Here is a 128,341-nt window from a genome sequence, read left to right on the forward strand (position 1 = left end):
GCCCCATGTATGGCCAAGGCTCAATAGAGCATCCAAAGATGGCATTGCAGCTCTAGGCCAACATCCATGAATTTCACAATTCTAGTCCAGTAATTCACACTATTAGGCTCCACGAAGGCTCCATTCTTCCACCTTGGTAAGAAGTGGTAGAAGCGATGGCAGTCACCAGCGTAGCCCACTCAAAGATCTCAAACATGCGGGGATGATTTTCCACAACTAACAATTGCTACCCATGCAACATGCAACTATCGAGTTCCAAGCATCGGGGAGTTCCTCTTATAGATCTCTCCATCATAACTAACATCTAAGAGCCATTCTAACACTCATGAAAAACCTTCCTTATACCTTGACAATTATAGGTTCCCATGAGCAGAACCCCCCTCATCTCGGAGTTGCATTGTGATCCATTAACATTGGGTTTTTATTGATGTTAAGTGTGGTAATTGAAGCCCAGGAGCTCCTCAAAGCAGGCAATGAGTGATGTCGTTCATTCCTTGTCTTCATCACAACGCGTCGTGACCAATTCTGTTGCTTGGCTTGGAAAAGTTTCAGACAAGGCAAAGTAGCGTCGTGAATATGGTGGCATGAATATGGGCACAGTTCCATGAAGGACAACACAAGAATCTGATCAAAGCTTAAACTGAGCTCTCAAAGCACTCAGTCTCACACAAGCATGGGTAGTGCTCTTAGACCTACGAGCCGTCCCCATCAAATTAAGGGGACCACTAACCAACCTTTTCGGAATACCGCTCTCACCCGGCCAAGCTTGGTTTCGGCTTCCCTAACCAAAGTTTGCCAAAATTGCATAGCATAAAAGACAACGATAGCATTGTGGGCCCTACACTTCAAACCGTGATCACAAATATAAAAAGGGGGTTCATTGGATAGCTTAGATCCCTCCTTTGCCAAATGATGACCATAATGTTCCTAAGTGCATGTGTGAGGAAATTTCAAAAGCTTTGCTCACAAAATGCAACTTTGATGACTAGGCCTATTGGTTCGGCACCAGCTAAACAAGCCGCATCTAACTACTACACCTTCAATGTTTGGAGATGGTCACATGGGTGTAGATGGTTGTCTTGGCTTTGTGAGCAACACATGATATAAATGGGTAGTTTGCAAGCCAAGGGGTCCCAACAATAATGGGGGTTGTGGTACTTGCATATTCATAATCATGTGCACAATCCTAAATGCTCACCAACCCCTTTCTCTCTCTCCCTATATGTATATCTATTCCTAAACCCTTATCCCACCCAACATATTGGTTCTTATGTCCTATGGCATTTGATCCCATATCTACCACTTTGACATTTTTTAAAGATATGCAATATCTCAATTCCTCACTTATTTCGAGTTTACAATGTTGGCAAACTCACATGAGAACTTACATATTAATTAATAACAATCTTTCAAGCTTTGTTGTTTGTATCACAAATGTTGTGGTGATGATTCAGAGTAAGACTCTGTATCAATTTTACATGTGCATACAGCTCATCAATTTGCATATGTCACCTAAATAGATTACCAAGCATGTCATTCAAGATGTGAAAAGTGCATGGTAAGATCAATGTAGCTTTAGACAATATCTACTTGAGATAGTGGCTTATATATTGTGTTTTGCATGGTCATATCTAGTTATTTTCTACCTAACAGAGGAAGATCGGGTTCAAATAAACAAACTGTCCATGTCTTAAAACAAGAGGTGAAAATGGAAACATAATTATAATTAGCTAAACAGACTCATATGAACAATAAAGCTCTACACTAATCATTACAATCGCCATGTTACTACTATTGTCCTGCAAGACATTGTAAAATGTTTCCCAACTTGCTTGTCTTGCATGCTCATTGAGAAATAAATTGTGGTTCTACTATATGCTTTAGCATTGTGGAAGGAAATCAACAATATGATTCCATATTTGCTTTTATGGTTGATGATTTTGTGATGCTACATGAGATGGAAAATAACTATCACATGCACAACCCAGGTACAAATTTGCCTTGTGAGCAACACCATCTTTCTCCTTGTAGTTAGCCTATAAAAGGGACACACCAAATTTCCCAAGGACTCTATAGTATTTTTGGGAAATGTGCTTTCTCAAATCAATAACACTAGTTTGGTAATGGGACATAAACTATCCTAAGACATAAAGTGTCACGCTAAATGGCCATGCTCAAGGAATTTTCAAGAGCTACATGCAATGAACTCTCATATCTTATCTTCATCATGTTCTTTCTTATGATCCAAACTTAAACAAAACAATATTATATGGTATAATTATGTGTCCTAGGATTAAAATTTATGAAATTTTCTCCGCCCTAAATAGCACCCAAAAAAAGTAGCTTCAGGTTTTGCGAAAAGTGGGTCTTACAAGGTCATAATGCATATTTATTTGGATCTATAAAATTGTAATTATTGATATATGGTCCAAACAATATTATTTGAATAAAAAAGTCCAAAATCTAGGGATGCATCTATGCTTTGACTACTATATTCTCTTATTTTTATTGTCAAAGAAGTTGAAAATGACTTGTAATCAAAATATTTTTTTCTCAAAATAGGTATTTTTATTTTTAGGTTTCTATATATGGATAATAACTTATTTGTATATCAAAGATAATGTTACTTTTTTCAAGTCCTTAAGTTGGGTGACTATGAGGGTTTTATGATTTTTTTTGGGTCTATCCAAATGACAAATTATTGTGTGTGTGCCTAGAGAGTAATCTAGTATAAAGGTAAAGGTAATATATTCCTCAGGAAAAGTTTTAGGTCATGCATGGTTATTCATGATAATATGGTTATGTAATATATATCCCCACACTTTTATAGTAATATAAGAGCATTGGATGAGATATAGAAAGCAATGGCGATAAAGCTCCATTGTATTGGACTATGATCTTTTGAGCCCTAATAAAATGGTCAAAAAAAGGTTATTCATGAATTGATGCTATATTATATCATGTAAAACAAAAGCTCAAGGTTTAAACTTTGGTTATGTGTATAGCATGTAGGTTTCATAGGTATATAACTTTGCCTAGGCTATTGCCAATGATGACATACACATATGTATTCAATTCGAAAGGGCATAATATATTTTGTAGAATTAAAAGTTCCACCCAATTTTACTTTCAATATTAAAACTATGTCCATACCATTAGAAGTAGATTTTTGAATAGAACTATGTGCTTTAATTTTATCCAGCCAATAGTTTGCTCAAGTCCAAACAGCAACCATGCAATTGTTGCAAATAAAATATCGGCTTTTTCATAGCTTTTTGTCTATAGAAGTAATTTTCCCATGTTCTTGAACAAGTCAACAATATATGTCTTGAAGCGTACTTATATTGGATAGAGCTTCAAACCACTGAAAACCAAATTTAGAACCCTAAAAAGGTCACTTTTATGTCATGTTGAGTGACCAAAGTGTTAAAGAAAATGGGATCTCAAACTTTGCAAAAGAAAACTTAACAATTCAAAATTTACCAAAACATCATCAACGCAATGGAATTGACATAATCCATAATTCTATAGAGGTAGAGGGTTACAAGCCTTTAGCATATTGCTATCAAAAAGCCTCATTCACACATCCTCCATGGGGTTGGAAAATTGGTGAAAGTATATGCTTATGGTAACCTTGTACTAATTAAGAAATATGGGTGAAAGATTGGGCTTCTGTAACGCTACATGTAGCTAAAAAATGACAACTTTTATGTACTTCTCATGAAATAATCAATGATTATGTGTTTATGGTCAAATAAAAGGGACTTATATTTATCATGACTATGTGTATTTCTCATGAAATAATCAATGACTATGTACTTCTCATGAAATAAACAATGACTATGTGCTTATGGTTAAATAAAAGAGACTTATACTATGTGTTTATGGTTAAATAAAAGGGACTTATATTATGCGTTTATGGTTAAATAAAAGGGACTTATATTTATCATGAGTTTGTGCTAAAGAACTCACAAATACATAGTTCTCCTGGTGACCTCAAAACAAGTTATTGGAAGCACCCTTCATATGAGTGAAGCTTGTTGAAAAAGCTCATAATTCAACATTTTTTATAGAAAGAGACATCTCAAAGGTCATTTTCAAGATAAGCTTTAGATTAACACATGCTTGCATCAAGGTCAACCTTTCAAAAGTTTTCACCTGCAATACATAGTTGGAGTACAAAATTACTATAAAGGAAATTAACATGAGGATATAGTATTGTCCTTGTCTTAATGCAAGTAAAACACAAAAAGAATTGGTTTCATAAACAAATAAAGTGTATATTCATATCCTAGAGGATTGACTTGAATATGGGATCAATGTCGTGTGTGTGCTCGGACTTAACAAAACTCCTTATATATGTGGAGTGCCTCTTCAAAACATTTACCTATATAGAAATATGTGCATGGAAATGGAAATTACTCCCCTTGTATGATGTATATCCTTAGTCGAAAATGCTACTTTCATTAGAGGCACTTGGTTTATAAAAAGTTAAGAGTGCACCCTCCAAGACCATAGTTGGTCAATGAGGCTGTGTGTACAAAGCTACTAACTTTGTCTCATCTAGCATTTGTCAATTATATAAGCATCTTAACAAACCATGTAAAAATTTTAATTATTTGCATCCTAGAATGAGTCACTTGTATTTTCTCCATTGATGAGAAAGTAAGCACCGTTAGGTAAGATTTTGGCTTATGCCTATTGTCAACATATCTCATTGAATTTTTTTACACATAAGGTCTAATCCATGTCTTGGAAAATGAATGGTAAAGGGTTCACAACAAAAAGTGGTTATCTAAATGATAGATTTAATATTTTGCATGACCTTCGATTTTACTTCCTTACGTACTTTTCCTTTAAATAACTTTTAGCCCTTGTGGTAATGGTGGTACCATGCTGAGTTCAGTCATGGTAATATGTCATATGAATTAAAATTCCATATGCTATAATGTGCTTGGTATTATGTCATGAGGATGATATTGTGATTTAGCCTAAGGTAGAAGGAGGCTATAAAATTCCATATGCTATAGTGTGCGTATTATTTTATGAGGATGATATTGTGATTTAGCTTAAGGTATAAGGATGCTATAAAATATTGTGTGCATTTGGTGTTTCTTTATGCAAGTGTGGCCCATCTAGAAAAAGGTGGATGCTGTGTCCATTGATGACTGGTTGGCCTCCCCTAGATCTCCATTTCATACCTTTCTTTCAGCTAATCTAGGCCCTTGGCTGTGGAAGCTACCCCAAGCTGCTGATCACAGGGCCAAAAGGCATCAGAAAGAGCTGTGATCTTGTGCTTTTTTTACCAAGTAAATTTTGCTCAGAACTCTGAAAACCACGAATGGTTGGTGTCCATTTGGAACCTGCCAGAATCCATGGAGGACATTGTAAAGGTGGTGCAAGATGCCATTCTTTTTGCCTATTTGGTACCTTGCACCTAGGAGATAGATGAAGAACGGGCGAAGGCAGAACTGCATGCCAGAAGATCTCTTCCTTGCCTGAAGCAATTGCTTTCATCCGGCAAAGAAAGCAGGACAAAAGGAGGGCTTCGACTTTTTAATTAGTAGATGGATGGGAGTATCTTGATGAGATAGACTTTTATGGCCAGCCCTAGGCTAGTTCTAGATAGTGCAAACATGTTTAGACACAACTTGGATCACAATTCTCTATAGGTGTCCCTCTGTGGAAGGCTGCAACTGCCAAATCCATGACACATCTATCTGTTTCTTCAAGAAGGAAGTGCCTTTTGATGAGGCGAGGTGGCTTTTGATAGGGAGACTCTTTTCTTGCGATTCTTGGATGCGACAAATGGATGGCCTACTCCTCATCAAATAGATAGCCTAATGGCAAGTCCATGATTGCCTTGGCTTCTTCTCTGGCTGATGGAGTGATACCACTTGCTATGCACTGGGTTTCCACTTCCCCATGGATAGCATCGCACCAACAACTATATTTGCAATGGCAGGCACTCTTTTCATCGTAACTACTAACTCGAAATTGAAGCCGAATCCTACTATGTTATCAATTGTTTAAGGAAAAAAGAGAATGAGTAAAATAGCGGACATGAGACGCGACATAGGGTCCATTAGGACCCGATTCTCCATGCAAATGTCAGGGGTGGTGATTTATTATTGATTTTGTGATGTCCATATTTTGGAAGCTAAAGTCTAACAAATACATGAATAAGGCGATACAATAATTGATCCTCGTTGCAATTTTTACAATATTGTCACATGGACTACAACCATATGAATAAAGGTGTAGCCATCCTTCAATGTTGCATCCATTTTGGATTTCCTTGCCCCCTCGCATCGATAACATACACTAAACGAGAGGAATGTTGTAAGAATTCAGATTGAAAACAAGAAATTTTGAATGGACCAGTTATTGAAAATATTTATATTATAATATATAATATATAATTATTATAATCACACATAGTGTGGGTGGAGAGGCGGCGCTCTTCCTTCCCTAAAGAGTTATAATATGAGGGAACAGGCCCTTCCCTGGGTGCCAAGATAACACTGAGAATATTAGCGTTGAGGATAAGTCTCGCGAATGGATAAGAAACTGGCATATTACCTGAATGTCAATAGTCGTAATCATAGTCGAACGCCGAGAGATAATATCCGAAAAACTTGCCGATGTGATCCTGAGAGGATTTGCATGTGTCCTTGAGCGAGATGATTCCAACATTCTCAGATCGTTCAATAGACTCTGGACAGCAGAAAAAGATAACTATCATTAGAGGAAGTTGGAAGTAGAGCAGGTAACATTCTCACCCTCCACTTAGCTAACGTTACGTGTCTCTTCAGCCTTGGAAAAATGGGAGTTTGATCACTATGGTAAGTCGAGCTCTTAGGCTTGTGAGAGTAGAGCATAAGGTCATCGCGAGGCTCTCCAAAGCTTCACATGCCAATAAGCCCAAACTTGCAAATCAAGTAGACCATCTCTTGGAATCGAATAGGTTTAAAAAACGTTTATATAGTCTTTTTATTGTGAAAAGCACCTATATGCTTTTAGTGCTTTAGTCAAAAGCTTAGCTTTTACATCAAACGAAATCAAGGACATAAGATGCAACCAAATCAAGGGCTTAGATTCATGACACGTGGCTCAAGGGGGTGTGAGAAAACCTAAACATCTCCCTAGGCTGCCTACCATAAACATCATCTTATAGTCGAATGCAAAGTGCATAGCAATAGTTTCCGTAATTAGGGTTTGGAATGGAAAAGAGCACAACAGCTATGTGCATGGATAGCAAAGTTGATGGTAGGGCAACCAAGGGTCCTTAACCATCATTACTCCCTAATTAATCCTTACTTATCCTTATAATAACTCAAATTATATAAAAAGACGTTTGGAACTCTCCTTGACCAAAATGTCTCAAGTGTAGACCATTGATGTGAATTGATATCAACCTCGAAAATAAGCTTTTCAAGATATTCAAGTGGGCTTTTCACGTGAGAGAAAAACAAAAGCTTTTTGTGCAAACACCAATTTAAAGCATAGCAATGATTTTAAATCTATACTAGTCAAAAACCCAATCTACACACGATGAGTTACTGGTAGTTTGTCCTATTGGGAAAGGCTATATACAGGATCCATTTTTGGAACTTCTCTCATCAGGAGTATGCCTAAGCATTGAATTGACATTTTCGATGCTCAAACACGGGCAATAATCTTTCAATATCGCTCCATGTTTTATAATTTGTTTCCAATGCATTTCTCAGTTCTCTCTTAATCGCAATGCATTCCTTAGTTCTTGCTCCTAATCGCAATGCATTTCTTGCTCCTAATCATAAGAAATAACTGGGAACCCAAATTAGTTTGCCCAAAAAACTAAAATGCAAAACGAAATTTTAAAATTTATTTGTGGAGTGATCGAGATAAGAGTGTGAAACATTGCCTTGCTATCATCCTAGACCATTGCAACCAAGCAGGGCTTCTCAATGACCGAGATGGTGAAACCGCATTGCACAAATTGTTGGCAGCGGCTACCAACAAATTCAGATTTACAATAAGGTAATCTGAGGGATGGATGGCATTGCATGTTGCTGCTGAGCATGGAAACTTCAAAGTCATCATGGATCTACTCAACTTAGAGCCACATATAACCCTCGCTTATACAGATTCTCGACATCGAAATTGAGGGAGGTGTGGATCAACATTCAAGATGGGGAGGGCAACATAGCTCTGCACTCTCTCAGTCATCCACTCAGTCTTCTTCGTGTAATGGTTGATCAGTTGTCCACTTCCTCATGAGCCTTAAGGGCCTTGTTCCATAGCAATTCAAAGTTTCAATTTCTATGCATGTTTTTTAGAGTAAAGCAAGGAAACATGCTTTCACATCGCTTTTTGAAGTTTCAATTTATGGGCTGCCTATCTCGCCATTGCACTCTTCTTCGACGACTTAGACTTTAGAGAAATCTTTCCCGCGAAACCAAACTTCAGAAAAATCTTGCCCATGCAAGATAAATAGGGCGATACTGTCTTACATGTCAAGGTTCGGGTTTGATCTCACAAGCAGCTAGACATATGTCTCGGCAATTTCTCTATCACCAACATCGACTGCTTCTCCAGGAACATTCTGATGCATGATCACGCTTATGTCCATCGTACAAATAAATTGTCAAACGGGATGCTTGTTCTCATAAGAACTTATCGGGATATGGAATTTTTGGCGATGAATGAAACTCATATATGAAATTGACGGTAGTAATTGCCCACGCTTGAATCCACTTGTCCCATGTTTGTAACAAAAAATTCATCCAATGGTCCATTCTAATCTAATGATGGAAAATTCCCCTATCGTCCAACCCCAAACCTCCAGCATGGAGAGTTACAATTGATCGTCGATCTTCAGTTTCATCATCGCTCTTCAAACTTCAGTTATCTGCCAGGTAACTATGCAATTTAGTCTACATTCTACTATTTGATTGATTAGTAATCTGCCTTGGCTCTTTGAGGTTTGATATGGCTTTTTAGATACTTCAACGCCGCATAAGCTCTAGATAGGCTGATGTTGTTGAGCAAAAGCAAGACATGATAATCTCCGTTGATGACCATGAACATCCTTTCCTCCAGCTACCACTAAAAGCTTCTTTGTTGCGCTTCCACAATCCACATCAATTGCTAGTGCTAAATTTTGCACTGTGCCTTCCACTTTCTCTCGTATCAATACCTCTCTTAAGCCCAAGGCTGCGTAGTCCATTCCACACATCCAGTAGTCATGGTATGGGCACACAAAGCAAACAGCATTCTTCGAAGATGTATAGTTAAGTTTGATTGCTATGCAATATATTCCTGAGGGACAAATGAGATCTCCTCGTCTCTCGCTTGCTTATATGTTTGCAAACTTTTCATGGATAAAATCTCTTGCATGCATAGCTTGCACATGTCACACCACCATGCCTTGTATTCCATCAAAACTATACCTTGATTTCCATACAGCACATTGCCATATGAGGCCAATGTACGAAATCCATAGTGTGGTAACAAAGAAAGTGTTTCACAAGAGCAGGAGAGGAAATGACAACTATGGGTACATTTCCCAATCGGATGAACATGATGGGCCTATAAGTTTTCGATAGCTTGTTTATACACAAGGGACTTTGGCCCAATCTCTATATAGGAAGCTTCAAGTATGTACTTTTAAGAGAAAAGTACATATCAGGAATTGTATGTACACCCATATATTTCAGGAGTATTGTCTCCATATTCTCTTCTGAAAGATCATCCACCTGATGCCATAATAACAAAACAAAAAAACACAAGATAATATTATAAAGAGAGTAAATAATTTATGCTATCAACCTCATTAATGAAGCATTGTACAAATTAAAAATATTATGCACTTCATTACTTTCACTTGAAGTCGTGTTCATGTCCATGTTTACACCTTGAAGATGTTTTAAATTTAAATTCAATAAAAAGAATGAAATTAAAATCAAAATATAAACATCTTGAAATATAAAAATGAAAATTCTAATAGTAATAATACCTTGCATGCTTTCCTTTGGACTTTATCGCTCCTTTGTACACCCTTTTGCTCCAGATGGCTTTTCATTTTTTCACTTACCTATGAAATGATACAAGACGTGGTATGAAAGAATTGTATAACCATACAAACTACTTTATATACAATACAAGAAAAAGGCTTTTTAAGAGTATTGCATCAATGAAAACTCATACCTTTCTTTTTCTTTCACTTTTTCTAGATACCTCACTTGCAAAATCATTTGAATTTGATATGTGATCCTAAAAGTAAACAAAAATAAATTAGAAAATTTGAATTATAAACATATTTAAAAAGAGGCAATAGTTTAAATTTGAAAACTTAAGCATAATCATGTTTGAAAAGAATAGGTAATTCATACCTTAGCTTGGTCTTTGGCGAATGCTCCTTCCTCTACTTCACATGTATCTTTCCCCTGTAGCAAGTCTGAAAATGTTTTGCAATAATTCACTTCTACATGCCTTCGACATAAGAATCCTTTATAGAAAATGTTCAAATTAGTTAGATGTTTTATATAAAACATTATAAAACTTGAATGAGAACATCTTTAAAAAGAGACAATAGTTCAAATATGAAAAGTTAATCATAATCATGTCTAAATAGAATAGGCAATTCATACATTATCTTGGTTTTTGGTGTATGCTCCTTCCTCTACTTCACACATATCTTTCTCATGTAGCAACTCAAAAAATGTCTTACAATGATTCATATCTACATGGCCTTCACCATAAGAATCCTTAAAAGAAAATGTTTAAATTAGTTAGATGGTTTATATAAAATATTGAAATTAGTTAAATGGTTAACAATAAATTTCAAAATAGAATACTTAGCTAAGGATTGAGAAATAACACCTAATCAGAGTTATAATATTGTAAACCTTTAAAGCTATTTGTAGCTAGCATGAACTTATCCATCTATACAAAAGACCAATGATTGAAAAGTCTCATTCTCAAACCAAAAAAAAAAAAATCTTATATTTCAAATGCATGAATAACCTCAGATGATGGGCATGCTTATCCATAGTACTCTCCTCCAAAAGAACTCGAATCCCCAATAGACTATACCAAAGAATTAAATACTATAAATAAGAAGTCATAGTTATTAAATATAAAACTAATGAAATAAATATATGCTGCAAATGAATTAGAGAACCATTAAAAGTAGTGATATACTCATACCTTCTCTAGAATTGGATCATTTACGGACTTGTCCATAGAAGGAATGTATGGTTCAAGCTCCATGGTTCTCTGCAAAGTTTTAATTAGACATTAAAATTTAAGTATTTAACTCTTGAATATCATTTTAATGTCTAGAAGAATGAGAAATATTTTTTAATTACTTGCTGTGATATAACATCGTCCACACCATAGCATATAATTATTAGCTCATACCTATGCTATGATTTTAAGTATGAAAGTTTTACAAAAAATATCAAACAATTGCAAGGTCAACTTACTTTGTTTGTAATACTCCTTTTCTTGGTATACTATCTACTTGATTGCTTTAAGGAGATCCACCATCTATAAATGTCTTCCTCTTGCCAACTGTACTCCACTCCACTAAACTTAAAAGGTACGATTTCATGATAAATGATGCCTTTGATGGTTTCTTGGCCGTCCTTTTTGTGTCGTAGATCATTACCAATCTCTACTCCTCCAAACCATCTTCGTACATGATGGTAGTTATCTAGCAATAAAGAGTGTTGGTCCTTAAAGTACTTTTCTAGGAGCTCCTTGCCATAGAGTTTACTTTTATCGCTACCACTCATCTTAGGTGGCCTAAAGATGTCATCATAACTAGGTGTTTAAATTGCACTCGAGACTAGAACAGGAGAAACTAGAGGCCTATCTTGTAAGGAAGCACACTCCTTATCTTCTTTGGAAGACCCATCTCTTGGTGCATTTGTAAGATCTCCTTTGCCACTATATAGACAATATATGTGTAATTTCATGAGGTAAGTGCACAGTACAAAGTTCTAAACATAGAATCATATCAAACTAAAGTCAATCCATAACATAGTCCAAATATAGGTGCATAACATAGAAATGCAAACAATGAAAAGTTTAAGTGGGGTTTAAGCATAGTACAAATCAGCCCCCCCTTTCTCCCATCGCCTAAAATCATGCCTCCCACCCCTTCTCTTCATTGCCTCTTTCATCCCATAGTCTAAATTCAGCCACCCCCTTCTCACATCCCCTAAATTCAGCTATGCTTTCATCCCATTTCCTAAATTCAGCCACCTCTTTTCCTCTCATAGCCTTCCATCCCATAGCATAATCCTTCCTCCTCTCTCCCATTCCATATCTCTTTATCTCATCCCTTAAATATCTCCTACACTCTTCCTTCTTACCTTAAATATTTTGTCTAAGCATAAAAGGACATACCTTTAATATCCTTAATCATTGAATCCATGAGTCCAAGGAAACTTGGATTTTCCCTCATCATTTTCTCCAATGCTGCTGCCATGTCCGCATTGCTGCTAGCTAGCTTTCATTTGCATAAACATGATTCAAATAGAGTAAGTAAATGTAAGTTTCAAATAAAAACATACATAAGGAAAAAATATTTTTAAGAAATCATATAACAACACATACCATATAACTTTTCATATGCTTTGAAGGATGTTATCTTCATTGACAAAGACAGACAAAAATCATAGAACAACAACACATACCATATACTTTTTCATATGCTTTGAATGATGCTATCTTCATGACAAAGACAAAAATCCTAAGAGTGCCACATGATAGATCTTAGCTTTGCCCTCAATTATCATGTTCTTGGTTTTGATAACTTTCCACATCTTCTTGTTTTGATAGATATACATAGCCACCAATCCTTCCATTCATTGTCTTCCATGATTACTTTCCATCTCTTTTCTCTAACATAAACCATATCCAACCATGCTATTTTCACCTGCTTCATTGTGTAGTCTTACAATTGCACATTTAAGGTCATTTGGGGAGCATAATGCATCAAGGTGAGACTTCACTAGAATAATATCATTTTCCTCTAGCCAAGGAGGAATGCATCCAACACAACCAAGCTAGATCAGGTGTGTTCTCAACCTAAAATCTTTAGTCTCATATGCGATAATATTATTCCCATGCTGTAGGGGAATAAACTTATGCAACAAAGAACTAATTGGACATATACAATCCCATGTATATGGCAAGCATGCATTTTGTAGAACACTCATGCTAGTGGTTCTATCAATATCTAATCTTTCATTGCCTCTTTCAACCACAATGCATTATTTTTAGTAGTTTACTCCAAAGAATAGGTGTAACTCACCATTATGCTGAAAGGAAAAAAATGATGCTATCCATGCTTCCCAGTGTCCCACATCTGACACTAATGTTGCATCTTCATCACATTTTACGACCACCTTATCTTTAATCTTATAGACCTATCCCTTAAAGAAAAATTTTGTGTACCCTGTTACTCTTTCAATCTCAAAGTGGAGACATTGCTCTACATACCTTTTTTCTTCAATTGTTGCATATCTGCATCTTGGCCTCTTTCTTGCTATGACAATACCTTTTTCATCAATGATTATTTGGCAAGGATAGCTTTTGGCATGTATTGTAGATAAACTCCATAAGTGTTTGGCCTTTTCAATGGATGATACGTGGAGTAAACCTATGGAATGCCACTAAGGACAGACACAACATCCATGTTTATCCACTAAATAACCATCTGGAACCAAAAGAGCCCCATGAAACTCTTTCAACATTCTTTGGTGAGGAAAAAGTCGATCAACATCTTTTTGAACATGTAGAAATATCCATGTGAACAACCTTCTTCAATGGGAGTTTGCATTTGAAATCTCATTGTCCTTGTTATTTGTTTTGATGTTCATGTATGTTGAGACCGTATATACATTCATATATGTAACACCATAACCCATCATGGCTGCCATGTCGTAAAATATCATCAAGAAATTCTCCAAAGCTTATATTCATGAATCATAACATGAACATATAGTTTATATATAAGTAAGAATGTTTAAGGAGAAAGGGATTGTGTAATGTAGTAAAACTTCAAGAGGTTGTGAATCAACATACCGGCAACATGCTCTAATGGCAATGAGTTTGATCCAATGAGCTCTTCTGATCTAACTCTCCAAGAAGCAAGCAATACTCTGAGAGTGTTTATGTTTTCTTGAGACCAACCATTACTGCGGGTGTAATTATAGAAAGCATGAGCAATATCTACGATTAAGAGACCCAAATCATAGAGTTTCTTGGGAATGTCTTTGAGTAGGTATAAAAAATATATAATAAGTGCCTGACATAAATGCATGACATAAAATAAAATTGCATGGAACATATCATAAAGGCACCATTAGATGTAAGAAAAAATTATATGGAGCCTTTGAAAGAGGTCAGAAAGACTCTTGAGATGTACATAGCATAGCATAACCATACATATATAGGCATAGCATAAATACATACATAGCATAGAGACATACCATAGCATAACCATAAGCGTAGAGACATAGCATAGCATCATAGCATAAAGCATGGCCATAAAGATGATAACCATAAACACATAGAATAACCATAATAATAAATTATATAGATAGGCATGCATAAGCATACATAGGCATATATAGGCATGTATATAGCATAGCATAACCATACATATATAGCCATAGTATAAATACATATATAGCATAGAGACATACCATAGCATAACCATAAGCATAGAGACATAGCATGGATAAACACATAGCATAACCATAAGCATAGAGACACGGCATGGATAAATAGCATAAAGACATAGCATATCATAGCATAGAGACATAGCATAAAGCATGGCCATAAAGATGATAACCATAAACACATAGCATAACCATAATAATAAATTATATAAATAGGCATGCATAAGCATACATAGGCATGCACATAGCATAGCATAACCATAAGAGAGCATGAGTGAATAGCCATAAGACCATAAAAGCATGGCTATACCATAAGAGCATGGGACATAGAGACATAGCATAGCATAACCATACATATATAGGCATAGCATAAATACATACATAGCATAAAGACATAGCATAGCATAACCATAAGAGAGCATGAGTGAATAGCCATAACACCATAAGAGCAAGGGACATAGAGACATAGCATAGAGACATAGCATAGAGAAATAGCATGGAATAGAGACATAGCATATCATAGCATAAAGCATGGCCATAAAGATGATAACCATAAACATGCATAGCATAAAGCATAAACATACATATCATAAGGATAAATACATACATAGCATAGCATAACCATACATATATAGGCATAGCATAAAGCCATAGCATAGCATAACCATAAGAGAGCATGAGCGAATAGCCATAAGACCATAAGAGCATGACTATAAGACCATAAGAGCATGAGCATAAGACCATAGGACCAAACGACATAGCTTTAAAATAAGACCATAAGACTAACCAGAGATAGCATAGCATAGCATAGAGAAATAGCATGGAATATAGACATACATAAGCATATAGCATAGAGACATAGCATAGCATAAAGACATAGCATATCATAGCATAGAGACATAGCATAAAGCATGGCCATAATTATGATAATAGTAAACATACATAGCATAAAGCATAAACATAGAGACATAGCATAAAGCATGTCCATAAAGACGATAGCCATAAACACATAGCATAACCATAAGAATAAATTATATAGATAGGCATGCGTAAGCATACATAGGCATATATAGGCATATACATAGCATAGCATAACCATATATATATAGGCATAGCATAAGTACATACATAGCATAGAGACATACTGTAGCATAACCATAAGCATAGAGACAATAAATAGCATAACCAATGGCATGGTTAAACACATAGCATAACCATAAGCATAGAGACATGGCATGGATAAATAGCATAAATACATAGCATATCATAGCATTGAGACATAGCATAAAGCATGGCCATAAAGATGATAATCATAACAATAAGAATAAAGCATACCATAGAAACATAGAAGCATGACCATAGGACCATAGGACCAAAAGCATAAGGTATATCATGTAACATATAAAAATACATAGGCATACATAGGCTTTTATAGGCATAGGTGAATAGCCAGCATAGGGATAGGCATAATATATAACCATAACATAATGAACATATATAATATAACATAACATACATAAGCATATCAATTTCGTGTATTGAATTAAAGAAGAAAAGTTTTGACAGGTTCTAATGATTTGCTTTGTGTGGATGCTTGGCACATTTCAATGGATGATTGGTAGCTTCGTGGACGTTGCAAATGCAAAAGCTTCCCCCACCGACCTTTGTTGAGCGGCCAACTTCATCAACAGCTTTCGACTTCCGTTCTCCTTAGTGGCCGACTAACTAGTTCGACTTCCTTTCTTGAAAAAAAGAAAACTAGTCTCACTTTCGTTACATTCATCATATATATATATATATATATATATATATATATGACATGACATTTGGTTTTGCGATGATCGTTATTTGGGCTACAAGTATATTCACGTGATGCCTCTGAAAGTCTCTGGCCGCACGCCTCAATCTGTAGCCGGTCATTTTATATGTCGTTCGTTGTCAGCTTTTGTATACATTTCAGTTATCGCAAATATTCATGATCATCGACTGATTGCTAGTCTTTGCACGTCGTCCATGGCCGATCACTAGCGCCATCTAATCAGCAACTCTCAGCATCAATCTCAACAATACTTTGAAGAGCTCTCTATAGCATCTCAATGAAATCCGGATCACTAGCATCTCAAGTACAGCTATCAACATCATATCTCATGAAGTTCAGATCAACGTAAGTACGTGCATGTGGATTAAGGCTTAGGCTAGAACTGTTTATTTATTAGTAAGTTCCATAGGCTACAAAAGGTTTTAAAATTAGCTCACAAAAAGTATGTTGCCACACAAGCCTGCAAAAAGTTCTGATACATCGACTGATCCGATCTGCAGCTCCATCTTTTGACACATATTAGTAGCTCGAGGTGTACAATGCACAACCTCACCAATGGCTAGCCAATATTGTACTGTAGCCAGGTATGTCCCTTTTACACATATAACATAGTACAAAAAGATAGATGCCATATTACTTTTTAAATCTACATATGATGTCACTAGCCTATGTATCATCTCTTTGTTTGTTTTTTTGCGAAAGAAAAGTATATTTATTAGGAAAGAAAGAAAAAATAACTTCTTACCTAGTCAAAATTTTTATTCTTTAATTAAATACATGAAATTGCATATGCTTATGTATGCTATGTTATATTATATAGGTTCATTATGCTATGCTTATAGATTACAGATGCCTATTTATGCCTATGTATGCTTATGCATGCCTATAGATACTATTTATTCTATGGTTATGCTATGTCTTTATGGTCATGATGTTTAAATCTCCTATCAATGACTCTATGTAAGAGTGAGGAGCAATGATGACACTCAAAGATGTAGAACATACTGACACTTTAAGATGATGCCTTGATTAAGAGGTGTTTGTGATGGGATTGAAGCCAAGGGTCTATTCATAGGAGCTCCACATGTTTAACCTAGGCACTATTTTACTTTTAGATCTAAAAGTGGTTCACTTGATCTCGTATTACTTTTGGAAAATTTTCAAAGGGTCAATGTGTGTGGTTTCATAATAATCCTTTTTTTATTTATATGAGTGGAATGTAATTTTAATGCAATTCTAAGGGAACGGCTATCTTGTTTGAACTTTCTCTATTTTACCTTTCCTTTATGCTTGGTAGTATGTATCCTCCTAACTTCCATCCTAAAGAAGGCACCACAAGACTTAACGTGAAGGCCAATAGACCCTCATGGGTCCTTGAGGTCCATTAAGCAATATGTCAGGTAGCTGTTGAGACCCCTGGCCAACTTGGAATCTGATCTAGGTAGCAGCTAACCAGGCACCTAAGTTGCACCAATGAATAGGCGACAAGTGCATCCAAGTGGCGATACTCTGGATGGCAATGACGTGTGACATGTCACCTAATTAATAGGTCCAATAGGTCATAGAGGTTCAGAGAGGTTCTCGGTTAGCAAATAGGAAGGTGGTTGGTAGAGCCTCCTGGTAGAGGGGACCTTTGGACTACATAGAAAGTCATGGTAATGAAGCAGGGATGGTTCCTTGCTATTGTGTCATGTGAGTGACAAGTTGTCATGTTGCGAGTGAGTAAAACTCTTGAGCTAGGGCATGAGCCGGTCTTCGTCGTTTGTGCAATCCCAGGAAATTTGTAAGGATCTCACCCTTTTATTAATGGAAGAAGCTTTTATACTTGGTATTCAACTGTTCCTATTTTCCCTACATGCTCTTCCACCCACCTTCATACGATTTGCATTACCCGCTCTTCCACTTTTGCCCATGCAACACAGGCCCTTCCTCCCCATTAGTCTTTGACATAATACTATAGCCAAGAAATATGTAGGGCACTTGCCCAAGTTTCCCTTGAAGTGGAAGAGAGGATATCTTCCTAGCAAGCACTAAGCACACACTAGTCATTGGTCACTAGGTTTAGAGTGGTGAGTGGAACCCGAGCACCAACATTTGGCAATCCTATTTGGGATCCTTGACACTTGTTCTAAGATTTGAGCATGGAATTCAGTAGAGTGAGTTCAAGATAGTCCTTGTATCCATATAGTGCAACAAGCAAAGCATGATAAACAACTACATAATTCAAACTTTTATTCTACCTTTGGAAGGACAACAACTTGTCTACAATGGATGGTCATAATTAGACAAATACATATATTGCCTGCATGGAGGTGGTGATAATAATGTAGTGGACTACCTCATGGGATAGCTTGTTTTTTCCTAATGTCTCAAATTTCATAGTACACCCTCTCACGCCAAGAGTAGACCATTCCCACCTATGTTTTGATTTGACACTTTTCCAACCCATCTAGGACACATAAGAGGCCTATTCATTAACATATCAAATATAAAATTGAAGATTCCCTAGATTACTTTACAATGTATTAGAGAATATAAATGAATATATAAACATGGATGCCAAATCTCCTCTTCTCACTAATTCCATCTACACATTCATTTTTGTACACAGTAAAAAATTTGGCAAAGTAGCCCAAAGGCTCCGTCTCTCAAAATACCTCTATAGGAAGGTTGTTGTGCTACCCGTACCCTAATGTGGACAATTACAAAGACTTCAAAGCCAAGCCTACAAAAATCAAATTGCCAATTCTCATCCAGGCCGCAATTCAATTCTTGAAGCCACAGAACTTGAAGTCTCCACTTCTTCACTACATCAAGACAACCTTTTTGTTTTCCTTTATCACACCATCCTCTAATATTCCAAGACATTATAACAATACATGAACCCTTGCTCCTCTCTACATCCCGATTATTGAGCAAAGACTTTATAGGCATCTCTAAAAAAGTTAAATCTTTTCTCTATCCTTGACCCAATGGACCTGGCAGTTTCCTGTGGGTCTGGTTGATTTTCATCAAGGAGGCATTTCTTATGGTTGGTGCCAGGATGATCTTGATCACAATGCAAGACAATATATGGAGTGTTTGGAACGTGAGAGACCACAATTGTTGCTGAATCCAACACCAATAGCTGATTATCATGAGCTGCAAGTGCTTCATGCAATGGGCCAACACTCTGCATGGGCTTCTCACTGGAGTTGACCACTTTGAACTTACCTTTTTAACCCACCATGCTCCAATGTTCACCTAATTGTGTGTTGAGCCCAATTGATCCATGATCAAATTCGCTTGTGGTTGGGTGTGACGATGGGATTGCTTGATTAAAGGTAGATTGGATTGGTGCACCCTCTTGCATGCTTGAATTTGATGGTGAAAAGACCTTGTCCGCTCGCATGCTAGTTGGCATCTCCGAACACTTCGTGGTGAAATACCTATCTGCTTACAAATGTAGCAAGAATCTGAGAATGGCCCCAATGTGACTTGTTGAGAAAACAAAAGCCAGCTTGGGAATTTAGCCTCTATAAAATTTGGAACTGGTGGGACATGATCCCATAAGATCTAGGCCCTCTTATGACCAAAAGGACAAAGTGTAGCCGAAGGAATAAGCGGCACCTTCCCCAGTGTTCTAGCAATCTTGTTAATGGATTCACCCAACCAAGGCGGGAGATTTAGAAAATGCATCCACATTGGACAATCGTGGTATAGAAGTTCATCCACAAAGAAGGTCACACTCCAAGGAATAACAAGCACCAAAGCAACGGCAAACATGAAGGACCTACCCAAAGTATTGTTGCAAAGAGCTTCTAATACAAAGTAGAAGAAGTCGGCACTTCCTCTTGCCAATCGCTCGAGCTCAGACTTGATGTCTTCAACGTGGAGCTCACAGTGTACAACATGCTTTTGACTCGCTTCATACCACCCTATGGTGACAACTTCCCTTGCATGTCGACCAACCTCTGCTAATAGGATCTGTTTGGCTTCTTCCAAATTTAGCGGAGTGAAGCTCGCTTGGAGCTTTTTTGCAAGTGCTTCCATGTAAGACATCAATTCTCCATCCTCCTCAAGCTTCGCACCCGAAGCCTCACTCGTAGAGACCACCTCTTTTAAGACACTGCTCTAATCAGTGCTCTCCACCTCTTTTGAGGTACTTTTATCCTCACCATTCACCACACTCACTGGTTTTGCACACTTGACGGTGGCTTCTGAGTCGCTTCTCCATTTTTCCAGGGAGCCTCTACTTGTTCTATTTTGAGCATACAATTCCCAAATATAACGAGGTTTGTAAAAACCTAAAAAAAGTGATGGGAGCTCGCTGCCATTAGCCACTTTAGCTATTACCATCATCAACTTGGGAGCTTCATCAAGGCAAAGGGATGAACTAATCATTGGTGAAGGGGAGTTAGCGAATGACCTAATCACACTGAGTCATGTTTGCAAGTTTACTTCAACAATCTTTATGCCACCCCTGGATGCAACACTTTGAATGCATTTCTACTTTCATTGTAACTCATGTTTTTGAGTAACAAGAGGTCCCATTATCTTCAAGTCTTAGAGGCTTTTGAACCATTGGTTTCTCCTACTTTGTTCTCCAAATGTTGGTTTTAAAAAGAATATGCAGCCCATTGTTTTGAACATGTTGGATATAACCATTACCACACTAATAAAAGAGCAACCCATTAGGTCGTGTGTTTATCACACATATCCAATACATTGGATACAAAAATCACGTACTACTAATGCTTTTTAGATTTTGAGATGGACCTTTATATTACAATAGCTTACATATTCATTTCACTTTGTTCCCTAAATGTTTATTGTAGGTGTTGGGAACTTTGATAATAGAAAGTAATAACTCTGCTTTATATGAATCAGTTTGTGCAACATGAAAATAGGTCAAGATTTATTGGCAAGGTGGAAGAGTCTTTTGTTTGCAGTGGGACAAATGTTACGCACTTCTCAAGGTCACAAAGTTGAAAGCCATCATTACTTGATTGGATGGTGCATCAATTCAAGTTACATCAAATGATACTTGGGTAGAAAGAAGTAATGAATTTATTAAAGCCATTTGTGGACTTCTTGAAAACAACACTCATTTTGCAAAGAAATGAATTATTCACTCAGAGAGTAGAAGGCTTTTTTTTTTAACAAACATGTTTGGAGTTGTGATAGGATTTATTCTGCCAAGAGATCGTGCAAGTTTGTGATACTTGCTTTTGCAAGTTGTATTCACCAATTACTTTGTTTTGCCTTGTTCCTCCCTATAATGTATTCTTGTGCGTAGCATGAGTTGCTCACATTTGCATGTACTCCGCTAACGAATCTATATTAATTTAACTTCATGCTTTAACTAAAATTTCATATCGTCCAAAAGTCTCATTATCGACTTTGATATGCTCTTTAGTAACCATTTGATAAATTAGTAAACTTCTTCAATGGATTTAAATTAAGAAAATCTCATGCATTCAAAAGTCTAATTTCAAACATGGAATTCTTTGAAATATCATTTCATAGTTTCTCATATCCAAATGTAGGTAGAAGATATAAATGAACATTTTGACTTAAATTCCAATTTCCTTCAACAATTTCCTACCTACAATTGTATATTGACATGTCTATCATATATAATGAGTTTCCATATAACCCATGATGCTTTCAAAAAGGCTATTGTTAAAAAAAGCTAAACATGGCATTCAAAGAATTGTTGTGGATTCTAACGAAACTAATAAGGAATGGATAGGGAAATTCTTTATGATGAGTTTTTTTAAAGCAAGTTAGCGAGCTTTTATTGAGAAAAAATGTTTCATTATGCCAGTATAGACACTCTACTAACTAAGAAAAAGAATATGAATATTTTAGCACTCCCTCAAAACCCTCAAGATGCTTCAATGCAAATTTATTGGCAATCTATAGAGGAGGAATCATGTACAGCACCTAGAGAGGCAAAGTTTGCAAATACCATGGTTGATGAAACTAAATTATTGAAAGTTTAGATCATGTATTGAAGAATGAGATCTATCCACCTATAAATGTTGACAAAAAGAAAGTGTGTAAATATCCACATGTCCTAGTCTATAACATGATTTCATAGTATGAGTTACATATCCTATAAATGTAGGCAAAAAGAAAGTGTGTAAATATCTACATATCCTAGTCTATACCACAATTTCATAGTACGAGTTACATCAATGGAAGTTACTCTAACTAACATACAACAAAAGTGAAAGCATAGATTATATAGTTGGAAAAAGGAGGTACATGCCAAGTCAAAATAGGGCCAAAATAAAATACCCGGTTCTCTACTTTTCCTGGCTTGTACTACAAAACTATGTCAAAAATGATGAATTACATCAAGTAATGTCACTCCAAACAACGATTAACATACACCCTAGGTGATGTCAAAAGCTGAAACACCTCCAATGATGTTAAGCATGGTTGTTGTATGGTCATGTTGTCCATATTTTGCCCTAATAAATGAATGTAAAAAAAGTACATGAGCTTGCATGGAACAAACATGCCATGTGTTTCATGATTATTGAAGTCCTCACAAGTGCAGGATGGTTCATTGCATATACGCACAGTATGGCAAAGTCAAAGCTTGGAACCAAGAATTCCTCATCTTCATATGCATGCCACACTAATCCAATGTTTATTATAGCTCTCATGCACAAGGAGTGATCAAAGAAGCCTTAGAGATACTTGAGCATCATTTCATTTTACGACGAGCTGAATTAGGTGTACTGATTGTGGAGCAGAGGCAGATGGTATCCCAACATTGTTTCTATCAATAGGGATCTCATGGCATGATGTTTGAACTTGAAATCTTGATCTTTGTAGTTTTTGCAATACTGTAGATACCAGTCCAACTGCCTTGGGGATAGGCCATATGGTTGGTACCCTTGGAACTTCAACAATCTTATTGCTTGGAGTCCAAGCATGCCAAACATCATCTCCACACAACCAAAAGAATTGCACCCTTTGTCCTTGGCTATGATTTATTCTTCCCTTAAAACATGAATCTGCACTCACTCAAATTATTCTCATTGATAAGCTTTCCACATTTGTGTCCCTCACTAGATAGCCAAGCTTGACGAAGGACTTTACTTCCACGCCCACAATGGTGGATGGCCCAAAAGACATCGTGGATTTCTTGCTCTTCCACACTGAGATCTACTTCACAATTTTCCTCTCCCTTTGACATTTATGATTAGATGGTTGCCCCTCCTGCAAGTCATCAGATTGCATTGCTCCACATGTAGTGTGACTCCCTCTTCTTGGACGAACCACATACTCATAGTCATGGTAATGGGTGTCATTCATCCCAAACCCTTCTCCAATCCTATTTCTTCATTGAACACTTTCAACACCCCTGGAACATGACTTGGATCCATATCAACTCTTGCAATATTGATGGCTGAGTTAGCAACCTTGACGGTTTGTTGTGGGTTGATATTGCTTGACCTAGTTTGGCCAATCTAATGAAGCAAGTTCTCCAAGCTTGGGCCAATCCAATATGCAATCCTTTCACATGTTGCTCACACCTAGCAATTTGCACTAATGCAGTAGACAAGTCCCCAATGCATGCATCATACAAAGAGATCCGTTGAATGTACCCTTTTGATACTAACCAACTCCCATGCTTGGACTCAAACAAGTTGGCCCATGGAGTATTGGCTTTAGTTCCTAAGTCAATCACTTGACAAGGTATCCTTCAATCCCAAAATTTTCATGTAGATGAAAAACATGAAGAAATGGTTCAACTTAATGACACTTACTCACACCATAAAGTCACCCCAATGCGCTATCTTATCCTCCCACCATTACATCCACTAGTCAAGGAATGGAATGTCATTTGTATCAGCATGGGCATTTCTCCACCACATTCTCACAACACCTGCTTATTCATGGGTTGCATCCATTGTCTTTACATCTCTCCATGCTCTATAGAGTTGAATATGTGTATCTTGAAATCTATGGTAGATGTACTTTTTTGTGAGTCTTTGTAAGCCTTGCTCCCAATGAAAAATACATGAGCGTTCTCTCCCATCCACCACATTGCCAGGCCCCCCATTGTAAACAATGCAAACAACCATTATAAACAGTGCGAACAGCGTGCCAGTTGGCATGTACTTTATCAACCATGAACCCATATAATTGAGGTTTACCAAATCCACATTTTCTAACAACATCTTTTAGCATAGTCCAAAATAGTACTTGGGAATTTGTGTCCTCTTTTTGAATCATAGAGGCTATGACACATTCTTCTGGTAATGTTCTTGATTTGATGATGGGATTTGGTAGTACATTAGATGCAACACTACACTATGGAAGGTGTGTTTGTCACATGGACATCGACAAGTGTATTGTATCATATGTGGAAGAAATGCACCCAAACAATGAACATATGAAAGTACAAGAGGACAATGATGGTAGTAACAGTGAAGGTGATCCATTAGAAGGCATTGGAGATTTGGATGATCCTAATGATGACTAGTACGGTACCCCCTTCTCAAATGCATGCTTTCTTTATTGTGATTCTTTCTTAGTGTTATGGAATATTTGCACCTACCAGCATTGAGTTAAGCTTCCTTATTTTTGTGGTATTTTGCCACCTTGTGTAGAGCGCATTGCTAGCATGTATGAGGATCACTTGCCTCAAAGAAAAATGGCAAAATTGCCTCGTAGGTGTATTTTTGTTGATGACATTGCAGATGAAGGAACATAAATGTATATTGACATTTCATTTTTTGTATTCTAAAACTCAAAGGACACTTTAATGGCTACGTATAGTTATTTGTAAGGCAATCATGTATAGTTGAGGTATTTCAATATACTTTATGCCTATTTGTTGTATGACATGGTTGGTAACTTTGTGATTCTACTGCAAATCCTTGATAGACTATGTTTCATTTTTTAGAAAGACATTGACATCAGGTACTAATGTAGAATAATTTAGGTATATTGTATGTATATTTCAAGGTCACTTTACTACAAAAATTTGTTATTATTTTTAAAATAAAGTTTCATTTTGTTTGTTCTATTTTTTGTAGCATGTATTTTCAATTTCACTACCATGCTTGTTTATCAAATGGAATGCAATAACTCATAGTTTAGATATGAAGAATCAAATTTGGAGACTTAGATAAATATTGAAGACATCTCAAATTTGAAGATACTTTTTGATGGTTTCTCTAGGGAGATATTGAATTGCATGTCTCTTTTTTCCAAAATGGAGCATCCACTAATTGAATTAAAGTATGACTTACAATGTGTTTAACAATAGCGTTTTAACTTATCTAATGGAATGATTGACTATATTGATTTTTATATTCCTCCAAACTTAAAGAAATTTTGGTGTGTCAATTTCTAGTCTTAGTTTGGCTACTTGTTCCTTTGGAGGGTACTTTTAATACAATGGAAAAGGCTTTTACCAATATTGGCTTCTTAGGGTTTTCCTTAAGCGTCTTCTTATGCATTGATTGCAACTCTTTGCAATTTATTCTTTTCTTTTTTTTTTAAAGAAAGGATCTCAAATCTTGAAATGTACTTTGCATTGGGAGATGATTGCCAACTATATTTTATTAAAGTAAAAAACGAACTCACAAACTCGTATTTAAAAAGCTCGTCCTAATGTAAAGCTCGAATGGATAGAAAATAATTTTATTTGTACATTGTATTCCCAAGTACATTGCATTAAGGTTACTTAAGATTATTAATAGATAATACCTTCATAGTCCTTTATATTCACTTGTATATAATTCACTTATATATAAGGTGATAGTAGAAATCTTCCACGTCAAATTAGAAATATATCATGCAAATAAGAATTCCATTAATTATAAGAAACATGAGAGAATTATTGCAACAAACACAACAACAATCCAATTATTTATATGACACCCAAGCATGTCCATCTATCCATGTGATCTTTGTAAGGAATTCAATAAAAAGAAACTTTAGACTATACATGTATAATAAACTCTACAACAAACTATAAATAGCTTCTCTATTCATGAATAAACTCCCAAATTAAAAAATTTCCAAGCTTCAATTAAGCAAAAGAATCATGAACTTTATATGAAAGATAATAAATCACAAGTGCAATCGATGCAAATGATTTGAGAATTATTAATTACACACAATATAGATGCAATGCATGAAGAAGAACATAATTTAAAAAAAGCATAAAAAGAAAGAGAGCCATTTTGATTGATGAGAATGTCAATAAATATACATATATATCCCTCCTTGGGTTACCATCAAAACATATTATTAAATATATTATAGCCATTATAGACACACATAGTTGTAAATGCCTATCTTGAAAGCGATTGTTGTGCAAGAAACAAACATTGTTCAATAAATTTTGACAGGATTATGGAAAAGATGGATTATTAAAATAGTTTGTTCAAGGAGAAACAGTTTTGTATATGTTTAGATTACAGAGTATCTATCCTCTAAAATATCCTTCCACCTTCACAAATACTTAGAAATACTTCCACCTTCACAAATACATGTAAATGAACTAATCAAATAAGTATGCATGTTGAGTGAAGCAGAGTAACATTTAGTATCACCTAGAATAGATTCCACTCAAATACAAGACTTGACTTTTGATAAACAATATGGACTAAAAGGAAGCATTGCCAATGTTGTAGTGGACACAACAAAATCAAACATATTTTGCCACTTTTCTTGGATGACTATAATTGGTAATTTAAAAAATGAAATATAAGTCTACTTACCTTATTGGAAATGTGTGGCTTCAATTCTAATGTAAGAGATGCATAAACTTAGAGACACTCCATATATCAAGCTAACCATATAGGCATAACAGTGATTGGTATCAACATATTCTAACTAATTCTAACTAGCCTCTAAAGATAAAGACCAAATTGATGAAGAAGGCATAATAAGTACTCAAAAGGAGAACATTGATACAAATAATTAATTGACAATAAAATTAGTGCAAAGCAAATGATTGACTATGAAACACAAAAACAATTTATCGCATCGTGTGAAAATCAAAGGCCACTAGGGTTATTTCAAGATAGACAAAGTGAAGAACTAAACTTTTGCACATTATACTTTGGTCACCAAGATCAATTACTAACTCAAAATTAACATACTTAGATATTGTAAAATGGTAATTGATGCATGAATCCCTAAAATTTAGCTAAAATATGCCAAAACTAAACTTTACATCAATTAATGTACTTATTCAACATTTACAAAAAGGGAAAACCCAATAACACAAATCTCATAGCAAAGATATAATGAATGATACAAACTTTGAGAATTTTTTGCAATCACAAATAGGCTACAGAGATTTTGATGAATCATTGATAGGATCACCAACATTAAAAGAGACGATGCCTTTGCAATGATGTGTGAATTGGGACCACCAACTTTTTGCATAATTTTTTCTTATGCTAAAGAATGTGGGAGGTGCTGATGGCAAGTTTATAGCAAACATACTCAATTCTTTTACCAATTCGGCCCACCAAACTCTATTAGGTCCATCTCAAGTAACACTACAACATCCAACCCTTAGTCAAAGTTGTCTGACTCCTAGTCTAAGCCTCATCTTTACATCAATTAATGTACTTATTCAACATGTCGTGCATTTGATTACGAAAAATCTCGATAACACAAATCTCATAGCAAAGATATAATGAATTATACAAACATCGAGAATGTTTTGCAATCACAAATAGGCTACAAAGATTTTGATGAATCATTGACAACATCGGCAAATTACAAAGAGAGGCTACAGAAGAAGGCCTTGGCAATGATACATGAGATGGGACCATTAACTTTATGCATAACTTTTTCTTACGAATATGGGAGGCATTGATGGCATGTTTATAGCAAACATGCTCAACTATTTTACAAGGATTACCAGCAAGCGAGCGACAAAAAGCAAGCAAGCCAAAAAAAGCAAGCGATAAAAAACAATAAAAGATTTATAAATCCTCCATTTTAGTAGCAAAAAATAATAACTTATTAAAAAGTGCATATGTTCCCTCAATGCCATAAGGTTAGACATACATATAACTTAAAAGCCATTAACACTAATTTCACATCGTCCATGAGATAGTTTGTATGTTTAACTTCCAAGTCATTGTTTGTATCAAAGACAAACCCTACTGCAATCAAGTTCTCTCTTTCCACTAGAGTAATTGAGATCATCTTTCCAAGGACTCCTTGCATGGATTAGTCTAGATTCCAGCAAATTGGCCACAAATTCATTTTTTGGTGCATTAAATTTTACTAGATGGTGCACAAAGACATGATAATCGTCTAAAGTACGCCTTGCCATTTGATTTGACATGTAACATGACCCTATTTGGACTTGTAAATTAAAAGATACAGGGTGTGAAAATGTCCTCTTTTAGGCCCAAACACGGAGCACGTTAGAGGGCCAAAATAGGGAGCGCTTGAACGCGCTTCCTGTTTTGGCCCAAAAGAGGACATTTTCACATCCCTATATTTTGGCAAGATGTCAACATTTGATTGTTTTGGCCCAAAAGATGAGTTTTTAACATCCCTGCATCTTTTGATTATCAAATATAAATGGCATAATGTTACATATCAAATCAAATGACAAGTCATGATTTAGATGAATATCATGCCTTTTTGCACCATCTAAAAAGCTTGTGTGCATCAGAATATAAATTTTGTGACACATAACCACCTTTTTGAATACTTTGTACTTCAAGCAATTATTTTATAAAAAACTTAGATTCTTTCTTTGCTTGCTTGATTTTCCAACCACTTTAATTAATTGTCGCTCGCTTTTTTTTTCTCGCTCGCTCTATTGACTGCCTCCTATTTTACCACTTCGGCCTACCAAACTCTAGTAGGTCCATCTCAAGTAACACTAGGGCATCCAACCCTTAGTTGGGTAGTTCTTTGGATCTTTGACCTTGTTGAGTTTAACAAACCTTATGATTTTTGGTTTGTACCTTTCCTTGATTTTCCTATCAACATGGTGGTATTTTATTGTGAAGGATACAAGGCAAATGTTATCTCTTTTCTCTTGCTTTATATATTTGTCGATGATTGTGCCACAATTTATATTTGGTGAATTGTCTAGTAGTTTTTGTAGTTGATGTTTTTTTAAAAGTATTAATGCTCTATTTTCTTTTTCATTTGTATTAATAAATTGATGTCATCTTTTTCTCTTGCTTTATATACTTGTCGATGATCACAAGTTATATTTGGTGACTTGTCTTATAGTTTTTGTAGTTGATGTTTTCTTTTAAGTATTAATGCTCTATTGTCTTTTTCATTTGAAATTCTCTTGTTGTTCTATGTAATGGCAAGGATAATGTAAAAAAGGATGCTTCTCAAGCACTTATATGTTGAGCATGTAGAAAAGTGTTTCCCATTTTCACACCCTCTTTGTGCTTGAGTTCTCTTACATAAGTTTTTTGTTAGTGTGATGTCCATTTTTGTCGTATATGAACTACAATAGATGTTGGATTGACACAAGAGGAGTATTTTATATATTGAAAGCATTCTCTTTAAAAATACAGTGTTGGTTTGGTTAGTTAAGATCTTATAGATAGTATATATGTTGTCATGTCTAATTTCAAAGAATCAATCCATTATTTTATTGTTAGTGTTGTATCAATAGTTTTCTTTTGGTGTGTTAGTGTTGTATCAAGAGTTGAAGAGCACATTTCTTTAGAAATTGTTCCATAGATTCTTTATAGTGATACTTGTTGTTAATTTCTAAAGGATTAGTATCATAGTTTCATGTAGAGGAGGCTTTGGGCAGTGGAAATGATAGTATTTTTTGTTTTGTTTTGTACATGTAAAATGTTATGAACTAAACAAACAATGAGATTAAACAACAATGATTTCATTGAAGCTTTAAGCTCATTTAGAAAATGCACTCACACAATCAAACAAAAAGATTACATAAACTCTAATTGTTGATGCCGGCCACCACAGGATCATACATTCCCACACGTATTCTACACAAATGTCCAAATGAACAAACATAATGACAAAATCTTGCAAATTGCAAGGGGGAAAAAATATGCTCTCCAAGCAACTACCATTTCATAGAAACACCAAATGAACAAACATAACCACACAAAATCTTGCAAATTGCAAGGGGGGGAATCTCCAAGGAATAGTCCATTTCACAGAAACACCATGCTGTACCTCAAAAATATTACAAGATCCTAAAACAACAGACGCGGACTATGAACAATAATAGAAATAAAAGAGGGCATGCTCATTGACTTATGTTTAGGAAATAAAAACGAATAAGATGGTCTCATAAATGGAACAGATCGAATCTTCATGACCACATTCACATACTAAAGCCAAGATATTATATGGATACAATCTCCACATATAAATATAGGGATGAAAATAAAAACCAATAACATTAGCTTATTCATAAAAAATGTAAGTCAAAATTGGACACCAATTTTTCGAATCGCAAAAGAAGTTCAAATAGGACCATAAGAAATGAGCATTCTAATGAGACAACAATATAACTTGCCATTGTCGTAAGCGCAATACATAGAGCTGAGGGACTAACTATGGAGAAGCTAGCCTTCTCACCAAAAGTATAAGAATACATGGCCTTACTTACACCGCACATTCACGTGTTAAAGACATTTTCAGCTTATACTTGCTTGAACCACTACAAAATGAACATATGCATGTTGAAAAAGATGTCAAAAATGAGATGGAAAGAATGAATAGTACATTAAGCTTGAAAACTATTAAAGAACAAAAGAAAAATAAAAATTGATACAATCTAAATGTCCAATCTCTAAACACAAGATCATTACCAACATATGAATTGGACATAAAAAAGACTAGAAGTACTATTAGATATAATTTGTTCGCCAATAAACTAGAAGTACTATTAGATATAATTTTCTTGCAGTAAACTAGAACTTGTTCATATGACAAATCCATACCTCAACATCTAACTTCTTAAGTATAGGCTCTTGCATATTGATATGAAAAAATATATTCCTTCAAGAAGCACATACATATTTAAGGAATCGAACTTACAAAAGCTCACATTGTGAAGCACAATAATTCATACATTATTTATAATGTCTAGAAACCATGAACAAGTAGCATCAACATTTTTATCCAATTCTTGCAAAAAATATTAGATTAATAAAAGAAAAAAACACATACACAATGATGCTTGGAGATTTTAAAATTGTCCTATCAAAAGACACAATAGCCTCAAAGATGCTTGAAGAATTCATGCAACCTTAAATTTTCATTCACATTTTCATGCCAAAATTGTCCTACCCTAAAGACACACTAGCATCAAAGATGCTTGAAGAATTCATGCAAACCTTAATTAATATTTATTCACATTTTCATGGGCCTACAACAATATATATTAGCCACCTAGAACACACACGGAGCAACATACCTAAACAAATCACATCTCGCACTTCTTATGCAACTTGATAGATCGCTCCATCTCATATATTACATATGTTTACCCATCAACTATACATACAATAGAAACAAAATACTATCAAATAGACATAGCACAAAACTACCCACTCAAGGCCATGCATTAATTTTGCTTTCACAAATGTAGGGGCACAGAGGCATTGCCACCTTGTTTTCCAGTGAGCTCTTGAGGAAAATGGTTTTATTGGGAAAAAGACCTTGTGAAGCATTTGAGGGTTGAAAATGACATATAATTGACGTTGTGAAGCATGACTAAGGTAATCCATTTTGCATTAAATGGAGCCTCAAGTCGCTGCAAAACTAAAACTAGTATGACTTAGTAGTTTAGTGGTTTGAGCATTGGGTTTCCAATCCTCAAGTCAAGGATTCAAGTCTTGGAGGCCATCGGCCTAGTGTCCTAGCTTGTGGTTGGGTGCGTGTGTGTGGTGTGCATGTGTTGACCGCAGCTGTGGACCCTATGCCACCTTCCAGGGCGGTGTGTGTCTGGATAGGACCACAGGTAGGTGAGTGTGTGTTTAAAAAGAAAAAAGAAGTATGACTTGGTAGTCTAAAACATACTACCCAATCGGCTCCATGCATTTAATAAAGACTCTTGGCTCATGGAGTCTGTGCAGGACCTTGTTATAAATGAGGGCTCGGGTCGGCTCAGATTTAAATATGAGCCGTCTGATTAAACCATTTTCGGCTCTTTGAGGTAAGTAGACATTTTGCAATTGCTTTTCTTGTTTTGGAAAATCAGCAAACAAAATTCATATTCACGGCAAATTCCATTGCCTCCGCCCCAGGCCCCCCACGCGGCCATTTTTGGGTTGAAAAGTGCCCGGCCAATGGCTCGCGACCGGACCATGCTCGGCATTGGCCGGGCACGTTCATTCCTGAAAAGGGCTCCTCTCGCTATACATTATGATATTTAACATGGAGAATTTAATTCTTCCCGTAAAACCCTTTTCCCACCGAGAAATTTCAAATGTTTCATATCCATTGAAGGCAGCCTTCTCGAACTCCAACGACCAACATTCTATTTGTTGAACATAACAAGAGCAGAAACTGCATCTTCTCTGAGAATATTTGTCTTCTTCAACATGGCAATGGAGTTCATAAGTCCGGAAGGGCTTCGTTTGGATGGTCGTCGTCCAACTGAGGTATGCGTTTGAATTATTTTGGGGACATTCGTACAACATGGGGACCAGCTTTGAGACATACATAGACACTTTGTAATAAGCACATTAGGAAGAATGATCAGCAATGGTCGATCCTCGTCATAACGATATCTCAAAGAGATTATTTGGGTGAATAAGTCCATTTCAAGATGAGAAAAGAGATACTCTCTGCACACTTAAAGAAACCACCCCTCCTTAGACAGCCCCCTGCAACGTGTCACCAGAACACCTGTCCTACTGGCTGTGTAAGTACTAAAGCCCCAATTGCCACAGTGGGGGAAAGTCCTCCCTGGCAACCTGAGTCTCCACACTTTGAGAAACCCCTCCCTAGACAGTCCCATGCAACGTGTCTCACCAGAATACCTGTCCGACTGGCTGTGAAGGTACCAAAGCCCCATTCTCCACAGTGGGAGATAGTCCTTCCTGGCAACCTGAGTCATCAGAAGACCTATTCTAGGGTATGCGTAGTCTCCATCTTAGTCTGTGATAAGATCTCCTGAGAAGTATCATGGATAGCGTGCTGTTATTACCCATCCCATTATGCTGCCTCGCTGAAGCCTTCAACTGTTCAATATCCAATCCTAAAGGAGTTCAGTCTTGACTCGTCATTTGTCACACATTGCCATGTTGCCAAGATGCTCTTCTCTACGGGATCTTCAAATTATGCTGGTGCTCAATCAATAGCTCGGACAAGGTACATGATCATAAGCCTTTTGAAATTCTCTAAATGGCAAAATACCTTCTGTCCAGCTTCTGTCTAGGATGCTTGCATTTTTATGCATAGCTGTGTAGTGACAGTATGGCGCATAGTGAAGTCAAGTAGATAAACAATTTCAGATAGCAAAACCGGGACCCGATCAGTAAATCTTCATGGTCTCTGTCAAGATATACAATGGTATATCCGATGCTTTATGCCGAAGATGTACAGCACCTCTTGTGAGCTCGCTCAAATTTTGAGCTGATAAGCAAGAGTCACAAACCCAAAGTACCCTCAACAATGACACCTCAAGCCCAAGTGTCGATCTGGTGCTACTGCTTAGTCTCTCGAGCTTGACGGCAGTGTATCTCATCAGGACCTGCTGTAAGAGATCCGAGGAGACCAAGAACTGCTGTGGTGGGTATGTGCAAAGCATGGGAGGAGTGGAGGGCAAAGGGGAAGCTGGAGAAAGCCCGGTAGCCATGGACAAGGGAGTCTGGTATGGCATGGGGATATAAGGGAAGTGAGACTTGGGCGGGGTGAGAAGGTACTGCATGAGAGGTAGCGGTGATGAAGGTGGAGACTCGGGTTATCGGATGGGATCATCAATTGGGTCCCAGGGCTAGAGGTGGTGTAAGCCTCTCGAGCCATGAGGTAGTTTCTCCAAGGGGGGTTGACGTAGTGCCATAGGCCAGTGTCGTTGGCCTGATCCCCACTGCTGTAAGTTGAATTGGTCCGTTGTATTGTCCGCATCTTTCCTTTCTCCTCCTCTTTCTCCTTCTCGTGCTGCCATTTGTTTTTCTTTGCAATTTCGTTTACTGAGTTTGTCTTTTTCTTTTTCCTACTGTTTCTCCATATCCCTACCCATGCGGGGAGGTCTGAGCGTCACTCCAAATCAGAGGGATAAGGTGAAGGAGTGAATTTCCATCTACATATACTACTTGGTCGGCTGAAGGATGGATGGAGTCGTGGAGAGGCTACCAAAGGGAGAAGACACCTGGGGTCCCCCCTATCTCCTTGTTGCTCCTTACAGCCTCATGGAAGATAAGACTTGTCGCTTCGATACCAGTGTAATTGGCATGAATCTTCCATCACTCTCGCGCTAGTTATGCCCATACTAACGACTAGGTGCGAAAGAGTTTGGCAGCCCCTGAGGCTGCCCTGCAGTCAAAGAGATGACCAGGGGTCGTTGGATGTTTGTGATGGCATGCACTTGAGCGAAGATCTGTAGTTCTGTCCCAAAGAGCTTGGTCATAGCATGGCCAATTGTGATGGTCTCATAATTGGATGGAGGCTTATATGGTTTTGGATGTCTTGCCGATGAGAAATCTAATAGCTACCTTGTTGAATCCTCTTCCATTGGATGGGAATTCTGTGTACTAGTCCTCGTGGTTTCATGCTATGCTTGTCTTCAGCTTCTTGATGGGTGCCTTGGTCAGCTGGCTGGTGAAAATTTGGGGCCACTGGTCCTAGTGGCCCTTCAAGATTCATGAAAGGAGGTCTATGAACTCATGCACAAATAATGGTGTGCTTGTGGGCAAATCTAAAGAAACACTCGACTTTATATAGACATGCCATTGTAAACCAGAACCTATGTGTGCTCACTGCTGACTACATAGGCATTTGAGAGGGGGAGGAGGGAACTGGTGACAGGAGAGTAGTTAGAATGCTTTTGTGGATTGCTATTAGGAGAGAGGCTGAGGAGGGAACTATAGAGATGAGAGCAGTAGGATGCTTTTATGGCTTGCTTTTAATATATGTTTATTGTGTGTAGATGAGACAACTGCATGCAGAACTGGGTGTGATAGACAAAGCTGATGGGTGCGTAATCTATTTCTGCTGTTTTGTTCTTTCACGAAGATGCTACGTTCTTCAGAGTTCAAATTGGGCTATCCCAATGGTGATATAACATTTCATGGAGAAAGGGGCATTGGGATTTTTTATTTCTGGAAAAATATGGGGAGGAATTGAAATTTCTGTTGTGATTTTAAGAGCTGAAGGTACACCTGAGAAGATTATGTAGATTGCCAACTTTGTTTAAATCTGATCATAAGCAGCCTGTTTTGTTAAACTACTTTATCAAAAATATTGTGGATCTGTACTATATACTGGGAAGCTTTTAGATCTCATGTTTGCTATCTGATGCGGGTCTTGGGGATGCTTACAATGACTGTACATGAAGAAAACTAAAAGTACAAGCACATCTGGTTTGCAGATGTATAAACTGGCCTGACTGGCTATGAAGCCTTTTTTATGTTGAATCCCTTGGTTGAATTGTAGGCTGTATATTGTGGTCAAGCATGCTTGAAGATAGACCAATGCAGCTCATATGCGCTGGGAAAGCAATAATTTCCTTCTGTTTTTGGCCTTGTATTGATGAGTAGTAGTTTGGAATGTTAGCAACGATAGGGATGCTCAGTACAATAGGCTAAACAGCCCCCTGCAGTGACAATGTCAAAATGTACAAGGTATTATAATATCAATCACCAAATGGATGTAGGTTTAAGCTTTGCGGAAAGCCTCAAACTTTGGACTAGGGAATGCTTTGGTGATAAGATCCGCCACATTTGATGTATAGGGCAGAAGACCAAGTATAACCGCTCCTTGACATAGTGATAATGTGTGTCTTCGTGTTTTATACGTGCATGAGGCAAAGGATTCCACGCCATGGCAACTCTGACTATTAGTGTGAATTGGAGTAGGATCCTCCAATGATGCATGTAGATCTGCCAACAAACGCCTAAGCCAAACACATGCGATCTGTGGTTGTGAAAGCTGCCATGACTCAATGAGGTAGCAACTATTGATTGTTTCTTACTCAGCCAAGAGATGCAGGAATGTCTGAGGTAGAAACAATTTCCACTTGTTGACTGCCTAATCCAAATCAATGTAAGCATGTAAATGCAAAGTTACGCACGTTGGGAAATAGCAAACCAAGAGATCAAGTATTAGGAAGGTATCTGAACACACGCTTCACAGCCTCTTGGTGATACGATTGCAGACGTCGTAGCTCTTGATCTCAATAACGTAGCCCACAAAAATACACTTCTTGAGGTACAGGTGCAGGAGCTGCACATCCAAATGTACGGACATGCCTGATACGGTGTCATCACCTTGAGTGCTTTGGTAGGACACCTATATAAAATATGATTGGGCATACGTGCTTAGGAGGGACTTGCAAACAACGTAAGGCATCTACCATCTGAAATTTCTGCAACAACATAAGACTGCCAATGCTCACATGTCCAAACCTGGCATGCCACAACTCTGCATCCTGCATGGCAGAGATAGATGTAGAAGCTGCATTTGCTGTTTGTGCCCTCTTATCATATGCATCAAGCTGAACTAAACCATGGCAAAGTGTGCCTGTCATCATCAAATCGTAATCACTTTTTCTGTCAATGAAGTGTACATCTTTCATCTTCAAACATGACCTAAATTCTCTTCTAGTGAAAGAGGACACTGAAACTAGATTCTTCTTAATCCCAGGGACACGCAAAGCATCTTGGATGCGGGGATTTGAGCCATCAATGGCTGTAAGCAAGATCTCTCCTATGACTCTAACAGGATAAGAAGAATTCTTGGCACATGACACCTTCTTGCCAATAGGAGCACATGACAGCATGTCGAACAAGTCCTCCTTGGACGTAATGTGTCTAGATGCACTGCTATCAAAATACCATGTGTCTGCCGCTTCATTCATGCAGAATGTATGTGACTCCCAAGTAAAAAAAGGCCAATCATGCTCTACAAGATTTGCTGAAGCATCATTTTTTCCTGCATTAGTGGTTGAGCCTGAAATAATCATATTAGACTCTATCCTCTTAGGGCACTCACTGATGTGAAGATTGTCTGCCCTAAAAGCCTATATAAGGCAGCCCCTTGGCTTCATTCTTCATCCAAGTCTTTTAGTGCTCTAGCCCTCAGCAGCAGTAGCTCCAGGGATCGGGATCAGGGCAAAAGAGTCTGCAGCAGCCCTGCAGCCCCTTCCAGCCCTCCTTCAGTTAGTCCTCAGCTGATTCAGTCTGGTACAGCAGTCTCTAGTTCCAGCTGATTCAGTCTGGTACGGCAGGAATTGGGGACCCCTACACCTGGCGTGATTTCTGGGACACGTGGCAGTAGCTACATGGCCCAACATGGTATCAGATAGCTCTGGCAAGATTTGGGCGTGGCCTCTCTATGCATGATTGCTGAAGATGTGTTGAAGGTCATAAGCTTGGGTTTTACCAAGGTTGACCTTTAAGTTGTGTGACTCACAAAAGGTGTGCAGTGCGTCAAAATGTCTCTAGAGTCCCTCCACTAAGGATGAGAGCAGGATGATGTCATTTGCATAAGAGGATCTGAATCAAAGTGTCAGCGAGAGCAACCGGCCCCTACTAGTGTCCCCATGAAGGTCTCAAGCTCATCTATGAAGGGGCCAAATAAGGTAGGTGATAACAAACAACCTTGTTTGACTTCAGTAGTGCTCATGATCTCCTCTGTCCATTGTGCGCCAGTCCGGACCATGGCTAAAAACCTCTCCTAGAGTGCCATAATGGCCTATATGATCTCCTAATCATAACCTAAATCCTGCAAGCGTTTAAGAAGCCAGGTTCTCGGCATTGTATCAAAGCTTTGCAGAAGTCCACAATGCAACCATTTACCCTCTGTCTCCGTGCCCTGGCCTCCTCAATTATACCCCTAAGTGTGAGTATGTGATCTAGAGTTCTATAATGACGCCGAAAGAGATCATTCATCATGAAAGTATGATTATAAGAGATCATTCATCTAGAGTTCTATAATGACGTCCCTCAGCCGTGAGCCCGTGCATCTCTGCAAATTGGTTGACCTTTGAATCGAGCACTGATGCATAAATCTTGGACATGACATGCCCAATCATAATGGTCTTGTAGTTTTCTGGGCTCATGTGGTCCCTACCTTGTGAATGGGAGTGATGATGTTAATAGTCCATGTTTGAGGAAAGCCTAAGTAAACTGCTTTATTAAAAAGCTTTGCTAAGATCGGGGCCAAAGTATATATTCCATATACAATAAATTCAGTGCATAACCCTCATGATCTTTTGCTCGACCATTTTGAAGCTTCAAGGCTGCGTGCTTGACACCACTGGCTTTGAAAAGAGTGCAAGGGGTAGGACGGGGTAAGTGCGAGAGGTTAGGAGATGGCTGGTGAGGAATGTCATACAATGTATGTGCATATGAGTACTATGTCTGGGTGTTTGTGAGATGGGACGGAGCTCGCCGCTCAAGGGTCTTCTACCAGAAGTCCTTGTAGTTGTTACTAAACAGAAAGTCTATAAACCCCTCCGCGTTTCAGCTTGCTAGACAGACCAAATAGTCAAAGAGGAGAGACTTGGTTGGGGATTTTGGAAGTGAGTATGAAAGCCTAACAAGTGCAGTGTATCCCCTAGCAAGGTCAAGAGATTTATGAGAAATTTGTTGAAGACCTATGGGTGTACATGCAATTCCCATTAGAATCACAAACTATAACAAGACAATTGAGAATGGTTCCTGTTTGATTGGGGTACGAATGCCTGGAAGGCTATAATATCCTGCTCAAATATCTAGTTTTTTGTTTGGACCAATCACACTAGCTAAGCAACCTGAATAGGAAGTTGAAAGAAAGAAATTCAGTATTTTGTGGTTGACCTTTGTCTTTGTGAACTTTCGTTGACATGAGACTTTTTGGGCTACTGTTGATTTGTAACATCTCATTTGTAAGGGAAGTATCAAAGAGATCATTCATCATGAAAGTATGATTAAAACCCTCTGATAACATACAATATTTTGTGCCAAAGTTTGGCCGGTTTGCCTGTTTAAATGTTGGCTCATGGAATTCCATAAATAAAGAACTCGCTTATTGTTTTTCCTTTAAGCAGGTCTGCATCCTTTGAAATGGGCAACACAAAAGTGATAGCAGCAGTTTATGGACCACATGAGGTAGACATTTTGCTTGAATCTTTCTTCAAGTTGAATCGGTGTAGGATACATGGAGTGCTAGTGGGTTTTGAGACTTACGTAAAACAAAAATGTATAATCTAGATGGCACTCACGTTGCTATAATAAACTATGGTTTTAAAGGAGAAAATCAAAATTCAAGTGGCAATTATTTTGTTATAACAAAATATGGTTTTGAAAAAAAGATATATTATTGGCACTTTGTGAATCAAAGGGTTAGCTGTCATGAATTAAAGATGTGGAAATCACATTTTATTGCTTGCTGCTGTGCCTAGAGGGGATGTAAGTGGTAATGTAACTCGTCTCTTTGCAGATCTGGGTTGGATTTTAAGGGTAATGTGCTTATGGATTCCTTTGGATATCTTTCTAGACAACATGAGCCTAGTTTATGCTTATCAATGATAAGCATAAGCTAGGCTCCTGCTAGTGTTCCTTTAGATGGTGTTTCTTCAAGCAATGTCCTATTGTTTTGTTTGTTTGTTTTTTAATTTCTATTTGCAACTTCATGAGTATTCATTGATTGAGAATCTTTTTTTTTTCAAGAAAATTACTTCATTAAGTATGAATGAAAACCGCGAAAGCAAGCTCAAATGCGGGAGTACATCATGCAATGCATGAGGAAAAAAACAGCTCAAAATGAGCTAATAAAAAACCAAGGCGGAAGCTGAAAATGCCATCTCAACCCTGAGGGAGACTCAGAGAAGAAAGGAGATCCTCTCCAAACTCTGAAAAAAGTAACTCTCCTGGTAGTGGCTGCTCTGGAGAATCCCTGCATGCTCGCCCATATGGCCATCAGAGTGTGTACCATGTCGGTCCAAATACTTGCCATAGCTTGGGAAGGGTGAACTTGGATACCCTCCATCGCCTCTGTACACCTAGCTCTCCAAATATGCCAAGCTGCAATGCTAGCCAAAATCTCCCAAGACGTGTCTAGTGAGGCATGAGCAGCTTTGAAAGGAGTGAAGGGAACATCTTGGAGGGAACAAGACTCCATTGAATGTTGCCGTACAATGAGAGCTGGATCTGGATCATGTCCCTCGAAAAACACCTGAGGGCTAGTAAGAGATAACCAAGCCAGTGAACCCCAGGTCATATAGAAAGGTGCTGTATGAAAGATGCTGAAAATCCTAGCAACACCTTTCCAGATCGTCCTCGCTTGTTTGCACTCCCAAAGGCAATGCTGTACTGACTCAATTGCCATGTGACAACGAGGACAAGTAGGGTCAGCCCCGAACGTGAATCTCCACAGGTTCATTGCAATCCCTCCATGAATATAAAGCCAAAAGAAAAGAGTGATCTTTCTATTCCTGAGGGATTTCCAGAGCCTACGCTAGAAGTTTTTCTGCACAACTGCGAAAATCTGAAAACTATCCCAATGGGGCGCTCTGGAGGGCCTCCAACCTCTACTGCTAAGCTGAAACCTCTGGGCATTTTTAACTATGTAGTGAAAGAAGGGAAACCTCTTCTCTTGGTGCCCCTGATCAATCCATTCCCACTTCGTGGACTTCGTGATCGGCATGTCATCTGTGTCAATCCACTCTGGCGGAATGGCTGCCTATATCTGCTGTATCTTGAGTGCACTCTCTCTGAGGTGGCCAACTGCTAAAAGTCTTTGATCCTCTAGAAGTCTCATAAAGGCCTGCCAAGTGCCTACTGTAGAAGCAGGTCCCCTCTCCCATCTAGACCACTGCATATAATGTGACACTCCAAGTGGCCTGCCATTGTCATCCAAAATCGAGTCATTCCACATGACTGGCCGTCTGTGAATTTCTTCACGAGAGGTGGGTGGAACTCTGCGAAGTGTGTTTCTGAAGCAGCGCCAAGCTTTTAGAATAGCGGCCTTGAGAGGGGAAGGGGGAGATTTGAGATGGGCTGAAGTAAAGATCCATCTGTTGTTGTCCAACCAATCTCCCCCATGAGAAGTACAACACCAAATGCTGCGTGAGAAAAAATCTTTCTAGGGCTCCTGTCTAGGTATCAATCCACGTACTACGAACTTGCAAAGCAAAGCCATACACTGCAAGTTTGGGTCAATAATATTGAGACCTCCTTCTCCTGTGGGGTGAATGAGGGTCTCTCAAGTCACCCTGGCTACAACATCTGAGGTGCCATCTAAACCGCTCCATAGAAAGTTCCTAATAGGTCTCATGAGCTGAGCGATACAACCTCTAGATCTGCACCAACATGTGCAAACGAACTAGGCAGTGGCCAATAATACCTGGTTCACAACCACAACTCTGGATGCAAGGTCAAGTATGGCTGAACCCCGAAAGATGAGTTTCCTCCTGATACTCTCCAACACAGGAGCGAACTGCTGTGCCGGAGAGATGCCCACCCCAACTTGGCTTCCCAGATACCTGACGGAGACTCCCCCTCTGAATCCAAGTGAACCCTATGTCATTCCCCCAGACTGGAGTGTCCTCATCACTGATCCAAAAACCATTGGATTTGTTCCAATTAATGTGTGCACCTGCTGCAATGCAAAACAAATCCAATGCCGTCCTGAATGAAGTCAGTGTTTGTGGAGAGGCATCCAAAAAAACAGCCATATCATCTGCCAACTCACTATCTAAGAGCTCATCCTCCTGCCTCAAAGGAAGCTAGTTGAGAATCTTAATCACATCGGACAAAAAAATGCCTAGTTTACAAGGGCATGTGCTGCCCTTGATAACATACGGTCTCTTGATTGTCCTGGATACATGAATGTTTTGTTGGAGGTCAACATCTCCCGATGTCACCTTAGAGAGAGGGACTTGATTGTGGGTGTGCCCGCCCAATGAGTGAGGCTAGGGTAGAGAGTGAGGGCCTCTATTGTGGGTGTGCCCGCCCCTGTGAGAGTAGTTTAGTGTGGCTTTCCAGTGCCTTGTGCCGGTCCATGTGATGCCACGTTGGCCATGGAGGCTCCCAGGTCGGGATACGGAGGTGTGTGGGCAGGTATGCCCTGTGGTGCTGCCCTTATAGGAGCCCTAGCAGAGGGCTGGAGAGCAGGGGGTGCAGGTCGGCCACCTTGGCTTGTGTGCACCCCTACATAGGCCGGAGGTTCAGCCCTGTTTATAGGGCAAGAGGGGTTTGCCATGGGCTCCATCCTGGTCGGCTGGAGGGCAGAGGGTACAGCCCTCTCTTTAAGGCCTGGACAGCCCCTTTTGTAGGGCTCTAGGGGTCGGCCCACATCAGCAGGCTGGTCGGCTCTACCCTATGCTAGGAGGCTGGGGGGCTATATATAGCGCCCCCCCCCCCCCCCTTTGTGTTTTGAGCAGTTTAGTGCGGTGCCTGGTGGAGCAGCTGAGCCAGCCCAGTGTGCACCTCAGGAGCAGTTCTAGGGCAAAGGTGTGGAGTTGTTCTTCCACTCTCTGTGCCTCGTTTTCTCGTGGTTGTTGAGCTGTTTGTCTGATCTTTCGAGCAGCCTGTTGGTTCCGAAGTTTCCCCCCAGTTGTAGCGGAGTTTTCTCCAGAAATCACTTGCAGTTTTCTTGTGCCTCTCTCTCCTTTCTCTCCTTCTCAGTGTGTGTGTGTGAGGCGTGCTCTCTCTCTCTCTCTCTCTCTCTCTCTCTCGTTCATTTCCGATGCACTTCTCACATGTTCATGGTCTCTTGACTGTCCTTCTGGAAATGTGGATGATCACTTTTGGAATTCGAGCTGTCATATCTAGGAGCAAACCTTGACAGAGTTTTGTAGAGTGCTTCAGTTTGCCTTCAGGATATTAATAGGATGGCAAGTGTAATTATTAGTGTATTTAAACACTATGTAAAAGGAGTGCAAAGTTATGTTTCCATACATCTAACACATAGCCATGAGATCGCGTATGGATTACAGGACACTATTTACTGCACCTGGCTGGTACAAGGTTTCCAAAGGCTGTAAACAGCCTGAACTCTACAAACAGGTCAAAACAGCTCGAAAGCTGTGTAGGCATCTGTCCAAAAACAGGTTGAAGTTGTTGCAGAGGTTGAAGGATAGTTTTTGCATATATGTCAGTGCTAAAACAGATGCAAAATGTCTTGAAACCTGCAGAAGCTCCTAGGAAAGAGCAATGGTCATACAGCTATAGAACGGCTCCAAGTGTACACCAAAAGAGACGCAGAGGTCCATATAACCGGCATGATGAGGCGGTTGCTTGAAAACACCTGGGCTGAATTGGTTTGAGCGGTTTTCCCATGTTTCTTGGGCTGGGAGTGGAGTGGGGTGTGCAGGGGTAGGGACAACGGCATACTCTTTAACCATATGTAAGAAGTAGAAGGCGGAGAGAACAAAATCGTGGTTCTGTTGAGTTGAAGTTGCAAAAGAATGAAAGTACAAGGGTGTGCCAACATGGCAAAACTCTAAAACCCTAGGTTAACCCTAGTGCGTGAGTTGAAAACTTACTCAACCCTAAAATCAAACCACTAACGGTGATTAGACGAAAACCTTAGAAGGAAAAAGTGCCCCTAACCCGCCTAACTACTTAATACATTGGCCACTATCTTAAATATTACAGTATCTCCAACAATTTGTGGAGGCCTTGGGATATTTACTCTATTCACAAGAGATTGGTGGCGATGCACACCTTAGTCTGACAAAAGGAGGAGATTTTGGACTTAGAATTTGTAGATGACACAATCCTCTTTGTGTTAGGACAAAGGATTACCTTGGAGAGGGCGAGGTGCTTGTTGGAGAGGGTGGATGCTTGTTTTTCTTTGTGGAGGGGACAATGGGCAGCCTGGGGAGGGTGAGATGGTTGTTGGATTCATTGGAACAAGTCAGTTAGCTTCCTCACAGGTACAGAGGGCTGCTTTGCTTGGGGAGAGGAGGTAGATTTTCGTTGGTTTGATTGAGGTGAGACTACTTAGATTGGTGTCTGGGCCGAGCAGCAGTTGAGTTTGGATCTAGAGAGTGTGCATCGGAAGATTTTGTAACGGAGTGCTTCTAAATGTCCCCGATAGGTAGAGCAATATTTGATAGGTCTCCTTAGGACCATCAGTCTCATTAGAGCTAGCTCCCACAATGTAGAGAGGAGACGAGTGATCATCTTTATTGTTAGCCCTTGTTACGGACAGTCCCTAGGTAGGTAGCTGGGATTACCGCGGCAGGTTGGTTGTGGACATGCTTCTCTCTTTGTACTTACCATCATCAGCCCTATTTTGGTTGCTGATTTATATGGGGTTTTTTTCAAGGAGGACTGATAGAAGTTTCCTTTCTTTAACGAAAAGAAAAAGAAATAACAACCAATGCCACTTTAATTACCAGCAAGTTTCTCATGGACAGGATTCTCTCTTTGTACTTACCGTCATCAACCCTATTTTGGTTGCTGATTTGTATGGGGTTTTCTTCAAGAACTAATAGAAGTTTGCTTTCTTCACTGTAGCCAACCATGATGCATTTATGTGACTTCACATCCAACTTCTGCGATATGCATGATGAATTTATGGTTTTCAATCTTATGAGTGACTCTTGTCAGATTGAATCGTCACATTTTGTTGTATTTTTAGAGGATTAGTTTGGGCATGTTCCTAGATTCATCTCGACATATACTAGAATATGGGGACAAAAAAGTACTTTTTACAAGTATAAACTTTCCATTTCAACTTTACATAAAAATCCATATAAAATGGAAATGCATTACGCCATAGATGATAAACGATACTCTATGCAATGCACAAGAAAAGGAGGCCATGCCTTTGAAGTAACAACCCATGTTATACATTTACACGAACAAGTGGCTCTAGTTGTTAGTCCTCAATATGAAATAGGAAAATCTCAAGAATGAATTGAAGTACCTCTTGATATGTCTTTGGACCTTTAGTGAGACCTCCACGTTCAGTATTGGTTCCAATTCTGCCCATGAACGTACTCATCTTCAAGTGCTCAAAACCAGCAAGAGCATGAGCCGCTCCTTGCACATCCCTGAGAGAAGCCTGAATGTATCACTTAAATAAGCCCTGGTAGTATCCATCTATGCTAGACACTGACTCACCACCCTGCTGCTTGAACACCTCCATCTATTCTTTGCTGCCTCTTGCACCCTGAAACCTTCTATCAACATAGTTGAGAGTTGTGCCCAATCATTCTTGATGTTGTCTACAAGGTCTTGATATCAAGTAAGAGCTTATTCTTCTAAGAAGCTTGGCAAGATCTCGTGCCATTGGTCCAATCATTCTTGATGTTGTCTACAAGGTCTTGATATCAAGAAAGAGCTTGTCCTTCTAAGAAGCTTGGCAAGATCTCGTGCCATTGGTCCAATTGCCAATTGTTGGTGTGACACCCTCAATTGAATTCCCATAGATACGCCACAACATTATCTCCTTGCTCCCCATAGAAGACCGGCAACACCATCAAACACTAATCTTCAATCACCTCTCTTTAGTGAAATTTCTTGAAGAAGACATAGCCCTTAACATTTCCACAAAAATGATGTGAGAGAAAAGATGAATCATGAGGAGTAAGCTTTGCGGGCCTTCAGGATCAAGAGAAAGATGGAGAACATGGGAAAGAATTGCTTCCTCAATGACGAAATCCAATTGTGGCAAAACACCACTTGTGAACAAGACCATATATGTGTGCTCTTCTAGAGCAATGCACCAGCCTTCATCTCCCTCATACACCTCCTATGCTTATATAGAGGGATTCCAAATGCGCCCCCCTCCCCCCTGCCCCCCCCCCGGGGCCAAGAAAAAAAAGAAAAGAAAGAAAAAGAAAGAAAATAGTTCTATTAAGTATGAAAGAAGCTCCAAGAGCAAAGCTCATGGGAGAAGTACATTATGCAAGGTATGAGAAAAAACACCCTAAAAGGGCAAAACCAAGATCATGTAAACGAGCTAGAAAAAATCTAAGTTTGAGGCTGAAATTGCCATCTCACTCCCTAAGGAAAACAATCCTCTTGGTAGAAGCTGCCCGGGGAGATCTGTGCATGCGGACCCAAATGGCCATCAAGGTCTGTTTAGTATTTGTCCAAATACTAGCCAATGTGTGTGCAAGGTGGACCATGGAACCATCCAAGGCCTCTGTGCATTGGATATCTAAATATTCCACACTGATATGCTCACTGGAATATCCCAAAAAGTATCCACAGAGGCATGCACAGGTCGTGTATGCGTTTCAACCTTTTACAAAATAGCCTTCTAGCCCGACATCAGCTGTTAGACACCATCATTCAGTGCAACGTCTTGCAATTCTCTTCATTCCAATTCTCCCTCATATCTGCTTTTCTCCCCATGGAAATCTATAACTGGCCTTCAGTTTCCTAAAAGGCAGTAGACCATAACTTGCATTGCATATTCATTATTCACAGCCACATTGCATCATTTCCAACCAATTAACTTTAAACAATACCACTTAGAAAGAACTGGAGAAATAACTGAATGGAGGCTAGAGTGCCCCTGCTCAATGAAACCAAGTACAAGACACCACACTGGCCCCAAACACTTGGCGCCCCTTCCGGTATTTATTTATTCTTTAGGAATGAAATTGGTACATACAACAAGGGCTCACCCTTGTGCTCTGCCCCACGGGCTATTCCACTGTCCAAGCCAAACCTTGGCTATAACCTGCATTCCATCCTAGTGCAGACACTAGTACCCAAGTGCCAAGACAAAGCTAAGGCATTCACCATTTGTCCATGACCAACTGTAAAGGTATCCAAGCATTCCACAAAGAGTGTAACCAACTGTTAATGACCAGGCATCCATACACTTCTCAAAATGCTCAAGCAGCCTCAAGGTTTCCAAAATGCAATACACTGCCCCTCTGGCACTCTCCTAGGCATACCCTCTGTAACTGAGTGTTTGCTTAAGCCTGTAAGGTCCAGAGGAAGCTCCAAACAACAAATGGAGCAGCAACAAGCTTCCAAACGCAAGCACATGAAACGGATTGGGACAAGAGAGCTCAAACCAGCTTCAACTGACTTCAATCCAGCTCCGAAACAACAACAGATCCAGTGTGGAGGCTAGCAGGAGGAACTGGCATCTAGGAGAGGGGAAGGAAGAGAGAAAGGAAAGCTGGGAGCTGAGAAATGTGAGAAGAGCAAGGCTCACTGGTGAAGAGGCCAGGGCAAGAGAGAAAGAGCTAGTCTGCCATGGCAAGGTCCACCTACAACACGCAGCCTATCCTTGAAATGCGTGGAGAAGCCTTTGAAGAGAGTGCCCAAGCTGTCCGTACAGCAGCCTTTAGTGTCCGTACAGCCAGCAGCATTAATGACGCCCGTACAGCCAACAGCAGCATTAATGACGTCCGTACAGCCAGACTTGGGAGTCGTGAAACAGTCAGAACAGCAGCGATTAAGGGTCCGTACAATCAGCCTTGGGATGTGTGCCTCTTCCGTTCAGCCAGCAAGAGGATTCCGTATAGCCCGTATTGAATCCCCTGCAACAGCCCGTACAATCCGTGATTAATGCTTCCGTACAGCCGTACGGAAGCCTTGGAGAAGGAAAGAAAGAAATTTTATTAGTGTCTTCGGAAGACCGATGGGTCTATGAGATTGAAAGAAAATCTGATACAAATCACAATAAGGGTGGAGCTACTGAAACGAGCATCATCACCCGTGCTGAATCCTAAGTCTGATCATACATAATCAAATACATCTGGATGTAACAATGAAAAGAAAAGGACTGGAGCGGAGCGGAATCCTCTGTATGTCATGTCGCCCTGGCTGGTGTATAGCCGGTGATGAGACGTTGGTGCCCGTCAAGGGGTGCCGTGCGTCTCGGTCTCCTGGATGAGGCTCGACTCAAGACTAGAGCCACCGTGACTCCCGTGGGATGTATCCCGGGTCTTAACAATGACGGGAGGTCCCCCAGAGTGATGTGTTTCCCCTTGATGTCTCGTGTGTCGTGCTGCGATCGTCGGGTCGGGGTCTCTGTCACGTCTGCGGCTAGAGACTGGACGATCAATGTCACTCGATGGGAAGCACTCTGCGATTTTGCTCTGAGAGGTGTCTGATGATGTGGCCAAGCCTCGTTGCCTGAGTAAGTACTCTCTATGTTGGACTCCCTCGTGAATGAAGGCCGCGAGGCATCTCTGATCTGGGTAGGTGAGGAATCTGGAAAGGAGCCCGGAGCCGTCTATGAAGAGGCAGTGGTAGCGACCTCGGATCTCGTAGTACACTGGGCACCTGAAAATAAAATGCTCCTCCGACTCAACCTCCTGACAGTCGCACAATATGCATAAGTGATGCTCCCTAGGAATCCCCTCTACTCTGCCGCTCTCTATGCGGAGGCGGTGTGATGATACCCGAAACTGTCCGATGGAGATTCGTAGTGAGTGAGGCATATGAAGCTCAGTGTACCCCGGTGGTGTGATGAATCCCTCCTCTGAAATGCGAAGACAGTAATCTCTGTAGAAACTCAGCTTCACTGCAAGCTCCCTTGGCTCCAACCAGGTCCTAAAGGTGTGTAGCTGCAGGAGATCCTCTCGAATGACCTGGTTGGTATGTGGCTCAATCGGGATGGTGGGTGGGAGTACCGGAGGGGCATCTAAACTGTACTGAAAAGGAGGTATCCTATCGATGTGGAACCCTAGTCTCACAAACCATTTGTGAGTCTGTGCATACCAGCATCACTCGTCTCCCTCTGCTGCCAAACTCATGGAGGAATCGAGAGCCAACCATGGCAACCTCTGTCTCCCTGATGTGCAGTCCCCATATGATCTAACCCGGTGTAGATATGTGATGGTCTGAAAGGCTGCATCTAGCTGGAGTGGAGAAGCACCAAACTTGGCCTGAATGATGTGATGTGGTACAGACGGTTTCCCCTAGATCATCCGTGAGAGCATGAGGATCTGCAAGCGCTCCACCCGTGTCCACTCTATCTCTGACATGTCAGGCCCCCAACAAGGGTTGCCATACATACCGGCTGGTCGGACCAAGGAGTTGAAGAGAAGAGCCTTGGTCCGAGGGTCCTGGAAGTGGGAGTGAAAGCACTGTCTCTCTAGCCAAGTCAGTGAGGCGTATCCCTTGCTCAGTCTGGCCTGCATCGCTGGTCTCATTGTGAAGATCGGGCCGGAGAAGATGACCCCCAAGTAAGTGTATAAGGATATGATCTCAACTGGTGACCCACCCAAAGTAAAAGTAAACTGCTTCCGTTGCATGTTTGCTCGAGAGGTGTTAAAGATCATGACCTTGGTCTTGCCAAGGTTGACCTCCAAATCATGGGATAAACAAAAAGCTTACAGTGCATCTAGGTGTCGCTGGAGCCCCTCGGGTGTAGACGACAAGAGTGCCACGTCATCTGCATAAAGAAGAATCTTGATGATGATCCCGGCAAGTGAGCAACCGGTCCCTCCGAACGTCCCCATGAAAGTCTCAAGCTCATCGATGTAGAGGCCAAATAGGGTTGGTGATAAGGGACAACCCTGTTTGACCCCTATGGTACTCAGGATCTCATTTGTCCAACTTGCGCCTGTACGAACTTGGCCTGAGACTCTCTCATACTGTGCCATGACTGCCCATATGATCTCCTGATCAAATCCCAGTGTCTGTAGGTGTGTGATAAGACGAGCTCGAGTTACTGTGTCAAAGGCTTTGCGAAAATCCACAAAGCAACAGTATACCCTCTCCTTTCGTGATCTGGCCTCCTCAATGACACTCCTGAGTGTGAGTATGTGATCCATAGTCCCATGGTCTCGGCCTGCCCTCTGCTCTGAGCCCTCTTATCTCTGCGAACAGGTTGACCGATGCATCCGATACAGCTGCATAGATCTTGGACATCACATGTCCAATCATGATAGTCCTGTAGTTACTCGGGTCCATGGGATCCCCTACCTTGTGGATGGGGGTGATGGTGTTGAGTGTCCAAGTGCGGGGGAAGCCAAGGTAAACGTCATTGAATAGCTTTGCTAGGATCGGGGCTAACGTGTCGATCCCATATGCGATAAACTCAATGCATAGCCCCTCGTGATCCTTAGCTCGGCCATTGTGTAGTTTCAATGTCGCGTCCTTGACTCCCCCTCTGGTGAACAACGTGCAAGTGGTGGGACGAGGTGTGTGTATGAGGTCTGGAGTGGGACATCATATAGATGGTGTGCATACGTGTGCCAGACTCTCGTGTCGGTGAGGGGTGATGGGGACCTACGCTCAAGGAATCTCCGCCAAAAATCCTTAGAGTTGTTGCTGTACAAGATGTGCAGCAGCTCCTCCTCATTTTGACGAAGAAATGCTTGCTTCTTCCGACGTACGAGACGTCGATACTTGCGTAGCGTGTCTGGTGTGTTCGGGAGGTGACATCTGGTTTTAAGTCGGAGCTGTCAGCGATAAGTCTTGCACTCCGCATCGTACCGATTGTTGCAGGGTACAGAACCAAGAGGTGGTGGTCTAGTGGACCATGTGGTGTGGGAAAGATTTGGAGGGCAACCTCGTGGAGTATGCGACTAATCAGGGCAGCACGGTCCTCTATGAGTGGTATGGGATCGATGTAGGTTAGGAGTCTGTTTAGGCGTCCAGAGTAGGCCGGTGAGAGGCTGTATCAAAGTGTATGTCGTGGTAGGTGTCGTGCTTCCTATGTGGTGTGTGTGGTGTGGCTAAGCGTGGGGTGGCGATAGTGAAGAATAGGTATGTGTGATCAGCTCCTGGAGTAATTGGTGCTATGGTGAAGTCGGTGATACATGAAGTGAAGGTAGGGGATCCCATGATGTAATCTACTACACTAGTGCCCCCCCCATGTGGGAAGCAAGTAAAACCACTTGAGGAGGGCCATAGGTCAAGCCCGTTGTAGATGATGAGATCATGCATCCTGCCCAAATCAAGGAGCGCGTGTCCATATGGTGTAACAGGCCCGTGTCGGTCCGATGAGGTCCTGGTCATACCTGCTCTGTCTAGGTCCATGTTTGGTAGCATGATAGAGTTGTCTCGGAAGTCCAGGAGTGGTGCCTGTCGCATACTCGTCCTGGCGTTGAAGTCCCTAACAAGGAGAACTTTCCCGCGGGCTGAAAGGTTTGGGATATCCTGATGTAAGGGTGCATATGGTGATGTCTCACCCTCTTCTCGTGCCACTCTGGCGAAGTGGGATGTGTCTGGCGGGAAGTAGCATATTGCTATGAAAAGGTCACGGGTGTCTATGCGTCGGATCCGGATCCACATGAATTAGGAGTGTGCGTCCTTCCTCTCAATGGAGATGGCTCCAGCGAGAGAGAGCGCCTTAGAGAGAGAGAGAGAGGACCTCGGGATGCGTGAAAATGAGAGAGAAAACCAGCAACGTAAAAAAGCCCGTACAAGCTTTAATGGCGCCTCAAGATTCGTGAGAGAGGAATGAAGGGGGGAGATGCATGCATGGGGGATTGCCACGTGGCCCCTCATTAATGCTGTAACTCGCCCAAACCAATGGAACATTGGTTTGCCCCTCACATTAAAGTCCTAACCCCTTCTAACCAATGAAACATTGGTTTCCTTGGGCCTAACTTTAAGACCCCTCTAAACCTTGCCTTGCCCCTAGCAAGTAGTCCTAGTGTGTGCACCTAGGGACTTCTGGGAAGTGGTGTGTCCCCTGGGCTAGTCCCCTAAGCCAAAGTTAGTCACGGTTCATAACTTCACGTCCCCGTGACAAAATCTGCAACCAAAAATTCATCGGTTTGGAAGAGGAATCAACCCATAACTCAGCCACAAACACCTCTACTTGCTGAGAACCCAGATGCACAGAGCCAATGGGCAACTATGTGGAACCTTTCACACCTATGCTCCTCAAATTTTGAGAATGAGGATGGGGATACTGGTTAGCCTATGAGAGTGAGGGTGAGATCCAATGGAGTGACCAGAGTCATAGATTTGGTAGCCATCAATGTTAGGGCTGCTTATAGTGGCAGGAGTAAGAAGTGATTAGACAAGGGCTATGGCGAGGAGGTCATGAGTGACTGACAGTTCGAGAAACAACCATCACCTAGGGGACCAGTGTAAAACCCAGCAACTTGCTATCATGACATTGCAAGAGAGATGGATTTGCCTGCTTGCCAAGATTACCTTTCATGATGCTATAGCCTGCCCCTAGCAGGGCAGTGCTAAGAAAATTGTGAGGTGACTGATCTAAACAAAGTTAATGTCAGGGAGGAAGATAGGTGAAGAGTCGTGCCATGATATTTCCAGAGTAGTGGTTGGTTACTGGTAACCCACTGGTTCATGCTTTGTTGGCTAGAGGGAGTGTGCATAACATTTATGGTTAAATTAGAAAGAAAAAAGAAAGTTGTATTAATGTCCTTGAGAGACTGAAGATGATCTATGGGACAAATAAGATAGTCAATAGATTACATCCATACAATGTGTGCATGAAGCATCTCTGAATGTCCACTTTCTATTGCTGCTGACATAGTGTGGCCAAAAAAACATGAAACAAAACTTCATCATGTCGGTTTAAGACTGAGGGTCTTTTGGCTCGGGCTTGTAGTCTGATAAGTGCTCTCACTTCTCCATAAACTGCCCATTTAGTGTCCTTCCTGGTTTCCTTGATTTTAGTGAGAGCTCTGACTTTCTGTTTTAGTTGGTTTGGGGTAAGTACCTTTGCTATCGAAATGTTAATGATTTTAAGCTACTTCTCTATGCATTAATTGAGAGGGTTTGTACAACAGCATATGCTTCTTATGTTGCAGTAAATGTGTTGACCATAGGATTGAATTTTTTATAGGTGCAAAACAAGAGTCAGCAAAATCCTGATCAGGCTGTGGTATAGCATGCATCCTTCATTCCTATGCAACTTTTTTCACTTTCTTTGCATATTTTTTGTTTGTGGACAACCTGGACTTACAAAAGTGGGATTTGCAGGTGAGATGTGAATACAGCATGGCAAATTTCAGTACAGGTGACCGTAGGAGGAAACCTAAAGGGGACAGGTTTGTGGATTGTCTGTGAATATCTTGTTCGAGGCTGAAGTGGTTATTTGCAGGATGCTATGAAAGCTACTTCCCCTCTGGAAATCATTTTTGACGTCACGTTCAATTCTGGTGCTTGGATGACTTAGGCGTTCAATAGAAATCTCGCTTGTGATACGCCAGACGATGGAAGCTGCTATCCTGCTACATCTAATGCCTCGCTCACAAGTAATTTCCCTTGGAATTTTGTTGTAGAATAGGATACTTTGTTTTCGATGATGAGACATTTTAATTGTCTGCTGTTGCATTATGGTATTCTTTGCCAGGCATGATTCTCATTAGGTACTGTTACTGTTATGTAATGCAGATAGACATATTTGTTCATGTTCTTCAAGCTGATGGAGGTGAGAATTGCCATACAAGATCTTTTTTTGATGCTGTCACATCAAAATAAATACTTGTGAGGATGAAATTAGGATGATTTGTGAAGATCTTTGAATTAGGAGGATGGTACGCAAAGGTGCATGACCGCATGTGTGTGTATAGACCTCATGATAAAGGGGGATGCTATCAAGCTTCATTACTTAAGGGCCTAAGGGTGCATGCCCGCATGTGTGTGTATAGTTGACAAAATAGGAAGTTTTGATGAAACTTGAAAAAGAGACACAACCGAGCTGTCCACAAGGGTGTGGTGCGGACTTGTCCCCTGTGGGTTGCTTTATTTTTTTCCCCCAAAGAAAAGACTTCTATTAGTATGAAAGCAACTCCGAGAGCAAAGCTCCATGGAATAGCGCATCACGTGAGGCAAGAGAAAACAAATTCCCTGAGAAGGAAAAATTAAACTTTTGTTAAGAGAGCTAGAGAAAATACAAGGTTGAGGCTGAAAATGCCTCCTTGAGGAAGATAGTCCTCCTGGTAGAGGCTGCAGTGTGAAGACCCTTGCATACCCCCCAAATGGTGACCTAGGTGTGTACCATATCTGGCCAAATGTTGGCCAATGTGTGTGCAGGGTGGACCTTGGGAAACATCCAAAGCCTTTGTGCATCTGGATCTCCAAATATGCCACGCTGATATGCTCGCCAGCATCTGTCCATAGAGGCATGTGTAGGTCTATATGGAGAGCCAAGAACGTCATCTAGAGAGCGTGACTCAATCAAATGTCGTCGAACCAAAAGAGCCCAAAAAGGGTAATGTCCTGTTCTTGGCTCAGTGCTTCAAGCCCTGTTCACAACCACAAGGGGTTTGTTGGTGGTCCTTTGCCTCACCAGTTGGTTGACCAGCACTCGGTGTTGGACCCGGTGTTACCAAGATGCCCTCTTGCACTCTTTGTCTTGCCTACCATTCTACCCCTGGTTGGTTGTAGAGAAATGAGCGTCTACTTCCCGGGTTGCTGTAAGCGTGGATAGAAATGTATGGAGACAGCGGAACGAGAATGCACAGTATAGAGAGAGGAGAGAGAGTATAATGGAAAAGCCAGCTTCTATTCATCAAAAGAAGCCTCGCCCCAATACTCTGTGTAAGAAGTGAACGTGCTTAACTCTCCCTACTTACTCTCGCCTCATCTCTAGAGAAAACAATGTCACTAGCAAGCCTGTGTGAAAGTTGAGTGATTGGTGCGTGAGTGGCAATGACAATAGCAGCATCCACCCGTTATTGTTCGGTGTTGGGCCTCATGAAGTGTTGGTCCTTCATTGGTTTCGTTTACTTGCGTATCATTGCTTCTTGTGATTGCACCGCAATCACCTTGGCACTCTGAAATCATCTTGGCGTTTTGCAATCTCGTAACCGCTCAGCTACCCGCTCGTGATCTTCCCGCTTGGTTGTAGTTGCCAACTCGTCACGCCTTGGTGATTGTGGCCACACCAGGTTACCTCTGCAGTTGTGGGTACTCGGGTTGAACATCCCCCCTCGGCTCTAAGATTGACTGAGTCCTCTCGGTCGAAAAGTGTGGAGGAGGCTCAAATTGTGGGTTGGCAGGGACTAGCCAGGCTTCAAAATTGGGAGGCTAGACATTGTGCCGACGTGGATGCTGGGGCCCGGCCAAGCTGCATTTGTGCTTTGACTGACTCATAGGCGTCCAGACGATCGGGTGGGGGGCTATGATGAGAGAGATCTGTTTGTATGGGCGTTTCTTAATGGGCACCAGTTGATTTAGTTTGGAGGAAGTGGCCATGGAAGAAGAAAGGAGCAACATAGGAGCTTGAACGGCGGAATAAGGATTCAAAGTTCGGATGAAGGCGCTACGAAAACGAAAACAATGAAAGTAGATGCAATTGAAAAACAATAGAATGCTGCATGAAAGAGCACCTTTTGTGAATTGGAGTGTTGCCATTTGGTGTGGTGCATGGGGAGGGTGCAATTTTGAATAATTGGCCGTTGTGTGCATCATGACACCCATTGATTGTCTGCATTAGTGTGCCCGGATCGTGTGAAGGCACCTGATGATGAGTATGCTATAAAGGGAAGGTAAGACAAGTGGCTGCGTGATAAGGTTTAACTCAGCTACCATTAAAGAGCTCGGGCATGACGTGACCTTGCAAGTCAATGACTTGAACAGTGCCATTGGTGAAGACCTTGTGAGCTTGTAGGGCTAGTTCCATCCCAACTTAAGATTAGGCTTAACGGATCCAAGCTTGGTATTGTTTAAGAGAACAAACATCTCCTTTTTAAAATTTTTCTTCACAATGTGTCCATCATGCTAGGCCTTTTGATGCCATTGGATTGTTGAGATCAGGCTGCTCGGTTCATCAAACTCTGCTAGTTGGTTATTGCATTTGTCAATGGCTTCTGCCACTTGGAGGCTTGGAACGAGAAATCCCAAAGGCACCACTACTTCAGCTTGTAAGCCATTCTAAACAGAGTCAGGTTCGTTGTGACCTTTTAAGCTGTCTTACAAGCCCATAATGCCGCGTACAGCTTGATATTGCAATCATCGATGATGTGCGCTGATTGTCTCGGTGAGAATGGAGTTGAGAACCATTTGTGGACTCAGCTTGGCCATTGTAGCGTGGGTGATAGGTGGTCTCCACTTGGTGGATGATCATGAATTGAAAACCTTGTTCATGAAATGCGTGCCTTGGTTCACAAACTTGATAGGGCAACCATTCTGTAGATGATATTCTCGTAAATGAACTTGGCTGTGCTCCAAGCTGAGGTGTCTCACATTGCCTTTGCTTCTTCCAATTTGGTGGCATAATCCGTGGCAACTAGGATGTACGTGTTTTGAGTGTACTAGGTTGAGCTTGTGAATAGTCCATTGAAATCAAGACCCCAACATTGGAATGCTTTCCAAGGTGCTCTTTGGTTGAGTGGCATGTGAGGTTGTGGCAGTAGCTTGCTTGTCCTCTGGCACATGTCACACTCGACGCACTAAGCATTGACATCTTGGAAAAGGGTGCTCCACCAAAATTTTGCTTCAAAAACTTTCGTGCCATGAGCTCATAGCTGAAGTGACCTCCTGCTAGTTGCTTGTGCTTGACTTGGGACAGGTGGCCTAAGACAAGTACTGAAGCATCTCTGTATACTTGGTTTCAGGGATGTTGATTGCAAACAATTGAGCGTTTGGTAGCTCGGTGTGAACTCCTTGTGCTGATCTGGTGCGGATAGGCACAATAGGCAGTCTACTCCAACAGGTGACTTCCTAAGTTTGTGGATGATTTTTAAATTGAACTCCTGCAAACAATAACATCCACTGTACCAGTCGTCCTTAGATGATTGTTTTGTTCATTAAATACAACAATGCTTGGTGATTAAGATAGAAAATAAACGGGTTACCAAGCAAATATTGTCTAAATATTTGGACACTATAAATCGTTCTGAGGCCTTCCTATTGCAGTGGTACTATAATTGCCTCGGGGGGCCGTTATATATCGGGTAATCTAGTCTATCATTTGGTTTTGCCAAAAGAATACCGATTGCATACCCGGAGGCATCAAATGTACGTGAAAAATTACATCCCACTGTGTGTTGGTGTGGAACGGGTGTTGTAGTTTGTGGATGCTTTTCCATGCATTAGACGGCTCCTCGCCCCAATTAAACTTGACATCCTTCTTGGTAAGCTCATATAGTGGCACAACAATCTTGGCAAAATATTTGCCAAACCTTCTATAGAAGTTGATGAGCCAGTCAACGAGTGTAATTGTGTCAGGTTCCTTGGTTATGTGATTTGCTCTATGGCCTTAACCTTGGTTGGCTCGGTCCAAATTCCTTCCTTGGAGATGACATGTCCAAGCAGTGCCAATGTCGACACAGAAGACACGATTAGCCCGGCTTAAAAAGATCCCAATCTCCCTGCATTTAGCAAAAACGTTTTGGAGGCAGGCGAGGTGCTTGAGTACACACAAAAATGATCCAAATAAATTGCAATGAACTCGGTGTTAGAACATGAAGTCAAGTTGAGTGTGTTTTAGTTCTACTAGGAGTTCTAGTAGAGTCTTATGTGTGAGTGCCACGTGTCATATTGGGAGATATCCCATATACACTTTGGTATTCTAGTGTGTGTCTATCCTATATATGATTGTACTTGTGTGTCACATCAACACACATCAAGGAGTTTACATCAAGCTTATGAATGCGAGTCTTTCCATTTTGGTCTGTTGCTCCTTTCGATTTCCTTTCACATTCATTATGTTTCCATTTAAGTATTATCTTCTCTCTCCCTAGCCTACCCTCTCTCTCTCTGTCCCTCTCCCTCCACCATGTTCCTTCACTTGGTTAGATACTCCCCAAAGGTCTCAACCATGAATCTCTGGAATGTTGATGGTGCATTTCTCAGGCCAAATGGCATGACTTTGCATGCATATGCATCCCACTCGGTAATGAACTAAGTTTCTGTTGATCTTCTGGTGCCAATGAGATTGGTTGTAGCCACTATACCCGTCCATGAACAAGTACATCTCGTGGCTTGCTAACTGGTCCTAGAAGGTGTTGGTGAAGGGGATAGGAAATTGGTTCGGTATGGTCTAAGGGTTTAGTTTTTAGTAATCAACACACACTTGGAGCTTCCCATTTTCCTTGGGTACCACATAAATGGGAATAGGCATTTGCTCCGATAGATTGCATAGATGAACCACGCTTGAAGCAGTTGGTCATCACCCACCTGCCTTTGTTGATGGGTTGGCTCTTCATCAGGCACTAGGGGACTCCAATGCTGACAAATCTAGTACGGAACACTGCGCAAGTCGGTGTAATTCTGAGCAAATCCATCTTTGTAATTCGTGAACAATATTTTGATTTTTGTAAGTTCAACAATGGTCATGTTTTGACTTACCTTTGCTTATTATCGAGTCTAGATTGCCTTCTTGTGTTGGTTCAGGCGCCATATTCTTTGCTCCAAGCCTATTGATTGTCATCTTGGACTTAGCCAATTCTTGTTCTCCCTGTGACATCTTTCGAAAAGTGCTCGAGGAAGAAGATTTTTGTTTCTCAAGCTTCTCGTCTCTCATCTTTTGTAGTGGTTTCTCCAATAGTAATGACTACATTGAAAAGCATGCCTCGGGTATCCACAGGCCTCTATTGTGCCATCCACACACGGAAAGGAGATACCTTCACACTCAAGTTGCAACCGCTACATTGGAGTCTCGGAAATGATGTTTACTCTTGACCCCCCATCCACGATGAATCCCCATATTTTGTTCTTTTTTATTTTGACTATAATAATGGACACTGCCTCATTGACCATGAGAGTATCTACCATGGCATGATGACCTTTGAGTCACCATCGATACACTTCCCTTTGAATGTGGGGTGAATTGCTCAGCAGCCGTGTGGGAGGCTTGTGCCTGCTCATTTTGGAGGTGGAGAGCATCGTGGGCTGCATGTAGGGAAGCATGGTCAGTTCGGAGCTTCTTGAGCTTCGTAGTCAACTCTGCATTGTGAGCATGAAGAGCACTCTCCGAGACAGTGAGGCCAAAGAAGTGCTCTTTGACGTGCTGCCTTCTTGGTATTACATCTCAGCACTTGGGGAGGTACCCAGTGTGTGGCAATGTGTCCGAGAAGGATTCTAAGTGCCAAAGCACCCTCCTCTCTAAGCATGGCCTAATTCTTTTGTATTTGTTGCTTGTTGATTGTGTCTCGTCGAAGTAAAATAAATTGCCAACGCCACCATGCTCCGGTGCCTTTATGGGCTGTGTTGAGGGTGTTTGATACTCTTGTAGCTGAAACTTGAACGGGGGCAGCTTGGAGGTACCCATTTGGATTGCCTTGGACCCCTTGGACTGCTTGGAACTTTGGGAACCCTCCCCGGTCCCTTAGCCAGCTTTGATCCACCTTGGGCCCCCTAATCATCGAGTTGCTTGGTGGGTGGGTATGTGCGCTCTAGAGTGTTTGTCGGGGAGCCACTTTCTACTGGCTTGGTGGTCTCGAGGTCCTTATCAGTTGGTGCCACAACCAGTTTCATCTCCGGCATCGTAGTGAGCGAGAGAGGCTGCAAGCATTGTTGCACATAGCAATGTGTGCAGCCACGGCTGTTGTACCGGGCTATGATCCCTCTTTTGATGAATAGAGGTTTTCTTTTCTATTATACTCTCTGTCTCTTCTTCTGTACTATGCATGCTCGTTCCCTTGTCTCCGTATGGTTTCGTCCTCGCTTACAACCACCGGGGAAGTGGTAGGATGTTAGGTAGGACGAGGAGTGTAAGAAAGCATCTTGGCACACACACCGCATCGAGCACCTAGTGCTGGTCAACGGAGGGATGAGGGGAAAAGACCGTCAATACAGTTAGCTTGGGGGCTATGCAACAATGGACATCCATGCAGGTTATGTTTGGCTACTATCTAATATATCTAGGTTGCCCGCTGTGGTCTTGTTATAGATGGCCAAGATGCCCAACATCTCTCTCACACTACCTAAGGGGTCCTAGCTCTCTATCCACACAATTACTAAGACATTGAAACCCTCTGCCTACGCAACTCAGCGCTCATTCAAAGAACGATTACTCTCCCGAACTCGCTTCCTCTCTCTTCAAACAGCTAGGGCCCAGGACAAAACTGTCAGGCTAGACCCCCCCCAAGGTTTTTTTATTACTTGAGAGAAAACTGAGTACATGAGTTTCAGTTTGCAGGCTGAGATTACCAAGACGTACATGAAAATCCTGTTTTACAAAGAGCTCATGGGTCATTTCTTTGGCAACATGCCAAGTGTCAAATTTTGAACTACTTTCTAATTACATGCAACGAGGGGCAACTCTGGAGTCTTCGAAGTTAGCTCTTTTGCAATCAAATAATCTCTAGACTAATTCTAGTCACTGTGGACGTCCCCACTGAACACATGTGCACACATAACAAATATATATATATATATTCTCTGGTTGACCGGAGTCAACGCTTTTGATCATAATTAAGGGGGCTTTGACCAACGGTCAAGGCACCTTAATTATGGCCAAGTCTCTCCAACCGAAGTTGGCACAACTCGTTAACCCTCTTGGCGCATGCCCAGTCTCGTTGACCAAAGTCAACACTCTCTGACCATAGTTAGCTCTATGATTCTCTGGTTAACCGTAGTTAACCCTCTTGGTAATAAACCAAGTCTCCTCTATCGAAATCAGGCTTACTTGACCAGAGTCAAGTATCTTTGACCATAGTCAATTCTTTGACCATTAAAGGAACTCTTTGACCATAATTAACACAAATGGAAAACTCTTTAATTATGATCAAATAAATAGTCAACTCAATACTTTGACTTTAGGATATTTACAGCTTGGTGACATCCCCTCGGCTTCTATTCAATTGACCTCAACTAAAAAGCTTCCTTGTAAACATCCAAAAGTTGTGGATGATCGAACAACATGACTTCATCCATCCACTTGGCATCCAATGCTGAATAATTCTTGAATTTTACAAGATATCTGTAAAATTCCTTGCCGTGAGGGCCTTTGCGTACAGTATGATACACAATCTGCTCTGGCTGAAGGACCTCCTCGAGTTCTCATCCACTTCTGGTGGATTGTCTGCTATTGGCTCTATAGGCTCTAGCCCCTGGAATTTCTTTAGAAGACTTACATGGAAAACATTGTGAATCCTCCAATGCTCTGGCAATGCTAACCTGTATGCAACCTCATTAATATTTTCTGTAACCCTGAAAGGGCCATAATATCTGGGAGATAACTTTGCATACACTTTCTGTTTGCCTTTAAACTTGCGGAGCCTAGATTTCTTGAACTTCAAAAGTACCCAATCCCCTTCCTTGAGATTTTACTATCTCCTATGCTTATCTGCAGCTCTTTTATGTTTTTCTTGAGACTTTTCTATTGCTGTCCGGCCTTGGCTTAAACCTGTGTGGAGGTCTCTCACAACGTGATCAGCTGCAAATATTTCATCTTTGGTCCTTAGGATAGGTGGCACAATCACCTTCCCATAGATGACCTCAAAGGGGGCTTTCCCTGTAGAGCTATGAATTGTATTATTGTAAGCGAACTCTACCAATGGTAGGTACTTTTCTCAGTTTGAACCTGGGTCACCCACGTAGCATTTCAGCATATCCAATGTTGTAGAATTTGCTACCTCACTTTGACCATCTGTCTGGGGATGGAAGGAAGAAGAAAAATTCAGATTCGTCTTCATATTATCAAATAAAGCTCTCCAGAATAGACTGGTCATTCTGGGATCTCGATCACTAACAATGGACTTAGGCATACCATGGTGCTTAAAGATCTGTGCCATGAAAATCTCAGCCATATGATCTGCCTTTATGGTTTTGCGAACCGGAATAAAATGAGCTTGCTTGCTGAATCTATCAATGATAGTCCAAATCCCATCATTCCCTAACTTTGATCTTGGCAAATAAAAAATGTAGTCCATTGCAATACTTTCCCACGGTGCGTGAGGCACGGGAAGAGGCATAAGTAGGCCAGGTGGCCTCCGTCTATCATACTTCACTTTCTGACATTAAGGCATTCAGTAACAAACTGATGTATATCTTTCCACATCCCTGGCCAAAAGAAATACCTCTCTAGTGCTTGAGCTGTTGTTGTAATTCCTCTATGCCCAGCATAGGGAGGTGCATGGCATTCTTCCAAAATCTTTTTCCTCATCTCCTGGGTGATGCATAAGCAGTCATCTTTCATTAGATACCCATCTTTTAGGAAATAGTGGCTGGTGGACTGCCCCTCTTGCATTTGCTGTAAAATCTCACTAAAAATTTGCATCATTAGCATATTGCTCCCTCATATCTTCTAGGTTCTCATGATAAGCAATAGTCACATTGTTGACCTGGGGTCTTCAGGATAAGGCATCTGCCACTTTTTCCGAATTCTTGGAGTATGGACAATATGAAAATTGTACATTGACAGCATATTTGCCCATTTCATATGCTTCTCGGAGAGCTTTGTTTGAGTTAGAAAGTATCTCAAACTTTGGTGATCTGTTTTAACAGTAAAATTTACACCCAAAAGATAATGCTTCCATGTATGGATGGCATGAATTACAGCCAGCTACTCTTTCTCATAGATTCCCAGATATTTCTCTGCATCCCGGAGTCTCCTGCTCTCATAGGCCACTACATGACCATTCTGATGCAATGCAGCCCCAACACATTCCCCACAAGCATCACAATCCACCTCGAATGACTGATACAAATCTGGAACTATTAAGATTGGCTCTGTGGTCAGCCTCTCTTTGAGTGTGAAGGCTGTCTTTTAAGGAATTCCCCATCTGAAAGCTGCATTTTTCTTAGTAAGATTGTGGAGTGGAGCGGCTATATCCGCAAAATGCCTAATAAATCTTATGTAGTAAGAACATAGGCCTAGAAAACTTCGGACTTCATGCACAATTTTCAGCTCTGGCCATTCCTAAATGGCTTGGATCTTTGCCGGATCCATCGGTATCCCTTCTTTGGATATTATATGCCCCAAGTAATGGATCTCCTTCAGGAAGGATTCACTTTTCTTGATGTTTGCATAGAGCTGGTGATTTCTCAGCTCTTGAAACACTGTGGCAAGATGTTCCTTATGCTCTTCTTTGGACTTAGAAAAGATAATTATGTCATCGAAGAAGGTACCAGTGAACTGTTTGTAGGGTCGGAAGATGCGATCCATCATACTATTGAAAGTAGTTGGGGCATTAGTCAATCCAAAAGGCATCACCAGATATTCATACTACCCAAAAGTAGTGCGGAACGCTGTCTTATGCACATCCTGAGGCTGTATCGTCACTTGGTGATAGCTACTCTTTTTAAGTCTATCTTGCTGAAAACTGAAGCCCCATTCAACTAATCCAGCACATCATCAATGCGCAGAATAGGGAATCTATTCTTGATGGTCATTTTATTAAGAGCACGATAATCGAGGCACATATGAAATGAACCATCTTTCTTCTATAACAGTAGTACAGGGGAGCAAAAAGGAGAAGAACTGGGCTAAATCAGCCCCTTCGACAACAAGTCGTGCACTTGAGTCATAATCTTCTCTCGGTGAGTTGCACTAACTCTGTATGGGGGCCTATTGGGCTCGCTGCCAAGAATGAGATCTATGCCATGATCTTCCGGTCTCTCAGGGGGTAACTCCCCTGGCAAAGCGTCAGAAAAGCAATCTTAAAAAATTTCAAGAAACTGAAATTTATTTTGATCTGCCTCACTTATTTCAGCATGCATTTCAACATCTCTCTCTTTTACAAAAACCATGTAAGCTGAAACTGTAGACTTTATTTCTTTTCCAATAGAACTATTTGATACAATGGGAATTGTTTCCCCTCTATTCCTAGCAACCACACGATGTACTTTGCCCCTATGTACAAACTCCAACTCTCTCTCAGGAAGAGTCAACTTCACTGCCTTGCGATGAAACCAAGGCATACCCAAGACTACATCATGATGTTTCAGTGGAGAAGTGAAGAAGTCTTCCTGATGTGCCTCACTTATTTCAGCATGCATTTCAACATCTCTCTCTTTTACAAAAACCATGCAAGCTGAAACTGTAGACTTTATTTCTTTTCCAATAGAACTATTTGATACAGCGGGAATTCTTTCCCCTCTATTCCTAGCAACCACACGATGTACTTTGCCCCTATGTACAAACTCCAGCATTCTCTCAGGAAGAGTCAACTTCACTGCCTTGCGATGAAACCAAGGCATACCCAAGACTACATCATGATGTTTCAGTGGAGAAATGAAGAAGTCTTCCTGATCCACATAACTCTATACATGAAGACGGAGCTTCCCTATCAAGGAGGGTTCCCATAGAACATTTGGTCAGCATCAAGAGCCCTGTCCAACTCCTCTGTCTTTATTCCCAGTCTCAGGGCTAAATCCTCTAATATAAAATTGTCGGTAGCCCCTGTATCAAATAAAATCAGCGCTTGTTGGTCTTTGACTTTGCCCCATGATAGCAGCAATTCTCGTTCCTCTGGGTTTGAAACATGGCCCAGTATGTCAGGAATTCCTCTTGCCATTGGCTTGTGCGGTCCCCGTGGCTTCTCTGCCTCTTTTCCCTTCGGAGTTGAAGGCTTTTTAGGGCACTAGGCAGCCACATGCCCCTCTTTGCCGCATCTAAAGCATTTACCCTCTTTCCTGAAAGTTTCAATTTGTTCAGGGGTAAATTGTGGTCTTCCCTTATAGGGCCTTTGTACCTGGTTTCCCCTCGGCTTCTGAGGCTGAAATCCCTTCTTCTGAGCCTTGGGAAACTCTTTTGTTTCAAACTTGGGGATCACTGGCTTTTTATTCCCCGGTATCCCTACCTGTAGTGAAGGCCCACTAGTAGGATCTTGCATGTACAGGAGACTAGCCACATTGGCTGAGTGCATAAGATCTGAAATTTCTTTAATATCTTTAGAGTTCACTTGGGCCTGTATCTTTGGAGTGAGTCCTACCCGGTACCTCCCGAGCTGAGTCTTGTCATGAAAGGTGAAACTTGCAAGTATGAGTCCTAAAATTTCTGGTTGTAAGACTCAACTGTATCTTGTGCTTCCATATGTATACTCTCCTAACCAAGGAGGACATGATCCCGAAACTGTTTGGGAATAAACTGTTTATAGAAAGCTTTCTTGAAGTCCTTTCATTTCCTGGGAGCTACATAATTAGCTATTTTAGCTGTATGATTGGACTTATTCTAGTCTTACAAAGGTATAATTAGCTGGTTTAGCTATCCACCATGCACTGGCTATACCAATCAAGTGCAAACCAACCATATGAAGCTTTGAGGACTCACTGAAATTTTCCAGGCTGAAGGCAACATCAAATTGCCTTATGAACTGCATTGCCTTTTCAGCTTGGCCATACTGGCCATTGTAAGTGGCAAATCTCACTGACTTCCCACCATCTTTGAACTCTTTAGTCTCTACCTTCTTGCCGGACTTCTTCTTCTTCTTCTTCTCATGCTTTGGCTGTGAAGATCCAGAAGAAGAAGATGATGTTGAGGATGAAAAGGTAGAGCTAGAAGAAGAAGAAGACGAACTAGACGAACTGTGATGATGCTTCGCCTTTTTCTTCTTGGGAAGAGGACCTGCTGTTTTCCTCTTTTTGTTGTCCTTATGGTGAGACTTCTTACTCTTTCCCAAATGTGTCATCTGTGGAAAGAGGAGTAGAACTCAAAGATCTCTTTTTGCCCATCACTTCTTCCTGATCTCCTCCTGAGGGAGGCTTCTTTGGCTTTTCCTCAAAAAGAGTTTGTACCATCAAGCGAAACAAGGGGTCGCTTGTTGCCTCTCTCAACTGAGAAATAAGCTCTCTGTAGGCATTCTCTTTATTTATCTGCATAGCCTCTGCCTATTGTACCTGATTAGACTCTGCCATTCCCTCATGGGATGACTAGGCATGTTGCTGTGAAGCCATCTCTGCAACTTGTCTGAGATCTGCAAACTCTCACACACACGGTCTATGCAACTGATGCACTCAGCCTTTGTTTTTCAAAGAGAAAATACCTCAACAAGAGGTGTATTGCACCCACAACTTGTGCCAGTACAGGCTATCAACTCAAGGCATGAACTCAAAGCTGTGTGCCCCTTTTTTGGCTACTGCAAATGACATTCAAAATACATCTGTTTTCCCGTTTTTCACTGCTCAAAGACATGCATATTCTTTTTCTGCAAATCTCTGATTTTTGCTGTGTTTCTGCTGATTTTTTGGCAGTATAGAATGTCTCTGACAGACAAAGAAAACTGACAGAAGTTTCCCCTCTTTTTTTTTGTGGAAATAGTAACTAGATGAGTAACCGGCTGGTTACACTAACCAGACTAGCTAGGCCTGGTCTGGTTGACTCTCAACTGGTCAAACTAACCATGTGCGGTTAAACTAACCATGTTTGGTTTGGTTAGCTATCCTCAAAATTTAGTTATGCCAACTGTTTGGTTCTCTGACCAGAGTCAACTAACCAAGGTCAACTTAACCTTTGGTTTACCACCTCAGCAGTCTAGTTGCCTGCCACGTTAAGAGCCACGGCAGCTCTGCTGGCTCTGCTTGCCACGTCAGTGCTCAACTGGATGTGCCATGTCACCTGTGCCAAGTCATTTGCCACGTATTATGCCACGTCAACTTCATTGTCTGGCAACAGAGGCCCTGCGTCGCCTCTCAACGTGTGCCTGCGTGAAGGTATTACCACGCGTGAAGGCAGTCTCTGCGCGGAGAGATCACTATCGTCGAATTCCTGCGCCTGACTATTGACTTCCTGACGAAACTCTACTTGAGCATAGGCATCCCTGTGAAAATTCCTATTCGTTGACGTACGTCAAACAAACTCCTGCCAGGAATTTCTTGATGTCGCGCATCGCCATGCCTATGCTGTTTTCGCCCACGCAATCAATTTGCAGAGCTTGCACTTCGACGATACCCATCATTGGTGAAGGCTTGGCGTCTTCATCATCCACACTATGGACAGAAAACAAGCCCATGATTTCCTTCACAATTCACGTAGCATTTATGAAACAATAGAACTCGGGTGAGCCCTCAATGAAAGTAATTGACAGATTTCTTTCTCAGCTCATCGTCCGTCGGCGCCGTTCGTCAATACTTGCTGGCAGGAACTCGTGACTGCTCATGATGCGTCAAGGATTTTCAGACGGTACCTCGGAGATAACTAACCGATTTGTCCATGGCTCTCTTTCAAGGCATGTGCCTTTGGACCTTGACTTTGTTAGGTGGCTTCACTTCACCGGTCCATTTGGATATTCCTTTGGGCACACGACGGCTACATAGTGTATTGCCATGAACAAACGTTGCAGCATATTCGACTCTCCTTTAACGCTTAAATCACAGTCTGAGAAGACTTTGTGCCTGGGCTCTGATATCAATGAAACCTTAGCCTACGCAACTCAGTGCTCATTCAAAGAACGATTACTCTCCCGAATTCGCTTCCTCTCTCTGCAAACAGCTAGGCCCAGGACAAAACTATCGGGCTGGACCCCCCGAAGGTTTTTTTATTACTTGAGAGAAAACTGAGTACGAGTTTCAGCTTGCAGGCTGAGATTACCAAGACGTACATGAAAAATCTGTTTTACAAAGAGCTCATGGCTCATTTCTTTGGCAACATGACAAGTGTCAAATTTTGAACTACTTTCTAATGACATGCCAATAGGGGCAACTCTGAAGTTTTCGAAGCACTTGGTCACGTGAACAACCTCCTAGATGCTTGTTGGGCTCCATAGCGCTTAGGCTTTCAACCCCACTTGATACGTGCAATAAATAACTAAAGCGCATAACCATGGCACCCATTAATGGTTAGCGCTTTTGCATGCAAATAATCTCCAGACTAATTTTAGTCATTGTGGGCGTCCCCACTGAACACATGTGCGCACATAACAAATATATATATATATATATTCTATGGTTGACCGGAGTCAACGTTGTTGATCATAATTAAGGGGGCTTTGACCAACGGTCGAGGTGCCTTAATTATGGCCAAGTCTCTCCAACTGAAGTTGGCACAAATCGATTAACTGTAGTGAATCCTCTTGGCGCATGCCAAGTCTCGTTGATCGAAGTCAACACTCTCTAACCGTAGTCAGCTTTGTGATTCTCTGGTTAACCACAATTAACCCTCTTGGTAATAAACCAAGTCTCCTTGACAGAAATCAGGCTTACTTTACTAGAGTCAAGTCTCTTTGACCATTAAAGGAACTCTTTGACCATAATTAACACAAATGGAAAACTCTTTAATTATGATCAAATAAATGGTCAACTCAATACTTTGACTTTATCCTAATTCTTTGACTTTAGGATATTTACAGCTTGGTGATAGACACTATACTACAACTCAACCTTTCGCTGCTGACTGCAAGAAGAGACTCGCCTTGTTTACCACATATGAACTCTTCCAATAATACTTCTAGTAGTCAAAGGCTATTTGACGCTATTGCTTGCAATGAAGAACCCTTATGCCATAAGGATGTATTTGATAGCAGGGATGGATGGATGCCATGAGAGTTGAACTGGATTCCATTCATGAAAATGGCACACGGGAGGTGTGTGACTTGCCAGTTAGGCAAGCATGCCGTTGGCACTAAGTGGGTTTACAAAGTGAAGCGGAAAGCTGATGTCAGCGTAGACCACTACAAAGCTTGCCTTGTTGCAAAAGGCTATGCACAGTAACACGCCATTGAATTTGAGGAGACCTTTGCTCCGAATTCACACAGTATGATCATTCGTTGTGTCATTGCCATGGCATCACATAAGCATTGGGAGATTCATTAGCTTGACATAAAGACAACTTTCCTTCATGGTAATCTACTTGAAGAGGTCTATGTCAGCGTGTTAGAAAACAGAGGGTATACACAACAGAAGACTTATAGAGCTCAGGAACTCACATAGTGATGTTAGATATGTGGAATCCAAAACTTCTTTCCTTATGTGTACTTAGTGCAGATGAGTGCAAGAAGTAAATGAGCAATGCACAGGAGAGATGTAGAACCAATAAAACTTATATTTCCATCCACATTGGCACAATATGCCCATTGACACCTTCTAGTAGCAGAGTGCTATCTAGATGTGCACCCCTATACATAAACAGAACAATTGGTTGACCTCTGTGGCACTCTCAAAACACTCGGCGTACGTGCTTCCTCTGAGTTTAGGTGGTCCTCGTTGTTGTGTCCCACAAACACACCTTCAGGCTGATCCTTCCAGACAACCAAAACACAAGGAAGTGAATGGTGTGAACTCTTGACCTCCTTGCTGCTCTGATGTGCAGCCAATGATGAGGCCCAAGCGGACTCCTGTTCTCTTTGCTGTCCTGGATGACAGCCAAAAGATGTAGACCTCCAAGCTCTTTGAACCTTGCAGTAGCCACGTCCCTTGCTGCACCTTTGTGCTTCTTCAAAGGATGTTGAGGCAGGCTCCAAGCAGTACCAATCTGCTCCAAAACTGGTCCAAGGTGAGTGAGTTATGCCCCCCTAGAAGGGCTCCTTTTATAAGGGCCTAGAGCCCCCAAAATTGGTGGACCAGTAGCCTCAGTTTGCTCTAAGTGACTTGGTTGGTTTGATCCTGACCAGCGTTCGCTGGCCCTGCCTGCCCATGTGGCTGGCTGCCACTGGCCTAGGCCTAGCCCAGAACTACTGTACCGTCCTGCAGCATCTGTCCCTCCTTGTACGGCGCCTGTCCTAGGTCTGCTCCTGCATGCTGCAGCCTTCTGTACAGATTCTACAGCAAGCGCCACCTGCGCAGAATGTTCCTGTAGGTTCCTGCCATCAACAGACCTGCGCAGTTCTGCTCTGAACTATTGCTGATGTAATCACCTATGCTGAGCTTTCCTCTACCCCTTGGATCTGTTCCAGGCTCTTGCCCTGCAGCCTCCAAAAGCATCTAGGTATGCTCCTATGTGCTGCCCATGTAGCAGCCCATTTTCTTGCATTTTCTTTGCTTGTATGCTGCCCACATAGCAGCCAATGTGCTGCCCATGTGGCAGCCCCATCCTAACATGGTCCACCTCGCCCATGCTCTCCTCATATGGAGGCTTACAAACGGGGAGGTGAATAGCTAAACTCCAACACAGCTAACCTCTAGTTTTTGAAGTTGAAGGTTCTGAAAATAAGGTTTGCTGGCACCCTAATTGAAGTAGGCACCCGGGCATGGTATGCCAAAATACATTCACATTTGTTATTTGTTGGATTTCAGAACAGCCCCATAGTGGCCACTCTTTATATCCGAAAGAGTGGATCAGATTTTCTGATTTAAATTCTATATATGGATGACATGTTTATTATTGAGCCAGATACTTAGCAAATTACAGCTCTCAAAGCTGATTTGCAGAAATCATATGCCATGACAGAGATGGGCAGGCTACATTACCATCTTGGCATCCAGTTTGCTAGTATTGAGGGGTATATAATTATGAGCCAATCCAAGTACATTAGACAGCTCTTCCATCGCTTCCTGTTTGAGGATTGGAAGCAGGTTTCTACAACCATTGTGGCCTGGTTTGCATTTCTCCTTTGAGGATGGGAGTGACCCATTTGATGCTACCCTTTAGTAGTAGGCTGTGGGCCGCCTTATCTATTTATGTCACACCAGGCCTGATTTGTAGTATGCAATGTCTCAGTTAAGCAGGTTTATGCACAAGCCCAGTACACAACATTGGTAGGCAGCAGTGAAACGTATCTTTCGATACTTGAAAGGCATGCAGCGTTTGGAACTATTATATGATGAGTCTTCACTGGTTATGCTTGTTTCACGGACAGTGATTGGGCTGGTTGTTACAACACGTGTGTGTCTCACAATGGCAACTATTTCATGCTTGGCTCTTCATGCATTTCTTGGTTCAGCAAGAAGAAGCCTACATTGCTACTACGAGATGTGAAGCTAGATACAAGGCAGCCTTCACAACCAGTGTTGCAAGTTACTTGCAGATCTTGATGTTAGCCAGGGACTATAAGGGGATGTTGGGAATAGTGCCCCCACACTCATGTGTAGTCGAATAAAATTGTAAAGGGCATAGTTGCCAGGAGTTTCTGAATCGGGAGGTTTCAAACGGGTTTCGTAAAATGAATGAAACGGGTTTCATTCGGAATGTGAAAATATGTGCATTTATACCTAGGGTATGCATCATGCCATATACAAAAACGTGCATATAAAGATTGTAAGTGAACAGAAAACATACATATCAAGTATGAGCACCATACATACTGAATCTTGATCATACAAAAAGCTAGAGTCATCAATGATCATACATACTAGAGTACTCAATGAGATCATACATACTGAATCCTGATCATACTGATCATTAAAAAAACTAGATTCATCAATGATCCTCCCAAGACCTCCATGGACCATGAAGGTAAAAAGGTCAAACTACAAATGGAATCCAAACATCCTGAATCCTCCTATAAATAATAAGTGACGAAGTCACAAATCAAAAGTCAAGCCTCATCATTAATGTCAGCATCCTGCTCCTCAACCGCATCCGTGTCCTCATCAGCCTCCCCTCACTGCTACTGGAACTCCCAGATGACTCATAAAATGCATCCTCATGAGATGCAGGTGCAATCGAAGTACTGACCTTTCATGCATCCTTCTTTATAATATCTGGAGTTCAAGCATTACAGCATATATTACTTTGGTAGGATGGAGTGCAACTTGGTTTCTTTATAAATCTTGCATTCTGTCCTTGAACACAGTTGTCTCACTTCAGGGAGGTCTTATCTATTGCTCTGTGATGGCATTAATTTCAGGAACTCGTTGTGCTTGCATCAATGCGGCCTCGCTAGCATTGGCAGATGCTGGGATCCCAATGCATGACATGGTGGCAGCTTGTGCATCGGGCTACTTGAACAATAGTCCATTGCTTGGTAAGTCCACATGGAATGAGTTTGGTGTTTCTTTAAATTTTTGGAGGGCGCATAGACTGTTTTTCCTTTTGTTGCATAAAACACAAATTGTTTTGTTGGTGTGGGTGGGAGAGATAGATGTGGATGGAGGCTCCTGACTGGTGTTATGCAATACAACAGACTTAAACTACGTGGAGGACAGTGGTGGTGGTCCAGATGTTACTGTTGGGTTGCTTCCCAAAATTGACAAAATAAGCCTGTTGCAGGTGAGGTCATTTCCTTGTTGCTGCCACAGACACTTCTACTGTATGAAGTATTATATAAAAGAATGATTTTTTGCCTTGATTTTTTCCCCATTTGGGATGTTTTTTCATTCTGAACTCGCCCTTAAAATTTCACTGGGTGGTAATGTAAATTTGAATTTACTTTGTGGTGCATTGCATTGTTCTTCAATTTTATGACAAATCGTGAGTATGCCATGGTGGGCGGGGGTGTGAGGATGCCGTCTCTTTTAACATGAACACGTGGCTGTGTTTTGGAAGCCATGGTTGTGTCAATTAAGTACTGGGTCTAACATTTCAAATTATGAGCCCCCATGTTAAAGTGTGTGTTGAAGCATTTGTATAGAGCTGTGTGCAAGGGTATAAGTTTGTCGTGTATGAGTAAGCAATATGTTGTAAGGGATGAACAATTCATTTTTATTTCCGGCACTGGAGTTGATCATTTAACTAAAACTCTTTATGTGTCCTCCATTGACAATTTGATAAATTCCAAGGTTTTCAGTACCTAAGTGACAACCAGTCTCAAAATATCTGTTGACACTCTTGCTATAATATTTCCATGGGCTGTATCTATATATTCTTTTCATAAGTTTTGTGACTTTGAATTATGCAAATGAGACAGATGGACTCAAAACTTCCAATGGAGATGTTTGAAAAAGTTTTTGATCTGGCGGCAAAAGGCTGCAAAGCCGTGGCCAACTATATGCGAGAAGTAAGTGCTTTGTAAATGTTTCAATGTATAGTAATAGCATTCTTGTTGTGCCGCATCTCTGCAATGTAAATGTATCTTTCTGATTTAGTATCTTGTGTGCTGGTTAATCTGTATTGCATGATTCAGTATGATGATGTCAGATTCACAGCAAGCTAGATGTGTATTGAATCTCTCTATGTCCATAGATATGCCTAAATTGATTAGATTCTTTAGTGTGTGCACACTGACAATTCGTTGATACCTGCACATAGTGGTTCAAAACGTGATGTGTGCACCAATATTATTTTTTTTTGGCGCAAAAAGTAGTGCTAGTTATATTACTTGAAAACGAGAGTACAAGAGGGCCTAAAGGCCAGCGGGCTGCAATCACAAAATGGATACAGCCCGAGGAGCCAAAATACTAATTACAAGCCTCTCAGGGCATAATCATCGGAGAGTGGACAAACAGCCACGGTGGGGGGGAGTAATGCCACTGAAGACTCTGAGCAGAGTGCTGGAAGAACAGCTCTCGGTGGTCCCAGTCGTGAAGGAAGCGCCGTCTCTTCTCCTTCCTTGCCCGAGACTCCCCCTGAATCTGATCCCATTGACCCTTGAGCGTGTGAATGATCGTGCTCCAAATGTCTGCTAGGGTCTGGGTAGCAGAAGAAGCCTGATCTCCTAAGGTCTGCGCGCATCTGGAAGTCCAGATATGCCAGCCTGCAATGCTTCCTATGATCTCCCAAACTGGGTGCCGAGTCATCGCTCCTGCATCTGTCTCTGTCAGATGCCAAGGGAAGCTGTCCATGTATGCCCAAGTGGCGTGCGTGATGAAGAAGATTGGATCCTGCCTAGAGAACTCATAAGCCAAGTGATGTCCCATCTCGGTGCTGCACCAGCAAACGGCTCCCCAAGTGACCGGTCCTAGCTCGGGTGCAGCCCTCGCTAAGATCCCCATTACTCCCTTCCAAACTGTTTGAGCATGCAAGCAGCTCCAAAGGCAGTGCTTCAGGGACGACTCCTCCTGAAAACACATCTGGCAGTGCCCCTCCTGCCCCATCTGCATCAGCCAGCTGCCAACTGGTAGCCCCTTGTGTGCCACCATCCAAAGAAAGTAAGAGATCTTGCTCGGCCGCCAGCTTGCCCAAAGAGTCTTCCAGAATGTGCGAAGAAAGACCACAGATATCCCTTGGGCATACCAACTATGTGCCTGTGTGGGTAACCCGCGCTGGAGAGCCCCAAGAGCACGCCTACCAGTATGCGCACTGTAAGAGAAGAAGGGGGTAGGGTTCTCTGAGGTCTCCAATGGTGGCCAGCGCCACTCCCCTGGGTCCCACTCCACCTCTGTCAAGGAACGGCCCTCCCATATCCAGAGTCTTAAGTCTTGGTCCTGCATAATCAGGGGGTCTATATGCCACATTTTCCCTTGTAGCCCTATGATGCGAAGGCGCTGCCAGGGAAGCTGGGGGTCGATCACGGCCTCTCTGCTCTGGAGGTGACTATCATCGGCGACGGAGAAGAAGTGGATCGAGGAGTCCGAGAAAAGGCCTGCAACCACCAAAGGAATGCCACGGGGTGTGAACTGCCCTAGCCACCTCTCATCTCCTGGGAATAGCTGTCTGGTGATCATGGGAATCCTCCAACCTATAGGAATGGCAGCATCAATCTCCGCTCGCCGAGCCTGGATCCCACGTGTCGTACCTATTGCTGCTGCCAGCTCGCCTGGGCTCAGCTGGCTGTAGACGTCCCTCCAAACCCAGAGCGAGCACACGGGCCCACGCGCCCAGAGTGCCCAAGGGATATGGGATCTCTTTCCAAGATGGCGACCTGTATCATCTGTCACCTGGCTGCTCCAGATCAGGGGCTGTCTGTCTATCTCCTCTCGGCAGCTAGGGGGAACCTGGGAGAGGCTGTGTCGCAATTTCCTCCAGACCGTGACGAGGCTACGGAGGAAGGGGAAACGGGGCTGAGTCAATGGGGCAGAAGTGAAGATCCACCGGATAGATGGCTGCCAATCACCCCCTCTCTGGGGGGTACACGCGCTGAGACCATGCTGAAGCAAGAGCTTCCACGTCTGCCCTCCTGGGGTCAGACCGCGGATGACTAACTTGCCAAGTAGTGCCTGACTCTGTAGTTCTGGATCTATGATGCCAAGGCCGCCCTCTGTTTGGGGGAGAATGACCGTCTGCCAGGCGACCTGGGCTCTGGTGGTGTCGGAACCATCTGAGCCAGCAGACCAAAGGAAGTTCTGCACCAGTCTCCTCAGCTGGGCTACACACGATCTCGAGAAACACCAGCAAGAGGCCACGTACCAAGCGGTGGCAAGAAGGACCTGGTTGACCACAAGGGCCCTGCCTGCCAAGGATAGCCGAGCCGTGCTCCAGAAGGCTAGCTTCCGTCGTATGGAGGCTATGACCGGTAAGAACTGCTGAGCCGGCGTGATGTCCAGGCCTACCTGGAATCCCAGGTAATGTGTCGTCTGTCCTCTAGGGATCCAGCGAAACCCCAGGAAAATACCTCACTGTGAGCTGGCTCCCGGATCCGTAAGAAAACCAACTGACTTATGCCAATTGATTTTCGCCCTAGCGGCTAGGCAAAAAACCTCTAAGGACAGTCTCACTCGCTCCAATGACTCGATATCATCCTGCATATATAGGGCTGTGTCGTCTGCATACTCGGAGTCCAGAAGTTCTGCATCGTCTCGAATAGGGAGGCGCATCCCGCGAAGACCAGTGGTACGGGCTCGTAGGAAGTGAGTCATGGCCTCCGCAACAAATAGGAAGAGGTAGGACGCAAGCGGGCAGCCCTGACGCACCGAGCGCTGGAGGGTGAATCTCTCCCCCATCCTGCCGCTGATGATAACCCGGCTAGAGGCTGACCTATAGAGGCTAGCAATACCTTTGATCCACTCGTCCGAGAAACCGAACCGAGAGAGTGTACCTTCCAAGAAGGACCAGTCTACCCTGTCGTATGCCTTCTCAAAGTCAAGTAGGAGTATGGCAAGGTGCTGGCCACTGTGCTGGGCCCACTCCGTCGCCTCTGAGAAAGTGAAAATGTTGTCCAAAATGCTGCGATCTTGGACAAAACCAGTCTGGGTGTCATGGATCAAGTCATGTAAAGGGGGCGGATGCGGCTACTGATCATCTTGGCAAGGATTTTGTAGGCAGTCGGGAGGAGGGTGATAGGGTGCCACTGTCTGATCTCCTGACGGTCCCCCCCTTTGGGGATGAGGCAAATCATGCCTGTCGCAAGGTTCTCTGGCATCTGTCCACTGGAGAAGATATGCTGGAAGGCTGCGAGCAAGGAGGGTTTCGAAGGAGAGGCCAGATCATCAGACCCATCCTCTAAAACCTTCAACAGAGGGGAGAGGCCCTTCGTCCCATGGTGGTAAGCTCTCTCTAACCAGCTCGACGCCTTTGCCAGGGAGATACTGTAGAAGCCCGCTACCTCTGAGGTCCTCCACGGGCGGAGCCCTTCCGCGTAGACCCACTCCAGAGGCAGCCGAATAATGACCAAAAGGCGGAATCGTTTGGCGCTGTGGCGCCATCTCAGACGAACGTCACCCTCCTTCCACTGCTGCTGAAGAAGATCCGCTGCTCTGCTACCGATCCAGTCCTGCACCTGCTCCTGGGACTGATCTTGAATCGTCTCCCAAACATTTTTATTCGTCCATTGCGCGTCACTGGTGATAGTGAAGGAATAGCTAGGACCATCGTGGGGGGCAAGGACGGACACCTTACCCTTCGTCCCCTTACGGAGAAAGAAGATGCTGATGTCTAGGCATGCAGGGAAGGAGCCAATACCCGCTGCATCCAAATAATCCCAAGGTCCTGCTCGGTAAAACTCCAAAGGTAGAGCTCTAGGAGCAGCCCTTGGGTGTGGGGACGAGGATGAGGAGTCTGAATCAGAGAGAGGGGTGTTGGCTGTCGAGCAAGCTGGAGTGGTGCTGGCCTTCTGCGGGGAAGGGCCTCTCCCCTCCACCGGGCCAGGAGGGACAGGCGCGGGGGAGGTATGTGCTGGCTTCGGGGCTGCAGGTGGTGCACGGAGAGGGGAGTTCCCTCTGGATCATGCTCGAGGAAGAGAGGGGAGCGGAAACCACTGGTGCTGGGGGGGATCCTGAAGGGAGTGGAGGTCGGGGGACCGAGGAGGAGGGGGGAGGGGAGGGAGGGCGGGGTGAAGGATGAGGGGGAGGCTGGCTGATCTTCTCCTTCCCTTTCTCCTTCCCCTTACCGGGCTGTTGTTGATTGGTGACCACAGGGGGGGGCTCTTGCTGTAGATGGGAAGTCTTTTTTGGTCCTGTTTTGTTTCCTTTCCGTTTTCTTTTGACCTCAGTCCAGCCTTCCCCTTCGGGAGGGGGTGTCGATGCCTGGCGGGGGGGATCCTGAGTTGCCTGGATGGGGGCCTTCTGAGGTTCTGTCCTTTTGAAGCGAGGGCAGGAGCGCGCTTGGTGCCCGAAGCTGTGGCATCTCAGACACTGATCTGGGCGACCAGTGACCATAATGCGCTGCGTCACCATGCCTGTGTCTGTCTCGATCTCGAACTCCGAGGGGATACTCTACAGATCTAGGATTGCCACTTTGACGCGTGGCACCCCTTGGGCTGCCGTCGCATCAACGTAGGTGTCCTGCATGGGCCAGCCAAAGTGTGCCCCCAGGTCCTTGATGATCGGGCGAAGCTCGGTTGCGAGGTCTGAAAATGAGGGTAACTGGATGGCGAGGAATGCGAAAGCGGGCATTGAAGTCCGCTACACTGAAACCCCTATACCATGGGACCATAAGGATGATCTTCCCACCCACAGAAGTAGGGGATCGCCTGACCTTATCGCTCGCAGCTTGTGCTGAGGAGAGCTTGAGCCAAAAGATACCACGTCCCATGAGTGCAACCTCCTCAATGTGGCTGTCCTCAAGGTAGAGGGTGGACTGCAACCAGTCCCTGATGTCTGCTCGTGAAGGGGAGTAGCCAATGACTCTCCCATAAACGGATGTCTGGGAGAAGTCCGTGGCGGCTTGCTTCACCAAGGAGACCTGATGCTCTGTCAGTGTTACGCGGTAGGCTGATGGAGGGGGGGGTCCGTCTGGGCCACCGGTTCCGGGCTCTTGGCCGCCATACTGCACCGACAAACTGCGAATGCTCCAAAGGCAGGGGAAAGAGCAGGAAACGGCAGAGACGAAGGAGGGAGGGAGTGGTACGGAGGCGGGGGAGGAAAGAGGGAGGAAGGGAGAGATACGGGGAAGCGGGGGGGGAGAGGTGGTGAAGAGGGAGCGGGTGGCGGAGGGAAGGAAGGAGGGGAGAGGGGAGGAGGCAGCGCAGCGCAGGGCGGGGAAGAGGAGGGGGGAAAGGGAGGGGGTGTGGCAGCGCCGCACGAGAGGGGGCGAGGAGGAGAGGCGAGGAAGGAGGGGGAGGGAGGAGGCAGTGTTGCGCCGCAGTGGGGAGGGGGAGGAGGGGGCGGGGGGGTGGTAGCGCAACGCAAGGGGGGAGAGGCAGGGAGAGAGCGGAGAGCAGAGAGGGGAGGAGCAGAGCGGGGGGGGACGGCGGGCGGAGATGGAGGAGAGGGGGACGGAGGGGCGCGGCGGGCGACGGCGAAGGAGGAGGAGGGGGAGGGGAGGGGCCGCGCAGCGCGAGGGGAGGTAGACGAGAGCGGGGGAGTGGGGGCGTTCGCAAGAGCTCTGCGTACTAGGGACGTCCTGTGCACCAATATTATTGCACCTGTATAAGTATTTTTGGCAGGGTAGTGTGATGCCAAAAATTGATATTTTTAACTTGGCATTGATATTGTTTTTCTCTATGTTTGATAAGAGTTTGAGTATCAAGTGATAGCCTAGCGGCTCTCACTTATTTCTATTTTCTATGATATTGTTCGGGATTGAGAGGATGAGTGGAATGGCTCATTGTAAATACCATAGGTATGAATTAAAAATCCTTGGTATGGGGTGAGAGTTATTTGTGTATGGGATATTATGGAGTTTTTTAGAAAATAGGAAGAGTGAGTCATATAAAGAGGTGGGCTCATGTCCATGTGTTCCAATAATATAAGAGAGGCCACATGCCAAGCGTGTGGAAGGCATGTGGAGGAGTGTGAAGTCAAGAGGAATCCTTCTAGAACTCCTATGTGGAATAAGGAGGATGTGGACATGTGGAAAAGAGAGGGTCCCTATGGGCTCCATGTAAGGAGACTCTTGACTTTCTCAATATTTTAAGAGTCTTGAGCATCTTGTGATGGGACACATGGCAAGAGTAGCCAAAAAGGACATGGATGGTGACATACGTGCTTATGTGATTGATGGGGAAAGGAATCTACAGGCAGCAATTGTAAATGGGTGAAGGAGGGTAACAAAATCTCTATAAAAGGAGCCCTCCTCTTCCTTGTTCATTAATCTCTTCCACCATTAGGCCTCATGTTGCTGTAGCTCTAGTCTCCCCAGGCCTCTTCCATGAGCCTTCTCTCCCTCTTGTAGACATTCTCTTATGTAGACTCTTGAGTCCATCTCTCTCTAGTTTATTCTCTCTCTATGAGTAGTCTTGGAGCTTTTGCTCCCTCTTGTATGTATGAAACCTCTTCTTCTCCCTTGTGTTTGTAGTGTTGGAGTGGATTCTCACTCTATTTGTAATGAAGGTCACTTCAGGTTCTCTCTCTCTTGAGTGTCTCTTCCCTTTTGTTTATTTCAAAGCCTTAAAAGTTCTTTCTATTCGGCTGCTCACTGTGCACACATGGTCCATCTGTTTCCCGAGCCACCATGCAAGCTTCTTACCCTCTTCTAGGCGAAATCCATGAGGGGTGGATCGTTGATGAAGGTGGAGTCTTGAGGGAGGATTCTGCTCAGGCGAAATTAGCCTGGGTGGAGGGTAGTTTTCATGACAGTTTGACCCCTTGTTAGTGTTTTGATCATAACTTTCTGCTCGGTAGTCCGATTGTAATGAAATTTATATCAGCGCGAAGCTCTCTTTAAGGCGCATGTTTGTATGTGATCAAATCTTGAATCAGATACTGCTGCAAAAAGTTATGAGTCTCTGTGTCTGACAGTCTGTTTTCATGACAGTTTTTACCCCTTTCCAGTAAACTGTCCATATCTCTTCAACCGTCGTTTGTTTTCAATGAAACTTATATCAGCGCGAAGCCCATCTCAAGGCGCATCTCTTTGTGTGATTGAATCTCTAATATCATGTCTCTACTGAAAGTTATAGGCCTCTGTGTCTAATGACAGTTTGTAGAGTCTTTTGAGCTAAGTATAAAGGTGTCTATGAAGGAGGTGCAATGTTTTCTCGGAATCTACCCATCCGACCTAATCAGCCCCTTCAGACTCCTCGATATATATTAGTTCATGTCATGTTGAGCCGCAAGATCTTCTTTCAACAATGTATCGCTCTTCTCTTTAGCGCAGACTGGCTCGTTGAGATTATGGCCTCTGCTGATCCTTTCCTTCTCCCTATGCTTGATTACAACATCACTTGGGATGTTACCATCTTCATTCTCATATGAGGAAGGAAAGTATGGTGTGGTATCTTGGCATAAAAGCTTCTTTCTAATGTCCGATTCTCAATGATAAATATCTTTGTCAGTCAGTTCGAAAGCAGCAGGAAGTGAAGAGGTGCATGAAGTTTATTACCCCCAACTTCATGTCACATCTTTTGGTGGAGACGCCGGGTACGTTTGGTATTGGATTCATCTCACCTTACTAAACGGTCTCGAGTGTACTTGATTGCATGTTATGCCTAGAAGAGGCATGTGTTTTGATGAGATAAAGAAGATGGCTGGAAGAACTCCGTTAGAAGAGATTGCAACCCGTTTAAGAGAACTTGAAGATTGTGAAGGTGATGCTCAAGCTAGTCGCACAGTCACCATGATCATATCCTTTGTGTTTGCACTGTTGAATATGTTGGTGAATCGATAACGTCGGCAGTAGGCACAATGATAGATTGGGGATTGTTCCATGCACTGGCAGCTTGGTGTGAAGAAGAGTTGAGTCTTTGAGTAGTTTTCGACTATAACAGTGGAGTGGTGATTCTTAATGCTTTCAACTTCTTTTGCTATGCAAATGATGAAGAGTATAATATCTTGAAGCTTTTATGTGCACTTCCTATTGTGAGAAGGATGATTTTAGAATGCATGTATACACAATGTTTTCATGGTGCTGGTTGGTCACTTATTTCTGAAGATTTTGTTGAGGATCATATTGTGGAGGGTTTTCAACAAGTGGTTATGCATAATAAGTTAGTCTTGGTATACTAAGGCTCTGTGGGATCTTGTTCGGATCTTGTTTGGGATATTATTTGGATCTTGGTGTTTCCTTTTTGTGTTTCATCATGGTGAAGATTCCAGTGTTTCGAGGGACCCAAGGGGAAGACCCGGAGTTTTATCTTCGGGATTTTGTTCGAGGATGCCGGCTTTCTGGATGGTCCATGAAGGATCGGGAAGAGATTTTGCCTGATTTTCTTGAAGGTGTAGCCTTGAGTTGGCATGAGACCTTACCAGACTCTACCAAGGAGGACTGGGACCAAGTGGTGGCAGCAATGAAGCAGAGATTTGGGGCAGTGGAGTTGCCAAATGCTTTGATGTTGCAGTTGGACCAGTTCTATCAAGGAGAGGGTGAGTTGGTCTCTGCATTGGCAATTCGATATGAAACTTTATGGACAAAGTATGAAAGGGCAGCTTTGCGAGCTGTGGCATCTGCATCATTGGCCCCTCAAAGTCTCTCAGGGATGGAGCACTTAAAGATGAGCAAATTTGTTATGGCTTTGGAGCCTCGTCTTTGCTCAAAAGTAATGAGTAAAGATCCAACAACATACGTGGAGGCGCTTCGCATTGCGACCAAGAAAGAAGCTTCTCTAAAGATCGAATACTCTTTTGTGTCTTCAACAGCTTCAACTTCTAAGGTGGAGGTAATGAGCACTCCTCAGGTACCAAAGTCCTCTGAGTTAGATCATAATATCTCCCAATTGATGGCAGAGTTTGCTGATTTGAAATTGCATTTGGTTAATGCACAACAACCTAGAGCACCAAAGAGTGAAGATAGGCCTCGAGATAGGAGTGGAGTCACTTGCTATGAATGTAATGAAAAAGGTCACTGTCGCCCCCGAGTGTCCTAGATTGAGAAAGAAAGAAGAAAAACAAGTATCCTTGTTAGAAGCTTCTTCAGGGGATGAGGAAAGAGAGGTAATGATGGCTAAACGAGGGCGTGGTAAAGCAAAAGAAGAAGAAGAAAGCAAGGATAGATTGAGAAAGAAAGAAGAAAAACAAGTATCCTTGTTAGAAGCTTCTTCAGGGGATGAGGAAAGAGAGGTAATGATGGCTAAACGGGGGCGTGGTAAAGCAAAAGAAGAAGAAGAAAGCAAGGAAGAAGTAGATGAGGAACATCAGGAAGAGGAACACCGTAGTAAGAAAAAGAAGACATCTAGAAGGAGAATTAGCTAGTCAGACTTTTCTTTAGGACAAGGAATTGGAAGCTATGACTTGTTGTCCGACCTTAAAGAAAAGGAAGCTCATATCACCTTTGGTCAATTACTTGCTTTGTCTTCAAAACTACGGAAGGAATGGGGAAAACTAGCAAGCACAAGAGTGTCAAAGAAGAAAAGGAAGAAAAGTGCCATTCCTGTTGTTCAAAAGGTAGATATAGATGTTGGTGATGATGTACCTGTGGTTGATGTGATCATTGATGGTCGAGTGATTTCTAATGTGTACATTGATGGAGGTGCATCGATTAATGTCATGAGTGAGAAGACCATGATAGATGCTGATTTAAAATACTCTAGTACTACCTCTCCTTATCGCATTAAATTGGTTGACAACACTAGGGTTAAGACCTTGGGAGTTGTGAAGAATCTAGAAGTGGATGTATGTGGAATTTCTGTGCCGACTACTTTTCAGGTGATCCCTAAACCAGATGCACGTGTCTATCCATTGATTTTGGGAAGGCCTTGGCTATGCAAGGTGAAGGCTGTTCAAAAGTGGGATACTGGAGAATTGATTTTGCAGGGAAATGATAAGAAGGTGCGCTACAACATCAGAAGCCGTAAAAAGGAAGTTATCAAGGAGGAGTCTTTAACATCAGAGAGTTCAAGCTCTGACTTAACCGATGAAGAAGTAGAGACAGGGTGTAGCTCCGAGGAGTCCAGCTCAGAGGGTGAGGTGGAAGGAGTGGCCTTTGGTCTTTGTCTTGGTGCTGATCGGGATGAGTCAGGAAGGAACAAGGTGGTGGTGCAAGAAGATCCTGTAGAGACACTTCATGTGGAGGATGTGGAGCACACTAAACGACGCCAACGCAATGAAGAGCTTCTTGGTGATTCTCTATCATGTAGTGAGAAGCTCCAATACTTGGATATGCTAGATGATTTTCCATGTCTCTTTGCAACAAGCTATTCACAGGTTCGACCAGTCTCTCTTGTGGAGCACAATATTCAGTTGAAGCCAGAAAGCTAGCCAGTTGTGCAACGCTTAAGGTGATCGGGGGTAATCCAAGCTGAGGCACTAAAGAAAGAGGTAACACAACTACTTGAGGCGGGATTCATCTTTCCTGTTGATGATTCAGAATGGATATCTCCTGTAGTTGTCACACCAAAGAAAGAAAATAAGTGGCGAGTTTGTGTGGATTTTCGTCCTTTGAATGCATGCACTAAGAGGGATCATTTTTCTTTGCCATTCCAAGATGAAATACTAGACCAAGTAGCAGGGCATGAGATGTATTTTGTATGTGATGGGTATTCTGGGTACTTTCAAATTCGTATTCGGGAGGAAGATCAAAAGAAAACATCATTTGTCACACCTTGGGGAGTTTTTGCTTATAGAGTGATGCCTTTGGGGTTGACCAATGCACCAGCTACATTTCAAAGGTTCATGAGTCAAGTCTTGGAGCCCTACTTGGGAAAGTTCATAAGGGTGTTTTTGGATGATTTTTGCATTTATTCTCGGCGCATAGATCACATGGAGAAGTTAAAGATGGCCTTAGCTAGGATTGATGAAGCAAAAGGGTGTCTAAATCCTAGCAAGTGTCATTTGGCTCAAACAAAAGTAGTCTTGTTGGGGCATATTGTGTCTGAAGAAGGCCTGCAAATGGATCTTGACAAGGTTCAAGCAATCATGGCATTGCCAAGTCCTGAGAGTGTCACTGGTGTTCGCAGAATTCTAAGAAAGAGCAAGTATTATCAACACTTTTGTGATGATTTCACAGAGATAGTGCATCCCATGAACTTATTGACAAGAAAAGGAGTTTCTTTCCAATGGGGTGTGGAGCAACAAGAGTCTTTCCAGCAACTTAAGGAGGCCATGAGTAAGGGCCCAATATTGAAGCCCCCTGATTGGTCTCAAGACTTTTATGTAAATCCAAGTGTATCTTTGCATTCAGTTGGTGCTGTATTGTTACAAAAAGGAGAGGCAGATAGAATGCAACCCATCTATTATGCCAGCCGACAGCTTACAGATGTGGAAACAAGGTATGAAGAAATGGAGCAGCAAGCTCTCTCTTTGATGTTTTCCGTTAGAAAGTTTCGCTCTTATTTATTACCTCGACCATTTTTCTTCCTTACCTCTCAATCTGTATTAGCATATCTAGTTCGCAACCCTAATCCTGGGGAGAGATTTGCAAAATGGTTGTCAGAGCTTCAAGAGTTCTCTTTCTCTTTTGTCACTGAAAATACCACTAGGTCTACTATGGCAGATTTGCTCACACGATGGGAGGATCTAGGAGAAGAAAAGAAATGTAAGGAGAATATTAAAGATGAAAGGGATACACCACCAACATCTTTTGTTTTGTATTTTGATGGGGCTTTTAGTCCTTCATGCCAACAAGGAGCCAGGGGGATAGTCTTGATGAATCCTGAAGATCAAGAGGTATGGGCAAGAGGACAAGAGCTTCCAGGTATCACAACTAATAATGCAGCAGAGTATAATGCTTTGATTCTTGGTTTGGAGGGTTGTCTTCAAAGTCAAGTTAAAGAATTGGAAGTAAGAGGAGATTCTCAGCTTATTATAAAGCAAATGCAAGGGCATTACAAGACAAGAAGTCCTCATTTGAAGGAGCTTAATCAAAAGGCTATGGCACTATGTAGTCAGTTTGATTTTTGCAAGTTTATTCATATAAACAGAAAAGAAAATTAAAGGGCAGATGAGTTAGCTACTCAAGCCATTGTAGTACAAGACCGGGGGGTGGTTTCTTTGGTAGACACTGGATGGCCAGAACTGCAAGATGTTAAGCAATATGTGGAAGAAGGCATGTTTCCTCGAGGGTTAACTCCACAACAGAAGCAAAGATTGGTAAGGAAGGCTTGTCCCTATACTATTGTTGATGACATTCTTTATAAATTGGGAAAAGATAAGGTGCTCCGTCGGGTGGTCCATCCCATGGAGACTAGGAGAATGGGCTTACAGAACCACACACAAGCTAGCTATTGGGTTTACACCATTCCAACTAGTGTATGGAATAGAAGCCATTTTACCCATTGAATTGGAGATACATAGTCTTCGCACAGCTGTTGTAAGAATAGAAGGACAGGAGGATGCCTATGCTCAACGCTTGGTACAGCTAGAAGCCTTGGATGAATGCAGATTACAGGCCTTACAAAATTTGTAATCTTGTCAAAGAAGGCGCAAGGCCCGTTTTGACACCAAATTAGGCCTCATGTTGCTGTAGCTCTAGTCTCCCGAAGCCTCTTCCATGAGCCTTCTCTCCCTCTTGTAGATATTCTCTTATGTAGACTCTTGAGTCCATCTCTCTCTAGTTTATTCTCTCTCTATGAGTAGTCTTGGAGCTTCCGCTTCCTCTTGTATGTATGAAACCTCTTCTTCTCCCTTGTGTTTGTAGTGTTGGAGTGGATTCTCACTCTATTTGTAATGAAGGTCACTTCAGGTTCTCTCTCTTGAGTGTCTCTTCCCTTTTGTTTATTTCAAAGCCTTAAAAGTTCTTTCTATTCGGCTGCTCACTGTGCACACATGGTCCATCTGTTTCCCGAGCCACCATGCAAGCTTCTTACCCTCTTCTAGGCGAAATCCATGAGGGGTGGATCGTTGATGAAGGTGGAGTCTTGAGGGAGCATCCTGCTCAGGCGAAATTAGCCTGGGTGGAGGGCAGTTTTCATGACAGTTTGACCCCTTGTTAGTGTTTTGCTCATAACTTTCTGCTCGGTAGTCCGATTGTAATGAAATTTATATCAGCGCGAAGCTCTCTTTAAGGCACATGTTTGTATGTGATCAGATCTTGAATCAGATACTGCTGCAAAAAGTTATGAGTCTCTGTGTCTGACAGTCTGTTTTCATGACAGTTTTTACCCCTTTCCAGTAAACTGTCCATATCTTTTCAATCGTCTGTCTGTTTTCAATGAAACTTATATCAGCGCGAAGCCCATCTCAAGGCGCATCTCTTTGTGTGATTGAATCTCTAATATCACGTCTCTACTGAAAGTTATAGGCCTCTGTGTCTAATGACAGTTTGTAGAGTGTTTTGAGCTAAGTATAAAGGTGTCTATGAAGGAGGTGCAATGTTTCCTCGGAATCTACCCATCCGACCTAATCAGCCCCTTCAGACTCCTCGATATATATTAGTTCATGTCATGTTGAGCCGCAAGATCTTCTTTCAACAACGTATCGCTCTTCTCTTTGGCGCAGACCGGCTCGTTGAGATTATGGCCTCTGCTGATCCTTTCCTTCTCCCTATGCTTGATTACAACATCACTTGGGATGTTACCATCTTCATTCTCATATGAGGGAGGAAAGTATGGTGTGGTATCTTGGCATAAAAGCTTCTTTCTAATGTCCCATTCTCAATGATAAATATCTTTGTCAGTCAGTTCGAAAGCAGCAGGAAGTGAAGAGGTGCATGAAGTTTATTACCCCCAACTTCATGTCACAGTAGGTACGTGCCTTTTTGTATTTTTTCAAAATTCCTCAAGATCTTGATAAGTTTGGTGGCTTTTTTTTTTTGGTGGGGAGTGGAGTGGGGCCCTATGGTATGTGTACTGCACAATATAGTATGTACAAAGCATTTCATATGGTGGGGTACACATACTTATGCAACTGCTGACCTAGACCAGTCCTTGTAGCATGTAATGTTCGTATCCTTGGCATCCATGTTGAAAAAGGAAATGAAATAGGATGGTCCAGGTCTATGCTGATCTAGATAATTTGAGCTAAGAGATCAATTTGATAGTCTTGTCCTTGAACTCTGATAGCTTAAACTAGATTCAGGCAGGCAGCTATAATTCTTGAAAGCCAAGGAGCTGCCATAGAGCTTCTTAACAAAGGAACTAGCTATAATTTTGAAAGCACATGCTATTGTATTCAATATTTGAATAGCATTTTGAATTCAGGTCATACCATTTTACATTTAGTACATAGCACTTTGTGTTCAGCACATAACTCCATGGGTGTAGGCGAGAGATGGCACACTTCCTCTCCAAATATTATAAGAGCAAGGAGCGTGCCCTTCCTTGGGAACATAGCACCTTGCATTTGACACATAGCACTTGTCACAGTTTCAACAAAGTGAGATTGAAATTGAAGATTGAAAATGAGAGCATGTTTTGTTGTATTTAATAATCGAATAGCACTTTGAGTTCAACACATAGTATTTTGCATTCAACACATAGCAGCTTGTATTCAACACATAACCACCTGTTGTGTGGGAGGAGAGTCGGCACACTTCCTCTCCAAAATTTATAAGGCTAAGGATTGTGCCCTTCCTTAGGGACTCGGCACATAGCACTTTGTATATTGCATTCCACAAATAGCACTTTGCATACGTAGTATACATGTACACAGTTGGAGGCAACACCTTTATATGTCTAGAGGTACTAGATCTATTAACCACGCAGCTGGGAAAGCCTAGAGCCTGAAAGCGATGTGGATTCATGTGGCTCCATTGTCCAAGGTCTGCTTGATGTACATGTCCTCTTCAATAGGTTATTGTTAGTTCTGTGCATGCAGATTGGGGCAATAGACCTCCATTGGTGAGAATTCCTTTTCCCAAAACTAGAAGTAGTTAGGGGACTTTTATTCTAGTATATAGTCCGCGAAATCAATAACCTTTACTCGCTGGCCATAATGTTTTCCTTCTCCTAGCATAATAAAAGAATGGAAGAGAATGCATTAGCTAGGATGTCAAAACAGAGATTCATATCTTTGTAAATGCTTTCTATTGTAGGATTTTTCGCTCAAGCTTTATTGAGAGGACACTCGCCTCTGATGAAAGACTCAATGCTGCACTGATTTTTAACCCAAATTTTACTGGCTGGGAGTATGCAGCACTCTATCAACGCTTACATCAGCGCTTTGAAAGGTTATTATGGAGAATTGCTATATGATGACAAAGATGTGGCAAGTGTGTCAGCGATAGCAGCAATCAAGGCAAAGAGGCTCTAAATGACGATTGAAAAGGATGCATACATAACGGACATTGAGATGCTAACGTTAAGACAAACTTCTCCTGTTCACTGTAGCATTGTAGGAAGATTCTAGCTATTGGAGCAACGATGCATGCTCATGATCGCAGAAAACCGAAGGGGATGAACAAAATTACCTAGGACGACATAGTGGAAGGGGACTGAACGTCATGATCTATGGGTATTTTGTGGTTGCGTGTCCGATGGCTGGCTTGCTAAGATCTATGCCTTGTGGTGCATGATGGTCCGGCGATATCTTTTGCTCCACCTCATTAGATGAACCACACTGCTGCTGTTGCATCCACTATGTAAATCTGGTGTAGGCAAAGCGTGTCATGATGTAGTGTGGGGAAGGGAGATTGGAGGAAGGGATATAGCACCTGCATTCCCGAGTGTCTGCAGAATTTTCTCAATGCATCTATATGTACTTGCAAGTTGTCCTTGCTCTTTGCGATGAATACAACATCTTCTCTGTAGATAAGCATTAGAAAAGCGTATCGTGCAATCTTGTAACCAGACTAGCCTATAGCTTGCTAGTTTAGTCTAGTTTAACAGGCTGGGAAAATGCAGAAATGGCAGTAGATGAATGCAGAAGGAGAGGACAGCATGTAAACAATAGAAATTCATGAGCTGAACTATCAAAGTACCTGCAGCTAGTAATGAATGTGGAATAGATTGCATTTAATGAATAGATGTGGAAGATGAGTGCCAAGTACAGCTAAGGCCCCTTTTTATAGGTATGGGTCTAGAAAAAGTACACCTATGCTTATGGGATAGCCAACCTAGGATGCCATGTGGCAACTGTAGGCTTCCCCTACTCAAAGAACTATTTATTTACAAGCCATTTAAAGACTGCATATACTAGAAATTACCAAGTAAATTTCACCTTTGTTACAGGCCACCCTGCCCAAAGGAATAGGTCCCCTCAAATTTGCAAGGGACTGTAACAAGGGAATACAATCTAAAAAAAGAACTCATATCTGGTCATAGCAGGTGTAAAACAGTGAGTAATCACTGCTGCAGCTGTCCAATATCCTCCACTGGTGCATGCTAAACTGCAGCAAGGTTGGTGGTGGAGCAGTAGGTGTCACCAAGCTGTAAATACTCCACAGTCAAAGTTCTAGTTGACCATTTATTGATCATAATTAATGAGTTCTTCATTTATTTAATTATGCTCAAAAAGTTATATTTAATTGGTCAAAGTATTGACTTCGGTCAAAGATACCTAACCTCGGTTAAGTAAGCCTAACCCCGGTCAGGAAGACTTGGCATATGCCAAGAGGGTAAACTGATTTTGGCAATCCTTCAACCATATTATGAATATGCAAATATGCCAAAGCTATGTGATGTGCACGACCAAACCTAGCATGCCATAAATCACCTTGAGTAGCAGAAGAGACAGTCATAGCATGCTAATTATAGGGTTGAGCATCAAGCTTGTAAAGACCCATGTTGGCCTCATAAGAATTTGTAGCCACAATCTTATGCCCTTTCTTTGGATCCTTGATCCTGCATTGATCATCCTGGAATTCCACAGGCATGTGCTGATCATGGGCCATGGATGGAAATGAAATAAGGTTTTTCCATAAGTCAGGAACATACCAGACATCACAGGTATACTTCTTCTTTCCTGACCAGAAGGATGGGAACATCTCCCATTCCTGTGATGTCATGAGTTGCATCATTAGCACAAGTAACCTGTTTGCCATGAACATGTTTGATTTCTTCAAAGCAGTCTTTCCTGTGAGTCATGTGCTTCGATGCACCACTATCTAGATACCAAGTATCTATGGTAGTAAATGAAGAATCTCTAGATGAAGCAAGAGAAGCATCATGTGCAACTAAATTCCCCCTGGCACCAAAGCTGTCCTGAAATGCAGTAAATACATAATCCTTTCCCTCTTGTGCAAAGTTTGCATGAGATGGTGAAGCATTGGCATTTTCAGCTAGTGCCACATAATTACTACTTGTGCCTTGCCTCTTTTCTCATTGGCAATCCTTTTCTGGCACTTTGCAATGTAATGACGAGGCTTCTTGTAATAATTGCATTTGCCTTTCTTCACCTTTGCACCTCTATCTGCATTCTCTACATTTGCATTCCCCTCCACCTTAAGCTGATAAGCATGGCTGGTCTTTTTCTGAAATTTACCATTTCCATGAGTGGCAAGTGCTTGCTCACTCGAACGGGCTGAATTGGAAGTCCGCATTTCTTCCTATAAGAGCAAGTCAACTAACTCCTGAAAACTGAGTGGAGCAGCCCTGACCATAATAGTCAAGGAAGTAACAAACATATCATATGAGGGTGCCATACTATTGAGGGTGATAGAGACCAATTTCTTGTCTTCTATATCCTCATCAATAGCTGCGAGCTCATCCCGAATGTCAGTAATCTTTGCAATATGAGCTGAAATAGTTTGACCTTTTTGCATGGACAAGTTATTGAGCTTATTATTCAAAGCAATGCTTCTTGCTTGATTCTTCACATTTCACATATTTTTCACTCTATTCCAAGCTGCCTTTGAAGTCTTGCAAGACTTTATAGTGGACTTAATGTGTGTCTTCACAGACAATGCAATCAAAGACAACGCTTGGGCATCCCTGCGATCAAACCTCTTCTGATCCTCCGTGGGAGTGGTAGTAGAAGCTTGAGTGGTAGTGCTAGAAGTGGATGATGCACTCGTGCTAGATTCAGCAGGTCTAGCCTCATCACCATTTTGTTGTTTTGTGGATTTCAAGAAAGCATTTGACACAGTTCCAAGAGGAGGATTATGGAAGAGAATGCAAGAAATAGGAGTCCCTTTGGCCTTAAGGGTAGGCATCTCTCGCATCTATCAAAAGGTATTATGCCGACTCAAACAAACACAAGGTATTCTGATGTATTTGAGAGCAATATGGGAGTGAAGCAAGGCTGCCCTCTATCGCCTACCTTGTTCGGAATATGCATTGACCAACTGGAGGAACTCATCAATGAATTTGCAGTAGAGAAAGGGTTGCAAGGACCGCAATTGGGGCTTTGGACAGTGCTATTGTTGTTATACGTAGATGATGTCGTTCTTTTGGCATACGATCCGGAATCTATGCACAAACTTTTACAAGTGCTTAAGACTTTTTGTAGGGAAAGCGGGCTGCAAGTAAATGTCGGAAAAACAAAGATGATGGCAGTCTGTACCAATCAGCCAGAACATCCCCCTGAGATCACCTTTGATGGACAGATCATTGAGTATGTCAGCACCTTCAAATACTTAGGGGTTGATATCCCGAGATCACAGATGGTGGCAATGTATACATAGAAGGATGGACACTGGTTGGGGGAAGTACTACCAGCTTGAGAATGATTGCAGGCACACCGACACTAGGAACTGGAAAATTCGAAATGTATTGTTTGATGCATATGTAGTGCAGACAGTATTATATGGAGTGGAAGTATGGGGAGGCAGCATTTCAGCCTCTACATGGAATGATATTGAGAAAATGCAAAAAGCTTTCCTAAGGAGACACCTTGGTGTCAAACCCACTACTCCATACTCAATACTTATGTTGGAAATGGGAAGGAGACCGATTGAATTTCATGCATTGATGAGAGTTATGCAATACCTAATAGAGGTGCAGCAAATGCAACCTGATAGGCTGCCTCGTAAAGCATGGAATGCCAGCACAAAGCTTCAAAAGAACTACAAAAGTAAGGTCATCTGCACAGGATGGGCAACTGACATAAGAAAATGGTTCAGCAGATGGAAAGTGGAAGCATATTTGACCATGCCGCCTGAAAAGGTCAACATGCAAGAGTTTCAATTGTCTTTACTGAGCACTTTGCGGAATGACTGGTTGACAAGTGAAAAGAGGGTAAAGCTAGAATATTACCAAGGCAACATAAATCCCATATGTTGGTCTACATACATGTCCATAGAGACTCATGCTCAGTCTTATATTAGCACACCTATCCCCCTTCTATATCGCAAAAACATCGCCAGGTTCCGTACCAGATCTCATACATTTGCCATTGAGCAAGGAGCTTGGATACACCAGCCTAGACATGCTAGAGTCTGTACCCTTTGTGACATGCAGACAGTTGAGACGGAGGCACATGTAGCTCTACAGTGCCCCCGATATGCACATATCAGGGAGGACTACCAGCAGATACTGGGGGACTCCGCTCAGTTGACATCAGTTCTCTCCACTGCCTCTTCGGCAGCATTGGGATCTTCTGTCACTCGTTTTTTTACCTGTCGTCAGGAACTCGTAGAATCTTGACCCCTCTCCTTGAGGAGACTCTTTTTACATTGTATCGAGACGGGTCCCATGGGTCATTTTTGGCCCCCCGAGGACGCTAATAAATTCTACTTCTACTTCTACTTCTAACCAAGATAAATGACCACAAAGCATAGTTGTGTCCATCCAACTTATCTACTTCAGTTATGATACCAAAATTCTCATTGAGAGACATGATTTCAAGCTCAAGAATAAAGGCAAGTGTACCTACAAAGGAAAAGACAGCAAATGGACAAGTGAAAGACCACTGACTGCTATGCAATCATTGCAATGGCATTCACTGACAGTGGCTGCTCTGAAATAGCAGTAAATCTGCCCCAAAGATTCTGCTCAAACCTCAATTCCTTCCGGGATACAACATGCAATCAAGCACTATATTTCTGCCCCAAAAAAGTTATCCTCAACTACAGCCAAACACTGCTTGGCTTCAAATATGCACAACACCTGAGCAATGATTTGCACTCAATGTGTAGCCAAAAAACTGTCCCAAATGCACTGATGCGTGTGCAATGCAATCTGCAAGACACCTGCGCAATGCTATCTGCAAGAACCAACTAAGCAAGGATCTCGAGCTGGAGCAAGAGCAAAAGTCGAACCACCGAGTCGAATCCGGAGCTGGAGATGCAAGTGGCGATCTGGAGAGGCAACGAGCAAGCGGGCAAGTCAAATGGAGAGGTGGAGAGGAAAACTGTATGAAAATTAGTAAAAATTAGCAAAACGTAAATGATATTGCTGGTATCTTCTGATTTGCTCAGAATGATATTGCTGGTATCTTCTAATTCGGGTTGCCCGACGTAGCTACATAACTTTTGGTATCCGAAATTGCCTGAAAAAATTGCGCGGGCGACACAAAACGAGGTCGCCTAGCTAAGGAGTGCTTCTTGGTGCAAAATCGCACAACAAAACTAAAGCTTGAGATCACGCGAAGCTCGTGGGAGCTCATGACAGCCGAAAGAGAAGTCGACCAGCAAGAACTAACTTCTTCTCCGCGACAGAAGTGCAACAGGAGCACGCGGGAGAGCGGGGAAGCAGAAGTGCAACAGGAGCACGCGGGAGAGCGGGGAAGTAGAAGTGCAATAGGAGCACGCGGGAGAGCGGGGAAGCAAGTGACAGGGCTAGAAGGACTAGCTCTGATACCACATGTAGCAACGAGAATGGAGAAGAGTTGTGTGAACACAAGAGAACAAGAAGTGAACACAAGTGAACTCCATCTGAAATGTTCAAATGAAACAATACAAGTACTTGGTATATATAGTACCTAAGTATTGGTCAACCATATAGTTGACTTATGGCCTACAACACCATATCATTGTTACAGAAAGGCATAATGGTGCTGAGTGTCTAACGTGACCATAGTTCTGAAAGTCGCGGACATGGCAACCTAGGTGCAGTCCCCTTAGATGGCGACCACTCGTGTGAACACGCGGCTATGACACATGGCGTTGAGACTGACATGGCACACAGGCTGACGTGTTAGGTCTGACACGTGGCAGAGCATACAGGTGGTGAAGTGGCAGACAAGTGGCATGTTGCTGTGGCATGGCCGGTTAGATGTTGGGATGGCAAGACCTGTGGTCAGTTGACCCTAGTTAGAGATCTGGTCAGAGGACAGCCTAACCAGACTGTCTTACTAATTGGACTAGATTGGTTCAGTTAACCAGATTCGTTACGGACCAACTAGTCTGTCCATTCAACTAGACTAGAGTCAGTTGGTTTGGTTAGCGTAATCAGACAGTTACCCATCCAGTTACTGGAAGAAAAAAGACAATTGCAGAGACAATTTTGGTCACCAGTTTCTACCTATCTGCCAGTCAATATCTGTCAGAAAACAGCAGAAAATAGAGAAACATAGAGATTTGCATGCCTTTGAGCAGAGAAAAGAGAAGTCAGATGCATTCTGAGTGCTTTTTGCAGTAGCCAGAAACAGGGGCAACAGAGCAGTTGATGCTCAGGCAACCTTGTGGTTTATGCCTTGGGGTGATAGCTTGTTACAAGGGCACAAGTTGTGAATGTATTACACCTCTTGTTGAGGTATTTCCATTTTGAAAAAGACAGGCTGAGTGCATTGGTTGCATATACTCCGTGAAAGAGTTGGCAAATCTCAGGATAAGTTGGCAAAGAATGGCTTCATAGCAAGATGCCATGCCGTCCCATGACAAGAGTGCCAGGAATGATTAAGCTATGCAAGAGTAGAGTCAAAAGACTGAGGCAAGTTACAAACATTTACTGGCATAGCTCATGGAAGCCAGAAGGGATCCATTGTTTTGTAGGCTCGTAAATCCTCATGCAGAGGAAGAGCAGCAGAGAGTTTCTTTTGGGGCAACCCAGAAGGTGACAGCTAGAAAAAGATCCCTGGACATAGTTCTTGTTCTTGATGATGTTTCCAGGAAGAGCAAGAAACCTCGAAAAGAGGACATCAAAAAGAGGAAAGCAGGTAGTTAGGAAGGGAAGTACACCTTCGAAGAAGAATAAGGCTAAGCATCATCATAGTTTTTCAAGTTCCTCTTCTTCTTCTAGCTTTACCTCTTCATCCTCATCATCGTCGTCGTCTTCTGGATCATCAAAGCCAAAGCATAAGAAGAAGAAGTTAGGCAAGAGAGCAAAGACTAAGGAGTTCAAAGAAGATGGGAAATCTGTCAAGTTTGCAACCTTTAATGGCCAGTATGGCCAAACAGAAAAAGTGATGCACTTTACTAGATAGTTTGATTCAGCTTTTGGCATGGAGAGATTCCCAGAGTCTTTGAAGTTGCGCATGGTTACTGACAGTAACGGCTAGTGCATGGTGGAGCGCACAGACTATAGCTGGCATTGCTCCAAGAAAGTGGAAAGGCTTCAAGAAAGCCTTCTACAAACAGTTCATGCCCAAGGAGTTCAAAGACCATATCCTTGTCGCCTAGGACAGATTGCATATGGATGTAGGAGATATAATAGTGGCCTACAACCAGAAATTTTGGATGCACTTTTGCAAATCACTCCCTTCAAGAAGGTCTCAAAGAAGACCTAGGTAAGAAAGTACAGGTCTGGTCTCACACCAAAGATTCAGGCTGTGGTTAGTACCTAGCAACTTGAGGGCATACAGGATATCATGCACGCAGCCACTGTGGCGAGTTTAATGAAATATAAGATCCCACCACAGTGCCTTCTCTTTGCCAGGACAGCAGGCAAGGAAAAGACAGCCACACCTCAAGCAGAGAAAAAGGAGTTTCCCAAGGCTCAGAAGAGGGAATTTGAAACTCAACCTCACCAAACAAAACAACGTCAATTTCTTTTGCTCTAACTGGCTGTGCAGAAATTCGTTGTTTGAAATCAAATTCCTCTCTCTCTCTCTCTCTCTCTCACAGCACTAGGGCCCAGGACAATCATCGGGCTGGGCCCCCTCGAAGGTCTTTATTACTTCAGAAAATTGAGAGTACATGAGTTCAGGGTAGAGCTGCTGTTACAAGAAATTCCAAAAGAAGACTACTCATTGTTAATAATAGTTATTTGGAGCATGATGCATACAAGGCCATGGTGTATGAGGCTTTCCACCCTTTGTCACAACAGTCTCACTTTGACATTGATTATGCTTGGGAAGCTTTCATTACTAGAATGCAAGCAGTTATTCGCAACTATGGCAAAACTTACATGAAGACTTTGAGAGAAACTGTTGCTCATGCTAAACACATATGTCAATCCTTGACTGAGATAAGTCATCTTAGAAATCTTTCTATGGAAGAAAATCAGACTTTATGTCAGGCTAAATATTGTTTGCAATGCAATGATAATAGAAAAATCTCTAAATGGGAGACAAGGGCATGATAGAGAGCTTTTTTGGATAAAGAATGTTCATCCAAAGCCTTTTTTAAAGGCTTACAGTATAAAAGGCATTCTCAAAGTATTTGCAGCGTTCTTCTCTTTGATGGTGTTTGGACTTTTTCTCGAGCACAGCATGCCACAGGTTTTGTTCATCATTTTGCTGCTCTTTTTGGTAAAGCATATCCTCCTTCACAGGAGGTTATTTCAGCAAGGCCGCAATTATTATTACATGTCACTCCCATTGTGTCACCTACATAGGCCTTGGATTTGGAAGCTCCTTTCACTGAAAGAGAGTTAAGTGATGCCATTAAATCATGTGGTAGATGGAAATCTCCCAGTTGGGATGGTCTCACAGTTGAATTCTTCTTGGCATATTGGGATCTCCTCAAATCTCCTTTGCTGCAAATGATAAATAGTACTTGGCACAATCAATACATGGCAGGAAAAGTTAGCACTTGCTTCTAGTACAACGGTTATGTTCGCCAAAATTGCATGGGGGGTTGAATATTCTCAACATTCATGTGCACATTCAGGCTCATAAAGGGAAAATGATGCTACAATTTCTACATGGTGATCATCCTTGGGCTGCAATGATGCGCTATTTACTTCTTCAACTCACTACTCCTGCATTTGGCTGTTGGCAACCCTCAATTTTCTGTTGGGAAATATTGAAGGCAAGGTCAAAGGTTGCCCTATTGTTATTCAAATGCTTTTGGATTGGAAACATATTCTCTCACATGTGGCTTGGCATGGCCGATATTCCTTCTAGGGTAATTCTTTGAGAGCTGAGAGCATCCACTGGTCATGGGTTTTTTCTCAGCCATTGGATTTACAAGAGCCTAGACGCTCGTAAAAGGAATTTCCTCTGTGGAAGATGTCATTCATGATGATGTCACTCTTTTATCCTTCCCTTTGGCTGCTGGAAAATATGGTTTAGGAATGCATTATCGTCCTGTATGGCAAATCATTACTCGAATGCTTCAGCCATTTCAGCCAGTACCCCCTTTGGAATCTCTTAGTATGCTGGACATATGCATAGAGAATGCTCCTCTGTCTCCAACTCCCCTAGGGTGCAAAGCCTGCATATCCGTTGCTCTCTCGGGATCCCGACAGCTCTTCCTGCCTCTATCCCCAGCTGATGGGATGAGACTCTCATCTTCCCAATGGCAATCCTCAGCAAATGTGAGATGCGTCTGTCTTTCATGTATGAAGGTCGGATGATACCTTCGTCCTCAAATATCCTATGGAATGGTTGCGGTGGTAGAGTTGGGTCTTGGTGGGGTACTCCTGGTCCCCTCCCCAAGTCTGTGTCGTGTAGAGCTGTAGTAGTAGTTCCAACCGTACGATACAGTTGATCTCATCTCGTGGGATCAGGGAAGATGGGGCATCTAAGCTGTACTAAAAGGGGGGGAGTCGATCCATCTGGATCCCTTGGCTATTAGACCATCTGGAGATACATGCATACCAAGCTGTATTGACCCTACTATCTGCAAGTCGTCGTGATGACTCTAGTGCCAATCTCGGCAATCTCCAGCTAGGTAGAGTTTGAAAGATAGCATCAAGCTGGAGAGGTGTCATGGCAAACTCTGCCTGTATAATCTGATGAGGGACAGACTGCTAACTCTAGATCATGTGAGAGCTCATAATCATCTATAGTCTCTCAAACCTCTTCCAGTCAGTCGCTGAGAGGTCACCTTCCCAAAAGGGGTGCATACATGGTTGTCGGTCTCACGAGTGTATCAAAAAGGGATCCCTTCGTATGAGGGTTCTGAAATTGTGCCTGAAAACACTATCGCTCTAGTCGAGCAAGAGGCCCGTGGCCACATGTGAGTCATGCTCTGGCTGCATGGACCATCCTGAAGACTGGGCTCGAAAAAATTGCTTGAACATATGTGTAGGACTACACAATCTCTACGGGCTCATCTCGGTAGGTGAAACTATGTCGATGAAGCACCACCCGTGAGGTTTTGAAAATCATAACCTTGGTCTTGCAAAGGTTGATTGTCAAGTCCCTCTCCCTACATAACACCTCTTTGGGGCATATAGATGTTTTGGAGACCTGGTGTGGAGGAAGATATGAAGACTATGTCATTTGCATAAAGCAGTATTTGCACCACCAAGTCAGCGCGCAATGATCCGTTTCCTTTAGAGCTATCAATGAAAGTAGTGATCTCATCGATATAGAGCCCATGTTGATGAGAGGGGGCATCCCTGCTTCACCCCAATCATGCTGTCTGCCCAATCTGATAAACCTCCTGGGGCATGCACTCTACCCCTGACTGTCTCATATAAACTCGTCATCCCCCATATCATGACCTTGGGAATTCGCATCTCCTGAAGCCTCTTGATCATGCGAGCCCGTGGGACAGTATCAAAAGCGTTCTAAAAGTCGACGAAACATGTGTAGCTTTTCTGAGATCTCGATCTCGCTTCCTCAATGATGGCCTGTAGGGTGAAGATGTGATCTAGAGTAGAATGCTGTCTCTTGAACCCGGCTTGCCCTAAAGCTTTGCCCATGTGTCTTTGTGAAGTTACCGATCTCTCTTTCCAATACTGAGCCAAAGATCTTGGCCAGTGTGTGGCCAATCATGAGCGTGCGGTAATTCCTAGTATCCATGGGGTCTCTTGACTTGTGTATAGAGATAATGGTGGTAGTGCTCTAAGCGGGGGAGAACCCGCCGTGGCAAACAACCTTGTTAAATAGTTTCACAAGGACTGGAGCCAAGATCTCCAATCCATGTGTAAAGTGCTTAGTCCGTAGTCCCTGTGCTCGCTGGTTGTGAAGTCGACGTAGTGCTACCTGCACATTATGAGTGCTGAACAGCATCCATGTGGCAGGCTTGGGGATGGAACACATGTCAAGTGGGGGCTAGGTTGGGGTATCATAGAATGATGTCACATGTGCATGCCATATACTTGGATTTGTGATCGGGATCAGTGGTTTCCCCTCATCAGAAGTCCCCATGCAATGGTGGGATCTCCACCTCGAAAAGAGTGAACTACCTCAATCATCCTATGTGAGAGGAAAGCTAGTCTCTTACATTGTGTCAGACACCTCGAGATCCGTTGTGCCTCCAACCACACCCCAGCGCCTGCTCCTACATGAGGTGGGATCTCAACTCTCGGCACTCATCATCAAACCATGGGTTTTGTGGCATCTTCCCGGTGGGGGGGCGTGCTGCAGACCAATGAAACGCGTCTTGGGGGAGTGGGTGAGGTCTGCATCTCCAAAGGGGGTCGCTAGCTCCTGCGACAGGTGGCTCATGTATACTGCATCGAGAGCATGGTCAAAGTGCACTTGGATCCGGGGGGTTCCGGGGGATCATATCCTATGTCTGGCAGTGGAGTCATGATACTGAAGGACAAGTATGAGTGATGTGTGGCAAGTGGGAGGGGTGAACTGTGAGGTCATGTACCCTTGTCACAAAAGCTGGGAAGCCCAGCAAGTAATCCATTGTGCTACTGCCACCTCCATGTGGGAAGTAGGTGAGTCGTCTGGCTATGGATTTTAACACCCGCATGCCAAGATGGCCCATGGCTCCAGGAGGATTCTTCAGACTCTTGAACACATTTTTAGGAGTTACACGTTTGTCTATCATGGGCTGCTGGATGACAAGCAATGATTATCAGTCGTGGTTTGAGTTGCTGGGGTTTACCCTCTTTAAGCACACCCTCAATTTGAGTGACCGCTGCATCCACTGCTTCTTGAGAAGTTCCTTTCAAAACTAAACAAGCACCCCTGCTTGACTTCATCTCGACGAGGAATAGAAATTTGATTTCTCAATTCTCAATTTTGTTTGCCCTCTTCTTCCTCTGCAAAATGGAAGAAAGGGAACATCAACCTTAACAGAAGCTTCAAATTTTGTCCCGTCATCTAGAAGGTGAGCTGTATTCAGCGATGCTGATGCTTCTGGAACTTTGGCAGCATTATTATCAGACTAGAGCACAGGATCTGCCTCCGTTTCCGATTTAGATTCAACTTGGCTGCCTTCCTCGAATGACATGCTAGATGGAAAGCTTCGGACCATGATTTGTAGCTTCCCCTGCAGCAATTAGTCCCACCTTGAGATCCTCAAATTGCTTTATCTGATTCCTCAGCCAAGAAAAAATGCTCAAGAGTTGCGGGTTCCTTGTGCCTAGCTTGAAGAGCGACCAGCTCAACTTGCGCCTGTCATTGTAAACAGCAAGTGTAGCTTAGGCATGTGAGAGCAGGCATTGCCATAGTAGAGAGAGAGTGTGTGTCATCGTAAACAGCAAGTGTAGCTTAGGCGTGTGAGAGCAGGCATTGCCATAGCAGAGAGAGAGAGAGAGAGAGAGAGAGAGATGAACTGATTCTTAATTTGAGATCAGATGCCTTTTAAATATTGATTTGTCTGACTGAGGTATTTCTGCATTCCATAGCTGTCCAGTGAATTAATTTCCTGTTTGTAGAGCTGCATTTTTGTCCATGGGCATGTGCATGTGCATGTGGGTATGCGTTTGTGCATACATCCATGTTTGTATGTGCATATGTATGTGTGCATGCATTGGCATTCACACACAACATGCATATGCAAATATACACATACATACACACACATGAACATACACAACATGCACATATGCAAACTTGTAGCCCTACCTCACATCCCTTGCATATTAACTTTTATACTCCAGCACAAGATGCTTTCATATTCACACCTATATGTACAAAAGCACAGTGATAGTGAGGGTTGATCACTAAATGGAAAGTTCTATTGGCTACAGGTTTTGCTAGAGAATACCAAAGAGTTGGCATGTGCAAGAAGAGATGTCAAGGTTTGAGGCTTAGTTTTTTTTCAATAACAACCTTGTAATTTCAAAGAGGAGGCAAGTAGAAGAATATGTAGCATTGTAAGGCACTACCTGACTATGCCTTAAGGTCCTTTTGTTTTCTTCCAAGCATTTTTTAATCATTCTAATTCCCACATCTAAGCTTTTCTTCACCCTTTGATGTTCACTTGGTTGAGACATGGCACGGTGAAAATTATGGTTTCATGAGTGTAAAGTACTGATGGTCCCATAAATCGATACACAATGGAACAAGACTAGATGAAATCATGCTTAATGTATTGGGAGAAAGAATTTGAATTAGGAGAATGCATTGGGGAAACATCTTGATAATGCAATTATAGTAAAAGCTTCCTTGTTTCACTTATGCTTTAATGGAGGCACATGTGTTGAATAATCTATACCAATAAGGAAGAAAATGAAATTTGTATCTGTAACTTATCATTTGCAAAGCTCAATGTTGTGTTTATTAACACGTACTGTTATGCCTGATGACATGTTTGACATATTATGTGAAAAGTTCAATGAATACGTATTAGATTAGATATAAAGGAAGCACATGGTTGTTGTGTTACATTCTTCTTCAAAACATACAATTTGCAAATCTTGCAAGTTTCTTTTTTATCTTTATCATGTGGAAATGAAAATCTATCCGCATAGCTTCAGAAGACTTGCTCTTTAGCTTTTACTTGTTGGCATAACTTCAAGTGCTCATTTGGAAAGAAACGCAACATAAGAGATCCATATTTCAAGGTCTAAAGAGGTGTGGTCTCTTAATGTTTTTGTAGAGGCATTGTAATTGTGTCTCAATACAAATATTTAAAGTAGAGAAACTTTTAGGTTTATTAGTACGAGCTCTTTAACAAAATGGGAATTTCAAATGAACTAAGCACATGTGCTTTGCTTAATCCCTCCAGATCATATATGAAACGTCAAGTCAGCATCGTATTCGGCAAGAATGAGTATTTACTGTTGTTCTAGGTAGGATAGTTGCATTTAGTTGAGCTAAAAGAAAATGTGCATACATAAGAATATGGGGGTAGTGGGGGTAGAGGGGGGTGCGCGTGCGCCATGCGGGGGGGGGGGGGGGATTTTCATGGCTTAAGAAGTGAATTTGAAAGCACATGCTAAAACATTGACCTAAGTTGAGGTCATTTGAATTTCTTGATATCTCATTTTTGATGTTTTTCAATCATAAGGCCTTATTATGTGCCTCAGAAGCTCTTCAAATTTCAACTTTTTATCTATTCATCCTTCTTAAAACTTCGGATATTGATCGCTTCTTATTGAGGTGGGATTTCCTACCTTTTTCAATTGTAAGGCTTCATTATATGCTCTCAAAGCTCTTGGAACTTCAACTTTTTATCTATCCATCTTTCTTACAACTCTGGATATGGATCAATTCTTACTCTTTGTACCCTTTCATCCTTATTCTCTCCTTTTTGTATGTCTATCCTCATTTCACATTCTTCTAGATCATTTTCTTATAACACAATTATTACATAAAGTCCTATAAAAAATAACTTGATATTCATGGAATTTTGACTTCAGCATTGTGTCAATAACTTCCCCCTCACTTAAAACTACATGAGGATCAAATCTCTCTTGTTATACTTAAATTTTTAAAAATTGTTTGTTGTGTAGACATTCTTTCTTCTTTGTCTTTAGTTGATGTTAAACAATTTGTAATGCTTGAACATATATTTTATAATGGCTTCTTTAATTATATCTCATGAATTGTGTTTTGTACAATTTTGTTGTCCATTGAGCTATCTTTTCAATCTTGAATTCTATCTCTCTCTCTCTCTCTCTCTCTCTCTCTCTCTCACACACACACACACACACACACACACACACACACACACACACACACACACACACACACCCCTATGTGTACTTTTTTGGAAGTAGTATATCCTGGACTTACCGTAAAAGCTAGACCATGACTTTTTTTCAAACATATGCTAGTCTGCGGGAATTGCTATTGGAGAATATTATTTTTTAATTGCCCATGGGACTTTGCATGGAAATGCACATATAAGGTGAAACGTTGCAAGAATATGGACCGACTGGGTCGGCCTGAATACATTGATGGCTATATGAAGCCTCCCACTCAAACCATTGCGATTCACCTTGCAGCTTCGATTCCCAGGGATAATGCATGGTGCTTGGTCATTTCTCTTTCTTTTTCTCTCGCTCTACGATAGCTTCTGAGCTATATTACCACCAAAGCTCTTGTCGATCCCATGGTAAGATTGATAACAGGAGAGGCTAGCTGTGTGGACTCGTTGTTAAGGAAAGAAACTACTAATATAGACTTCTACTAGACCTCTTAGCTCGTATGACTGTAAGGAGACTCTGATCGATGCTCAGTCCAGGGATGAGACACGGCTCTTATACAATCATTGATCTCTGTTAGTAATTATATTGCTCGTAGACTTATTCGGTATTGAGCGTAACTCTGTACGTAGAGATCGTGCTATTCTCCTTTGCATGGAGAGATGGTAACGAGGTGGCTGAACAATCGAATTATGCATCAGTTTATTCCAAAGGCAAGGAGGGATATCGCGGCACAACTAAAGGCGTGAAGACCACGCACTATTGAAAGGATAGTTTTCTACAACGGAAGCAAGCCAAGTATACACTGATCGACACCCAAAAAAAGCCATGCCAAGAACAAGTATTTGGAATGGCAGTCTAACTTGTAAAGCTATGCATGATCGCTTAATCTTGAGAGCTACACATATACCTCATATATTGGCCAACGGAGTCTTCGACGTGAAAGGTGGGTGCGCAAAGATACTCCAAGCATCTACATAGTTGCGCTGCAGAGTCACGGGGAGTACACAATCACTTTGTGCCCAATCAAACTTTAGTTGGAGCACTCGAGCCAGTAAGAGGTGACTACTATCTCAAATTACATGATATATAACACTAATGATAGGGTGGAGCACCATTTATAGCATGATAATAGTGAGTATGATGCAAATATAGCTCTTAAACATCTACCATTTTTACGTGGGTATATACATAAATGAAATTTTCTTGTTCCGATAATGGAAATCAACCAAGGATTCACTTGGATCTTAGACGTGAGTTGGTGGAGACTCAGGAAAGTCATATGCTACTACTGGCCTAAGAGCTTAGCCTTGTTGTCTCTTATTCGAAAGGTATGATGATTTTTTCACTAAGCATATTATTGTCATATTCCTATAAACATGAATCGGGACCACTGGATGTCTATTACTAAATTTTAGTAAAAAATAATCTATATGATTAAATCCCTGGTCTCTATAAGATTCTTGTTTATAGCTTCAATAGAGATAAAACTTTCTCCATATCAGACTAGACCAAAGTTTCTTCTATCCTCCGTCCTGGGATAATTTGTAAAAATATGTTTCAGAAGGTGTGAAGAGCTCACACCGTACACATGGAGCATTTGGATGCCTGTGCCTCAAATATTGAGGTGCCACACGGTGCACCACCATCCAAGGTTGATTCAATTTTGCTATATTAGAATAACCTATGATATTGTGACATCGATAACAAGTGGAGCTACGCATTGAAGCCTGTAGTCCCACAAATAAGGGGTCTTGTTCTAACTTGTCCTTGTTGTGGATGGATGCAGGTGAGTGGAGCTCCTTCAATATCATCCAGTATTTTTTTGAGCAAAATTATATGATCTTTTTTAAAGCTTTCTTGGTAGAGAATATCCTATCACAAATTGTCTTGATTGATAAGTCTACGATGGATAATGTTTGTCTTGTAATTGCACACACACACCTGGGGGATGGAGAAGGGAGGATAACCCTCGTCTATTGCCATCCATAACATTATCCTATCTTTTTTTGTTTCTTTCTTTGTCCATATGTACTTTCACAGGACTATACTTGGCACGGTGATCTACACAAATTGGGCTATATTGATCCCTTCTGGCTCCTTCCATTGGGGTCCAAGGATTTTTATCTATTATTTCTAGCAAAGAAATTTATAAATTCATCCAAGAACACGACAATGGTTTGCTTTCTGTCGATCTAGAGAACCAACAACTACTATTGATCCAGTTAAGTATTTCAGATTGGTGCTGCATCTCGGAACTTTCTGCAAAATCTTCTTACATTGCCCTTTCCACTATACAAAAACTGTCAAAGGTTATTGGTAAGATCATTTCCAATGATGAATCACAATACGAGGAATATAAGAGAAAATCTGATGGGGTAATTAAATCTTTTTACCGCTACCAGAGTATCTTTTTGATATTATTGGTGGAAGGAAACGTAACGCCACGGTTACACCTTTTTCCACAAAATTACATTCTCTGATTCCTTTTGACACTTTATCTCAAGAAGAGAGAAATGTCCTTACGCAGGACTTCCCTGCACCAGACACTTTGACTCTTAATATCAAGGATATTTCGGTTAATCCCCTCATCCCAAGAAGGATATTAGAAGGGACATTTGCACATCGAGTGAACCATAAATTGTGGTCACTCAATGACTTAAGCATTGCAGCACCCATCACATTTGAAATGTGGTCAGTTTTGGCTGGTATTACTGAGAATATTGATGCTGTTAAAAAAGAATACAAGAACATGGCTATTGAAGGGAAGTGGGCACATACAGACAACATTATCCTACCAGAGCTCTTTGCACTAAATGATTTAGAAGAGTCTTTTTGCACTTCAAAACAAGGAATTTTTTGCAGCCACAAGACTTTATTACCTGTTAAAAAAGTGTAGATGTGTGGAATTATATGCGATCCTACTTAAAGTGCAACTGTAACAATATGGGATTATAGTGTCCCAATAAGGTAATGTGGTTTGACCATGCTATATGGTACATACTCAATCATGTACACCAATTTATGCATGGCAATAGCCTTACAGTCAAAATGTATGCCTTCATACAATGGTGCTCTTCTTTTCTTCAATTTTCAGTTAAGCAAGCCATGATTTTTTCTTGCTACCGGGATTTAGTCAATGAAGGTGTCAAAGACACAGTAAGTAATCCAGACATCGACCCATTTCAGGGGCTTAATGGAAAAGGGATTAACTTTTTGGTCAGATCTCTGAACCCAAAACGGGCTAGAGTTATGGATGAGAGGCAACCGAGAAGTTCTAGAGGTGGAAACAACTCGACACGTGGTGGGAGACGTGGTGGTGTGCCAAGAAGAGGTGGCTTTCGCCCTCCAACAGGCAGAGGCAGAGGGCAACGTGTAGTGGACTCCTATGGGTTCAATAGGGTCAGTGATACTGCGAGAAGACAGGATACTATCGATTTCTCCCCTAGTAGATCATCCATGATGGACAGCTCAAGACGTGATAACACAGGATATGATAAAGAGGAGGGTAGTAAAAACTCTTCCAAAATATCTCTAGTTGAGGATGGGGATCCTATTAAAAGGATTCTATTTTGACACAAGTTCACAGATGTATCTCTTTTTTGGTTCACAGAAGGAGGATGTTGGAAAGTATAAGAGAAAATAACTTTTCACACTTTATCCAGGTTCTTTTTGATAACCCATTGCTTGAAGGCATAATTTTGAGGGACTTTTTTCTAAATGCATGTAATTTTTGCAAAGTGATAGTGGAAAATACTATCTTTGATGAAATCTTGTTAACTTGGAAACTCCACAAAAATCTACTAGGGTACATTTATTCTCCAAAAGATACATTTTGCAATAATACTGAGCTACAATGCTCATGCCACAAATTTACTAAATTTATCGATGAAAAATGGAATCATGTGGTTACTTGTGATTTGAGTATAGTTGATTACGAACCGTTAAGACATGAGCTCAAAAAAGGACTTAACCACATACCGGTTAAAAGACCTTGTATACGTGATGCTCATAAAGTACTTGAACAGGCCTGGAAAAATTTGTGCTACGTACTTGGCATCTCCCTACGGGCTACTTTAAAATTGTTCAGAAAATTCTCTTATGATTATCTTTGGAACCAATACAGAAAGTTACCCAACCATAAGAAATTTATGAAAGATGTATGGGGTAATAAATATTTTTGGGAAAATCTTAGAACTCTCAAAGACCATTTTTTCATGCATGGTATTGACAAGGCTTCTAATAACATTGCATTGGTATGTCGGAAATTTGCTCATGACTCGGCCTTCGAAAGACTTAATGATGGAGATTTTGAATTAGAAAATAGATTAAATATTGAAGTGAAAATTGAAACCGAACTCCAAGCATTTTCTGTAACACCTCTATCCACTAAATTACCATTTATTATGGCTATATACAAAGCCCATAAGAACACCTTTAGATGGATTACCAATGCTGCTGGGTGCATTTATGATGAAATTGGACTTATCAATACATGCATATTAAAAACATGCGTTTCACAGCTTAAAAGTAAGTGCGCTAAAACGCAACATGAGCTTTTTCTCAGAGGTGGAGTCAATTGTTCTTGTTGGTGGGGGATTGAATCCCTCTATGATTACACTCTAAATCTTCCCGACAAAATATTTAGTATTTTTTCAGCTGACATAGCACAATGCTATGAAAACATTCCTCTAGAAGGCGAACTTGGTCTAGTTAACATCATAAGGAAGGTAATCATTATGACATTCAAGGATAGTAGCTTCAACTTTATCTCTTTTCGAAAAAAGCCTCACTCTCCAATTGAAGGTATATGGACTTTGATAGGTGGATTTGAGCTAAACTATGATATGGAGGCGGTCATTAAAATTAATTCATGGCTCATTTCCAACATGTACGTTCAACTTAACAACATGACCTAGAGGCAAAAGAAGGGAATTCCTATGGGATTATCTTGCTCACCCATTTGGTGCAATCTTTACCTATTTTACTTTGAATACAAATTCTGCATCAATTTGGCCAGACAAGGCAGATGGAATATTTTAAAATGGTTTCAATATCCCTGTAGGTACATTGATGACATTTGCCTGGTCAATATACCTAACCCTATGATATTCTGTTCCATTGGGGATTATTGTATTTATCCTCTTGAGTTCGTGGAGATTATTGCTGAAACCACAAGTTTTTGTCGATTGGAGAATGGTTGTATTGTTGGAACTAGTGCTAAGTTTCTTAGCACAGAAGTCATTATCACATCAATACATGATGGAGCCTTCGTCATCTTAAAATATGACAAAAAGGATTCCCTCCCTTTTGAGGTTTCAAGATTCATCAAGGTGGATAGCAATAGACCATCTAAACTTTGCTATATGGCTATATGCTCTCAGATTATGCCTATCATTTACATTTGCAACAATGACAAACATGCGGCTTATTTTATTCGTAAACTTTTCAGGTACTTTTCTGAAAATGGTTGTAATAGCTTAAGACTTAGGAGGGTTGTTTCTAACTTCCTTAACAGTAATTTCCCTGGGACGTTAATCAATTCTCATGATCTAATAAGAATTATTTGATATCACTCAAAACGATGCTCTTAAACTATTATTTGTCTAAGTTCTTTTCAAAAGGTGGTCACCTTGACTCCTCTGTACGAGGAGCATGGCGACCCTCGTTTGTAACTTTCTCATGGGAGATTTTCATAGCATTTTTGATCAAGACTGAGGATCTAATAAAATTGGTATAAATTCTACTTTTTCAATTCAAAATTTGATTAGGGATTATAATTGACTTTCTCATAATTTGGTGTTCCTGTAACATTGATCAAACACTCCTGATCTAATCTAGGCTTGTTTGGATGTCTTTCAGTCCTAAAGGTGGGCACCATGATCCCCTCCCTACGAGGGGACATGGTGACCCTCGTAGGGTGAGGGTTTGTGATTGTGCGGGCGGACGGTTGGGCGCACACACACACACACACACACACACACACCTATGTGTGTACTTTTTTGGAAGTAGTATATCCTGGACTTACCGTAAAAGCTAGACCATGACTTTTTTTCAAACATATGCTAGTCTGCGGGAATTGCTATTGGAGAATATTATTTTTTAATTGCCCATGGTGTGGGGGTTAAAGGTCACTGTGCCTTAACCCCAGTTATGTACAATACTCAAACACATATATAAATGAATGAAAAAGAAGATTAGGGTGGTTCTGCACCCACCAAACTTGTGTGGCTCTCTGTCTCTCTCTCTCTTGCTCTCTCTCCCTCTTCCGTTCATTGCTTCCGTTGAGAGCACTCTCAACTGGTATCAGAGCCCGGGTGATCTAGCTGAGCGTGCGTGAATGCTTGGAAGCTCAGCAGCTCTGTGGGAGGAAGGAGAAGCTCTGTGGGAAGCTTTGTGGGCGACTTTACTTGCATCCGAGTGTGCAGAGACCTTGGAGGAACCTTTGGAAAAGTCACTTTGGCTTTGCGAAGTGGTTTTGAGAGCCTGTTAAGAGCTTTCAAAGAAAAAGTCGTTTTTTGAGCTTTTCCCTGTTCCGTTCGATGACAGAGACTCCGTATTGACTTGTAGAGGCAACTATTGCTTGCTTTTGGTGTCCACATTACTTCAGGAGCTTGGAAACACCTTTATTCTTGAATCTGGGATCATTTCAGTGGATTTCTGACTCACTGTGTCAGTTCCTGCGTTTTTTGCCCAGGTGTCGGAACTCAAGTTTGGAGCAACCATTTGTAGATCTGTCAGTTCCGGTGGACTCAGGAGGTCCTAAAACTTCTATGTTGCTCATCATTCGCACTCCGGTGGAGTTTACAGATAGCTCTGTTTCCAAAAACGTTTTTCAGTCCGTGTGTTGGACCCAGTGATTGAGACCACGGTTTCCAAAACCGTCTGTCCCATTGCGTTCCGGACGCCCAAAAACCCCTACCTATCAGTTCTTGCGTGATTCGGTGGAGGATTTTCAGAGTTATAAATCTCTGTGTATTCGATTTCGTCTCTCTTGTTATGCATTTTTCATTCTAAGGTTTTGAAACCTTAGATTTATGCCACATGGCAGTGGATAAGTGTTGACTCCCATTTCTCACTCATCGGTTGGGATTTTGGAGTTCTGGCAGAAGAGAGATATTTGCAGATTTTCTTGCTGAGTCCAATTATGTGATGGCGCCCATGTTTTGAAGCATCTCAGGTCCTATTTTCAGTAGCGCTCATTACCGTGGGACTATGATTTCTTGAGCATACCTTATGCAGATCACTCTGGTTGCAGTTTGAGCAGTGTGCGCTCATTCATGGTGTGCATTGGGTTGCAGTGGATGATTTATAGGCCATTTGGATGCATTGCGATCCTTGTTGGATGCGCTGATAGGCCCAAATTGCCTTGTGGGATGCTATTTTTTATGGACGCTTTGCACATGGATGCTATTTTATGCTGAGGGACAGCTTTGAAACATTGCAGGTGATGCACTGATAGTGCTATGCTCTCTTGGATGAGACATTATTGATGCATATGCCAGTGGACAGTGTTTATGCTTGAGTCATTTGGCACTTATTGGCATTTTCTTTCGGGCCAGATTTGCTCATATGGATGCATAGTATATGCACATGAGTCAGATGCTTTGAGTTTTGAGTTTTGGTGATATTTCACTCTATTGTGGCATACATATTTGGGTGCACTTGGTATTTGGTATGATTCTCTCTTGCAGGCACTAGCATTTGGGATTTTGCTTTATTTGCATCATGGCATCCTCTTCCATGTCTGAAAAGGAGTTTTTCAGCATTAAAAAGTTTGATGGGACAAACTTTTCTTTGTGGAAAGAACAAATAAGGGATGTGCTTATTCAAAAGAAGCAGATTAAACCCTTGGCAGGGATTGAAGCTAAGCCTGCAAATATGTCTGAGGATGATTGGAATGAGTTGGATGCATTAGCAAAGTCTACTATTAGACTTCATCTTGCAGAGTCAGTTTATTTCACAGTAGTAAATGAGCAGACTACGGAAGATTTGTGGAAGAAATTGTGTGCCACTTATGAGAAGGAAACTGCCTCTAATAAAGTTTACCTCATGAAGAGGTTGTTTGAGCTGCAAATGAAGGAAGGGGTCTCCATTGCTTCTCACTTGAATGAATTCAATATTATTTTCAGCCAGCTTTAGGCTCAGAAGATGAATTTTGATGCGGAGACTAAGGCAATATTTCTCTTATGTTCATTGCCATCCTCATGGGATACCTTCCGTACAGCTGTCAGTAACTCTGCACCTGGTGGAGTACTGAAATTTGATGATGTTGTGGGTAGCTTGTTGGCCGAGGAGATTAGACGGAAGTCTATGGATGGCAACAAGCAGGATGCAGCCTTAAATGTGCAAAGGGGCAGATCACAGTTCAGGGGGAAGTCCCAAGAAAGAGGGAAGTCTCGTAGCAAATCCAAGGCACGGAACATTGAGTGTTACCATTGTGGCAAGAAGGGCCATATGAAAAAGGATTGCTACAAGCTGAAAAGAGAGCAAAAGGATAAGAAAAAGAATGCAAATTGGGGTGCAAATCAAAAGGAAGAGAGTCCAAGGGAGGACAAAGGAAAAGTGAAGATCGAGGAGATCAATGCAGTCACACATGATAGTGACAATGATGTTCTCTTCATGTCTAGTTTATCTGCAGAGTTGCTTACCACTTCAGATGATGCATATTCCCAGGATTGGATTTTGGATTCTGGTGCTTCATTCCATGTTACTCCCCATAGGGAATGGTTCTCCACTTATGATAGTGGAAAGACAGGTTGTGTGCATCTTGGAAATGACTATGCATGTGACATAGTGGGAGCAGGTGACATAAAGTTTTCTTTTGCAAATGGGTCTGCATTTGTTTTGAAACATGTGAGACATGTGCCTAAGCTGACCAAGAGTCTTATTTCAGTGGGTCAGCTAGATGATGCTGGTTTTCACACCACTTTCGGCTTTCAAAGTTGGAAAATTCAAAAGGGCTCTATGCTTTTGGCTAGGGGTGCCAAGTGTGGGACTTTGTATCCCTTACATGTATCAGGGGTATTTGATCATGTTGTTGCAATAACCGAGCAGCCAAGCACTTCTTTGTGGCATTGCAGGTTGGGGCACATGAGCCAGAATGGAATGAAACTCTTATGCCGTTTGGGTTATGTACCGCATTTGAGTTTCTCTGATTTTGAATTTTGTGAGCACTGTCTCTATGGGAAGCAGACTAAATCAGCCCATAAAAGAAGGGGAAAGAAAGAGTTTGAAATGCTTGATTTGGTGCATTCAGACGTATGTGGTCCCAATGCATGCTTTCCAATGCAAGTCTTTCTGGTGGTTTTTGGGCTGAGGCAATGAAGACTGCAGTGCATGTGATCAATAGATCACCTAGTAAGAGTTTGGATGGTGGTATTCCTGAAGAGGCATGGAGTGGCAAGAAGCCCTCTTACTCTCATTTGCGTATATTTGGGTGTGAGGCATATGCACTTGTGCCAAAAGAGCTTCGAAAGAAGCTAGATCCTAAGTCTAGGAAATGCATCTTTCTAGGTTATGGTGAAAGTGGAGAGATGGGCTATCGTCTCTGGGATCCAGAAGCAAAGAAGATCATACGCAGCCATGATGTGGTCTTCAATGAGAAGAAGATGCATAAGGCACCCATGAGGGATGTGGAAATGAGGAGAATCACTTTCCAGGATGTGAATCCACTTGCATATGTTGATAGGCAGCAAGCTGTCCATGCACCAAATGTGCAAGAAATGGTACAACCAAGTACTCCCACAGGTATACAATCAAGGGTAGATGATGGATCATCTATTGGTGGAAATGATGAGCCAAATGTGGCTGATATGCAAGTGGGACAGCAAGCTGAAATGCCCTTGAGAAGATCATCTAGAGTGTCTAGACCGCTTGATAGGTTTGTTCCAGGGGTAGACTATGTGATGCTTACTGATTGCGGGGAGCCTTCTTGCTACAAAGAGGCTATGATGCGTGAGGATCAACGCAAGTGGGAGTATGCTATGCAATCAGAGATGAGTTCACTTATGAAGAATAAGACTTGGGACTTGGTTTCTTTGCCACCTGGAAAGAAAGCATTGCCATGTAAATGGGTCTACAAAATGAAGGTCACAGGTGATGATGTGCCTAGGTACAAGGCCCGATTGGTTGCTAAAGGGTTCAAGCAAGAGAAGGGTGTGGACTTTGATGAGATATTCTCTCCAGTTGTGAAGATGACCACACTTAGATGCATGCTTGGACTAGTGGCATCAGAGGATATGGAGCTTATGCAAATGGATGTCAAGACAGCTTTCTTGCATGGGGATTTGCATGAGGAAATTTACATGGTGCAGCCGGAAGGTTTTGAAGAAAAGGGCAAAGAGCATTTAGTTTGCAAGCTGAAAAAGAGTCTCTATGGTCTTAAGCAAGCACCTAGAGAATGGTATCAGAAGTTTGATGCTTTCATTCGGTCCCAGGGTTTTAGAAGGAGTGAAATTGATCACTGTCTCTACACTAAAAGGGCTAAGGATAGTAGCCTGATAATCCTGGCACTATATGTGGATGATATGCTATTGGCTAGCAAGAATACTTATGAGCTAGATGCATTAAAGGCCAAGTTGCATGAGGCCTTTGATATGAAGGATTTGGGATTTGCAGGTCATATTCTTGGTATGCGCATCACGCATGATCGGAGTAGGAAACTCCTTTGGCTTTCACAAAAAGAGTATGTTACAAAAGTATTACAGTGTTTCAATATGGAGGGGGGGAAGGCAGTGAGTACTCCATTGCCTCCATATGTGAAACTGAGTCATACAGATAGTCCCAAATCAGATGAGGAGAGGGCCATGATGGCCAAGGTTCCTTATGCATTTGCAGTTGGGAGTCTTATGTATGCTATGATAGCTACTAGACCAGACATTGCATTTGCAGTGGGAGTTGTTAGCCGGTATATGGCTAATCCAGGAAAGAGGCATTGGGAGGCAGTTAAGTGCATCATGAGGTACATGAAGGGTACCAAGGAGATGTGCATTTGCTTTGGTAAAAGGTACACAGATTCAGACTATGCAGGGCATGTGGATAGTAGGAGATCCACTTCTGGTTATGTGTTCACCTTTGCAGGTGGTGCAGTGTCGTGGATGTCTCGTGCACAGAAGTGCGTGGCTTTGTCTACCACAGAGGCTGAGTATGTTGCAGCCATAGAGGGTTGCAAGGAGGCTATATGGCTTGATCGGCTAGTGGGAGATTTGGGGATTCATACAGGTGTACCGACATTGCATAGTGATTCCATGAGTGCTATTCAGCTAGCACGGAAACCAGTCTTTCATGCAAAGACCAAACACATTGAGGTCAGGTACCATTTCATCAGGGAGGTACTTGAGGACAAGCGCATAGAGCTTGTCATGGTTCATACAGATGATAACCCTGCAGATATGCTGACGAAGAGTCTACCTAGTCAGCGGTTTGAGTATTGTCGTGTATTGATGGGCATTGGATAGTATGCTCACTGGTTGTTCTCCCTTAAAGGCACATTGTCCTTTAAGTGGGAGGTTGTGGGGGTTAAAGGTCACTGTGCCTTAACCCCAGTTATGTACAATACTCAAACACATATATAAATGAATGAAAAAGAAGATTAGGGTGGTTCTGCACCCACCAAACTTGTGTGGCTCTCTGTCTCTGTCTCTGTCTCTCTCGCTCTCTCTCCCTCTTCCGTTCATTGCTTCCGTTGAGAGCACTCTCACATGGGACTTTGCATGGAAATGCACATATAAGGTGAAACGTTGCATGAATATGGACCGATTGGGTCGGCCTGAATACGTTGATGGCTTTATGAAGCCTCCCACTCAAACCATTGCGATTCACCTTGCAGCTTCGATTCCTAGGGATAATGCATCGTGCTTGGTCATTTCTCTTTCTTTTTCTCTCGCTCTACGATAGCTTCTGAGCTATATTACCGCCAAAGCTCTTGTCCATCCCGTGGTAAGATTGATAACAGGAGAGGCTAGCTGTGTGGACTCGTTGTTAAGGAAAGAAACTACTGATATAGACTTCCACTAGACCTCTTAGCTCGTATGACTGTAAGGAGACTCTGATCGACGCTCAGTCCAGGGATGAGACACGGCTCTTATACAATCATTGATCTCTGTTAGTAATTATATTGCCCGTAGACTTATTCGGTATTGAGCGTAACTCTGCACGTAGAGATTGTGCTATTCTCCTTTGCATGGAGAGATGGTAATGAGGTGGCTGAACGATCGAATTATGCATCAGTTTATTCCAAAGGCAAGGAGGGATATCACGGCACAACTAAAGGCGTGAAGACCACGCACTATTGATGGATAGTTTTCTACAACGGAAGCAAGATCGGCACCCAAATAAAGCCATGCCAAGAACAAGTATTCGGAATGGCAGTCTAACTTGTAAAGCTATGCATGATCGCTTAATCTTGAGAGCTACACAGATACCTCATATATTGGCCAACGGAGTCTTCGACGTGAAAGGTGGGTGCGCAAAGATACTCCAAGCATCTACATAGTTGCGCTGCAGAGTCACGGGGAGTACGCAATCACTTTGTGCCCAATCAAACTTTAGTTGGAGCACTCGAGCCAGTAAGAGGTGACTACTATCTCAAATTACATGATATTTAACACTAATGATAGGGTGGAGCACCATTTATAGCATGATAATAGTGAGTATGATGCAAATATAGCTCTTAAACATCTACCATTTTTACGTGGGTATATACATAAATGAAATTTTCTTGTTCCGATAATGGAAATCAACCAGGGATTCACTTGGATCTTAGACGTGAGTTGGTGGAGACTTAGGAATGTCATACGCTACTACTGGCCTAAGAGCTTAGCCTTGTTGTCTCTTATTCGAAAGGTATGATGATTTTTTCACTAAGCATATTATTGTCATATTCCTATAAACATGAATCGGACCACTGGATGTCTATTACTAAATTTTAGTAAATAATAATCTATATGATGAAATCCCTGGTCTCTATAAGATTCTTGTTTATAGCTTCAATAGAGATAAAACTTTCTCCATATCAGACTAGACTAAAGTTTCTTCTATCCTCCATCCTGGGATAATTTGTAAAAATATGTTTCAGAAGGGTGAAGAGCTCACACCGTACACATGGAGCATTTGGATGCCTGTGACTCAAATATTGAGGTGCCACACGGTGCACCACCATCCAAGGTCGATTCAAGTTTGCTATATTAGAATAACCTATGATATTGTGACATCGATAACAAGTGGAGCTATGCATTGAAGCCTGTAGTCCCACAAATAAGGGCTCTTGTTCTAACTTGTCCTTGTTGTGGATGGATGCAGGTGAGTGGAGCTCCTTCAATATCATCCAGTATTTTTTTGAGCAAAATTATATGATCTTTTTTAAAGCTTTCCTGGTAGAGAATATCCTATCACAAATTGTCTTGATTGATAAGTCTAAGATGGATAATGTTTGTCTTGTAATTGCACACACACACCTGGGGGATGGAGAAGGGAGGATAACCCTCGTCTATTGCCATCCATAACATTATCCTATCTTTTTCTGTTTCTTTCTTTGTCCATATGTACTTTCACAGGACTATACTTGGCACGGTGATCTACACAAATTGGGCTATATTGATCCCCTTCCGGCTCCTTCCATTGGGGCCCAAGGATTTTTATCTATTATTTCTAGCAAAGAAATCCATAAATTCATCCAACAACACGACAATGGTTTGCTTTCTGTCGATCTAGAGAACCAACAACTACTATTGATCCAGTTAAGTATTTCAGATTGGTGCTGCATCTGGGAACTTTCTGCAAAATCTTCTGACATTGCCCTTTCCACTATACAAAAATTGTCAAAGGTTATTGGTAAGATCATTTCCAATGATGAATCACAATACGAGGAATATAAGAGAAAATCTGATGGGGCAATTAAATCTTTTTACCGCTACCACAATGCAGAGTATCTTTTCGATAATATTGGTGGAAGGAAACGTAACGCCACGGTTACACCTTTTTCCACAAAATTACATTCTCTGATTCCTTTTGCCACTTTATCTCAAGAAGAGAGAAATGTCCTTATGCAGGACTTCCCTGCACCAGACACTTTGACTCTTAATATCAAGGATATTTTGGTTAATCCCCTTATCCCAAGAAGGATATTAGAAGGGACATTTGCACATCGAGTGGACCATAAATTGTGGTCACTCAATGACTTAAGCCTTGCAGCACCCATCACATTTGAAATGTGGTCAGTTTTGGCTGGTATTACTGAGAATATTGATGCTGTTAAAAAAGAATACAAGAACATGGCTATCGAAGGGAAGTGGGCACATACGGACAACATTATCCTACCAGAGCTCTTTGCACTAAATGATTTAGAAGAGTCTTTTTGCACTTCAAAACAAGGAATTTTTTGCAGCCACAAGACTTTATTACATGTTAAAAAAGTGCTAGATGTGTGGAATTATATGCGACCCTACTTAAAGTGCAACTGTAACAATATGGGATTACAGTGTCCCAACAAGGTAATGTGGTTTGACCATGCTATATGGTACATACTCAATCATGTACACCAATTTATGCATGGCAATAGCCTTACAGTCAAAATGTATGCCTTCATACAATGGTGCTCTTCTTTTCTTCAATTTTCAGTTAAGCAAGCCATGATTTTTTCTTGCTACTGGGATTTAGTCAATGAAGGTGTCAAAGCCAAAGTAAGTAATCCAGACATCGACCCATTTCAGGGGCTTAATGGAAAAGGGATTAACTTTTTGGTCAGATCTCTGAACCCAAAACGGGCTAGAGTTATGGATGAGAGGCAACCCAGAAGTTCTAGAGGTGGAAATAACTCGACACGTGGTGGGAGACATGGTGGTGTGCCAAGAAGAGGTGACTTCCGCCCTCCAACAGGCAGAGGTAGAGGGCAACGTGTAGTGGACTCCTATGGGTTCAATAGGGTCAGTGATACTGCGAGAAGATAGGATACTATCGATTTCTCCCCTAGTAGATCATCCATGATGGACAGCTCAAGACGTGATAACATAGGATATGATAAAGAGGAGGGTAGTAAATACTCTTCCAAAATATCTCTAATAGAGGATGGGGATCCTATTAAAAGGATTCTATTTTGACACAGGTTCACAGATGTATCTCTTTTTCGGTTCACGGAAGGAGGATGTTGGAAAGTATAAGAGAAAATAACTTTTCACACTTCATCCAGGTTCTTTTTGATAACCCATTGCTTGAAGGCATAATTTTGAGGGACTTTTTTCTAAATGTATGTTATTTTTGCAAAGTGATAGTGGAGAATACTATCTTTGATGAAATCTTGTTAACTTGGAAACTCCACAAAAATCTACTAGGGTACATTTATTCTCCAAAAGATACATTTTGCAATAATACTGGGCTACAATGCTCATGCCACAAATTTACTAAATTTATCGATGAAAAATGGAATCATGTGGTTACTTGTGATTTGAGTATAGTTGATTACGAACCGTTAAGACATGAGCTCAAAAAAGGACTTAACCACATACCGGTTAAAAGACCTTGTATACGTGATGCTCATAAAGTACTTGAACAGGCCTGGAAAAATTTGTGCTACGTACTTGGCATCTCCCTACGGGCTACTTTAAAATTGTTCAGAAAATTCTCTTATGATTATCTTTGGAACCAATACAGAAAGTTACCCAACCATAAGAAATTTATGAAAGATGTATGGGGTAATAAATATTTTTGGGAAAATCTTAGAACTCTCAAAGACCATTTTTTCATGCATGGTATTGACAAGGCTTCTAATAACATTACATTGGTATGTCGGAAATTTGCTGATGACTCGGCCTTCGAAAGACTTAATGATGGAGATTTTGAATTAGAAAATAGATTAAATATTGAAGTGGAAATTGAAACCGAACTCCAAGCATTTTCTGTAACACCTCTATCCACTAAATTACCATTTATTATGGCTATATACAAAGCCCATAAGAACACCTTTAGATAAATTACCAATGCTGCTGGGTGCATTTATGATGAAATTGGACTTATCAATACATGCATATTAAAAACATGCATTTCACAACTTAAAAGTAAATGCGCTAAAATGCAACATGAGCTTTTTCTCAGAGGTGGAGTCAATTGTTCTTGTTGGTGGGGGATTGAATCCCTCTATGATTACACTCTAAATCTTCCCGACAAAATATTTAGTATTTTTTCAGCTGACATAGCACAATGCTATGAAAACATTCCTCTAGAAGGCGAACTTGGTCTAGTTAACATCATAAGGAAGGTAATCATTATGACATTCAAGGATAGTAGCTTCAACTTTATCTCTTTTCGAAAAAAGCCTCACTCTCCAATTGAAGGTATATGGACTTTGATAGGTGGATTTGAGCTAAACTATGATATGGAGGCGGTCATTAAAATTAATTCATGGCTCATTTCCAACATGTACATTCAACTTAACAACATGACCTGGAGGCAAAAGAAGGGAATTCCTATGGGCTTATCTTGCTCACCCATTTGGTGCAATCTTTACCTATTTTACTTTGAATACAAATTTTGCATCAATTTGGCCAGACAAGGCAGATGGAATATTTTAAAATGGTTTCAATATCCCTGTAGGTACATTGATGACATTTGCCTGGTCAATATACCTAACCCTATGATATTCTGTTCCATTGGGGATTATTGTATTTATCCTCTTGAGTTCGTGGAGATTATTGCTGAAACCACAAGTTTTTGTCGATTGGAGAATGGTTGTATTGTTGGAACTAGTGCTAAGTTTCTTAGCACAGAAGTCATTATCACATCAATACATGATGGAGCCTTCGTCATCTTAAAATATGACAAAAAGGATTCCCTCCCTTTTGAGGTTTCAAGATTCATCAAGGTGGATAGCAATAGACCATCTAAACTTTGCTATATGGCTATATGCTCTCAGATTATGCCTATCATTTACATTTGCAACAATGACAAACAGGCGGCTTATTTTATTCGTAAACTTTTCAAATACTTTTCTGAAAATGGTTGTAATAGCTTAAGACTTAGGAGGGTTGATTCTAACTTCCTTAACAGTAATTTCCCTTGGACATTAATCAATTCTCGTGATCTAATAAAAATTATTTGATATCACTCAAAACGATGCTCTTAAACTATTATTTGTCTAAGTTCTTTTCAAAAGGTGGTCACCTTGACCCCTCTGTACGAGGAGCATGGTGACCCTCGTTTGTAACTTTCTCATGGGAGATTTCCATAGCATTTTTGATCAAGACTGAGGATCTAATAAAATTGGTATAAATTCTACTTTTTCAATTCAAAATTTGATTAGGGATTATAATTGACTTTCTCATAATTTGGTGTTCCTGAAACATTGATCAAACACTCCTGATCTAATCTAGGCTTGTTTGGATGTCTTTCAGTCCTAAAGGTGGGCACCATGATCCCCTCCCTTCGAGGGGACATGGTGACCCTCGTAGGGTGAGGGTTTGTGATTGTGCGGGCGGACGGTTGGGCACACACACATACACACACACACACACACACACACACACACACACACACACACCTATGTGTGTACTTTTTTGGAAGTAGTATATCCTGGACTTACCGTAAAAGCTAGACCATGACTTTTTTTCAAACATATGCTAGTCTGCGGGAATTGCTATTGGAGAATATTATTTTTTAATTGCCCATGGGACTTTGCATGGAAATGCACATATAAGGTGAAACGTTGCATGAATATGGACCGACCGGTCGGCCTAAATACGTTGATGGCTATATGAAGCCTCCCACTCAAACCATTGCGATTCACCTTGCAGCTTCGATTCCCAGGGATAATGCATGGTGCTTGGTCATTTCTCTTTCTTTTTCTCTCGCTCTATGATAGCTTCTGAGCTATATTACCACCAAAGCTCTTGTCCATCCCGTGGTAAGATTGATAACAGGAGAGGCTAGTTGTGTGGACTCGTTGTTAAGGAAAGAAACTACTAATATAGACTTCCACTAGACCTCTTAGCTCGTATGATTGTAAGGAGACTCTGATCGAATGCTCAGTGAGACACGGCTCTTATACAATCATTGATCTCTGTTAGTAATTATATTGCCCATAGACTTATTCGGTATTGAGCGTAACTCTGTACGTAGAGATCGTGCTATTCTCCTTTGCATGGAGAGATGGTAACGAGGTGGCTGAACGATCAAATTATGCATCAGTTTATTCCAAAGGCAAGGAGGGATATCGCGGCACAACTAAAGGCGTGAAGACCACGCTGTTGGTGAAACTGAAAGGAAAGCAAAGAATGGACACAAACTCAGAATACTTGCATTACTTGGTTGTGGAATGAAGAAGAGTGAGGTCCTTAAGTAGGCACCTCATACATGCTCACTGACATCACTGATGACCTCAGAGCTCCACAATCATCTCCTCAATCTGCTCCTAGATTCTCTCAATCATCCTATGTGGCTCTCCACCACCTAACTGTGCTTGTGGGCACCTAACTGTGCCTCTAGCACTCACACATAGAAACATAAGGTGTGCCTGAGGCATACACCTTGAGATATCCCAACAAACCCCCCCTCAAGGAAATGCCTCAGGCTATGTCAAGGATACATCTAGTCTCATAGTTTCTCATGCCATCTCATGGTGGTCAAGGATAAATCTATGGCTAGGTTCTCATGCTAGCAAGGGTTCCCTTGGGTGTAAGGTAAACAAAAAGGGATACAGAAAGACCTTCCAATGGTTATCCCCCTGCATGTACATGCACACAATGTCTGCAGGAGGTACCATGGAACAAAACATACACATGGCCTACATCATAAGGTGACCAGAGGTGTTTACAAAACACACAAAACACAATAGTTTATTTTCATTCATTTTGGAGGACTATCCAGGCTGAGTACCTTGACATAAAAAGAGAGATCTGGAGCATACATAGAGATGTTTTAAAATGCATAATCTTCAAAGGATGCCTCATCTTGTGGAGGCTCATTAACTGTAAGTGCATTTTCTGTCTTTTCTTTGGCTCTGCAAAACTTCTCATTATGGTTGTTCTGGCCACAGTGCTTGCATGGATTAATTTTGAAGCAGTCCTTTGAAAGGTGATTTGTCTTTCCACAGTGATTGCAAGGGGTATACTTGCCCTTCTAGAATTTTACAGCATAAGCAGAGTCGTTGCCTTTCCTGAGCTCCATATGCCTTTCTTCTTCTTGGAGAGCAGAGATAATACCTTCAAGATTAGGATTAGGAAGATTTTTCAAAGTGCTAACAATGTGATCATAATCTTCAGGCATACTCTTAAGTAACACTGCCATAGCATCATCTGGAGTAATAGGAGAGTTGATAGAAGCTAATTGAGTCATAAGACTCCGCATATAGTTGACATGAGCTGCTAAAGTAGTACCACTAGCCATCTTCAATTCAAAGAAAGAGATTTTAAGTGATAGTTTAGAGATGTGAGAGCTAGCACCAAAAATCATGTCAAGCTTCTGCCAAGCTTCCGAAGGAGACTCCAAGTCAGAGATATGGTGAATATAATCATCTCCTAAAGCAAGAGCAATGATACCGTATGCTTTTTCTTCTCTAGCTAGATCCCTTGCCGGTCGTGTCAGAGTTGAGGTTTCTCTAGCATTGGAGGCCGTAGAAGAAACGGTAGGAGTAGGTTTGACAAGTCCCCATAAGTTCTCCCTCATCAATGCAAATTTCACCTTCATCTACCATGTGTGGAAGCCCTTTCCATTGAACTTCTCGAGATTAAATAGGGTAGCCATGAGAGGGTCTAACCCAGATATTGGGCAGTGTCTATCTCTCTTACAAGGCAAAAATAACTGAAAGACTTCCAAAATATGAGCACTTGATGTAGCAAAGACTAGTGACCAATATTCAATCAATGATGCTTCTTCTTACATGCTTCATAGAAGTGGGTGAAATAAGTACTTTCCAATCAAAACCAGGTCTACTAATTCAAAACAAAACTGAAGCCACACTTGTACTGAAGTTATTGAAAGCTTTAAAAAAAAACCAGAAATGCTAGAGTAGCATTTTATGTAGCATCATCTTCAAAAACTTGTCCAAAACTGTCAAAACAGAAAAGCTGAACTTGGAGGGCTTGTAGCTCACTCTTCAAAGCAAAGGAAAAGGGGGTTTCTAAGGCAAAAGAGAGCTGGTATACCACAAAAGGTCCTCTAGGAAGAAGAGGCGCAAAAACGCGTCAGGTCGCCCTATCTTGCCTCTTCAAAGTCGACTGGTTTTTCTCTGATTTCTCCTTAAATATGCAGCCATTGCTGCTCAGATTTCAGCACAGGATAGCTCTAGTATGGACTAACTCCCCCTGAAAGGAATTAGAGAAAGATGAAGTGTGCTGGGAGAAAACGCAGATGGAACAGTCGACGACTTTCATGCAATGGCGACGAAACGGGCGCGCCTTTCTTCAATTCCTCTCAGCCAAAAGTTCGCCCTTTTGAGATAGATCTCCAGAAGGAAGGACGTGGGAAATGGCTGAGAACCGGAGGAGAACAAGATTAAGCAAGTTTGGGAAGAAGAGGGAGAGATGGTGAAGAAGAAGATGAAGAAGAAGATGATGATGTGGCAGAAATGGGATTAAGGGGGATCAAATGGCTCTGATACCATGTTGGTGAAACTGAAAGGAAAGCAAAGAATGGACACAAACTAAGAATACTTGCATTACTTGGTTGTAGAATGAAGAAGAGTGAGGTCCTTAAGTAGGCACCTCATACATGCTCACTGACATCACTGATGACCTCAGAGCTCCACAATCATCTCCTCAATCTGCTCCTAGATTCTCTCAATCATCCTATGTGGCTCTCCACCACCTAACTGTGCTTGTGGACACCTAACTGTGCCTCTAGCACTCACACATAGAAACATAAGGTGTGCCTGAGGCATACACCTTGAGATATCCCAACACACGCACTATTGATGGATAGTTTTCTACAACGGAAGCAAGCCACGTATACACTGATCGGCACCCAAATAAAGCCATGCCAAGGACAAGTATTCGGAATGGCAGTCTAACTTGTAAAGCTATGCATGATCGCTTAATCTTGAGAGCTACACAGATACCTCATATATTGGCCAACGGAGTCTTCGACGTGAAAGGTGGGTGCGCAAAGATACTCCAAGCATCTACATAGTTGCGCTGTAGAGTCACGGGGAGTACGCAATCACTTTGTGCCCAATCAAACTTTAGTTGGAGCACTCGAGCCAGTAAGAGGTGACTACTATCTCAAATTACATGATATTTAACACTAATGATAGGGTGGAGCACCATTTATAGCATGATAATAGTGAGTATGATGCAAATATAGCTCTTAAACATCTACCATTTTTACTTGGGTATATACATAAATGAAATTTTCTTGTTCTGATAATGGAAATCAACCAGGGATTCACTTGGATCTTAGACGTGAGTTGGTGGAGACTCAGGAAAGTCATATGCTACTACTGGCCTAAGAGCTTAGCCTTGTTGTCTCTTATTCGAAAGGTATGATGATTTTTTCACTAAGCATATTATTGTCATATTCCTATAGACATGAATCGGGACCACTGGATGTCTATTACTAAATTTTAGTAAATAATAATCTATATGATTAAATCCATGGTCTCTATAAGATTCTTGTTTATAGCTTCAATAGAGATAAAACTTTCTCCATATCAGACTAGACTAAAGCTTCTTCTATCCTCCGTCCTGGGATAATTTGTAAAAATATGTTTCAGAAGGTGCGAAGAGCTCACACCGTACACATGGAGCATTTGGATGCCTATGACTCAAATATTGAGGTGCCACATGGTGCACCACCATCCAAGGTCGATTCAATTTTGCTATATTAGAATAACCTATGATATTGTGACATCGATAACAAGTGGAGCTACGCATTGAAGCCTATAGTCCCACAAATAAGGGATCTTGTTCTAACTTGTCCTTGTTGTGGATGGATGCAGGTGAGTGGAGCTCCTTCAATATCATCCAGTATTTTTTTGAGCAAAATTATATGATCTTTTTTAAAGCTTTCTTGGTAGAGAATATCCTATCACAAATTGTCTTGATTGATAAGTCTAAGATGGATAATGTTTGTCTTGTAATTGCACACACACACCTGGGGGATGGAGAAGGGAGGATAACCCTCGTCTATTGCCATCCATAACATTATCCTATCTTTTTCTGTTTCTTTCTTTGTCCATATGTACTTTCACAGGACTATACTTGGCACGGTGATCTACACAAATTGGGCTATATTGATCCCCTTCCGGCTCCTTCCATTGGGGTCCAAGGATTTTTATCTATTATTTCTAGCAAAGAAATCCATAAATTCATCCAACAACACGACAATGGTTTGCTTTCTATCGATCCAGAGAACTAACAACTACTATTGATCCAATTAAGTATTTCAGATTGGTGCTGCATCTGGGAACTTTCTGCAAAATCTTTTGACATTGCCCTTTCCACTATACAAAAACTGTCAAAGGTTATTGGTAAGATCATTTCCAATGATGAATCACAATACGAGGAATATAAGAGAAAATCTGATGGGGTACTTAAATCTTTTTACTGCTACCACAATGTAGAGTATCTTTTCGATAATATTGGTGGAAGGAAACGTAACACCACGGTTACACCTTTTTCCACAAAATTACATTCTCTGATTCCTTTTGACACTTCATCTCAAGAAGAGAGAAATGTCCTTACACAGGACTTCCCTGCACTAGACACTTTGACTCTTAATATCAAGGATATTTCGGTTAATCCCCTTATCCTAAGAAGGATATTAGAAGGGACATTCGCACATCGAGTGGACCATAAATTGTGGTCACTCAATGACTTAAGCATTGCAGCACCATCACATTTGAAATGTGGTCAGTTTTGGCTGGTATTACTGAGAATATTGATGCTGTTAAAAAAGAATACAAGAACATGGCTATTGAAGGGAAGTGGGCACATACGGACAACATTATCCTACCAGAGCTCTTTGCACTAAATGATTTAGAAGAGTCTTTTTGCACTTCAAAACAAGGAATTTTTTGCAGCCACAAGACTTTATTACCTGCTAAAAAAGTGCTAGATGTGTGGAATTATATGCGACCCTACTTAAAGTGCAACTGTAACAATATGGGATTACAGTGTCCCAACAAGGTAATGTGGTTTGACCATGCTATATGGTACATACTCAATCATGTACACCAATTTATGCATGGCAATAGCCTTACAGTCAAAATGTATGCCTTCATACAATGGTGCTCTTCTTTTCTTCAATTTTCAGTTAAGCAAGCCATGATTTTTTCTTGCTACCGGGATTTAGTCAATGAAGGTGTCAAAGCCACAGTAAGTAATCCAGACATCGACCCATTTCAGGGGCTTAATGGAAAAGGGATTAACTTTTTGGTCAGATCTCTGAACCCAAAACGGGCTAGAGTTATGGATGAGAGGCAACCCAGAAGTTCTAGAGGTGGAAACAACTCGACACGTGGTGGGAGACGTGGTGGTGTGCCAAGAAGAGGTGGCTTCAGCCCTCCAATAGGCAGAGGCAGAGGGCAACGTGTAGTGGACTCCTATGGGTTCAATAGGGTCAGTGATACTGCGAGAAGACAGGATACTATCGATTTCTCCCCTAGTAGATCATCCATGATGGACAGCTCAAGACGTGATAACACAGGATATGATACAGAGGACGGTAGTAAAAACTCTTCCAAAATATCTCTAATAGAGGATGGGGATCCTATTAAAAGGATTCTATTTTGACACAGGTTCACAGATGTATCTCTTTTTTGGTTCACAGAAGGAGGATGTTGGAAAGTATAAGAGAAAATAACTTTTCACACTTCATCCAGGTTCTTTTTGATAACCCATTGCTTGAAGGCATAATTTTGAGGGACTTTTTTCTAAATGCATGTAATTTTTGCAAAGTGATAGTGGAAAATACTATCTTTGATGAAATCTTGTTAACTTGGAAACTCCACAAAAATCTACTAGGGTATATTTATTCTCCAAAAGATACATTTTGCAATAATACTGAGCTACAATGCTCATGCCACAAATTTACTAAATTTATGGATGAAAAATGGAATCATGTGGTTGCTTGTGATTTGAGTATAGTTGATTATGAACCGTTAAGACATGAGCTTAAAAAAGGACTTAACCACATACCAGTTAAAAGACCTTGTATACGTGATGCTCATAAAGTACTTGAACAGGCCTAGAAAAATTTGTGCTACGTACTTGGCATCTCCCTACGGGCTACTTTAAAATTGTTTAGAAAATTCTCTTATGATTATCTTTGGAACCAATACAGAAAGTTACCCAACCATAAGAAATTTATGAAAGATGTATGGGGTGATAAATATTTTTGGGAAAATCTTAGAACTCTCAAAGACCATTTTTTCATGCATGGTATTGAGAAGGCTTCTAATAACATTGCATTGGTATGTCGGAAATTTGCTCATGACTCGGCCTTCGAAAGACTTAATGATGGAGATTTCGAATTAGAAAATAGATTAAATATTGAAGTGAAAATTGAAACCGAACTCCAAGCATTTTCTGTAACACCTCTATCCACTAAATTACCATTTATTATGGCCATATACAAAGCCCATAAGAACACCTTTAGATGGATTACCAATGCTGCTGGGTGCATTTATGATGAAATTGGACTTATCAATACATGCATATTAAAAACATGCATTTCACAACTTAAAAGTAAATGCGCTAAAACGCAACATGAGCTTTTTCTCAGAGGTGGAGTCAATTGTTCTTGTTGGTGGGGGATTGAATCCCTCTATGATTAATGATGATTTTTTCACTAAGCATATTATTGTCATATTCCTATAGACATGAATCGGGACCACTGGATGTCTATTACTAAATTTTAGTAAATAATAATCTATATGATTGAATCCCTGGTCTCTATAAGATTCTTGTTTATAGCTTCAATAGAGATAAAACTTTCTCCATATCAGACTAGACTAAAGTTTCTTCTATCCTCCGTCCTGGGATAATTTGTAAAAAAATATATGTTTCAGAAGGTGTGAAGAGCTCACACCGTACACATGGAGCATTTGGATGCCTGTGACTCAAATATTGAGGTGCCACACGGTGCACCACCATC

General features: G+C 41.7%; 1 protein-coding gene across 3 annotated transcripts; it reads left to right on the plus strand.

Moving 5' to 3' along the window:
- Positions 1–32,896: 32,896 nt before the first annotated feature.
- On the plus strand, positions 32,897–101,797 carry RRP41 (3'-5'-exoribonuclease family protein). 3 transcript variants are annotated; one of them, XM_087397599.1, is made up of 11 exons: positions 32,897–33,110; positions 35,600–35,646; positions 39,701–39,761; positions 53,353–53,391; positions 53,490–53,557; positions 53,686–53,764; positions 53,904–53,940; positions 72,122–72,238; positions 72,398–72,483; positions 73,121–73,210; positions 101,360–101,797. In XM_087397599.1, the coding sequence occupies exons 1-11, from the start codon at positions 33,051–33,053 to the stop codon at positions 101,414–101,416; spliced, it is 741 nt and encodes a 246-aa protein (XP_087253725.1). In that variant the 5' UTR covers positions 32,897–33,050; the 3' UTR covers positions 101,417–101,797. The 3 variants fall into 3 exon arrangements, with proteins under 3 accessions (XP_087253725.1, XP_087253727.1, XP_087253726.1); XM_087397601.1 differs by lacking the exon at positions 73,121–73,210; XM_087397600.1 differs by lacking the exon at positions 35,600–35,646.
- The last annotated feature ends 26,544 nt before the right edge of the window (positions 101,798–128,341 follow it).

Source organism: Dipteris shenzhenensis, chromosome 26, assembly GCF_047967505.1.
Source record: "Dipteris shenzhenensis isolate YYH24624 ecotype China chromosome 26, Dip_SZ_1.0, whole genome shotgun sequence".
NCBI lineage: Eukaryota > Viridiplantae > Streptophyta > Polypodiopsida > Gleicheniales > Dipteridaceae > Dipteris > Dipteris shenzhenensis.

What these genes read in the sequence shown, in the direction of transcription:
- RRP41 (XM_087397599.1), top strand. Translation starts at nt 33,051, where the DNA reads ATGGCAATGGAGTTCATAAGTCCGGAAGGGCTTCGTTTGGATGGTCGT. An exon ending in TGTTCTTCAAGCTGATGGAG is followed by an intron (nt 53,941 to 72,121) that starts GTGAGAATTGCC and finishes CATTAATTTCAG; the next exon opens with GAACTCGTTGTGCTTGCATC. An exon ending in GAACAATAGTCCATTGCTTG is followed by an intron (nt 72,239 to 72,397) that starts GTAAGTCCACAT and finishes GCAATACAACAG; the next exon opens with ACTTAAACTACGTGGAGGAC.